At 37.8% G+C, this 114,358-nt stretch overlaps 6 protein-coding genes across 7 annotated transcripts; 3 read left to right on the top strand and 3 right to left on the bottom strand.

Annotated features, from left to right (window-relative positions):
- Positions 1 to 10,171: 10,171 nt before the first annotated feature.
- On the bottom strand, positions 10,172 to 40,889 carry cops8 (COP9 signalosome subunit 8). Its single transcript, XM_051710845.1, has 7 exons — positions 40,733 to 40,889; positions 40,221 to 40,291; positions 40,078 to 40,126; positions 39,872 to 40,004; positions 11,998 to 12,105; positions 11,319 to 11,381; positions 10,172 to 10,571 (listed from the first exon to the last, which is right to left on the bottom strand). The coding sequence occupies exons 1-7, from the start codon at positions 40,802 to 40,804 to the stop codon at positions 10,492 to 10,494; spliced, it is 576 nt and encodes a 191-aa protein (XP_051566805.1). The 5' UTR covers positions 40,805 to 40,889; the 3' UTR covers positions 10,172 to 10,491.
- On the bottom strand, positions 14,406 to 16,008 carry LOC127448374 (E3 ubiquitin-protein ligase TRIM63-like). Its single transcript, XM_051710843.1, has one exon. The coding sequence runs from the start codon at positions 15,862 to 15,864 to the stop codon at positions 14,821 to 14,823; it is 1,044 nt and encodes a 347-aa protein (XP_051566803.1). The 5' UTR covers positions 15,865 to 16,008; the 3' UTR covers positions 14,406 to 14,820.
- Positions 40,890 to 50,645: 9,756 nt separating the features above from the next.
- Positions 50,646 to 60,697, top strand: asb18 (ankyrin repeat and SOCS box containing 18). The gene is made up of 5 exons (XM_051710284.1): positions 50,646 to 50,853; positions 56,952 to 57,219; positions 59,122 to 59,635; positions 59,918 to 60,031; positions 60,154 to 60,697. The coding sequence occupies exons 1-5, from the start codon at positions 50,646 to 50,648 to the stop codon at positions 60,337 to 60,339; spliced, it is 1,290 nt and encodes a 429-aa protein (XP_051566244.1). The 3' UTR covers positions 60,340 to 60,697.
- Positions 60,698 to 62,376: 1,679 nt separating this feature from the next.
- Positions 62,377 to 83,800, top strand: LOC127448140 (protein FAM124A-like). Its single transcript, XM_051710460.1, has 4 exons — positions 62,377 to 62,566; positions 64,596 to 64,627; positions 69,751 to 70,514; positions 82,149 to 83,800. Exons 1-4 carry the CDS (start codon positions 62,514 to 62,516, stop codon positions 82,965 to 82,967), a joined length of 1,668 nt encoding a protein of 555 aa, XP_051566420.1. The 5' UTR covers positions 62,377 to 62,513; the 3' UTR covers positions 82,968 to 83,800.
- Positions 83,801 to 86,556: 2,756 nt separating this feature from the next.
- LOC127448172 (probable serpin E3) lies at positions 86,557 to 92,179 on the top strand. Its single transcript, XM_051710509.1, has 9 exons — positions 86,557 to 86,824; positions 87,105 to 87,401; positions 88,475 to 88,702; positions 89,168 to 89,398; positions 90,043 to 90,241; positions 90,338 to 90,438; positions 90,784 to 90,870; positions 91,441 to 91,524; positions 91,627 to 92,179. The coding sequence occupies exons 2-9, from the start codon at positions 87,137 to 87,139 to the stop codon at positions 91,677 to 91,679; spliced, it is 1,248 nt and encodes a 415-aa protein (XP_051566469.1). The 5' UTR covers positions 86,557 to 86,824; positions 87,105 to 87,136; the 3' UTR covers positions 91,680 to 92,179.
- Positions 92,180 to 92,593: 414 nt separating this feature from the next.
- On the bottom strand, positions 92,594 to 112,183 carry LOC127447946 (integrator complex subunit 6-like). Of its 2 annotated transcripts, XM_051710196.1 has the most exons (18): positions 111,736 to 112,183; positions 111,570 to 111,647; positions 111,010 to 111,159; positions 107,693 to 107,782; positions 107,006 to 107,189; positions 104,700 to 104,825; positions 101,697 to 101,845; positions 101,397 to 101,549; positions 99,877 to 100,009; positions 99,558 to 99,652; positions 99,340 to 99,450; positions 99,037 to 99,252; positions 98,503 to 98,629; positions 98,161 to 98,303; positions 97,845 to 98,016; positions 97,319 to 97,657; positions 94,403 to 94,496; positions 92,594 to 94,077 (listed from the first exon to the last, which is right to left on the bottom strand). In XM_051710196.1, the coding sequence occupies exons 1-18, from the start codon at positions 111,844 to 111,846 to the stop codon at positions 93,984 to 93,986; spliced, it is 2,565 nt and encodes an 854-aa protein (XP_051566156.1). In that variant the 5' UTR covers positions 111,847 to 112,183; the 3' UTR covers positions 92,594 to 93,983. The 2 variants fall into 2 exon arrangements, with proteins under 2 accessions (XP_051566156.1, XP_051566157.1); XM_051710197.1 differs by lacking the exons at positions 111,010 to 111,159; positions 111,570 to 111,647; positions 111,736 to 112,183 and adding an exon at positions 108,302 to 108,322.
- Positions 112,184 to 114,358: the final 2,175 nt, after the last annotated feature.

Below are 114,358 nucleotides of genomic sequence, written 5' to 3'. Positions count from 1 at the left end.
TTTGTGGCATAATGTTGACTCAAAATACATTTTTGTGGTAATCAGCATTATGCCACCAATGATGTTGATTAAGCTTAAATTGTATTGCAGCCGTAAAATTCCTTTAATCTGTGTGCCTCCACTTAAACTTGAAGCATGGTTAGACTTTTAAAAAATTTTGGTTTAAGGTTGTACAGTAGGAACCTGGGTGTATGTTGAAAAGAGGTAACTTGCCTCTGAGGTACAGCCAAGACCATCATTTCCTTTCTATCTCTCCTTTGAGCAGCTCTATGTTTTTTCCTCACACTGGAAATCACCCCAAATCAAGGGTGTCTGGGGAGAACAGGCAGCTTCTATGGACCAGACTCTCTCTGTGAATCAAGCTCCATAGCAACTGGAGACAACAAACTTAGAGAAACATTTCACTGTGAACTCTGTTTGACCCTCTCAGGAAACACTTTGAAATATTTAGAAATGTTTCAGGTTTTCAGAGCAGCACGTGCACAGATGTAATGTCAGAAACCATTTCCATTCATTTCAGATTATCTAAACAAAGATATTAGTATATCGCTTAAAATGGAAATGTGCAGAATCTCCATCTACAGCTGAGACAATAATGCATAAATTAATAATATCCCTTTTTCCAGTCTTAAACAATGGGCCCCAAATTAACACCTCTTACATCACCATATACACACACCGTTCAAAGCATGTCTTGGTGATTACTCAGCACAGTCCATCACCTCACATGTCATCTTTTTCTCTGCCATTCTGAATATAAATGGATCCCAGCAGCATATACACAGTCTCATGTTTAAAACTGAAGTCATGAACAATCTGCATGTGGCCTTTTTTTTTTTTTTTTTGTAGCAGTCCCGCCGGCCTCCACCCACGCCATGTTGGACTGTATGAGAAATGTATCTGTGATTAACTAATAGTTTCCAGCAGAGCTCCATGTCAGTCTTCTCAGCTACAGTTTAAAAAAATAGTATGTTTGTTATGTTTTACTATCTAAACATCCTTGAAACAAGATAAATGTACTTTAGGAGCAAGCACGCATAAGATAATGACTTGTTTTCAGAGAATCTTGAATAAAGTAAATTTTTCTGACCCCACTGGCAATTTTTACTTATTTATTTTGTAAGCATAAACCTCACAAAATTTGGTTAGATTTATCTTTTAAACAAACAAACAAAAAAGTGTGCCAATGGGGAACTAAAAATAAACTTAATTCAAGATATACAGTATATTATTTGAAAATAACTCTTAGTTTCCCATCTTAAGTAAATTTATCTTTTCATTTTATTTTACTGGATAACAAGCCAAATAATTGTATATAGGAAATGCTTTTGCAGTGCATGTTTTTGCTGTGAAACAAGCAATGATTCATCATTCCAGCCTGATCTCATTAATATATGTAGCTATTTGTAGCATGTTAATATCTGTAACATTTAAATGTACATGTTTGTACCTTTGGATAGACGCCGGGTTCACACATCCTCCGTGAGCGAGGCGTGAGCGGCGCGTTTTCGTTTCGGTGCCCATATTAACAGATGACACTGTTTACACTGCAAGCATGAGTCAGGAGGTGAGGCGTCCCATATGCAGCAGTGAGCGGGATAGTTTCGGCATTGAGCCTATTTTTCCCACATGGCTCACGCTGAGCTCAGCGGCTCTGGGTGCAGTACAACACTAAAATAATCAGGAGATTATTGAAAAGACACAAAAGCAAATCAAAATTATTCAAACCAAACCTATTGTACACTATAATTTATATGTCTACAAGCAAGTAAACTCAATAAAATAAATAAAGTAATTAATAAACTTTCAGACCTTTTGCCATTCTATGTATACAGGTGTACAGTTTAGACACAACATTAACCAATCACAACAAAGTGTGCTGATACTGATGAAGTGCAAGTGACTGCTCGCTGTTGTCCTTGAAGCAGCAATAACCTCCGCTTATTATGACCTTATTAAAGGAAAAATTTGGTGTAGGACACCATAGATAACTTTATTTTCTGCGCAGAGGCCAATGTGAACGTCCAACGCGACCACCCCACTCACGCCTCCCTCACCGAGGATGTGTGAACCCGGGCTAAAACGTACAATATGGACGTTTGAAAGCATCTAAAACGTAACATTTACATGTATTTACAGCTTTAGAAATTTTAAATACTGACAAATCCATTACAAATATATTTGAATACAGGGTATCATGATAAATTGAGTCCACCCGGTAAACAGGAGCTGTCATATTCATTCAAACATATACATTGCAGAATATGGCATGTTGCAAATGGTCACAAGACACTTGAGAGCCAATGAGCATTAGGCATCACTGCGTAGAACCACTGGTAATGCTTGAGGCAGCAATTTTTGAATTTTGAAAACAAAACCAATACGGGTTGACGGTTACAGCTGGCACAACAGCGCTGTGGCGGATGGAGAATGAGATCATTGAATAAACAGCTTGAATTTGTGTCTGTTCTTCACAGAAAGCAGTCTGAAGATTTGGATTATAGCTAACAAGTTTATGGATTCATTTTAATATTGTTTTATGGTGCTTTTTGTGGTCTATTTTGTTTTTTGGTATATTCTGATAACTCTTTTTTGTCCCATAGCAAACAAAAGCTTAGCATATGATTAAACAAGAGTTTTTATCAGTTTTAACATGTTAAAGTTTAGTCTTGGTTAAAGTGATATAATCCTTTAAAATGTTATAGGGCAGCAGAAATCACACAGAACTGAATGAAACCATTAAAATATCATATTATAATATCAACTGCATTAAATAAATGTGATGGCATTTAACTAATCTTATTGATTATAAATTAAATGTAAGATGTGAATCAATTCAAACAGTACATGTAAACATTTATACGTTTCTATAGATGTTAATACGTAAAATGATGACATTTAGATGCTGTCAATACGTCATTATTGTACATTTCGATGTCTATGCAAATGTAAGAATGTGTACATTTGCTAGAACCAAACTTTATATAAGAATACATATGAATTCTCATGAGATCACATCTGGCAAGATGACATTCTCCACATCCTGTTAATGTTTTCAGCTTACTGATGAATTTTACTGATGTATAAGTTTTCATTCTGTTTTGGGGGGGGGGGGAAGAACATTTATTCCTTACTGTTTACAGAATCACTGCACAGTCAAGTTTTAGTAGTACCAGAAACAGTGTTAGCTTAGGGCTAATTTCTGGAGTGACAGTAATGCTGTTACCCTTAATTACACATGCTTAATCACGCATGCTGGTGTGGTTATTTGTCCCCCAATATACCTTTTTTTGTAGATGCTGCCCTGGTAAACACCAATAGAATTTTATAGCCCAAAAGCTAAAAAAAGGCTCATGATTTGAATTACAACTATTTACTAGCATTACTAAAACAAGGCACTTGACCTTGGTGTAATCCAGTGAGCCAAGCGTCAGCAAATAACATCCATTATATAGACGAAATAAAAAAATAAACGGATGAGATGAGAGTATAGGTCAATAAACTGTATAATGAAGAAATAGTACAATGATTAAACATAAATTAATCCATTTCCATTCAGCCTATTAAAACTTTAGACATAAGTTTTCCAATAACTTAACAAATAATTAAGCTTTTTGTACTGTCCTGCATTCTTTTGACAAGACATCACATACTGGGGTCCCAATGGAAGTCTTACACTTTCTGTTGACTCTCAGATGCAGTTCTTAAGAATCATTTTAGTCACTATGCTGTGACTTTCTAATAACAGTGTTTCAAGACTACAAGTCTAAAGATGATTCAGTCTATGAATGATTTGAGTTGTACTTTACAACAGGATCAGGATGAATTTCCCATTAATTACGACTAGAATTCACAATCCTCAGAATATACAGTAATATACTTTGCATCTGAAACCATTAATTTCATGCTTAAAATAATTTTTAGGCAAATAACTGTTTTTCTAAAAATGTCCGGAATGGCTCCTTTTCTTATACTGTTAAAAATATTTTTTTCAAAATGTTGTTACTGAGACTGGAGGATTTTTGTAATTTTTTATTTTTTATCTGGACATCCATAGTCATCTCTCAACCATTATTTGACAGTACCATGAAAGGAGTTCAAAAAAAGGAGTGGAAAAAGAAGGGAAGAATTCTTGCAAACTCAATGTGGGGAAAAGTGCTATGCCAGAGTTTAAGTAAGTGCTTTGAGTTGATCCCAAGCCCCTTGATGATGACTCATTGTAGTGGCATTTTGGCTTTCCGGGTGCAATAAAAACAAAACCTACCATATATTTCAAATCATGTAACGCTCACCATAAGTCCATTTCATTTATCTGGAGACTGCATCAGAAGGGAAAACTGTCTCCATCTGCCTGATCGTGGGAGCCAAACATTTTCTTTGGGAAAGCTGATTTAGAGGCTTTTGTCCTTTTAAAATGAATTCTCTCTGAAAATTAAAAGGTGAGTGGGTAGATGAAAGGTTATATTTACTTCAAGCACCTTTGAAATTTGTTTACAATTTTCTTTCCACACTACACCATTGGCTTTACCTCTTTTCCTATCCCTTTGCATCATGATATGCTTAAGGGTGAAATTATCTTTGACCATGGTATTTATAGTAAATAGATGTAAAATGGCAAAAATGACAGCAGATTGCTTGTTTTCTTAAAGAAAAATTATTTAAGAGTTCACAAACATATTATGCCTGTCAAGCCAGAGAGCTAAACAACATTTACTCTGTTTTGAAGAGAATAAATTGATCATATAGACTCCAGTGGTACACTGCTGTTATTGTGCATTGCTGTGCTTTCAGTCTTTCTGAAGAATTAGCTGTCAAATTGGCATAATCCTTCTGTACTGAATTGTTTATAGTATGTCCTGTGTAAAAGGTGCAGTCTATGAATGATTTGAGCTAGTGTATGAAAATGTATTTTGTACTTTACAACAGGATCAGGAGGAATTTACCATTAATTAGGCTGAAAACAGTTGACACATCCATAATGACTAGAATTCACAATCCTCAGAATATACAGTAATATACTTTGCATCTGAAACCACTAAACACATTGGCCGAGGAAAAGACTGGAGGTACTAAATGACTACATTTCAAAGAAACCCTAACCTTAACATATGGGCAGCTTCAGTGATGTCCCCTTACATATACAGTATATATATATATATATATATATATATATTGTCAGCCTTAAATAGGCTCAAATATCAGATGTGTGCTTTTAACACTATACATTTTAAAACCTGATTTTAAAAAAAGGTATTTAAAAGGTGAATTGCTTAAGGTGGGACACCTGTATTTAAGGCATTGTGTCTCGTATTAAAGAAGCAAAATGGTCAAAGGGTCCCTCTAAAACATTCAGGGCTTAAGCACAGGTTGCACACCCCTAGCACCGACCATGTCTGACATTAAGCAATGTCTTTGAATTATTTACATTTGGGGGCTTTTCCCAGCAAATATTGATACATCTAATTAATTGCAATTATTTCACTTGATTAAATGGTGCATCATGTAATTAATTTGATTAAAACTTTTAATAGATTGACAGTTCTACTATTATCTTGCTGTTTTTACAATTGTGAAAACATTTGTACAATTGTCTATTTAGTAAACAGTCCCGTTATATCCACCCCAGCACAATCACAATACACACTCATCTTTGGACTTCTATCCTCAGAAGACTGAGTAGCCTTCAACCCACAGACATCTCCCTGCTCCAAATTAAAGATGGGAAAGGAGCTTTTCCCACACTGACAACCAACATCCTGATGCTTCTCATCTGTCTCCATTTTGGGTCTGAACAAAATGCAAGGAAATTAGCAATGAGACACCACATGCTCCCATGCTCTGATTCAACACATTCCAGAGCAGGGTTAAGCAGGCCAGAATGCTTGGTCTGTGGATATTTTTTCATGCCAGGGAAGTGTGGACTGCCCTGGTCAAACTTTCTTAAATGTCCACTTATTTTTTGTGCAACTAATTTTTCTAAATGACCAATTTTGTCTTCTTAGTGACTGCAATCGAAGAGTAATGTCATGAAATCTTTGGCTACTTTGGCTGAGTGGTTAGCACATCTGCCTTTCCATATCCTGACAGACTTTAGTTTCTAGGGAGCATTATGTAATTTCTTGGCCATGGAAAATTACTTCAAACCTTGTGGATTTGTCAGGTTGGAATAGCTAGAGCTTTCTCAGCAATGTTTAACACTGTGAAAATTATTTGTATCCATTAATCTCGCAAGTTCATTAATTCTACAATTATGTTTTTCTTTTGCTATCATGCAGCACTCTGCAAAAAAATAAGAAATAGTCCTGACAGGAGTAGTTTTGTCCAAACGAGTAATACGAATTTGACGGGTCCCTCCCCCATGAAAGTAAAAAATAAAAATAAATAAAAAGCACATAGAAATCCCATATATAATACTTGCAATATGATGCAAAAATGAAGTCTTAAATGTACAATATGACAGAGCATAATAATTGCAGGAAGGCCTGGTGAAGGACCAGTAGATTTGGGCTCCTTGCTGCATGTGCACCAGGTCGACTGCCCAGGCAGCACACAAAAGCAGGTTGTAGATCAGCTAAGAGATACACAACCCTATAACGCAGAACAGACTGCAGAGATTAAATTAGAAATGGGACACAGTCATGGATGACAGCTAAACCCCCATACAGAGAAAAACAATGCGATTCAGACATTTGAAGAAAATTTTATCTTTTCATCCAAGTTTTAAAAAATAAATAAAATGCTGGCTTTAAATAAATGCCCAAAAACTTGGGAGTCAAACAACAGGCAGCTGCAGTTTATGTTTGAATGTCTTGAAATGAATATTAGATATGAACTCGTGAAGAAACACGTGTTCTCTTCAGAGGAGAATTGAGAGCAGCTTGCTCTTTGTGTTAACTGTTTGCACACCACCTTAATGTGTGGTGTGTACAACATGGTGTTCCTGTTGGTCTGACCGCAATGACTCAAAGCAGTCTCTTCCACCTCTGACTAGCTGTTTTTTCCTGGACTAACAGGGCACATGCTTTATACCAAATTCACTTCCAATTGCAAATGGGTAAAATAAAAAAAAAGGCTTAAAAATAACAAACGCAATACTGTAACTGTTAATACTTCAAAGACTTTGTAGTTTTACACCATTAATCAACCAGAACAAATGGCTTCTTCAGAAGATTTTACTATTATAATTAATAGTGTTTCACAGTTCCAACTCTCTCTGTTTCACACTAACACACACACATACACACAGTCTCTTAGCTCGGGCCCCTAGCCTATGACTCATCAGTCCATATGGAAGCATTTTCTCCTCACATGTGGCAGGATTTTTGTTTGTATAAATTCATTGAAGCAGATTTCAGATTAGAAGACAACACTTGCAGTACATTAAATCAAAAATTCAAGCAGATGCAGAAAATATACAATATTAGGAGCTCCGTTCTATAAGAGGATGCGACAAAAACACAGTTTTAAGAAGCAATGCACAGGTTTGTACGATATGTTATGATTTAACATTCCCTAAAGATTAATTTCAAATCATTCAAGCACTAATAGCATGCCGTTCACAGAAAGAAAAGAAAAATAGGATGGCAAACCATTTAGTAGAATCTGAACTAGGTCATTGCAAAATACTATATAGATGATTTAAAATAAATGCTCTCAAGACTGGCTTAAGCAATGGGTTATATGAATTATTGACACAATGCCTGCATTGTCCTCAAAAAGGAATGCACAAGCAAAATAATTTTAGATCATTTAGAAAGAGGCAAGTGAAGGACTTAAGAACCGTTTACCTCTTCCACACGTCACCTTTGAGGCATGTAGCATGACGAGAGAGAGACATAACCCTTAACCCTTGGAAAAAGCGACCTCATTAGTGATGGCCACTATTTTACAAACATCTGTTTAAAAAGCAGTAAGACCTGGCCAATGTCAACTTTCCTCAGGGGTGCTACGTTTATTTGAGAGACACCAAAGAACTAAGAAAGAAAAACACTGCACCATTACAATGCTGATTTATCATTTGTCCAAGTATTATGTACAGAAAAAAGCACCAATTTTCAAAGGCTAGCAGGGAACATCAAGTTTCACTTAGATACGTCCAAGTGACAATTAAAACAAGGTCTGCAGTTTCAGTATACCATTTTGCCCAAGCTGAGCTAGTGTGGAGGCCACATGGCAACATTCATCTATCATGAGTGCCATGTTTCAGTTTACACAAAAAAAAAAAAAAAAAAAAAAAAACACTGCCAATCCCAGTCACAGTGTAATAAAACCCAAACGAAGTCCATGCTGAACCAAAAGAGATATTTTTCAATAATTCACTAAAAGTTTAGTTGTGTTATAATAGAAAGTAATAGATGAGAGTGTAAAGGATCATGCTGGAAATCAAAAGCAGAGCCCAAGTTTAGATTTTAAGAAATAAAACACCCTGGTAGTAGATTAATGACTCAAAGCAGCTGGATGATGCCGTTTTGATCTCAGATGGGGCAAACAATGAACTTTCTAAGTTCCTGAGATCTTGCTCTTTCTCTCACCTATTATGCACTTGGGCACTTAACTACCCCAAGTTGTCCTGGATAAAAAGTATTTGCTAAGTTAAAGATAAGACCATGCTGGTGCCACTTCAAAAAATAAAGAGAAAAAACATGCAGTCCAATGTACGATAAGGTTAGCATAAAAAACTCAACAGTAAAATGAACAATATGTATTTTCTCTGTACCATGTGCAACTGTTGTTTCAGCAAATGTGAAGAGGAACATGTGTGCTGAAATGATGTAACAGTGGCCAACAGCTGGTATGTTTTCTTATTCAAACCCACAATGTGTGAGAAAATTAGGGGATTTAAAACATCTGAACTACAGACAGACAGAGATGCACTGTCAACCAAATACTTGTTAAACGATTGTGTGCCTCCAAAAATAAACACCTTCACTACTGTTGGTTGAGTAAACTGTTCAACATCATCTTTGCTTGTAAAGACACATTTGTTGTCATCAAATCTTCCATTGCAAGTCTAAAAAACTTACACCATGTGTAGTGTTACGACTTCAATAGTACTGTTATGTTGCTGGCTGCTCTATCTGTCTGTGTCTTTGTTTGCAGGTGTGTAGTTGTTCTGATTGGTGTCACCTTTACTCTCCGGATTGGTGCTAGTCAGCTGTCCTTTAAAAGGACTTTTGTTCTCGATTGCGTCTCTCGTGTCCTTCTGCCAATTTAGTTCTGTTTGCCAGTTGTGTTTTGACTTTTGCTATACTTTGTGATAACGACTTTTGCATTCTCCTTTGGATTTGTTAACCGAAACATCATGTATATATTGTTATATTTGTAAATAGGCTATCACACAGGTTGGGTGTTTGGGAAAAGTAGGGAGTTTGACGCCATTTATTTTCTGTATATATTTTTGGCTGTTTTTTATTATATAGGGAGTTAGGGAAGTTCTGTGTATTTTCTTTTGTTTTCAATTGTTCGGTAAGTTAGGGGACAGGTAAGCTGGGGTTTTGTTTATTATTTTGGCCTTGTCGTCTCCTGAAGCTTGTGTCCCCGCTTTTACAAAATAAACCACCCGCAATGAAACAAGTCTCAATCTCTTCTCTGTTGCGGCCTGACCCTAGACCGGGTCATAACAGTACCACTGACAAAGTTTCACATTCTTGTAAACTGCTCTCAAAGTTAAAGGGTTAGTTCACCCAAAAATGAAAATTCTCTCATTATTTACTCACCCTCATGCCATCCCAGATGTTTATGACTTTCTTTCTTCAGCAGAAAACAAATGAAACATTTTTGAATAATTTCTCAGCTCTGTAGGGCCATACAATGCAAGTGAAAGGGTGCCAAAATTGTAAAGCTCCAAAATCAGCATAAGGGCAACATAAAAGTACTCCAGACAACTCTGGTGGTTAAATCCATATTTTCTGAAGTGATATAATAGGTGAGAATATTTAAGTGCTTTTTCCTTCACTTTCACATTCTACTTCTGTTGTTGGTGATTCACATTCTTTGTGCATATCACCCCCTACTGGGCAGGGGGGAGAATTTATGACAAAAAAATTTAATTAAATATTGATCTGTTTCCCACCCACACGTGGTCTGATGTACCAAGTGTTGCAGAAAGGGCACATTTTGACTTGTAATATTAAAAAAAACACAAACAGCTGTCATAAACATAAGGCCCATATAATATGTGGATATAGTTAAGTATTTATGAAGAAAAATGATCATTTACAGTTTTGACAACAGTGTCACACTCCAAAGCGGGCATCAAATTTGTACAAGTAAAACTTTTTGGAAATCTTGTTCAATATCATTATGGAAAATTAGCTCAAGAAACAAAACAGTAAAGAGAGACATGGAGGTTCCATCACTGGGCAGGACAGCCCAGTTTTTGTGAGAGTCCTGGACACAAGATGAAAAACAAAACAGAGTATCTGAGTTTCCTCCTAAAACAGAGTATCTGAGAGGTGGTGGGGTAGAGGATTGGAGATGGTAGAGTGCTTATCAGTTCTCAAGAAAAGCCACGTAGTCGGTAAGTCTGGCCAGTTGTTGTTCGTTTGGAACCAGCGAGACCGGGGGCGGATCTGCGGACAGGGAAAGGCAGAAGAGAAACATGAGAAAAGAGGGGATTCCTTCTGTCCTTTACGATCTGTTTTATAACACAAAGACACACGAATGTAAACAATCCAAAGAAGTGCCACAGCACAAATGCATGAATATGTGCATAAGACTGTTAAAGAGGCTGAACTGTTAGAGATGCATCAACCACAGTAAGCAAACTTCCAAGGCAACAGTGCTAAATGAATGCATATCAGCTGTTTTTTTGTGAAAGCTACAGAGGTCATCAGTACTGGGAATAATTTCTCAATCATCAGTTACTCAAGTGCATTACAGTCATCTGCACTGTCTCACGAGGGCAATGCAGAAACCCAGATGCTGCTCGTTCATGTTCCTTTGGAATAAATGTGTCTTGTAAAATGGTGCTCAACAGTTACTGGCGAACACATTAAAATCTGTTTGCCTTAAAAACACAACTCATAGAGCAGTGTCCCTCTGAGCAGAGCAAAGAAAGAATGGCAAAGAACAGCAACGGCAGAACTGTGATTAGAAAGTGACAATTAAATATTAAACTCTTGTCATTTTCTAAACAAAGAGTCTGTAGAGACTTTGAGAGCAAGTTCACATGCCTGCTATGACATAACCATGCAGAAATGTCAACCCGGTGGAACAAGTTTTTTTGGAGAGGCTAAGAATAAAAACTTATAGAGGAATGAGTCAGAGGAAGAAACATTTAGTCTTATTGGTAAAAAGAAGTGAAACAGTGTCCCCACCTGGTTTCTGTGGCATGATCATCCTGGTGTTGGGATCTGCCTGCCACCCATGGCTGACTACACCTTGAGCAAATGAGAGCATGATTTTCATACTTCACTCAAATGTTGTATATTATTGGAAGAATTGCAGACTATTCAAAAATGCACTCCTTCAAAATATATGAAACGAGGACTAGAACAGACCGCATGCATAAAAAATGGAAAGAATTAGGCAATGAGAAGCATATGGGAGAGAAAAAAATATAAGAATCACTGGAGGGAAAAAAGTAAAATGCAATAAACTGAAAACATTTCTATATGTATGTGAACAGTTCCATTATTTGAGTCACTCTAACCCCAAAACACATTAATTTTATGCAATAAGTAACAAGGAATGTCCCAACTTTCTAATGATGTTATTCTATTATTTCTAATGTAAATATGTTTCTACTCAAAACCACTGCTGAGATAAAATCATTTAAATGTTGGCTGATGTAATCAATTAAATGTTTTCCTTTTTACTTCAATGCATAAAATTTACATTGTTTTTTAGGTTCAAAGTGACTCAAATGAAAGAGCAGGTTACATTAGGCAGAAATTTTATTGAGTGCATTTGTAACCTTATAAATGTGTCACACCAGAGCAAGCTACTGGCACTCAAATATTTAATAGCAGACTTGTCTGTTATGATGTTATGTACCTTTCACCGCCTCTTCTACAGAGTATCCCACGAAGGCAGCAAAGTCCTCTGCACTGATTGAGGTGTAAGCTTGTGCTACTAGCCCATATGCCCTCCTACGGGTGGACTCTAGAAGAAACACAAACAAGAAAACTCAGCTCAGCGTAGTCATAGAATGCAAGAGAATGTATCCAAGGCATAAGAGACTTTCAAAAGGTGTCCATTTCCCATCACAGCAGCAAACTGCTTCCTTTCAGCCTACAATCTGTAACACTTAACACTTTGCACCATGGTTTTCACCCAAGCATGGAAAAGCAAAGTATGTACTGTGAAAGTGTCCTGTCTGAGGAATATCTCTGAAATTAAATTATTCTGCAACTGAAAGTGTCTGATAATAGGGGAGTTACCAAGATAAAGTGAGTAGTATTCAGCTGGTCCTCTTATCTCAACATGCGGCCACCATGAGGGTCAACACCCTTATGTAGAATGAAATACTTTTGTCTAGGCCACTGATATGATTGGTATCTCCCATGCAAGTGTTTTCAAGTGAAAAAAAGATACTTTGTGTACTTTTAAAACTACATACAGTATGCATCTTAAACCATGTTTAAACATGTTTTTGCATTATAGCATTGGGTTTTTCAGGGAAATATAATACTCAAAGAACCTATAGTAAAATTAAACTTCTGTGTTTTAAAGGCATTACACATTTTGTTGAAAAAAAATTACTAAAATATGTTGAATGAACAGTTCCTGCAGTCTACATCGAATGGTGTTTTTAACAAACTGTTTTTAGCACATGTTAGATAGTTTCAGCTTCAGATGGACCACCAACAGTCTTTTCACTGACCATCTGATGCATACTGCACACAAAAATGGTAAGAAATTTTCATTATTTATGATACTGAATGTTTGAACTATTAAGTGTCTTGTTGGGGAACTGATATTCTTTTTTTTTTTTTCTCCCCAATTTGGAATGCCCAATTCCCAATGCGCTCTAAGTCCTTGTGGTGGCGTAGTGACTCGAAGACTCTCAGTTGCCTCCGCGTCTGAGACCATCAATCCACGCATCTTATCACGTGGCTTGTTGAGCGCGTTACCGCAGAGACATATCGCGTGTGGAGGCTTCACGCTATTCTCCGCGGCATCCACGCACAACTCACCACGTGCCCCACCGAGAGTGAGATCCACATTATAGCGACCATGAGGAGGTTACCCTCCCTAGAAACCGGGCCAATTTGGTTGCTTAGGAAACCTGGCTGGAGTCACTCAGCACGCCCTGGATTTGAACTGATATTCTTGAGCACAACTATATATTCTGCTTTGTTTTCTGAGATATGTCTATCAAATAATCTGTGCTTATTACTTTTGGATGGAAAGAAATTCTGATTCAAATCTATGCACATTTTCCACTAATTTCTCCAGTGTTGTCTATACAACCGGTCACAGAGACTGGTGTGTCATTATTAGAATGTGTTTTTATTGTGGTATCACTGATTTCAAATGTACCCACCTCTAAACTGTTGTTAAAACAGAGCAAACTGTGGTTGACTGTTGTACATGTTGGTCAGATGGTTCTTGAACAGAATGAGCTGCAAACATGGACCAGACTTTTTGTCTTTATTTAAATGTCTGGCTCTTGGCAACTACACTTCTGATCACTCAAATATCCTTCAACTACAACTAATTCCATTAAGGCAAAAAAAAAAAAAAAAAAAACAATGTAACACTGTCCACCAACCTAAGATCAAAGAAGGTAGCAGAAAATAATAATTTGCCAAAACCAAATATGTCTTTGTTTGTAATAATAAAAAACTTAGTGTGATTCACTCCTAAGAGACACTTTCAACACTTTTAGCAAATAGCAACAGTCTTCACAATGCTCTCGGTTTACTAACAGCTACAGTTGGGGGGGGGGGGCCTGTTTGGAACAAATGGTCAGACAAGAACATGGCATTTGAAAGGATGACCTCTACAAAAAGAAATCAAGTTTCAATGTGTGAAATATATTTGTTCTTAGCACCTCTTGAGTAACAAGTGGACTTATAGTACATTCGGGAGCTCAAAAGGATTTTTTTTTTTTTTTTTTTTTTTTTTTTACATTGCTTGTTTATTTTTAGCAACAGTGATCCAAGCTAGCCAAACTGACTCCCAGTTTCTGATTTCTCACTAGCCTTGACCCTCTATAATAGTCAGAAAGAGCTGCTGAGCAAGGCAGTGACATGGGGAATGAGAGCTCTGTCCATCGGTCCTGTTCTGGAATTATACCCCAAGGTCCCCCCAGCCATATCTCATCCTGTTACCTTTTAAAAACAGAATGTGCCTTTAACCAGAGAAGGAAGTTGAGAGCAAAGACTGCTTTGCTTTAAGCAGCAAGTGCACTCTGAAAGTTCCACAAAAAAAAAAAATAAATAATAATAATAATAATATAATATTTTAACATTTTATTTTAAAATTAAAGCATTAAGTTTGAGTAAACAGAACATACAGAATCACATATTGTGAAATAAGATAAACATAATGAGTCATTTCTCGTTCTCAGTATAATGCAAAAGTAAAAAGATAACTTCGAAAGTGACAACAGAAGGTTATTAACTAAAATACAAAAGTATAAAAATGGCACCTAAATAAAATGTTACTCTGAAATATTCTTATGATCATATGAGTTGAAATGCTGACACTGCTTAGCAGCGATATACAAACATTAAAACTACAGAAACCTATTGTCATTGTTAGGGTCTCTGGTTCTTTAGCCTTCTTGTTCTTGTCCTTCCTTACATCCTATTTAATTAGCATCATTACATCAACATTCAAGTTTGACACATTCCCTTCAGTAAAATCCATTCACTCCTCTTCCTCTTCATCCTCAGCATCTTCATATTCCTCATCATCATCTCCCCCAAAGTCCATCTTGGACAACAAAGTCTCCAAATGTTCTGTATCTAGAGTGAAATGGTCCATTCTCTCAAAGCATGGCTCAGGCCTTTCTTCAGCCAACGAACTCTTCGCTGCATCCTTTGTCTGTGCAATCAGGTTCTTGGAGGCTTGCAAGAACTCCGCAGCACCACTTTGCTCCAGTGCACGCACTGCCGTGTCTGTCAACTCTGTTACTGTTTGAAGACGGTCTCCGTAACGCCTGGCCAGACTTCTGAGGGCAGCTACCTTCTCATCCTGCTCCTTACCAATACGTTCCAAGAGGGCATTCTTACGCTCTTCCAAGGCTGCATACAGTGAATCAAAACGATCACCAAGCTTTTGCTTGGCATGCTGAGAGTTTTCCTGAATGGCTGTGCAGGCCTCCTCCATCTGGTTGAGCAGAGCCTGAAGGCGTCCGTTCTCTGCCACAAGAGTATCAATAGCATTACTCAGCTCTCCTTTTTGAGCCTCGTAGACACTAGCGAGTGGTGACACCTCACAGTCTTTATGCTGGCCAAATACCTTACACATGGAGCAAGTGGGAATTTGGTGGGTCACGCAGTAGATGTTGATCTTCTCATCCTCATGCTCTTGGCACATTGGCTCTTTGGAGCTCTTGGGGGTTATGGAAGTTTCTAAGGTTCCACCACCACCTCCACCCTCTTGTTGCTGTTTGTATATGTCAATTATGTTCTCCACTAAAAGATTTCTTTGAAGTCCATGTACACCGTGACGATCAAGAACCACTTCAAAACGACAAGTAGGGCACCGGAAGACACCACCGGAGAAACGATAAGGGTTTCGAGAGTCATAAAGATCACTAGCACATCCTCGGCAGAGGTTATGTTGACAGGGCAGGATCACAACTGGTTTGGTGAACATTTCCAAACAGATCGGACAGCTCAGCTGTTTCTCAAGGCTCTCCATGGAGCCAGGAGACCCCAACAAGGAGGCAGTTCGCTGAATTTCCATGTCTGTGATGGCTTTGTCACCTTTTTCTGTATCCCTTTAGTGGCTATAGCACTTGGTTGTTTAAAAAAAGAAAGAAGTTAAAAATAAGCTACACCACAGCTGTAATTGAGTCCTGCAGTCGCCAGTTTTGTTCTGAGGCACAGTGGCCCTGGGCTTTATACAACCCTTGGCCAGTGGGGGACATGCCATTTCTCCAACCAATCAGAGCACAAATTCCTATCCACTTGTTTTCAAGATTCATTTTTGGAAAAGCAAAAGCCCCCACCCATTTGAATCCATGTGTTGTGTCATGATGATACCATAACACTGCTACTCTTCCATGTAGAGCGAGATTTAAGTGGTGAACTATTTGAGCAGTGACAAACAAGTGTCATGTGTTGGGAAATGCAATGTCTGTTTGAAGAAAACAAACCCCTGTCTGTTTCAAAACACTCTTTGAATTATTATTGCCTATTTCTCTTGCTGGACAAGCATAGACTTGTTACTTAACAGGTTTTCCCACAAGACGAAAATAACAAATTGTACATTAATAGCTTTAGTTGTAATTTTCGTCTCAAAAACTATGCCCAGTTACCTACAAAACATTTTTATGTAAAAATAAAGGATTTATATTCATCTTATTCATTTTTCTTTTCCTGATCTCAAAACGTATTATTCCACATTACCGTTACTCAATTTACATTATTAACTAGTATAATAAGAATGATAACCAAGTTTATTCAATGTATCTAATAATAATAATAATAATAAAAGAGGATTCATACTCTGTTTTACATTTCTCAAAGGTAACATACAAACCCAAGACTTGTCCAGACTCATTCAAATGTTCTTAAGTAATTGAGTAATTTGTTGATGAAATCACAAACAACTATCAATGTCCTGAAAAAACAGTACACAGGGAACCCATGAACACATGCAAACGGTTATTTTTAACCTTGGTCTGGCTGGGTCAGGTATTGGCACGTGGGGATCAAATGAATGTTGTGTTTTAGTTTGATCCATGAGATTACTATATTAATTACAGAGAAGAGATTCTAAAAAACAAAACAAAAAAACAACAACTATTCACTTCAAGAGAAAAGCAAAATAAAGACTTAAAAAGTATCTTAAGCACTAATATCTACCCCCCTTCATCTAATAGCAGCCATTTTTCAAAGTATTCACACATGGTCCTTGAATATGCTGAGTATGTGCTAAGTATAGTCATGAACCACTTGAAGTGGAACCTGAGAGCAAGATATATGGCACTTCACAGAGTACATTTACTTTCAAAGGTCTATTGCCAAGGTTTTATACTTGCTGAGAGAAAGTTAATCAACCAGAACCAAACATAAGTTATGTATAACAAGTTATACACACAGAAGCCATGTTCTTGACACTGACAAAATTTTACTATCAAAGAGTAACTTAGAGAAAGCTTGTCTGTGCCTGGTGAATTTAGCAAAGAAATATTAAATCTGTATGTCAATATTATACCTTTACTTTAAACATTAATATATTTTATCCGAGTAATTCAGCCCAGCACTACATTATACAGACAAAACACACAGGGATGAAAGCAAAGCTGGTAGTACACTCTCTCCTGTTGTAATAGGTGTATTGAATCTGTTTGGCAACTCCAAGAGCACAATTAGATTTCTTTCTCCTTTTATCCTGTGCAGCAGTTTGCTTGGTGCAGAGCTGCTATAGCTGATTGGCTTCTTTTAGCAAGCACAGAAAAGAAATGAAAGACCTTATAGTTTCCTTGAAAAGCAACCGTTCTTGAATGAGACTTTGAGATCTTGTTGTCTGAGATGTATAATGAACTACTTTTATATTTTTTTTACAAGTTAATACTATTTGTTCTACTTTTTTATTTGATGTCTATTTTATTTATGCAGATCAACTTTCTCTGTAAATTATGATTCTGATCGCTGTGGTTTGTCATACTACTAAACAAATCCAGAGTGGTTCATGTAATGAAAGTAGATTTTATATTCATATTGATTCAACTATATGGGCCCAAAGAAATCTAAAGATAAACACTGCATTAAAAGAGAAAAGCAGCACAGAAAATAATTTCCCCATAAAGCACAGACATAAGAATAAGTGCTTGTATGGCGCATTGAAACAATTTCACTGAATGTCTTTGAGATGTTGACTTAAGTAGAAGATGTACACTCTAAACAAGATGATTCTTGAAAGGTTCTTTACTGACCTTAATCATTCCATTTAGAACCATATCTTCCTGAAGAACCCTTTTGTGCTGAAATGATTCTTTGCACTGGGATAAGGGTTCATTATTCCCAACCTTTTGAAAATAACTGTCAATAAATTATTTCAAAGTCACCACGTGATTGGTTGATTGACAGTGCTGGAGTCAATTTCACAGACTGTCAACACACTCTTCACAGGTAAACTTTATAATATATGTTTTTCAATATGTCGCTAAAACATTTTAACAATTAGTAGTTTTAGCAGGAAAGTTATCAGGGACAACAAATCCCATCAGCTCAGTTAAATGGTAGTTAGTGTTTGTGCCCTTCCAAAATTCCTCCAAGATCACAGTGACGACTCTTCCAGGAATTCACAAAAAAGCCAAGCACAACATCCAAGGAACTGCAGGCCTCTCTCGCATCAATAAATGTCACTGTTCATGATTCCACTATCATAAAGACACTCGCCAAAAATGCCATCCATGGAAGAGTGGCGAGGCGTAAACCGCTGCTAACACAGAAGAACCTTAAGGCTCGTCTGAATTTTGCCAAAACACACCTTGATGGTCCTCAAACCTTTTAGGAGAATGTTCTGTGGACTGATGAGTCAAAAGTGGAACTGTTTGGAAGACAGGCGTCCCATTACATCTAGCGTAAATCAAACACAGAATTCCACATAAAGAACATCATACCTACAGTCAAGCATAGTGGTGGTAGTGTGATGGTGTGGGGATGCTTTGCTGCTTCAGGGCCAGGGCTACTTGCAATAATTGAGGGAAACATGAATTCTGCTCTCTACCAGAAAATCCTAAAGGAGAACGACTGTCCGGTCATCAGTCTGTGAGTTGAAGCTCAAGCACAACTGGATTATGCAGTAAGAAAATGACCTAAAGCATAGGAGTAAGTCCACTTCTGAATGTCTTAAAAGAAGGTAAATTAAGGTTTTGGAGTGGCCTAGTCAAAGTCCTGACTTGAACCCGATTAAAATACTGTGACAGGACTTTAAACGGGCAGTTCATGCACGAAAACCCTCCATTGTGGCTGAATTAAAGCAGTTCTGCAAAGAACATTAGGCCAAAATTCCACCACAGCATTGTAAAAGACTGATCTCCAATTATCGGAAGCATTTGGTTGCAGTTGTTGCTGCTAAAGGTGGCACAACCAGCTATTAAGTTTAAGGGGGCAGTTTGTTTTTCACATGGGTGATATAGGTGTTGGATATCTTTTTTGCTTCAATAAAAATATATACACTGGTGGCCAAAAGTTTGGAATAATGTACATATTTTGCTCTTATGGAAAGAAATTGGTACTTTTATTCACCAAAGAGGCATTCAACTGATCACAATGCATAGTCAGGACATTAATAATGTGAAAAATTACTATTACAATTTGAAAAAAAATAAAAAATACTTCAAACTATTTCAAAGAGTTCTTATCAAAAAATCCTCCACGTGCAACAATGACAGCTTTGTAGATCCTTGGCATTCTAGCTGTTAGTTTATCCAGATACTCAGGTGACATTTCACCCCACGCTTCCTGTAGCACTTGCAATATATGTGGCTGTCTTGTCGGGCACTTCTCACGCACCTTACAGTCTAGCTGATCCCACAAATGCTCAATCGGTTTAAGATCCATAACACTCTTTTCCAATTATCTGTTGTCCAATATGTTTCTTTGCCCACTCTAACCTTTTCTTTTTGTTTTTCTGCTTCAAAAGTGGCTTTTTCTTTGCAATTCTTCCATAAGGCCAGCACCCCTGAGTCTTCTCTTTACTGTTGTACATGAAACTTGTGTTGAGCAGGTAGAATTCAATGAAGCTGTCAGCTGAGGACATGTGAGACAGCTATTTATCAAACTAGAGACTCTGATGTACTTATCCTCTTGTTTAGTTGTACATCTTGCCTTCCACATCTCTTTCTGTCCTTGTTAGAGCCAGTTGCCCTTTGTCTTTGAAGACTGTAGTGTACACCTTTGTATGAAATCTTCAGTTTTTTGGCAATTTCAATCATTGTATAGACTTCATTCCTCAAAACAATGATTGACTGACGAGTTTCTAGAGAAAGACATTTCTTTTTTGCCATTTTTGACCTAATATTTACCTTAAGACATGCCAGTCTATTGCATACTGTGGCAACTCACAAACAAACACAAAGACAATGTTAAGCTTCATTTAACGAACCAAACAGCTTTCAGCTATGTTTGATATAATGGCAAGTGACGTTCTAGTACCAAATTAGCAATTTAGCATTATTACTCGAGGATAAGTAGTTGGAGTGATAGCTGCTGGAAATGGGGCCTGTCTAGATTTGATCGAAAATGACTTTTTTCAATGGTGCTGTTTTTTACATCAGTAATGTCCTGACTATACACTGTGATCAGCTGAATGCCACTTTGGTGAATTAAAGTACCAATTTTCTTCCGAAACAGCAAAATATGTACATTATTCCAAACTTTTGGCCGCCAGTTTATATATATATATATTTGAAAACTGTATTTTGTTTACTCAGGTTGCCTTTGTTTAATGTTATTTATTGGTTGAAGATCTAAAACAATTTAGTCTGAAAAAGACACAAAAATAGAAGAAATCAGTATGGGGGCAAATACTTTTTCACAGCACTGTACTTTACATCTGCGATCTTATACAGTTAATATAATTTATTGATGCAGCTTGAGTGGAATCTCACGAAAACATCTGAGTCATAAAAATACTTTTTCATAACTCCAAAACAAACTAAAATACAATAAAAATTACCTTGAATTAATTTGTGTTTTTTATAAACACTTTTGGAAATTGTACGTTTTGTCGCTTTTAATTATGATCCAAAGGCCACATAACCTGACATTATACTTTTATAGAAAGCTTAGGATGTCTCCTACCTTAGTCAAAGGCAAAAATTAAGATATACTCAATACTGGGAAGAAAAACCTTTGGAGACCCTCTTTTGACCAAATCCCAGATTTTTGTTCAGGCAGCGTTGGTAAAGTGGGACAGAGGAAAAATTATTCTAGAAAATATCTATAAATTATTTTGAAATTAATTTTTATATTTTCTTAAACTTTTACATCATAAATCATCAAATGTAACATTTACAAACATTAAGTCAACTTTTACTTCACCTTAAAAAGATTTGCTTAAAATTTCTGTCATTTTCTTTACCACTGTTTTTCCCAGCGGTGGTCATGAAATGAGCTCTGCCACACATCCTGGTCATCATTTTAAAACCTCAAAAAGTTAATTGTTTACTTCTCAAAGATTAGTTTAGTAATTATTTTTAAGCAATTTAGGAAATACATACTATACTTTGACTATAAAATTTGAAACATTTACAATCTACATTAAAGCTGCACTACAGAAGATATTTTGGTGAAAAAAAAAAATTCAAAAATAAAATACCTTTATTGATTGAGTACATTTAAAAACTGTTCAAAACAATGTCCTTACTTTACCCCGATTAACTACAGTAAGCCAACAAAAACGATTTGTATTTTGAACTGTCGGGTCGGATTAGGCACAAAATTGCAGGCTTATGTCGTTCATCCTTACGTCACATTGTCATGTCCTTAAACACAGAAAAGAAGTACCGGCTGTCACGTGTTCCGGCTGGAGAAATAATGCTGTTCAGTCCACACAGCCACTGTCAACACAGGACATCATTGCTGCAGTCTGGATGGATGTTTCTGTTAACTGTTTGGCAAAGTTGTTTACTTGCTTTGCTTGGTTATGTTGTCTGGTAGGGTTGTTGAAGCTTATATGGCTTGTCATGCTCGTATGACTCGAACAATACTTGTGTGTTAACCGGTCACGATGTATCTGCACTGTCCAGTGAAGTTACTGTAACAGGTTTACTAATATGTGTTTGCCGCTGTTTTCTCATTTCTTTTGCCCTAGTCACAAAAATGCACAAGCTACTGAATCGCTTATTATCCTTTTAGCAGTCTATCTGTTTACAATGTGTACTCATCTCAAGTTGTTTAAAATGTACCGATTTTATAGCACAGTAATGTACATCTTAATTTGTTTAGTGTGTAACCATCTATTATTATTTTAATTAGTCATTTCTTTAACAGTAAACGTATTATTGTATAATATTTTTATAATGCATATTACTGCATGTTATTTTCATGTTTAAAGGGGTCATGACATACTCATATATATATATATATATATATAAATTTTAATATCTTCCCTGAGGTCCACTTATAATGTCAGTAAAGTTTTTTTTCCACCAAAACAATCATAATTTAATAATATATGATCTTTTTCCGCTCTGTCTCTAGCCCTCTATCTGAAAGCTCAGTTTAAAGCTCTCTGGCCTTTTAAGATTTCAATGTAAACACCTACTGTTCTGACTGGCTAACTTCGTGCAGTCCCTCAAATACAGCCATATTTGAAACTCAATCGGAAGAAAATGAAGCTTCACATTATAATTTATAAAACAACATTTCAGGGTTAAGACATACAGACAACCCATTTCATCTGAATGTAATCAAAATGTTCACTCAAACAGCAAATATCAAACAGTCATGACATTTGAAACATTAGTGAATTTAAACCATTTCCTCACAAGTCTGGTAGTGTTTAACTGCTGCATCTTTCAGTTCCTTTGCAAAGCTTGAATCATACTGTGACTGGTTCACAAGCAATCCACTCTGATATGAGCCAAAAACATACAATCCACACTGAAATGTTCTGAATATGCAAATGTAATACATTCCATGGTGATGTTGGGTGCTTCAACAGGCCAAAGCAGAGACGCTGGTCTTCACATCTCACATCTTCCGTGTTTGTTTGCACACAGGATTGCATGTATTTTTCCCAGACAGCGGCAGCAGCTGAATGAGACGCGTTTTTAAAAGTTGTGCTTGTACTGCTCCTAAAAAGTGGCGTAAATCGCCTGAAACGCATAAAAACAATCAACTACGTCAATACTGTACACGCTTACAAAAGACTAACAATTAAAAATAGCACAAATTGGTGCAAAAATGGTCCACGATGCCTTCAAAACAACAGGAAAAAGCGCAGCTGAATGAAACACAACGGAGGTCTCCTATACAGAGTTGGAACTTGATATTGCATCTTCTAAAAACTGCGCAAGATGCATTATAATGGTCAATGACTTTCATCTAGTGTAGAAATACATTTAAATCCAGATAGGCACATGAAGGTGTCCTGTGTACGTCCCCTTTACTGTAGATGAATCTCCCATGACAGGCCTTCTCTCCTCTTCACCTGTGACTAACTGTGAGCACCAGTGGGCAGAGCCAAGGGTGCAAAGATTAAAAATAGGCGTTTGGTGTCTTGCTGGAGGCAGTCATATGCAGATGTATTTAGCTGCATTCACGCCATGTTGTAATTACCATAATTATGAGCTGGCAACTCGGAAATTCTATTCGGAGCTGTTCACAACCTGGGAACTCGGAATTATTAATGCCAAAATGAATCCATGTGAGATGATGTTGTTGACAACTGCAAAATACATCATTACAACCAGAGCCGGATGTAGCCATGGGCAGGGGTGGGCTGAGCCCACCCAATCAAACATTTTGGAAACAAAAAATCCAATTTGTGCATTGATTAAAAGCAATATGGGGGTGGGCTGTGTGTTGCAAACATTAAAGGGTGGGCTGTAGACTGCCCAACCAATCAAAAAAACAGCACCAGAAATGTGTAGTATTTTTCTATTTTTGTCACTGGCTGAAAGCAACGACACACTCAAGAAGCGACTGCTGCAAACCAGACAGTCCGAGAACGGTAATAAGAGATATTTTTGTGCAATGCATAGGTTTTTAATGCCCATGAAGAATCCTGGTACTGTCTCAGTGTGCAGTGACCATGTGGCTGTTGTTAATGTATCACAGGCTCTCTCTTATCAAATATCTCCCTGACTCCCTCCCTCCACATCAGCTCCCCAAAATCGCGCTGCGGGTGTTCGTGAAATACTGGACCTGAATTATAAAGTAGAGGCCTGCGCGGGATGAATTTCCAGATCTGCTCCCGCAAGATTCTGTCCAACTCCCACAAAAAAATATGTAATATTTTGTCCCGCTCCCACTCACAAACCCGCAGGTAGTGGTCTGCACAAATTTTGCAGTCTCGGTCCCCTAAGATTCTGTCCTGCTCCAGTATCAGGCTTTTTTTTTTTTTTTTTATACAATTCCCACCCGAAAAAAAAAAAAAAAAAAAAAACAATGGAAAGAGAGAAAAAAAACATGTTTTGTTATCACTCTAACATTGCCAAATATCTGATTGACCTTTGGTTGGTTTCAAAGTTTTGTTTGTACATGTCTTTAATAAAGCGTTTACATCCATAGCACTTTCCACCGCATGGAGCACAAGGAATCATTTGTATGAATTAGCCACCAACCCTGCGCCTGTAAATAGTTAATTTTTTGTTGGTCTTGCACAATAGATGAATAACACGAATAACACTCTGCATTAAATAAATTTGAGGAACATCTATTTTATTTTATATATTTATATTTTGCAGGAGTCCCACGAGTCATTTCTTTCTCTCGCTCACACATCATCTTCCGCACTCTGTTGCGCCAGGTCCCATTGATTCCCCGGCCAGTATTAGCTGATAGTACCGTATGTGAGCAGAAAGAATCGTCATCATTTAATATTATATAATTTCTTAAAGCAGTTCCCATTTGTCAAATTTTAGGTTCTTAATCTTGATCTCTCCATTTAATATATTTCCTTTCACTCCATCCTTATTTTCCTCCTTGATATTATTTCTCTCCACTCCATCCTTGCATTCGTGGGGACTCTGATTTTTCTTTGTAATTCGCTTTAAGGCTGTAATTCTAATTGCTCTGAAAGTGTGAAGTTGTCAGGGCCCTCTTCAACCTTATGATTATATACAATGTTAATCAGTATATTTATTTAAATCTATATATTTTTAATATGGGGAATATGGGCCTTATGATCTTGACAATTATGCCATGTCACATCAATTAAAGACATTAAATTAGTACTCTGAGTAAACCCCCACCACCCCACCCCAATCCCAAACGCCCACCTATAATATCCCCCAGCCCAGCCTAGCATAGCTGGCAGGAGCCGGCCCTGATTACAACATTAAATCACATTTTTATGCTATTGCTAAATACTGAAGGACACCATGTTGTTTGTTATTAATAATGCAGGCGTTGGTAATGTGTTGTTTCTTATAACACATGACTGAAACAACAACAATAATAAAATAATAATAACAGTAATAACAGTATGAAAAATTAAACTTATTTTTTATATACAAAATTATATTATAATTGCATCTCTTTTTCCTTTTTTAGAGCAGTAATAGCTTTCATTGAAAATGAAAGGGCATTACCAGGAGTACTGAAATCAGGTACTGCCTGGACGCTAATTCTTGATATGAGCCCAAAGATGTTCCAAAAACACCTGCGATTTAAAAGAACACAATCTGAGCAATATGTGGAGCTTTTGAATCAAGAAGACCACTGTCCTCTCCCTTACTCTTCCGTTTCTTGCAGGTGTTTTTTGTAACACGCTCTCAAGAAGCAAATTTTTCTAGATTCAAGGCCTCTGGCCAACAAATCTCAACACCCTCAGCTGTAGCCAGAACAGGAAAACTTATGTCATGCTGGTCATACAAGAGGTCATTCATTTCTTTAAATACTGAAATCTCATTGTGCCACTCCCTGTGCTGCTATTATTGTCTTTCACCCTTTTGTAAGCATCCTCTAGTGTGTACCACTTTCTCTGCACTTTTTCTGAATCAAATGTCTCACCGAATTTGGAGGAGAGCTTAGAAGCCATGTCCTTCCACAACATTTTTTTATTTTCTCTGGACAATTTTACTCTATTCCGCAGTTCAGTTTGATTTTTGGGTAGTTCACCCTCTGCCTCCAGGTGCTGATGCATTAAATCAATTGAGTGTTTGCTGCCTAGTGAAACCACAGCTAGTGGGCAATGAAGATTGTCCACTTGTGGTAGCTTCACAAACTGCTCCCTCTCTTCCATATTGCAGTCCTCAGCCTCCTCTAGATAACAATACACAAATATTATTTACAGCTGAAGTCAGAAGTTTACATACACTTAGGTGGTAAAATAATTAAAACAAATTTTTTAACCACTCCACAGATTTAATATTAGCAAACTAGTTTTGGCAAGTCGTTTAGGACATCTACTTTGAACATTACACAAGTAATTTTTCCAAAAATTGTTTACAGACAGATTATTTCACTTTTAATTGACTATATCACAATTCCAGTGGGTCAGAAGTTTACATACACTAAGTTAACTGTGCCTTTAAGCAGCTTGGAAAATTGCAGAAAGTGATGTCAAGTCTTTAGACATTTAGCCAGTAAGCTTCTGATAGGAGGTGTACTGAATTGGAGGTGTACCTGTGGATGTATTTTAAGGCCTACCTTCAAACTCAGTTCCTCTTTGCTTGGCATCATGGGAAAATCAAATTAAATCTGTCAAGACCTGAGAAAAATAAATTGTGGACCTCCACAAGTCTGGTTCATCCTTGGGAGCAATTTCCAAATACCTGAAAGTACCACGTTTATCTGTACAAGCAATAGTATGCAAGTATTAGCACCATGGGTCCATGCAGCCATCATACCGCTCAGGAAGGAGACGTCTCCTAGAGATGAACGTAGTTTGGTGCGAAAAGTGCAAATTAATCCCAGAACAACAGCAAAGGACCTTGTGAAGATGCTGGAGGAAACAGGTAGATAAGTATATATATCCACAGTAAAACGAGTCCTATATCAACATACAGTGCATCCGGAAAGTATTCACAGCGCTTCACTTTTTCCACATTTTGTTATGTTACAGCCTTATTCCAAAATGGATTAAATTCATTATTTTCCTCAAAATTCTACAAACAATACCCCATAATGACAACGTGAAAGAAGTTTGTTTGAAATCTTTGCAAATTTATTAAAAATAAAAAACAATGTACATCACATGTACATAAGTATTCACAGCCTTTGCTCAATACTTTGTTGAAGCACCTTTGGCACCAATTACAGCCTCAAGTCTTTTCGAGTATGATCCTACAAGCTTGGCACACCTATTTTTGGGCAGTTTCTCCCATTCTTCTTTGCAGGACCTCTCAAGCTCCATCAGGTTGGATGGGGAGCGTCGGTGCACAGCCATTTTCAGATCTCTCCAGAGATGTTCAATCGGGTTCAAGTCTGGGCACTGGCTAGGCCACTCAAGGACATTCACAAAGTTGTCCCGTAGCCACTCCTTTGTTAACTTGGCTGTGTGCTTAGGGTCGTTGTCCTGTTGGAAGATGAACCTTCGCCCCAGTCTGAGGTCCAGAGCGCTCTGGAGCAGGTTTTTATCAAGGATGTCTCTGTACATTGCTGCATTCATCTTTCCCTCAATCCTGACTAGTGTCCTAGTTCCTGCCGCTGAAAAACATCCCCACAGCATGATGCTGCCACCATCATGCTTCACTGTAGGGATGGTATTGGCCAGGTGATGAGCAGTGCCTGGTTTCCTCCAGACATGACGCTTGCCATTCAGGCCAAAGAGTTCAATCTTTGTTTCTCATGGTCTGAGAGTCCTTCAGGTGCCTTTTGGCAAACTCCAGGCAGGCTGTCATGTGCCTTTTACTGAGGAGTGGCTTCCATCTGGCCACTCTACCATACAGCCCTGATTGGTGGAGTGCTGCAGAGATGGTTGTTCTTCTGGATGGTTCTCCTCTCTCCACAGAGAAATGCTGGAGCTCTGTCAGAGTGACCATCAGGTTCTTGGTCACCTCCCTGACTAAGGCCCTTCTCCCCCGATCGCTCAGTTTGGCCGGGCGGCCAGCTCTAGGAAGAGTCCTGGTGGTTTCAAACTTCTTCCATTTACGGATGATGGAGGCCACTGTACTCATTGGGACCTTCAATGCTGCAGAAATTTTTCTGTACCCTTTCCCAGATCTGTGCCTCGATACAATCCTGTCTCGGAGGTCTACAGACAATTCCTTGGACTTCATGGCTTGGTTTGTGCTCTGGCATGCACTGTTAACTGTGGGACCTTATATAGACAGGTGTGTGCCTTTCCAAATCATGTCCAATCAACTGAATTTACCACAGGTGGACTCCAATCAAGTTGTAGAAACATCTCAAGGATGATCAGTGGAAACAGGATGCACCTGAGCTCAATTTTGAGTGTCATGGCAAAGGCTGTGAATACTTATGTACAGGTGATTTTTTTTTTTTTCGTTTTTTATTTTTAATAAATTTGCAAAGATTTCAAACAAACTTCTTTCATGTTGCCATTATGGGGTATCGTTTGTAGAATTTTGAGGAAAATAATGAATTTAATCCATTTTGGAATAAGGCTGTAACATAACAAAATGTGGAAAAAGTGAAGCGCTGTGAATACTTTGCGGATGCACTGTAACCTGAAAGGCTGCTCAGCAAGGAAGAAGCCGCTGCTCCAAAAAAGCCAGACTACAGTTTGCAAGTGCACATGGGGACAAAAATCTTACTTTGTGGAGAAATGTCCTGTGGTATAATGAAACAAAAATTTAACTGTTCGGCCATAATGACCATCGTTATATTTGGAGGATAAAGGGTGAGGCTTGCAAGCCGAAGAACACCAGGATGGTGAACCGTGACAACATAGTCAAGGTATTGGAGTGACCATCACAAAGCCCTGACCTCAATCTGATAGAAAATTTGTAGGCAGAACTGAAAAAGCATGTGCGAGCAAAATAGGAGGCCTACAAACCTGACCCAATTACAACAGTTCTGTCTGGAGGAATGGGCCAAAATTCCAGCAACTTATTGTGAGAAGCTTGTGGAAGGCTACCCAAAACGTTTGACACAAGTTAAACAATTTAAAGGCAATGCTACCAAATACTAACAAAGTGTATGTAAACTTCTGGCCCACTGGGAATATGATGAAAGAAATTAAAGCTGAAATAAATAATTCTCTTCACTATTATTCTGACATTTCACATTCTTAAAATAATGACCCTAACTGACCTAAGACAGGGAATGTTTTCTACGATTAAATGTCAAGAATTGTGAAAAACTGAGTTTAAATGTATTTGGCCAAGATGTAGGTAAACTTCTGACTTCAACTGTACTTATTGGCAAGTAAAGTGAGTTGTAAATAACAAATGTAAAATGACTGTACACTCATAGTAGAATTTGTTGTCATATAACAACTGGAATAGGAACAAGAAAATTCAATGCAACAAGGCTAATACGTAACTACAGCTTTTAGATGAACACAGTCATTTTTTATGTGTTGTGCTGACATCTAGTGGCATAGATGCAGCATAATGCAAATGCAAAAAATGTTCAGTTATGTCATGTCATTGCAGACCATTAGCCATGATTAATTTATTACTTGAGGGAAAGTGTTAAATGACAAGAATTGTTAATATAAAAATGTTGTAGGCTACTTTTTTTTCAGGGCTAAAACTTTTAATGAGGGAAAGACTGAGTGAAACATTAACAATGTTACAAGTGCTTAGTAATTTACCATGGAGTCTGCCTTCTTTAGCAGGACAAATAATGGCCTACACAAATAATGGCCTACACTCTTCTCATCCATAAAATACCTGTTGTCACCCTGTCTCTGGTACAATGTGCCAGTGAAATTAGCAGATTTACTCTCATCCAGATAGAGCTGCATCTGTGAGTCTAGGAATACTGACGAGCACAATAAAGAACATACTGTCAGATTTAATGACAAAAACACAGCCTAATTTGAGTAATCAATAGACAAAACCACAATACAACAAGTAACAGTCGTTATGCAAATGCCTTATTAATAAACTTATAGCTTAGTTAGCAGGACATTAGACAGTTATCCAACTCTGTGCTAGCTACATTATACTGTGTTGTATGTCTTTCGTTTATTTTCAGATTAATCCTGCATTATTAAGACATTAATAATAGTCAATTATACGAATTATTACACAGAAATATTACAAGATAACTACTTAGCTACATTTTACTGCTGAAGCCACCGCCATTTTGAGTGTTTCCGTATGAAGTTGCAGTGGTCAGGTGGTACAAGTCGGAGCTCTCAGAAAATTCAGTTTACAAGTTGTAATTACGAGTTCTACGAGGACGTGAACACTTTTTACAAGTCGGAATCTCGTAATTACGGTAATTACGACATGGTGTGAATGCAGCATTTGGTCCTTGCTATGTCAACAAAGTTCCACAAATTCCAAACGGCCCATTTCTACAGTCTGGTTTAAATAAATGCTATTTTTCTATTAAGGAGGAAGTTCTCAGTTCTAAAACTTACGGTGTGTATTTATAGAACAATGACCTCTTATATGTCAAAAGATCAAGGAAAATTGTATTCTTCATGTCATGACCCCTTTAATAAAGTATATTTCATTCTTATTCTTATTGAATGCTCATTTTATGTTTTTAGTTTACAGTTTTATTGTGTGAAGTGCATAGACGTACTACTGTGGTATTACGGTTTACTTGCATTATCAACTGAGACTGTACAATAAAATATAAAATAAAAAGTATTTAATTGAACTCATATCAGCCATATCATGAGTCACCTCTTGAATTGATGTGTAGTACAATACAAACATTAATAGTAGATAAAACACTTAATCAACAATCATATTAAAATATATTGGTAGCTGGTGGCGCTTGAGGGGAGTCCCATTCTCTATGTAAAAACACAGCTCACATAAAGTGTTCTTCTGCAAGTTGCCTGCAATTTTAAGTTTCAACCAAAGATGTCACTAGAGAGTTACATAGTGCAGCTTTAATTAAACATGAAAATGCCACATAAGACTGCCCTGAGAAATTTAATGACATTAGACATTTTAAATTATACCAGTAAATGATTAAAAGATGTAAAAAATAGAAACTTTGTGGAACCATTAGAACTCCCTAAACTGACGACTGAGCAAAAAAAATTATCTTGATTCTGAGATAAACTTGGAGGAGCTGGACAAGGTAATTAAGGCCTTGCCTACAGGCAAGGCTCCAGGGCCGGATGGATTTGCCACTAAATTTTTTAGATCTTACACTACAGAACTGGCTCCACTTTTGTTAGAAGTTTATACAGAATCATTAAAGAATGGAAAGCTTCTGCCAACCATGACACAAGCCCGGATCAGTCTGATTCTTAAAAAGGATAAAGATCCAAGGGAGTGTAAGAGTTACCGTCCAATTTTCCTGATCCAGTTAGATGTAAAAAATATTGTCAAACATTTTGGTTATGACATCTCTTATACATATAGATCAGGTGGGGTTTATTCGGGGCCGTAGCTCTTCTGATAACATAAGGCATTTCATCAATATCATGTGGTCACTGGCGAATGATCAGACACCGGTCGCTACCATCTCACTTGACTTGGGTTCGGGAATACTTTTATTGGATGGATTAAGTTACTTTATAGACACCCAGTAGCAGCGGTACAAACAAATTGATTAATTTCACATTATGTTACTCTGAACAGGGGCACCCGGCAAGGTTGCCCTCTTTCCCCATTATTGCTCTGTCTTGCCCTGCAATAAGAAAGGAATATGATTTTCTAGGGGTGGTGGCAGGAGGTGTGGCACATAAACTAGCTTTATGCAGATTATATTTTATTATTTGTCTCCGACCCCATTAGATCTATGCCTTGCCTTCACAAAATTATTAATTACTTTTCTAATTTCTCAGGATACAGAGTCAATTGGTCTAAATCCGAAGCTCTGGCTCTGACAGCGTACTGCCCAGTAATGGCTTTTCAGCCGGGCGCCTTCCAGAGGCCTAAACAGGGAATTAAGTATTTGGGCATTTTATTCCCTGCAAAATTGTGCGATTTAGTTAGTGTTAATTTAGACCCCTTAATAAAAAGGTTTTCGAGCGATGTGAACAGGTGGGCTTCATTACATTTATCAATGATTGGGAAAGTTAATGTTATTAAAATGAATTGTATTCCAAAATTCAACTACCTGCTACAATCTCTCCCTGTAGATGTCCCCCTCTCTTATTTCAAGCAATTTGACAGCATAGCGAAGTCCTTCATTTGTAATGGTAAGCGTCCCAGATTACATTTCAATAAGTTACATAGGCCGATTGAAAAAGGTGGGCTAGGCCTACCCAAGATTTTGTTTTATTATTATATATTCAGTCTCAGACATTTGGCTTATTGGTCGCTTCCACCTGAGAGAGCCCCTCCCTGGTTTTGTTTTGAACAGGAAAGTCTTGCCCCTATTTCGCCATTGCAAAGCCTTTCTATCAAACTAATCGAAGAAGTTAAGTTACACCCCGTAATCTCGCATTTGCACTCGGTATGGACAAAAGTGTCCAAAGTGTTTAATTCAGACATTTATTTAAATGTTGCCTCGAGCATATGGCAGAATCCAAAATTATGTATTAATAAATCCCCTTTCTGCTGTTCAGAGTGGATTGTGAGGGAGGTTACTACACACGGTGACCTATATGAGAGTGGAGTGTTGAGATCTTTTGAAAATATGGTTCAACATTTTAGGATCCCAGATCTCAGTTCTTTGGGTATTTACAGCTGCGCCACCTGCTCTGTACTATTTTTGGGGGTAGTATACACCCCCCTAAAGCGGCAGATACTCTGGAAGTGGTGATTACTGCATTTGGAAAAGGCCATGCGGCATCAGTGTATTATTCCCTGCTAATTCAGAGTCTGGGGGATGGAGCTTCAACTTCCCTCATGAGATTATGGGAGAAAGAACTAAACTTGATATTCGAGGAGGGAGTGTGGGCTAGGATTCTAAAAAAAAATCAAGTCTACATCTAGAGATGCAAGGGTGTGCCTTATGCAATTTAAGATTTTACATTGATTCTATTGGACCCCCTCTAGATTGTATATGCTGGGTTTTAAAGACACACCTCACCCAACTCATCCCAGATGTGTATGCAAGTATGCACATTAGAAGTCTCCTTGGCAATCAAGATTTCAAGATTGAATACACTTCTGAGTGCTTGATGCACGCGCAGAGCGCTAGATGACACTAGGAAGTGTAATCGAGCTTGAAATCAAATCATGATCGCCAAAGAGACTTCTGATGTCAAGATTTATAGTGAAAAATGAACCGTAGCAAAGCATGAATAAAGGAGTCTGTATCCAGTGATGCAGCAACTTTAATATGAATGGTTCTTATGGATAAACAGGTGAAAATAACTCCATTTCGTTTCACTGTGCATCGTCCTCATTTTATCTCAAACAGACCGAAACAATTTACTCGAACTCGAGTGAATAGTGGTTCATCTGGTGAAACTCTACTTAAAGGTAAATTTGCCATCTGCTGGCATCCTGCTGTTCCTTGCAAGCATCTGCAGATCACACATATGGATACAATTCTCTGTATGGCAGAACTGGCTCCTGGAATTCAATATCTTTGACAGAGCTTTGCCAGCCTGTAATTTCATCTGCTGTGTCCAACTTCATTGTGAATATGTTTCAAAAGCAGATCAGATGCAGATCCTTTGCCAATATTATCGGGTGCTTGGATTCTTCATGCATGACTGCATTCTCAAGATGTCCATGCATTCTTATAACACCTGACTGAAGTATCGGACTGAGACTATACAGAGAACTACTCCGTTTAACTTTGTAAAGTTGACAATTCCTCTGGGAACCTCATCCTTTGAGAAAAGCGTATGATCTCCAGTTCACTTTCCTCTGCCTCATCTAATGAAAGATAGTTTTTATCCATATTGAATTGTAACTTATGCATGTTTTCATCAATAATAGCTTCTAACTGACACTGGTTCAATTCAGAACAGGCGAGAGTGTCTTTCAATTGTTTTCTTTTTTCTCAAGGTCCAGCAGTATTTTCTTCAGCCTAAGGATCCAAGCCACAGCTTTCTGCAGACGCATCCAAGATGAGTAGTAATAAGATGCATTACAGCAATAGATCCCTCCTGAATTTGAACCTGTAATGCATTAAACAAGACACTTTCCTTGATTTCTGGGTCTCAAGATGGAATCTTTCCCAAACCAGTTGGGCTGTTTGGCCACTCCTCCTATGGTCTAATAACAAAGGGAGGGCCAGATTCCCACATCTGATCCTTAAGTAAAAGATACACCTTTAGCCCCCGAGGCAAGATCGGCTGGATTATTTGAAGAATTTATCAGACACTCTATTAGCAACAATGCACTTAAATCTTGAGGACTCATTTTGAATGTATTTCAGCACAGCAGTGCTGTCAGTCCAAAAAAATAGAATCTTGCAATTCCATCTTTAGATCTCTTTTCCATAACTTGTCCATTCGACTGGCAAGAGTGGCAGCTGTACATTCCATGCGGGGAATGGTGGTAAATTTCAGTGGTGCTACTCGAGACTTACTCAGCAAGAAAGCAGAATATACAATCTGTTGATGTTATGGAGAAGCAGGTAAGACACAACGCATAACCTCCCTCACTGGCATCTGAGAAATGGTGCAACTGAGCAGACATAACTTCTCCAAACTCTACAGGTTTCAAACATCTTTTTGTCTCAAATTCCTCCAAGCCATGGAGATCTTCTAGCCAGTTTCTCCATCTTTGAGCATACCTGATGGGTATAATACTATCCCATCCAATCCCATCCCTGACAGGTCTTGAAGAATCTTCTTTGCAGAACGAACTACTGGAGACAAAAATCCAAGAGGATCGTAGATGGCACCGATCACAGAAAAAATCCCTCTTCGGGTAAGAGGTCCATCTTTAACCACTACCTTGAACTAAAGGTGTCTGATTCAGCATACCACCATACACCTAATGCTCTTTCCACCGGAAATATATCATGGTTCAAGTCTGGGTCCTTTACCTCTTTTGTATGACACTCAACACTCCACGACTGTTGTTCATCCATTTGGTCAAATGGAATCCACCATAAGCACACATTGCAAGGAGTTCCTTATATAATTGTACAGCATCAGATTGTGTGGGCACTGAAGGCAATCATCTACATAGAAGTGATTAAGGATGACATCAGCAGTCCTAGAATTAAACAGATCTCTGTGATCCCCTACACATTTCCCAAGCACATAATTAGAACAACTTGGAGATGAGGAAACGCCGAACAGATGTACAACCATTCTGAATTCTTCCAAGTTCTTACTGATGTTGCCCTTTGTCCACCACAGAAACCTTAAAAAGTCACAGTTTTCTGCAGGTACCTTTGCCTGATAGAACATGGATTCGATGTTGGCCATTAGAGCAACAGATTCCATTCTGAATCCTGTAAGAACACTTATTACGGTGCTGGTTAGGTCAGGTTCTTGTAGAAGTTGCCCATTCAATGATACTCCCTGAAATGAGGCACTACAGTCAAAAACAACCCTGATCATCTTCTTTTTTGGATGATAAACCCCATGATGAGGTATATACCACAAGTATCCATCATTCCTCTCAAGTTCTTCTGCAGGTACTTTTTTAGTGTATCCTTTAGAAATCACATCTTCCATGAAAGCAGTGTAATCTGCCTGAAATGAAGCATCTCTTATAAATTTCCTTTGTAGGTTCAGAGCCCGCTGTTCTGCAACTCCTTTGTTATTTGGCAGGACCACATCATTATCCCTGAGCGGCTAGCCAATGCAATAATGACCATCTACCAGTTTTACAGACTGAGACACAAGATCCATAAACTGGTTATCTTCTTTAGACATTCCTACCAGTTCATCTAGAGCATTCTCAGGGAAATCGGTCTTAAACTGCTGTTTCCAATGCTCATCCAATTTCAGAACTGTTTACAGTCATGTGAGGTTGGTCATTACAAAAAGTTGCACTCCTTTCCATTCCTTTGAGTGGTTCATTCACTGTCCATTCAAGCATGGTTTTTACCGCATATGGTCCATTTTTCTGGCTGCGAATAATTTGCCATGGCTCCAGAGCCTCTGGCACATTGGCTCCAATTAAGAGCTGCTTCAATCGAGGACAAGTGTATAAGATTTAAATAAGGCCATCGAACAAGATCGGGAATATTAGATTTAGATATTGGCATACTTTTCTGCGTATACACTTCAGGAAGTGCACAATAATGAGTCTGATCCAATCCAGCAACTTCTATATCCTTGAGAACATAGCTGCAAACCGAATTATCTTGATTCATGGTTTTAAGGAAGATATTACTTTTTTGCCCGACAGATTAATCTTATTCATGAGGCTTTCAGTACAGAAAGATGCTGATCTGCCAGGATCTAAAAAGGCATAAGTCTCCACAATCTTGTTTCCATTCTTAGATTTAACACATACTAGAAGAATGGACAAGGCACAAGAATCTTCACCGGTCCCAGTTAAACTATTGGACTGAATAGAGACTAATGCACTACCCACTGCTTGCTTTGGTTCCTCTGGCCTTTCTATTTTTTCTCATTGGAAAACATGAAGAATGCTTGGGTGCTTAAAACCGCACACTTTACAGACCTACACACAAACAGCCACAACAGATTCCTTTCTTCTTCAAAAAATAACTTTTTTCCTCAATGAGTTTTCTTAGAAAGTGTGGAACAAGAATCCAAAATATGTTCTTCAACACAGCAAAGGCAGGTTGTGATTATTTCCTTATTAATTTTCCGTACATCTTCTGTACCACGTGCCACAATGACGGTGGAGGCGAAACTACTTCCCCTAATCTTAAACAATCTTATTAATTGTCCTTCGACCTCCACTAAGAGGTGCTTCTTGGATGTTTCCAAACACAGGATCTGAAGCAATTTTCACTTGCTTCTCATTAAATTCACAATATCTTTAAATACTGATTGGTTGTTACATTTTTCCTGCAAATCACATGCCACCACTCTCCATTCATCTCTGAGCTTAAAGGTCAACTTTGAAAGAATAATTTGCATGTTAGTAGCCAAGTTTAACTCATTTAACAAATGTCTTCCATGGCACTGCAACAAACTAAGAAAAATACAATAATCTTGTAATGCCTTTGTGTCCTCAGACTTTATGGCTTTCCAAGAGAGCACTTTGTCCATGTATCCTGCAAGTTATTTTCAGCTCATTCCCAAAATGTTCCTTAAGCAAAGCCTTGGCTTTCAAATAAACCTGTGTGGGGGACATATGCTGACAGCCTCTGACTAGCTCTTTAGGTTGACCTTGGGTATATTGCTCAAGAAAATAGAAACAGTCACCATAACTGTTTGCTTTTTTTTTCCATAACCTCCTCAAATGAGTGTATGAAGTATTGATATTGCAAAGGATCTCCATCAAAGGATGGAATTCTTTATGAGGAAGTGATGAGGTAATGTGTACTATCATGGCAGCAATTTCATTTTGTTTTTCAATAAGATGCAGTATGTTTCCTTATTCCCTATTAGTTGATGATTGTTTTGAAACAGGTACATTTTCACTGCTGCAGTTGCCAGGTGGCTGTACATTTATTGGTGCAGTTGACTGTAATGATGTTATTATTTGAACTCATTTGTTGTAGCACAGAGTGAAGCTGAGAATTACTTATGATCCTTTCATTCCTTCTCGCAGATTGTATCAAATGGTTAACAGGCAGAGGCAGTGACACAGCATGTGTGTAATCTTGAACTGAAGCCACTGCTATTTCTGCAGTAGGATTAGAGGAAATCATTCCAGTATTCTCTGTTTTTGACTCCTTTACTTTCAATTGTACACATTGTTCTGATTCAGCAGACCTGTACACATTAACTCAAGCCTTGGATGCAGCTATTTTAGTTTGAAGCTCAATTTGTTCCTTCTTCCTTAAACATTCTTCTTCATCCACCTTCTTCTCCATGCATGTGCAATTAGACCCCTGCAAATGATCCAGAATCCAGCAGCACGTCTGGTCTTTAATCAACCAAAGAGAGCGCATGTTACACCACTCCTAGTCTCTCTCCACTGGCTGCAGGTTAATGCACGTATCAAATTCAAGGCTCTGATGCTGTCATACAGAACAGTCACTGGGTCTGCTCCAGCATACCTAAAATAATTTCTGCAGAGCTACGCACCCACTAGAAGCCTGCAGTCGGCCAAGGAACGTCACATTGTTGTACCAACACAAAGAGGCACCAAAACACTTTCCTGGACTTTCGGCTTCATCATACCACTTTGGTGGAATGACCTTCCAAACTCCATCCGTGAAGCTAAATCACTTTCTGTCTTCAAAAAAACGACTAAAAACAAATATTTTCCATGAGCACTTAACCAGTCACTAATTTAATACAAAAAATAAAAATTAAAAATACAAATTCTTGTTGCACTTTAATCTGTTTTAAATACTATACTGATGCTAGTGAAACTTTGTAATATGACACTTTTTCGTACCACTGTCTCCTTAAGATGATTCGCTTATGTTTTTCCTCTTTTGTAAGTCGCTTTGGATAAAAGCATCTGCCAAATGAATAAATGTAAATGTCCACCGCATGCTACTGTTGTAACATTTGCTGACTGGCCAATAGAGCCGCCATTTCAGTCTCAGCTTGAAAATGGGCAGATGATGTAGATGGCCTACAAGATTATGAACCATAAGAAGAGGTCCTTTTGCTTGATTTCTTGCTGCATACATTTGAGATACGATTAGTTGGTTTTATCTCATCCGCAAGATACTCAAAATTCACCATATTACATTCCTCACTTTGATTTGGAACATTCTGTGAATTTGCCCAAGTAGAGGTTGCATCAACAGGCAATTAACCATTAAAGAGAGAAAGCCCTGGCTGAACACCCATGTTCACTGTCTGTGTTCCATCCATCGCAGGAAGAGAAGACAGAAGATGTTCATTACTTTGTGCAGTATCTGCTGCTGTAGTTTGAGTCGGTGATTTTCTCTGATATTCTAAATTCAGACAGCCATTGCACCACATCTTCCACAAAACCTTTATTGTCCCGGGAAACTGAGTCAAACCATTCATTTTGCTTCATTTGTTCCTCAACAGGAAGTAAAGGAAGTACACCTTCATGCAACACAGTGGCATCATCTTTCAAAACTTCAGTGTTTCCAACAGTGAATAAACCTTGGATGAATTTTCATCTTTCTTCATGAGTTCTTTCATCGATGCAATCACAATTTTCATTTTATTCACTTTGGATTTACGTTCCTTTTGCAGCGATTCAACTTTTGCCTCCCAAACCTTTGCTGTGAGCTTATGCTCCCTTTTGCTTTCCATAACATCTGCCTCATCTTCCTCCATTTTACCTCATAAAATGCAATTCAACTGCACATACAGCTTCCAACACCAATCCATCTAATCACATGAACGACACATTGTGCAAATCACAGCGCTGCGTGTCCTGTCACAGCACACCTCATAAACTCTGAATTTCCAGTCCACCGTTATTCATCCAAACATCATCAGATCAACGGTACACATATATCACGGCAATTATAGCATCTCCAATGGACAAGCAGCAAACAGATAAAAATAATAATCTGGTTCACATACCGCTTCTAATGCTGTGCATCTTGTGTCTGCTTTTCCTCTCGCAATCCACGACTGCATTCCAGTGTGGCACATGAATGGAATTCCACTGAAGGCGAAGCGATTTCTGTTGACTAATATTAATGACATCCAGTAGCCACTGAGAGGCTCGGTAGTGGGACAATTTCCTTGACTCGTTTGCGATCGCTCTTCTTTTCAATGAAATGCAAAGCTGTTGTCTTTCTTGAGTTACATTTTATTGTGATGAGGCATATGAAACATGCAGTGCAAATAAAAAACACAGTCAAATACAGTCAACAGAAAGTTAGCTTTCCAACTACTCACCCCTCCCCCAACACCAAACAACCACAAAAGGGTCATAATAAAGGAAAAGAAATTGTTCACCTGTGCCCACGTTACAGTAAATAACCAATGAAAAATAATAAATTACTGCTCCTACAGTAGGAGTACTGCATTAAATAGCCTACAGCATAAACCCCAAGTTATATGATCAGCATACCTCGCAAGGCTTCCATCACAGGAAGAATGCTTTCAGACCACTGGTGAGCAGCAATAGCAGTGTAGATCCCTGGGAAGTCTCGCTGCCATATACACTGTCCTACTGCCCATATAGCTGCCAACTCTGGGTTTGCCTATAAGACCAAAACTCAATCAGAGCTCTCAATTTGATTTTTGCCTTACATTAGAAACCAAAATAAAACTCACTGTCTTGATTGCTTGGGGTATCCGCTTCCAAAGATATCTGGCATTGTTCCTGTATGAATGAATAAGATTTATGATTTGATTTATGACAACTGTTAATATGAAAGTAAATTAACAACAATTTCATTATATGTGAATATACTCACATGTCATTGTGCAGTAGATAGAGGACCAATAACTGTGAATACACCTGAGGTGTTGCAATGCCACCAGGAGCCTGAGATGCAATGTAACATGTTGGATAAAATGAAGATGACATAGCCTACATTTTATATAAATACACACTGAGACAGTCACGTAAAGCCAAGTTTGAATACTTTCATGTGCAATACATGAGTCTGCCCAAAGGAATATATTAAAACTACACGAGCTTCCACACACTTAAATCCACATTTACACACAAACTCAAGGATGTCCCACGAGCACATGACAACATTGAAACAGGTAGGCCTAAGAGTCCATTTTTACTATCGTACATCTTCTGTAGTCTTACTAATACAGTTTAATCAATAAAATCAACCAGTACAGCTTTACATGAGTAGTGAAATTTCACTGACACCTCCAGCTGGAACTCTTCAGCAGTAGGTACTAAACCTCACTCAAAAAGCTTAAGAATAAATGCAAAAAAAAAAAAAGATCCACCTCTGTCTGTTTTTACCTCCAGCTCCTGAGTTTCGAACTGCAGCAGCAGCTTTTCATCAAGTTCAGCCATCATGACAGACACGGGCATCTTTCACAGAAGCTTCAATGCTAACGGCTAGCAGCTAATGAAAACAAACCGCTTCAGCTTTGGCTCTGCGACGCCACACCGCCACCTGCTGGACTGGAGTGCAAACAACACCGACTTGCGTTCTGACACAAGCACAACTGTGGAGACTGTCCTCTCCGCAGACTGTAGCGCGATGACGTCGATTTCCGTGACGTACTGGATGTTTTCAATGTGCACGCGCACATCTACATAATATATTAGATTCTCTTCACAATATTATGTTATTTAGTGTTGTCAGTATGACATATAGCCTATACGCAATTAAGTTTGACAGGTTATATTAGCCTAGTGGCTAACAAAAAGTTAGTAGTTTAACTTCTGCCGGTAGACGTCTGTCTGTTTAAGCTTCAGTGTTTAAATTCATCCATATAATAAATGTTATTTTCACTCAAAGTTTGTTGTTTATTTTAAAGACTGGTTATATGCATTGTTTTGTATTTTATCGCCATGAAACTGCTCTACAGGTGCCGTATCGTGATCGACCACTGCAGGATACATAAATATTATTTTTTGTCTTGTCATCTTAACCCTTGTGCGTCAATTAAAAAAAAAGTTACTCAGAGGTCCTTAGAGGACAAAAATGTCCACGTCAAAAAAACTGCCATAATAATATTATATATTAATATTATTTTCCACTTTCAATGAGTTAATTTTTTAACCAACATCAGTTCTGATCATAGTTACTAAATATTCATTCATTTTCAGGATTTTAATGCCAGTTTGTTTACATAATGCCACTGTTGTTTTTTACACACACACACACACACACACACACATTTCTCAATACACACATACAAAACTCTTTGACATCCATACATACACACCCACACAATTTTAGCTGCATCATTTATTCAATTGGCCTGCAGTGCTCTATAATACAGCAAACAGAAAATAGGAAAAAAGAATGTATTTGCTCCATTGGCTAAACATGAGAAAAATGGCGCCATCTGGTGCAAATATAAAAAATAAAAAAATACATTTTGAAGCCAGGGCAGCAAACAGTTATGAAAGCATAATATCATAGGATCCATGATTTTATGCTTTATGCACTGGGATCAAATATTGCTGTTTTAATGGGTTTTAATGGGGACATTTTTGTCCTTAAGGTTCTGAGTGTTACTATGTTGTGTACACAGTGTATTATAGATGTATTATAGGAACTGAGGTTGAAATATCAAAATTCCCCCAAAAATACACACCTTTGGCAAAATTTATGCTGTTGGAATTAACACAGCCAAAATGATCGAAAAAACAAAAATGAAAAAGACAAAAACATCCCGAAGGTCGCACAAGGGTTAGGTAAGTAAAATTTTATAACAATAAATGTGTTGTGAATAATCCACGTAACTTCGTTTTGGAAATAAAAATCTACTAGCCTACACATTTTTATTTGTCCATTATGTTTTGCTGTCCAAAATGTAAGGTTGAGAGACTGAACATACAGTATCTATCTGTAACTGTATAATTATTCTCTTGTCGTGTAGAAGCAGTCATTGGCGTGTAATAATCATTCATGTATGAATAAAATAAAAGCTTTACATTTCTCTGTGATATACGTGACAGAGTATAAGACATGTTACACTAAAATAAGATTTTAATCCCAAATCAAATTAAAGAAGAAATAGGACTGTGTATGTTCTCAAAACAGAATCAAACAAATGATAATTAAAAAAAAACATGTAGGCTAATAGTCATCCATACCAAACAAATTCACTCCAAATACTCAGCAACCTCTCATAATCTTTAGAAGACTAAAATCCCTGATGCCCAAAAGTCATTATACGCTAATATATATATATATATATATATATATATATATATATATATATATATATATATATATATATATATAAAAGTTTAAGGAAATACAGTCATTATTGCACATCCAGTATATCACGGCTCAGAATGTTTTATATCCTAAATCCAACATGGATTTAATCCACTATGTAATGCAGCAAGGACCTCTTGGAACTGTCTATGGTGAATCAACTGAGATGGAAGAATCTCATTTAGCCAGGTCCTTGCAGAATGTCATGTAAAATTAAGTAGTTTCAACGGGACTGATTTCTGTTGTTCAATGGTTTGTGGTCAGCCATGACAATATAGTTAATGTTAACAACAAAATGCTAATATGAAAAAAAATATGTTGTCTTCATTTCTCCACAGACTCCACAATGAATTATTGGCAAATTTTAAAGGTGCACTTAGTAATTTTTAACTCATTAAAAAAGTTTTACTCCTAAAGAAATTAATTGTAATTTTGAAACATGTATACAATCATGACCACTCTCATGAGATGAGGACTCCAGTCATATCAGTAACTTTATGAAAGCTGTTTTTATTCTATATGGGGCAGGGGTGCCCTCATGGGGGCTGCCATTTTAGAATCACATGACCAGCTGAATACTACTCGCTTAATATCAGTAACCGTCTTGTTATTGGACACTTTCACTTTTGGATTAAATGAATCATGGCTGATTGTGAATAGTGAATTTCTACAATGGCATCTTTAACTGAAAACTATTGATTTTGAATGATGTTGCATCCAGACCGCTAGGTGTCACTGTAAGTCCAAGATGACACAAACAAAAATTTACTGAGTGCACTTTTAAAGAAACCACAAAGTCTAGTGTCAGAGCAGTTGAAAAAGATTTTGACATATATGTCCGTCTCCTACAGATACAGACCCATAATGGCTTGCAATCATTTAAATGCTACAAATACTCTTCCTGCAGACTGCTAAGGCCACACACATCTCAAATTAATTGCTTTGTTCAAGGGACATTCAAGAACAAGCACCTGTAACTGAATTCACTAAACTTAAAACAAAATGATAATAATAATTAAAATATATATATACAGAGATATTCAAGATTAAATAATGATGACAGTTTTCCTGCTCATCCATAATTTTAGAACATATATTTTTGATATATCCACCTTTTTTCTGAATGCAGAAGTGTTCCACGATTCGACAGTTTTCAATTTCCGGTCTCCAGTGTTTTCACTCGTATCAGCGTAAATTCTTATGTAATGTAATGTTTAAGGTATTACATTTGTAAAAATTGTCAAAAAACATGCCAATACTTCACAGAGTCAAGATGACCGTTTTTTTATTGACAGTGCCTCTCCTGAACGTGTAGATGACATGAAGCGATGGGCCGAGGTTAGTTATGTTGATATCCTTAATTATTCTGAGCTGTTACGACAGACAGCATTTGCACAAGTTGAGCCTGAAATTTATTTTTACTCCAAGTAACACTTAAATGGTTGTTGTTCTCTTCTGGATCGCTCATTTTGGCAGTTTTTACTTGGCGTCTCAAGACCAGAAATACAAAACAGGGAATTAGAATCATCATGGCGCCGCCCAGTGGTTGCTCAGGAAAACTGTGGATAGATACATGAATAAAATAGTAGACTTGGTACTCCTTTCCCAATAACAATTGAACTTAGCGGTTAAGAGCGATTTTTATTTTTTACATGCGTTAACCAAAACGGCACTTAACATGATTGCTTTAAGTGCTACTTAAGAGAGACAATGTCCATAAACGTGAAGTGCTGAAATGTGACCATATAGTGCTGCTCTTCATTGCAACTTCATTATATTTGTGCGCAACTTTAAAAACGTTTGTAATTTAGCTCGCTGGAAATATTGAAAAATATTTTCTTAAATGTATTCACCACATAATTGCATTTTGTTTTGCAATCGTTTTGTGCAGAATGATATATTTATTTTACACAATCACTGCTTCGTTCATCAGATGCGCATTTTAAAATTTCGTTTTTAAAAATTTGTTCTGTGGGTCGAGATTAAAACTTCAAGGATCAGTGAAGACAGCGGAGACCCTGTGTATGGTCCTGCTAATGACAACAAGCATTAATTGAATACAACAAGATTCATCATGCTACTGCAGAGCGCAAAATAAGGAGACGTGGAAGCTGAGCTTTATGGATACTATAACTTTATTTGTATACTTATTAATTTATCTGTTCACCCAATATTGACTAGCCATTTTCTAGAGTTGGGGTACTCGAGTGAGTCCAGTTTTAATGGACTCGGACTTGTCACGGACTCGGATGCATTTTTTCTCAGACTTGACTCAGACTCGAGCCTTTTGGACTTGGGATTTGTACATTCTGTGTATTTGATACTGCGCATCAGTTTTCACACGTATACAGGTGCATCTCAATAAATTAGAATGTCGTGGAAAAGTTCATTTATTTCAGTAATTCAACTCAAATTGTGAAACTCGTGTATTAAATAAATTCAATGCACACAGACTGAAGTAGTTTAAGTCTTTGGTTCTTTTAATTGTGATGATTTTGGCTCACATTTAACAAAAACCCACCAATTCACTATCTCAAAAAATTAGAATACATCATAAGACCAATAAAAAAAAAACATTTTTAGTGAATTGTTGGCCTTCTGGAAAGTATGTTCATTTACTGTATATGTACTCAATACTTGGTAGGGGCTCCTTTTGCTTTAATTACTGCCTCAATTCGGCGTGGCATGGAGGTGATCAGTTTGTGGCACTGCTGAGGTGGTATGGAAGCCCAGGTTTCTTTGACAGTGGCCTTCAGCTCATCTGCATTTTTTGGTCTCTTGTTTCTCATTTTCCTCTTGACAATACCCCTTAGATTCTCTATGGGGTTCAGGTCTGGTGAGTTTGCTGGCCAGTCAAGCATACCAACACCAACCAACTTTTGGTGCTTTTGGCAGTGTGGGCAGGTGCCAAATCCTGCTGGAAAATGAAATCAGCATCTTTAAAAAAGCTGGTCAGCAGAAGGAAGCATGAAGTGCTCCAAAATTTCTTGGTAAACGGGTGCAGTGACTTTGGTTTTCAAAAAACACAATGGACCAACACCAGCAGATGACATTGCACCCCAAATCATCACAGACTGTGGAAACTTAACACTGGACTTCAAGCAGCTTGGGCTATGAGCTTCTCCACCCTTCCTCCAGACTCTAGGACCTTGGTTTCCAAATGAAATACAAAACTTGCTCTCATCTGAAAAGAGGACTTTGGAACACTGGGCAACAGTCCAGTTCTTCTTCTCCTTAGCCCAGGTAAGACGCCTCTGACGTTGTCTGTGGTTCAGGAGTGGCTTAACAAGAGGAATACGACAACTGTAGCCAAATTCCTTGACACGTCTGTGTGTGGTGGCTCTTGATGCCTTGACCCCAGCCTCAGTCCATTCCTTGTGAAGTTCACCCAAATTCTTGAATCGATTTTGCTTGACAATCCTCATAAGGCTGCAGTTCTCTCGGTTGGTTGTGCATCTTTTTCTTCCACACTTTTTCCTTCCACTCAACTTTCTGTTAACATGCTTGGATACAGCACTCTGTGAACAGCCAGCTTCTTTGGCAATGAATGTTTGTGGCTTACCCTCCTTGTGAAGGGTGTCAATTATTGACCTGTCAGATCAGCAGTCTTCCCCATGATTGTGTAGCCTAGTGAACCAAACTGAGAGACCATTTTGAAGGCTCAGGAAACCTTTGCAGGTGTTTTGAGTTGATTAGCTGATTGGCATGTCACCATATTCTAATTTTTTGAGATAGTGAATTGGTGGGTTTTTGTTAAATGTGAGCCAAAATCATCACAATTAAAAGAACCAAAGACTTAAACTACTTCAGTCTGTGTGCATTGAATTTATTTAATACACGAGTTTCACAATTTGAGTTGAATTACTGAAATAAATGAACTTTTCCACGACATTCTAATTTATTGAGATGCATCTGTATGTCTTATTCTGGCTGAGAGCAGCAGCGCGCACTCTTTCAAAGTACTTTTTTAACTCTCTCTCCCGTGCGCCCGTGCTGTATGTGTGTGCGGGAAAGAGATCACCATTCACCACACGTGCTCTGCCGCTCTCATCCAGAAATATCAATAACGTAAGTACACTTTTAAAAAGTACATTCCCCAACTCTGCAAATTATTAAATAGAACAGGCTTTATCAGACTCACGCTTACTACACAAAGTCATTTCGACCTGAAAATGTTGACTATATAGAGACAAAATAAATATTAGGGATAATTAAACTAATATGATGGATGAAATAGACCATGATGGAAATTGTACAACTCAGTCCGTCACATATTTGTAGCGCAATCTCTGTGTGTTACCTGTAAAACTGGCACTTCCGTTTCAATGGCAAAAAAGTCAGAAAATATAAGAACACAAATGAGGGGAGAAGTCTCATCCATACTAAAAATAATGTGAAAAGAACGAAACGTCAGCCCAAGGTGAGTTTGATCTTGACTTAAGGGAAGTAGGCTTCACCTGGACACAGCAGGAGGCCTGAAAAGTGTGAAGTGAAGTTCTGTAGTATATATATAAAAAAATGTCATGCGATCTGATCTTTTCTGTTTTTATTTTATGTTGTTGTATTTAATTTTATGGGCATTTTAAATGTTTTAATATTACCATTTATTAAATGTTTTAAACACATTAAATGTATTTAATGAATTACATTAAATGTATTTCACCCATAATTTTAGTTTCACTCGACACGTGACCTGACAACTGGTAAAATCGCACGCGGCGTATGTGCAGCCAAGACGGTGCTCGCATCGCGGTTTCATCATGATTAAGAACGTCATTAAGTCAAGTCACCCACATTATGTCTCTCACAGTTTACTAAAACAACATATAAAAATTAAAATTCAGAAAAATGTTATTAATATTGGGCTATTAAGTCTTTTTAGGTGTAATGTATCCACACAGTAGAAAAGGCTATTTGTAAATTAAAAAAAGCTAAAATGTGGTTAGATAGTGAAAAACAAAATATAAAATATAATATACATTTTCACAAACTATATATTGCAGAAGTCTGCATACCCCTTTTGTTTGAGGCCTATATGTTTTCATACACCTTTCGGAATGTATGCAAATTTAAGAGATAAAAGATTATATATTTTATGTAGTACTGCCCTTACACTTACACAAATCATCCTGTTCAAAAGTTTGCATCCCCTTGTTTCTTTGTTTTTATGTTGACTTCTTGAGCATCAGTGAATGTTTGCACCTTTTGTAACAGCTGTGTGTGTGTGTCCATCAATAGTATCTATATCATATAGCCACTGTTGAGAAGAACTCAAATGTGAAGAAGATTCTGGGAAACCAAAGAATGTATAGTAATTTTCTTAAGAAAAGTGGGCAGCTTCACAGCTCAGGACAAAGCAGGGACTCATGAACTATTATTACACAAACAGTCATTAATCATTGAGAAAGCAACACACCATATTAAAGGGTTTGATCTCATGCCAGTAGCTCTAAAGCTCGCGTGTAGTCTGTCTCATGAACGCGCACAGGAGATCAACAGTCGGTGAAGATTTTCACTTAATAATACATCAGATTTCGGTTTGTTTCTCACCAAACCTTATCGTATTCCTTCAGAACAAGACATGAGTCGCATACAATAATTTGTTAGACTTCTGAAGTATATTTTGCATCCTTTTGAAGCTTGAAGAAGTGGTCACCATAAACTGCCATTGTGTGACATCACTGAGCAATTTATTAATTTTTTTTCACAATTTGTTCCTTTGTGTTAAGAAAAAGAAAGAAAATCATATGGAGTTATAACAACACAGGGGTGAGTAAACAATTACTGAATTTTCATTTTTGAGTGAACTAATCCTTCAAGAACCAAGGGAATGTAAACTTTTGAAGCGGATAATTTGTTTAAATTCAGTTATTATATTTGTCTTGTGGAATATACAGTGTGTGAGTATCTGTTGTCAAATAGCTTCTTCAAGGTAGTGCTAAAAAAAATGTATGATACCTCTTATTTTTTTAAACAATAACACATGGATGCATCAGGGTTTTAGGTGCACAAGCAGTGCATAGAACTGCCCCATGTTTTCCATGAATTAACAATCATGTCCATGTATTAGTTTTTTTTTTTTTTTTTTTTTTTTGTTTGTTTTTTTTTGAGTGAAGGGGAAAAAGCAACAAATAACTGAAATGTCAACAGAATGCAATAAGAAGTGTGTTGAAGGACAGTTTTGTCTTCATACACCTAAAGCATATGCTTTCATTCTGAAACCACTTTGAAGTCTGTTCAGCAGCATACTAGTAAAAAAAAAAACAATTTTGACAATTGTGTTTTCTTAGTTGTGAAGTGTAAAATAAGCTTAAAATATTGATGTTGAGTTTATGGTTACAATTTTAATTCAGATTCATAAACAGATACATTCGGACTCGACTCGGACTCGGCCTGTTATGGACTCGGTCTTGAGTCTGACTCAGCCCCTCTTGAACTCGGACTCAATTGTTTAAAGACTCAGACTTGACTCGGACTCGACTAAGGTGGACTCGAACCCAACACTATTAAAGACATTACAAAAAACATGTCTTTTAAAGAGAAAATAAGGCTTCAACTTCATAGTTTTACACTTGTGCTCATCTTCTAACTACTTGAAAGACTTCAGAAGACATGACAACGTTTCCTGACAGGAACATAGTGAGCAACGATGCTCCTGGTTTTTACGGTGTATTCTGGATGTTTTTAGTGAGCAAACATTTCAGTGCACTGGAACGATTTTGTGATTTAGACAGCCCTAGAAATGGTCAACACCATGATCAGTGCCCTGACCACTGAACTGGGGAGCTGATTGAGATGCACCCAAAGGTAAAACAATGTGTACTTACCGTCTTTCATGAGGGAATGAACTACAATCCCACTAAGCATTGTGAATGACATAATCGAATAAAAAATTATTAAAAAAAGAATGAATAAAAACTATTGATTGAAAGTTGTTGATTATAGCCTAAGTATAGAAAGAATATTTTTTAATTTTGTTGCAAAACATTCAGATATTTACAAATATTTGAGTAGTTTGCTAGTGTAGGAAGACCAACTCGATTGCATCATTCACAGTATGTCATGGTAGTAGGTGGCTGCTGCAGCGCTTGTTTGGCATGTTTTGTTGATCGCAATTCTCTGATTGGTTGATATTTCTCTTCATGTTCATGGGTAGTGTGAATTATTACTATTAAACGTGATTTTAAAAAAAATGTAAAAACAAACATGAAAAAACGCAGACTGATGGCTTCAACAGAAGCATATGCTATCGATTAACAACCTTGGAGCTCACAGTAAGCCTTTATTTAAAGGTTTATAAGTTATCATTAAAAATGAATGGGATTTTACTTCTGGATACTGACTGTTTTGTACAGAGGTATTCTTTGCTTTTGTATTATGTGAAAACTCTACAAGAGCTCATTGCTCTTCATAGAATTTTGTGTGGTCAAATTTGATTGATCGTCTTGATAGTGCTGGTCAGCTCTAGCTCACCAGCTTTATGTCTAGTAAGAAAGGTGCAGTATGTCTAAAAATCCCTATCTTGTAATCCACCTTTCATAACACCACAATGTATTTAGAAACATACCTCCTAAATCAAATCGTTATTGTGAAATTTGGCCTGTAACTGTCTCATCTATGTTAACGCATGGAGAGCACACTTGGAACATAATGCACGTTATCTGCATATTTGAAACAATCTAAAGTAAAAACAAGTGATACTGAGACACTGGAGTAAAGGTTATGAATAGCAATTTACACTTTATTAGTACTCTCCTTCTTTTCATTTTATAGTTCTCCATTCTTATACAATCACATGGTAGAGATTTCACAGAGAGTTTTCACAGTGATAGTGCTCGTCCCAGTCTAATAAACATTTAGATCAACTTACAGTCTGACCTGTCTATATTTAGATTTAATCACTGAGAACAACAACAGATCACCAGCATATGAAACTTATTACAGTCTCAGCCTTAGTGTGAAAGGTAACCTATTATGTCTGAAGAAGACATTGCATTGGATTACCCTCTTGAATCAGAATTTGTTCAGAATTTTAAAGAAGCTCAAGGTAAGGGGGACTCCAGATATGTGCAAACCCTTCTCAGAGAAGCAAGCAAAGAAAATCCGAATATCATCATCGAGTTGTCAAATGATGATTGGATGAAAGACCCTGATGTGGAGCTCCCCCCAGCTGTACTGCTGGGTAAGTACAAAACAGACAAGCTCAAATAGGTGATGCTTAAAAGTAGGGGATGAAATACAGTGCTTGATTGAGGTTTCTCCATATTTTTGTTTTTGTTTTAAACTTATATAACAATATAAAGTAGATCTTTTTTTATAATCAATTGATGCACTAAACCACTGTAACGAGGTAATGTGGGCAAGGAGGAGGCGGGAACCGGCTAAACAGTCAACGTAAAGTTTAATGATAAAACTCAACATAAAACAAACATAAACAAACACAGGCACACATGCAACGGAGCTGCGTGCGTCTCTCTCTCTCTCTCTCTCTCTCGAAATGGTGCCTCCGGCTAGTCTTTATCTCCCTCCAGGCTGATTAGCCTGATTCAGGGCCGGCCGCATGTCCTAACGGCCCGGCCCCACCCTCCTCCTCGTCACACTCCTCCATCGCCCGACTCAGGCGGGGGAAACCCCTGGCATGATGCACTCCCCTCCCTTCCTTGAGGGGGGGCGTTGCTCTTCCAGCAGTGCCTGCCAGCAGGTCTTCCCCACCTTTTGGAGCTCTGGGAGAGACGAGGGGAGGGAAAAGGGAAAAAGAGAAATAGCGAGGCAGAGCGACAGAAAGAGAGAGAGAGAGAACTTGCTCGCCGGCTCCCGGACGCGCTGTTGCCTGGACCTCAACTGCTACTCCGCCCTCTGACGGACGCCAGCACGCTCCTCCCCCAGCGGACAGAACCGCTCCAACCCTTCTTCGGCAGATGGCAGCAGTTCCTCCGACTCTAAGCGGCTGGCAGCGACCCCTCCATCCCCAGGCAGACGGCTGCGGCTGCTCCGTTGGCGGACGGCAGCGGTGAGGACTCCGCGACAGCACATCCCTCCTCCCTCATGGGTTTCGGCACCAATGTAACAAGGTAAGGTGGGCAAGGAGGAGGCAGGAACCGGCTAAACAGTCAATATAAAGTTTAATGATAAAACTCAACATAAAACAAACATAAACAAAAACAGACACACATGCAATGCGGCCACGTGCATCTCTCTCTCTCTCTCTCGAACTGGCGCCTCCGGCTAGTCTTTATCCCCCTCCTGGCTGATTAGCCCGATTCAGGGGCGGCCGTGTGTCCTCACGCCCTGCTCCTTGTCACAACCACATACACTGGTGGCCAGAAGTTTGGAATAATGTACAGATTTTGCTCTTATGGAAAGAAATTGGTACTTTTATTCATCAAAGTGGCATTCAACTGATCACAATGTATAGTCAGGACATTAATAACGTGAAAAATTACTATTACAATTTGAAAAAAAAAATTAAGAACTTCTTAAACTACTTCAAAGTGTTCTCTTCAAAAAATCCTCCATGTGCAGCAATAACAGCTTTGCAGATTCTTGGCAATTTAGTTGTCAGTTTGTCCAGATACTCAGGTGACATTTCACCCCATGCTTCCTGTAGCACTTGCCATAGATGTGGCTGTCTTGTCGGGCACTTCTCACACACCTTACAGTCTAGCTGATCCCACAAAAGCTCAATTGGGTTAAGATCCATAACACTCTTTTTCAATTATCTGTTGTCCAATGTCTGTGTTTCTTTGCCCACTCTAATCTTTTCTTTTTGATTTTCTGTTTCAAAAGTGGCTTTTTCTTTGCAATTCTTCCCATAAGGCCTGCACCAGAGTCTTCTCTTTACTGTTGTACATGAAACTGGTATTGAGCAGGTAGAATTCAATGAAGCTGTCAGCTGAGGACATGTGAGGCATCTATTTCTCAAACTAGAAACTCTGATGTACTTATCCTCTTGTTTAGTTGTACATCTGGCCTTCCGCATCTCTTTCTGTCCTTGTTAGAGCCAGTTGTCCTTTGTCTTTGAAAACTGTAGTGTACATCTTTGTATGAAATCTTCAGTTTTTTCGCAATTTCAAGCATTGTATAGCCTTCATTCCTCAAAACAATGATTGACTGATGAGTTTCTAGAGAAAGCCACTTCTTTTTTGCCATTTTTGACCTAATATTGACCATAAGACATGCCAGTCTGTTGCATAATGTGGCAACTCAAAAACAAATACAAAGACAATGTTAAGCTTCATTTAATGAACCAAATACCTTTCAACTGTGTTTGATATAATGGCAAGTGATTTTCTAGTACCAAATTAGCAATTTAGCATGATTACTCAAGGATAAGGTGTTGGAGTGATGGCTGCTGGAAATGGGGCCTGTCTAGATTTGATCAAAAATGACTTTTTTCAAATAGTGATGGTGCTGTTTTTTTACATCAGTAATGTCCTGACTATACTTTGTGATCAGCTGAATGCCACTTTGGTGAATTAAAGTATGAATTTCCTTCCAAAACAGCAAAATTCATACATTATTCCAAACTTTTCGCCACCAGTGTAAATCAAAAATATTTTTTTGTTTTTTTTCCAATAAATAAATAGGCCTACATTTAAATCTTGCTACCCTTTCTGTCTTTAATGTTAAACCCAATAGTGCAAACCATTAACTTGAGTTTGCCATCCTTCTTTGCTTTGACATCTCACAGCATATCTGGAAATCCATAAAGTGTCATCAACTCATTGGGAGAGTCAAAATAAATCTTATAAACGTGTGCATTTCCCTCTGCTAAATGCAGCCACTAGTGTTTATAACTACAGTTCATTGTTTGAAATGTGAGGTCACATTAAGATGCAGCTAATGACAATGTGGCAGGTACCTTCACGACTGCATATGAACTGTCTATTATACATAATGCATGAAGCCTTGTGTTAGGCAGTCAATTGTCATAATAAAAGCTAAGAGTTTGTAGCAATAGAAAAAGAATGAAAGGAAAGAATGATGCCCTTTCACTCTCTCTGGAATTAGAGCTGACAGCTCAGGGCACTTTTGGAATTAAGGTCACATTGTAAAACACTGGTGTGGATCAGATTCCCAGGAAGACGTGTGGCCAGTCTGATTGGAGGACAATGCTGTCACACCTCATGATTTGTTGAAATGGAGGGTCTGATTCTATTTCTGGGTAATGCAGTGGTGATATCACCAGTAATGCTCTCCACTCAGCTGTGCAACTGGCATATTTATCGAACTGACCTCTCTGAAGTCTTTGTCTCTGCTGTGTTGTTGATAAAAACAATGATCAAGGCACTCTTGTCATGCAATTGCACTACATTGATCACATGTCATCTGTACTAAAAATACATGACGTAGAGCAACAGAGATAATATAAATAGGCATAAATACAGGCAGCTAAGAATCCAGAAGGAAAGTGGATAGTGTTGTCATTGCTAGCAATGTTCTCCCAAGGCAGTGGGATGTGTGTTGTGAGTCGTAAGGCCACATTCTTGACAGAGAGAAGGCGGTCGTCTTTAGAAAGTGATCAGAGGGTTGGGAAAGACAAGGTCAAGGGTTATAAACAACCAGGGAGGGACTTCCTTTGCCCCCCTGATCTGGATGCCCTGCTGGCCAACCACTGGAGGGACTTGCAGCATGGATTCAATGATCCAGATAAACTGAACAAGGTGCTAGAGTTTCAGAGTGATGAACTGCTGTGGACAGCTCAGAAACAAGGTTTGTTACATTTAGGCTTCATTTTTTTGCAAATTAATAATATGTATTATATGCAAGCAATTCATATGTACTTGTGTAGGTGCCTCTCACATATGAAAATATTCAGTAGCTGCACCTTAACGTGACCTCACATTTGAAACAGTGTAGGATGGATATAAAAAATGAATGTCTAATGATACAAAATTAATGTGAATGTTTGTTTAGAGGAACCTAAACAGACCTTATGTTGTGTTGTGTTTAGCACAATTGCATTGTTCTGAAGTTGTAGTTTGTACATTTAAAGGGTTTCAAAGAGGAACATTTAAAGGTGCATTCAGTATGACATCTTGGACTTACTCTGACACCTAGGAACCTTTCTCCCTTTTTCTCCCCAATTTGGCATGCCCAATTCCCAATGCGCTCTAGGTCCTTGTGGTGGTGTAGTGACTTGCCTCAGTCCGGGTGGCAGAGGACGAATCTCAGTTGCCTCCGCATCTGAGACTGTCAATCTGCGCATCTTATCACGTGGCTTGTTGAGCGTGTTACCGTGCCTAGCACGTATGGAGGCTCACGCTATTCTCCGCGGCATCCAAGCACAACTCACCACACGCCCCACCGAGAGCGAGAACCACAATATAGCGACCACGAGGAGGTTAACCCAATGTTACTCTACCCACCCTAGCAACCAGGCCAATTGGTTGCTTATGAAGCCTGACTGGATTCACTCAGCACACCCTGGATTCGAACTTATGACTCCAGGTGTGGTAGTCTTTACTTGCTGAGCTACCCAGGCCCCAATTGGTCATGTGATCTTAACATGGTTGATAACGACCAACTGTAAATATGAATGTCAAGTGGATGTGTATATGACATTTATGAGTGTTTTAATTGCCTTGGTTTAAAAAGCTGTTGAAAGGTTAGAAGAGTGCACAAATCCAGGATTCTACAATGGACAGCATGTCTGCTAGTAAACATCCCTCACATTCTCAATCATCTTACTTGAGACACACTGACATATTGGAGCTTTTGATGCCATCATAACAAAGCATACCTCTTCCAAAATAAGTTAAGCATGCTACTCTCTACAAGCCCTTTATCACTTGGAAAGCCCTTAGCTCATCATAGCATTGTGCTTTATACTGTCTGTGGGCAGATTCAGTATTACTGCAGTGAGGAATCTGTGTTGGGTTGACACTGGATTTCTAAGGGATTGAGGTCATCTTCTGTGCATATGAATGTCATGCATAGATCAATACTCATGGGCCTTGATTCCAGTAATCGTTTGGCTCTGTCTCCATGCAACACTTGAATGAGTCTTATGACTCATTCTGCAGATTCCAGTAAAGATTTTTCTGGTATGCCCTCAGAATGCCAAAAAATTATCTCATACAACCAAGAGATGATGCCATTTCACATAAATTCTTTGCTTTATTATAAATACATAAGTTGTTATGCTGCAGCCTATTGCTTTTTGGGCATATGTGGAAGTAAATTAGCATGTAAAATTTGATCTGTTTAAAAATACAGCATGTCATAAATGTCTGTGCAAAGACAGGTCTTTTATTAAAATAAAAAGAAAGGCAACAAATGGACAACAAATATTTGCAGCTCAAAGGATTTAGTGTATCTCATACATCAACTAAATATGGACCCAATAAGCTATGACATACTGGTGGAGATGGAATGGCTTTCTAAAAATGGAAGAAAAATGTGCTTAGAGCCATAAACTTATTTACTTGACAGCTTGAGCCATTTGAAAAGTTAGGAGGAGATGGTTAGAACTATGCACTTTGAGAATCTCTGCTCCACAGTTCAGCTGAATGAATGGCAGGACCTGCTAGATGATAACTGTGGGTCAGGGCAGGATCATTGGGAAAGAGCTCATCTGCGTTCCTTATGGCTCTATAGAGCTGTGGTAAAGGGAGACACCAGAGGGCTTCGTACCCTCCTTAAGAGGAACTATATTGATGTTGATGTGTTTTACAATGTGAGCAGGGAGGAACTTGAATGGCAAGCTTACCCTGACACCACTTTGGACCCTCAGGTAAAAAAGGCAGTTGCAGGACAGGAACTTTAGGTATATCAAAAATATAGTGAAAGAAACAGTTTATGTTATTGCTATGAATATTGTTTATAAAATCTTTTTTCTCAGAATCTGACCATAAAATAGGAATTCCATTTCATAAAAGCTTTATTATAATGTTATTTGTTTACATTAAACAATTTCAATGACATCAGAACTTATCATATAGAAGGATAATCCATGGTACTGTGCATTGTATAGTGCATCTGTATAGCATAGAAACAAAATATTGAATTTATTGAACCCCATTATATTTATACAGTATTGGAACCCAACAGTGGAAATATATATCTCCACCGTTAGCTTAATATATTGACATTAGCAAAGGACGTTATTGTGATACATTTGTTTGTGTTGGCAATTCTGGAGTTTTGTCAGGATAGGTTGAATATTGAGAAACAGTTAGTTGCCTAAATGGTTTTACGTATCAGGTGTTGAACTTAGATATACTCTAAATATTCCAATTCTGAGAACAGCTTTAATAGTCTGTCAATGTCCTTTTTCAGGTCTTTGGTCTTTGGAATATAAAAGAGAACTAACAAGCCCACTGTGTATCGCTGCTGCACAAGGTTTTACTGAATGTCTGCAGTACTTGCTGGAGCACCGCGCACATCCCAACCTTATTGCAGGAGGAAAAGCAGCACTTCATGAGGCCTGTGGAAACGCCAACACTGACTGTGTGGAGCTACTGCTGGAACATGGAGCTAACCCTAACCAGATGACAGAAGAGGGGCTGACTCCATTACATCTATGCAGCACACCACAATCAATACGGTATGAAATTAATCTAACATGTCCTGTAATAGAATACTTGAGATAGTATAATAAAAATATCATGCAAGATGTGTGTGTGTGTGTGTGTGTGTGTGTGTATATATATGTATATATATATATATATATATCTATACCTATAGATAGATAGATAGATAGATAGATAGATAGATAGATAGATAGATAGATATTTACATACACACACACACACTATTGTTCAACAGTTTAGGGTCACTTCATTTCATATTTTAGTAATCACAACTATGGAATAACATAAATGGAACTATGGGAATTATGTTGTGACTAAAAAAATCCAAAACTATGTTATATTTTAGCATCTTTAAAGTGGCCACACTTTGCCTAGATTTTGCAGAAATGTACACTTGGCATTTTCTCAACCAACTTCTTGAGGTATCACCCTGGGATGCTTTTTAAACAGTATTGAAGGAGTTCCCATCTATATGCTGGGCACTTAGTGGCTGCTTTTCTTAATTATTCAGTCCAAGTCATCCATTTCAAAAACTGTATTTTTTAAAATAATGTGGCAGTGGTGGCGGCTCTGGGTTACTGATTAGAAGGTCGGGGGTTCAAGCCCCAGCACCACCAAGATGCCACTGTTGGGCCCTTGAGCAAGACCCTTGACCCTATCTGCTCCAGGGGTGCCATATCATGGCTGACCCTGCACTCTGACCCCAGCTTAGCTGGGATATGTGAAAAAAAGAATTTCACTGTATATGTGTGATAAATAAATATAATTAAACTATTATTATAATTAATTATAATTATTAATTTCAAACATTTAAGCATACGCCTAATGATTTGTAAGATCATGAGAAACATTTCAGGCAAGTGACCCCAAACTTTTGAACGGTAGTGTGTGTGTATATATATATATAGTATATACTGTATAAACATTTTTAAAATTGGTAATACATAGTAGTTCCACATTTACCACTGTGCCTTTGAACAAAGCAATAGCTGTGTCCCAAATGACACACTATACACAATGCACTTACAAAATATACTATGCACTCAGCCATGTAGTGTATGAATTTTCAAAGTGTATTATCGTTCCATATGGAACACTTAACGTCTTTTTACTACATGGAAGCATTCGCCGTTTAACAGCTGACGGAAGTGACGTTTCAAGCGCACGTGATGTGTTGCCGCTAGCTTAAGCACAGTAGCCAATCTCAGTTCAACACTTGTATCTTAAACAACATACATTTTCACACAGATTGGGGTGATGGTAAAGCATTCAACTCACATTTGTAATGTGCTGTATCCACTGAAGTTTTGTTAGCTGCTACATTCTTCATTATTTACAACTGTTTTGTCAGACCAGCAGCGCAGCTAGGTAACTCCGCCCCTTCTGCTATTTATGGCAAGACGCAAGCGCTGAGTGCACAAAGTGACCAACATTCCACAGTCTGTTTTGATGGTTGAAAAGTGCATCATATGGGTACTTACTCACTTCTTTTTGCTGCATTTTCAGTGTTAGCATACTGCTCGCACTACTTACAATACAAAATGCCGTAGAATAGTGCAGAAGTGTGTGGTTTGAGACACACCTAATTAACCCCAGAATACTATAGATACAGAAAGGGTACTAAGTTGTGCTCAGTGCTTGTTTGAATATTCACCATTAAATGTGTGTATAGTTAAACAAGGTAATAATTTATCAATGTACAGTGCAAAAGGTAAACAGGTTTGATGTTTGACATAGAGTTTAGACACCTTAGCACTTTTTTTAGTAGTTTCAAAATGCAGTAATAGCACTCTAAGGACAAAAAATGAAAACTGGATTATTCAAAAAGTACTGTAATTACTTTTTAGAAAAAGCTATGCAAGCAGCAATGTTTTTTTCCTCTCATTGCTAGCAGTTGTTGTGCAATCTTTTTGCAGTTGTGCAAAAGCCTTGTTGAGAAAGGGTGCCAAGGTGAACTTACCTAGTGAGGAAGAGGATGAAACACCATTGCATGTGGCAGCTAGACATGGTCTGCTCCACCACGCACAACTCTATCTACGATTTGGAGTTTGTGTGAACCATGTCAGCTCTTCAGGTGAAACACCACTGGGGGTTGCTTGTGGGGTAGCCCCAGAAAAGACAGCCAACAGCCAAGATGAACAATATCTTGAGCTCTGTCGTCTCCTCCTGTCCAATGGAGCAAACATTAATTTGTCTGATAATGAACGCCGCAGTCCTCTACACAAGGCAGCCCGCAATGTTCAGCACAAGCTGGTGGAGCTTCTCCTGGACCATGGGGCTGATATCAATGCCATTGACTATAATGGGTGTTCATCACTATCTAGTGTGCTACAAAGTTCTGTGGTTCGACAAGAGTGGGAACCTCATACAGTTGTTCAGACCCTGTTAAACCACGGCTCAATTAAAGTATGGCCACTAGCACTGCTGAAGGTAATTACTAATAGCATTGCAAAGGGACAAAGTTTCAAATAATGGCTATATAGGGCTATATAGTCTATATTAAACACTCCTCTTATTCCATAAAGTTTTCATTGAGAAACAAATAACAGTAGGTAAAGTGAGGTTTCTTGGGAGCAAAAATAAGGTTCCAACTCAGTATGCCATTGCAGTTGGGCAAAGACATTTTGCAGTGTTGTCATATGTGATGTCGTTGTATCTGTGTCACATAAATAATCTTTTTTACGTTTCAGTTTTTTGTTTCTTAATTTTAAGGTGTTAACAGCCTGTGCAGCAGCACCTAAAACTGTGGAAATCTTATTTAACTCATACCAGCTGGTTCCTGTAACTTACAAATGGGTTGAAGCCATACCTGAGGATATTTTTCATGTGAGTCTTGCATCACTACAGAATACTACTAGATATTTTGATCAACATGATCTGCTTTATCATCACATATTGATGCTAATACAAACAATACTATTTAACAATATTAACATATTTGTCTTTAGCTTCACAGACCCTTTTATGAGTCTCTTTTTGCACTGGAGTACAAATCCCGTAGTTTACAGCATCTGTGTCGGTCTGCACTGAGGAAACACTTTGGGAAGAACTGCTGCTCACTCATTCCAAGGCTCCCTGTGCCTAAAGTGCTACAACAGTATCTTCTTCTAGAACCCAGGGGCTATATTGACTAATCCTTGAGAGAAACCTTTAAAGAACTTTGGAAGCCTTTTTTTAATGCAATGCATAAATCATTCTGAATTTAACACAGCTGACTGTCTTTCATTTCACTTTGTAAAATCAGTTTACTCTGACGTGTTTGAGAGCTCATAACGTCACCTGTAGTCCTGTTTTTGTATTTTAGTGTAAACTCATATTAGCATTACAGAAAAGATTTATGATGACAAATTTTTTTGTTTGAATGACTGTTTTAGATGCACGGCTACCTGCATTAATTTCTATATACACCTTCACATCACAATGTTTAATCCATAATTATTTTATTTGGAAATCTCTCGTTTGTCCTCCAATAAAATAATACATTTCATCAAACCTGACTTGTTGTTAAAAATTAATGTCAAACCTTATCCTTTCCAACTCATTATTAATTAATTAAAAAGAGAAGCCTATCCCATATCTTAAAATATTTGTAATATTAAAAATAATAATAATTAGGTATCATGAACAAACAATGAACAATATATACAGTATTTTTACAGCATTTATTAATCTGTTAATTTTAGTTAATACAAGGTACAATTGTTCATTGTTAGTTTATAGTGCATTAACTAATGCACAAATACAACTATTGATTTTTAAAATTTATAGAATAGAATATATCAGCTCTGTTGGTCCATATAATGCAAGTGAATGGGTGTCAACATTTTGACACTGCAAAAAGCACACAAAGGTATCATAAAAGTAATCCATATCTCCAGTAATCCACTCCAGTGGTTAAATCCATATCTTCAGAAGTGATATGATAGATGTGGGTGAGAAACAGATCAATATTTAAGTCCTTTTTTTTTTTTGGTAGAAATTATTTTTCCTACCCAGTAGGGGGCAATATGCATGAAGAATGTGAATCACCAAAAACACAAGAAGAAGAATGTGAAAGTTTACAGTGGAGATGGAAAGTTGACTGAGGATTACTTCTGAAGACACTGATTTAAACACTGGAGTCTTATTGATTACTTTAATGCTGATTTATGTGATTCCCATTCACTTGCATTGTATGGACCAAAAGAGCCGAAAAATTATTTAAAAAATCGTCATTTGTGTTCTGCACATGAAAGAAAGTCATACACATCTGGGATGGCATGAGGGTGAGTAAATTCTGAGAGAATTTTCATTTTTGGGTGAACTATCCCTTTAAGAAGAGTGTGCATTAACAGCTAAACTGTAGCCTAGTTAGAGATGAGTTTAGCATGTACAGGATCATGATGCATCATCCAACATATTATTAGGGGATATAAATGGAAACATTTGCTAATTTACCTTTTATAGCACAAAATAAAAATAATGAAAAGGGCCCACCTAGCCCCACTACTGGGGTAAGATGACCACCTACTATAGGGCAAGAAGCCACCTGGGGCAAACATATCGCAGCTGTCATCTGATTTTTGCAGAATATATAAAATACATCTGAGGTCAATTTTAATTATTTTTTTTTAAAAAAATGTGTCATTAATGCAAAATACCAAATAAACTATTTTATGTAAATTGATGCATTTTGACAATTTAGTTGAATAATTGTATAATACAGACAAAGTAAATAAGAGCCAGATTGCACTTTCCAAAACCGTTCAGATGGAATAAATCTCACAAATGCAGATGTTCAGATCAAGCAGCTCAAAAAGTCACGATTAATAAGATATAACTATTCAATAAATGTGTTGAGATATAATTTAGTGGCATCTATGTTCAAGAGGACAATTAAAGGTGGGGGAGGGACATCTTTCCCCGTCTTCCCCTACATGTGAACTTATGTTGTTATCTAATGTTATGGAACAAATGGAACCATTTCTTGATACAATGTCTTCTCAGTACTTTCATATATAGCCACATTCCACACAGAGCGTATTACGTCTGTCTATGGTCTCAGACAGTGCGTGAATGCGCGCTTTAACAGTACTGTGCCACCTGGGAGCGGTAAACGCATCTCTATTGAACTGAATGGGCTGCGGTGACGCACGAGCTTACGTGAAACGGATCCGAGTCAGAATCTGGCGTGTCCTGTCACTAATAGCTGTGTCTGTCGCCGAACCTCCTCCAGCCTGAAAAGTTGCTCAAATTCATTCGTTTCTAAGTATATAGTGCATAAGAAGAAAACGGAAGGCATGTGAAGCTGCTGTCACTTTCACCAGAGATGGAAAATTCAGCGGAAGACGAGTGCGCTGATTCGGGAGCGGAGACAGGAGGGTGAGTGATGATAAAGGAGCTATATTTGCTAAGACAATTAAAAGAACAAGTGAAACATAAATAATCAGGATAGAGAGTGTAATCATAATACAATATTTAGGTTATACACTAATAAGGTAAACATCAACGCGCTTATAAGAATCGTATTCGTTTCAAGTGTGAGTCAAGCCTTTTCATTTGTAGACGAAGATTTATATTACTTAGGTAACGTTAATGAGAATATTAAAAGGGCGCTAATTTGAACATTTTCATTTCGCATCTACCTCTTGTGGTCTATTTCTTATTTACCATCTGTTGCTTGGAATTAACACCCAAGACATCTGGCGCAGAGATTTACTGATCACAATGTCTGTGGAAAGCAGCCTAGACGGAAAGGCAATGAATTTCTTAATTTAAAAAAAACTTGAGCTAGTACACTCTTCTTTTATCACAAGAGAGTTTAGAAATAGCCAATATTTTAATCACCTAAAAGTGACATCAGCTGTCTATATGCAAAAAAAAAAAAAAGTATCTCTCTCTCTCTCTCTCTCTCTCTCTCTCTCTCTCTCTCTATATATATATATATATATATTTTTTTCTTTCAAAGTCATGTGTGATCTTTGTGGAAAATAAGAAAAGATGCGTCCATGGTATTTTTTAGGTACGTCACTTCATAGTGGCTGTCTTAGTAAGAATGAATGTAGGTATTGTGTTTAGTAGGACAGACAGACAGTAGACATGGCACACTGCTTGAATCCTCCCTTTTGCGAAACATGTGACTGATGTATTTGTAGGTAGGTCTACAGTTGGTATATAATTCGCTTAAGAAACCATGTTTTGACCAACTCTCTGTAGCTCAGATTTTACACTGAAATGATGAAAATGGCCTCAGAGCACTCCTAGAGATTCCCTCTCCTGTGGAACCCTTACTCATTTGGCAATTAGCTGATGCTTTTATCCAAAGCTCATTTACTTATTACAGGAATAACTTGGGGTTTAAGTGTATAATGGTGATTGATCACACTTAGTGGGTCTGAACCCAATCTCTTGGTTTAAAGTGGGTACAATCTGTTTTTCCGACCAATGGAAGCCAGGGAGTGTTTTTTTAAATTTGTTTGAAACAGTCAGTATTTTTACAAATACATTTGGTGAGGCTAGTGGTGCCGTCATGACACACATCACATTTAACAACTGTAACTGTAAACATGCTGGATGGCAGTAGATTCAAAAAGGACGAGCTGTTATAAACATCTCTCTAATGATGCTCAAGAGTTCATTGTGCTTTTGTGAGTGTAGATATTTAGTGTGCCATCAGTGTTCATCTCATTCCAAAGAAGAATCATGCAGAAATTCATCATCAGTCACCTAAATTCGTCCAAATCACACCATTCTGTAAAGCTCTGTGCAGCTCCATTTGCATTCACAAATGTAAAACACTTAGTATTAAATCATTATATTAAAACTACATGGAACTACATGGAATTTCCTTGTGCTTAGAAAGCATTTGATATTTTGTTGCCCTGATCTCATTATCAGAGAAACAAGAAAAAGAGAGAAAGCAAGAGAGAGAGAGAGAGAGAGAGAGAGAGAGAGAGAGAGAGAGAGAGGAAAGGAAAGGAAAGAAAAGAGAAAAAAAGATTGTCCAGAGAGCGATAAAATAAAAAAATATATGTACAATGGAAGGCCACTCTGTATGGCACATGTACATAAAGTATGATAAATATGGGTACATTAAAGATTAGTTTAATTGTTTGCTTGTTTTTTGACTGTCCTCAGCAACCACTGAGTCAAGAGAATAGAACATTTCCATGACAGAGCAGCTAAAGACTAAATCTTTTATCATAACCTGCGTGTGTATGTGTGTGTGTGTACACCAGAGAGGCTACTACACAAACACACACTATACCATGACACCCAGGATTGTTTATCCAGATGTAGGACCTTCCTTTGAAACCTTGGGATCCTAAAGCTCTAAATCACTCTTACAGTCTCTAACAAAAGTCTCTCTCTGTTTCTCTGTGTCCTTTTCTGTTATTCACTCTCTTCTCAGGTCTGACTACAGTCTTATGTCATCAGCAAGCAGTAAGTACATGTAATTTGTTTTTACACATCCCTTTTATGCAATTCAAAATTAATAAAACACAAACACACCCATACACATACAAATTCGCTGAATCTGACTGATGGTCTTTAAATCAGTAGTTCTCAACTGACGGGTCGTAAATGGGAGGAGAAATGCTTCTCATACAGTATCTTTAGTTGTTGACATCCAATCAAGCTCTATAGTATTTTGCACAAATTCATCTTTGAATTAACAGAAGCTAGCCAAATAAGGCAGATGTAAGGGTCCAAATAGCATCTGCCTAAACAATATTGGTATGTTTTGGATTGCCACTTGATGTGCAATGTAAAGTCTGTATAAGAATCACTGCTTTAAATTGTCTTTCTGCTAGATTTGAAGTGGAAGATTTCCGTCTTGACTGTAAAATGACTTGATAGATTGTTGCCATGACGATGAGATTAGGTTGTTCTCAGAATCACTGCTTGAAATGCTTTGAGAGATCTAACACCTCTGCTTGTTGTGTGTGTGAGTGTGTGTGGTTGACCTTTCCCCATGGCTGTGTCAGCCCTAGTTTGTTTCCCTATGGGGGGATTAATGTCCAATATTAGCCCATTAATCTGGGCAGCAGGAAACACACTCCTTCCAGTGACAGAGCAGGAAGCACTTACACACACTCACCCACTTGCGTTTAGACACACTCTCTCTCTCTCTCTCTCACACACACACACACACACACACACTAATACTTAGTGTCCATCAAGGACACCACATAATATACTGTGTATAATTTACTGAAGAAGGAAGAAAAGTGGTTCAATTTGGACTCAGGGACAGAAAATGAAGAAATCAGAATGAGACCATATGAGAGATAGAGGAAGAGAGGGGGATAAATGGAGGGGTTGAAGAGGAATATCATGTTTGAAATAGCATTAGCTGCCTTGGGCTGTGTTCCACTGTTCATACCTTGTTTTAACTGTTTTCACATACTGTATGTAAAGACTGCATTTTTATTCTTTTAATTTGATGAAAGAGTGCAATTCATGACATTCAACATTCTTTGACACAGAAGGAATATACTGACAGATATTTATATACTTCTGCATAGCTACGTTCTTAAAAGCAGAAGAGTTCTGGGTCAGCAGCAAGGTTCAACTGCAGTACTTTCCATCCCAGTCCATTGAATACGTAATGAATATTTGGGTTGGGATTAGGACAGCATGTGAAACCATTCCTTAAACCGGCATAACACTAGCCAATTTTTCCAGTGATTTGTCAGTTGTGAGCTTCATTAACATAATCGTTGGACAGGCAGAGGGAGACAAAGCATGCATTAGCCTCTGTCAGTGGGAGATGGGTAATATCTTGACCGCCTGGACTCCTTGCTGAGTTAATGGCTTCAAGTTTTTTTATCGCACTCAGCTGCATATCATTACAAATGCTGATTGTAATCTATAGTGATTCTGTCACTAAGTGTTTTTCCTGCCTTTTTTCTTACTCTAAAATGACATCATAAAGTGGAGACACAGCAGTCTGTTTTTATTGAATGTATTTCTTTACTCACTGAAAGCTGCACAGTGAAATAGTTTTCTGTGAAAAGGAGGAGGGAGTGGCCTGGCTGTGAGGACGCACGCTCAACACTGAATTGTCCTAATCAGCCGGGAGGGGGATAAAGACAAGCCGGGGGCACCAGTTCAAGAGAGAGAGAGACACACGTGACCACTGTGTATGTGTCTGTGTGTGTTTAAGTAGATTTAAGTTGATTTATGACATTAAAAGTTTCGATGACTGCTCAGCCGGTTCCCGCCGTCATGCTGGAGGTTTCCCCGGCCTGAATCGGGCGGTGGAGGAGTGTGATGAGGAGGAGGGTGTGGTCGGGCCATGAGGATGCACGTTCGGCATTGAATTGTCCTAATCAGCCAGGAGGGGGATAAAGACGAGCTGGGGCGCTAGTTCGAGAGAGAGAGAGACACACATGGCCACTGTGTGTTTGTGCGTTTATGTTTCTTTAAGTTCTTTTATATCATTAAAGTTATTTTGATTGTTCTGCCGGTTCCTGCCTTCTCCTTGCCCATTAAGAACTCTGTGACATTTTCCTACTTAGAAATATAAATTGAAATTATTTGATATCACGAGAAAAAGGCACCACCGACAGCAGTAAAATTAAAAAAAAATAAGAGCATCAAAAACTAGCAGGGATGCAATAAGATGCAGTATTTTCACAAAGCTGAATTGCATAAGTTACATTTAAATGTATATATATATATTTACGTTTAGCAGGGAAATAAATTTACAGTGAAAATTATGATTACACCACGGATGCTTGTGCATCAAATGCTGGAAATGTCCCGCCCCTTACTAAAACGGAAAATATTATTGGTTAGCAAATATCCAATCGCGTCTGAAATTAATGTTCTGATTGGTGAATCAGCTTAGTCAGACTATCTGTCTTGCCTGTGCCATCAGTTGCGCTCCCGCAGCTCTGTGCGCGTTTAGTGAGAATCTCTGTACACTTTTAAAAATAAAATAAAAAACACAGTTCACTAAATGGTGCTGCGGCATCACGTTAGTTGATTGAAAATGTTCTGGGTCAAAAGCCTACTCATTGTTCTGGCGGCCATACATATCATCACTTATTTCAGGTGGGCATACGCAAAATCCTAAGAAAGATAGGTGGGCATACGGCGTATGCCTGCGTATGCCCTAGACTACACTACTGGCAATATCATATATTATAATTTCAATACATCAAATTTATTGATGTAAAACATGAACTATATTAAAAAAAAAACTAAAATGTCACCAAAGTTATGAAAAACTAATGATCAAATAAAATTTGTAAAATGTATATGTCTGTAATTTAACAAGTTAGATGGTCCCCTGTATAATGAATAACAGCATTAGCTGAAAGATTTATTTTATACTGTATGTGAGCAAAATAGACATTATAACTGAAATATACCCAAATTAATTTAAATTAAAAGTGAAATCAAAATTTGATCATGATATCGTGATGTATCGTGATATATATCGAATCGTGACGTGTATCGCAATACGTATCGTATCATGAGGTGGCTGGCGATACCCAGCCCTAAACCATATTAACTCTTTTGTACAGAAAGTCCGATTTACTTGCTTCCATTGAAGCAGACAGGATGCTCTTTGGAACATTCTCAAATCATGCTGGGATAACATGGATCATCAGGTTTTGCACAAACATGTGGAGTTCATGCCAGCTTGAGTGCATGCTGTCATGAAAGCCAAATTGAGGCATACCAAATACTGAGAAATTCTGAAAATTAATTTAATTTTGACAGAAGATAATATGTTTTTGAGTGAAATGTTTGATTTTGATAGTTTTGAAGTTTGAGGTTTGTACAAACTAGTGTGTGAGTTTTGAGATTGTGCTTATAGTTTCGAGTAAATGGTGAAATGTTTTATGAAATGTGTCTTAGCAACTGGGAAAAACTAAATTAGAAAAGAACCCAAAATGGAAGCATTTGGACCCCACTTATTTGTGGATGCATAGAAATCATAAAATAGATAATATTCTCTGTGTTTTATGGTAATAGCACTCAGATGTGCGTCAGTTACACCTGCAAGAGTGCAGTGCAACTAGAGAGGTGTGTTTGCTTGCGTGAGTGTGTTTTTGTGTGTAAGAGCATAGCATTCCCTTGACCTTGGGTGACCCCAACCTTAAACTACAAACAAAGTGGGACGAGTCCCCTGAGTCAGGAATGTCATGCAACCAAAAAAAAAGAGTAAAGAAAAAGAAAGAGGCAGCTGTCCATGTACTGCCACTTTCTGCTATTTACTGGGGAATTTGTGACACTGGGTTTGTGAGAGTAGCCCCAAAATAATTGTGTTCTAATACTGTTATAACAAATAAAGATTTCTGCTGTTGTTGCTGGTGATGTCATCTGTGCTTTCACAAAGTAAATAGACTACTTCATCAGTAATAGAGTTTAATAGAGTTTTCGTTACCCAAGACTTCTCAAAATGTGTATTTCACACATCATACGAACATTTCCTGGGCAACCTTTCTTTAAATCCTGTTCATGAACAGTGTGGTTCAGTCTTATTCTGCAATCATAATACGTCACATATGCCATTATCAGGTTGCTAACACAGCATTTTTATGTACTGTGTGTGTGTGTGTGTGTGTGTGTGTGTGTGTGTGTGTGTCTGTGTGTGTGTGGGCGGGCGGGTTTGGGTGGTTTACGAGGACAGTTTTTTTAGGTTACAAACTGGTAATTACAAGGGTATTATGCTATAAATGTGGTTTATGAGGACGTTTCTAGTGTCCCCATAATTCAAATCACTTAAAAAAACATACTAAACTATGTTTATTATTTTTTATTTTATTTATGTAAAAATGCAGAAAGTTTTTTGTGAGGTTTAGGGTTAGGGGATAGAATCTGTAGTTTGTACAGTATAAAAATCAGTATGTCTATGGAGAGTCCTCATAAGGATAGCTGCACCAACGTGTGTGTTTGTGTGTGTGTGTGTGTGTGTGTGTGTGTGTGTGTGTGTGTGTGTGTGTGTGTGAACTCAGGGGCTTTGTCTGGTCAAAGGTTCAGTTGAAGGGCAAACCTTATTTAGAAGTCCTACAGGGAGCCAAAGTATTTCTCGAGGGGCTACTAACATCCACTAATGCAACTAATGAGGCTGCGGTGTTCACTATACAGCCTTATTACAGAACAAGAGAGCTCATGATGAAAAGATTTCATTCAGTCTCGAGAACCCATCCATTTTTTTCATTTCTTGGAGTACTTTTAACAAAGTAAAAGTATGTTTATTGTCATTTCTCTCCTACATTACAAAAAAGAAACAAAATACAGTGACTACTGCATTTTAAGAGTTGCCATTTACGGCCATTCTACAGCACATTAAGAGTTCGATTTTAGTCTGAATAATAATAATCATCTTTTTCAACTGACATCCTTCCTTCAAATATTAAACTCACGAATGAAATCTAGACCATGCAAAAACCCACTGTAGCTTGACTATAGGTGCACATTTAAAGTATAAATTATATATATATATATATATATTTATATATAAAAAAAGTACAGTTAGATATGGGTTTGAATTATCTTCTCCCTGTTTCTCTTCCTTTTATCTTCTTGACCTCATGTCTTTCTAGGTGATTTGTCCATGGGGGACCTACAAGACCCCTTTCTAGTTTCTATCCACATCATCACTGACCCAGGTCAGGCCAGAGCCCTCCAGCAAGCTGCTGATCAGGTCCTCTCTTGGCTCCATCCTGATCTCGCCCTCTTCAGGGTGTCCGAACGCTCAGCTGGCCTATCCCGAAGGTCTAAAGTCCGCCTGCAACCCTCCACCAATCCCCCACCACGACAGCCAGCCCTTGCTGTCATCCTCTTTCTGCAAGATGAGTATGGAGGCGAGGAGAGTCTCGAACGTCTCCACAGTCAGATGAGATGCCCTCCATGGCGATACCACCACACAGAGCGGGTGAATGGACGAGGGCTGTTACCCCTTTCTCCAGCCAGCCAGGACTTTGTTACATTGGCACCAGGCACACCACTCTGGGCGCTTCGCCAGGTGCACTATGGCAAAGAGATTGTGCGCTTTACGGTCTACTGTCGCTACGAGAGCTATACCGAGCAGGTGCGTCTGTACAGGCTGCTCCTGCGCCGAAGGCTGGCCCAGAAGAAAGACGATTTTTGCTTCTGTGTGGTCTACTCCAGCCCTGACACAGAAATTCAGCTGTCATTCAAGCGAATGCCCTGTGGCCAGAGCCCCACCCCTACTGAAAATGCTGTGATGGAGATTAGAGTGAGGGACTTTGCTGAACTTGTGCCACTGCTGCCACACCCCTGCACACCCATCAGTGATGTGCGCTGGCAAACAAGCGATTATGATGGGAACAAAATATTGCTACAGGTAAGACATCATGCTAGTGTGTGTGTGTGTGTGTGTGTGTGTGTGTATATGTTGGCAGGTTTAAGTGGTTTACAAGGACTTTTTTTTTAGGTTACAAACTGGTAATTACAAGGGTATTATCCTATAAATGTAGTTTATGAGGACATTTCTAGTGTCCTCATAATTCAAATCACTTAAAGAAAACATACTAAACGATATTTTATTGAAAATGTAAAAATGCAGAACGTTTTTTGTGAGGGTTAGGTTTAGGGGTAGGGGTAGGGTTAGGGGATAGAATCTATAGTTTGTACAGTATAAAAATCATTATGTCTGTGGAGAGTCCTCATAATGATAGCTGCACCAACATGTGTGTGTGTGTGTGTGTGTGTGTGTGTGTGTGTGTGTGTGTGTGTGTGTGTGTAAAAGTCAGTAAGCAAATAACGTGTTTTGTTTTATAATCTCAATGACATACATGCATACAGGAGAACATAATATGTGTAGTCAGCAGGTTGAAAATAATCCACACAGAATCCAAAAATATCTTTTGGGGTTTCATTCTGATTTTATGCTGTTTAGAAAAAAAAAAAAAAAAAAAAAAAAAAAAAACAGCGGTCGTTGGGGCCATATATAAAAAGTAATGAAATATGGTTCAACAAAATACGGTAGAGGCTAATGTCAAATATAAAATACAAACAGGGCATTATCTTAACCATATATTTCAACATACTTAACACATGCTTATATCATTCACAGCATTTTATGCATTTAACACATGCTTAAATCACTCAAAGCATTTTATGCATTTAACACATGCTTAAATCACTCAAAGCATTTTATGCATTTTTAAACAGGCTTTAAGGACATGCATTACAGTGTGTATATTTAAAACAATAGAATTCTCATTACACATGTTCACTTAATTGGAAATAAATTAGATATGATTCACTCTAAATTTACATACCCAGTTCTTGCATGTGCAGCAAACATGGTCAAACTCCACACATGCAATCCATATGCATCCTTCAAAAATTATCCATAACAAACACTCAGTTTTAACAAATGACTCTTCTGAAAACATATTTAATGCAATGTATGAGCATTTTGTGTAAAATTTTATATTTACCCAAAGAATTCTCAACCGATTAAAAAACCGGGAACTCTCTTACGCAACATATCTTCTCAAGTCTCTAACATGAGAGAGTGTTGCAAAACTCTTAAAGGGGCCACCTCCAATTTATGACTAGAGTTAAATTACATGAAATTTCTCCACTTGGCTACATATGTAAATAAATAGAAGATACATCATGATCATGCAACTATTTTAAAGCTACAAATTGTTATTGAAAGTTTGCATCCAGGCAGATCCAAATGAGATCCAGACACCTCCAAATTTATGGAGCTAGAACAAAGACAAAAGAATTTGAATCTGAAATTTGTTAATTTGAATTCTAGACATGTGGCATTTAACAAAACTTAAGATTTGTGTGCCATATTATATTTTTATTTATATTTAAAACAGCTGAATTTTTTTAGAGGTGGAATTAGCTCTATTATTAGATTTATAGAATTAGAGGTTCGAATTTTCAGAATGAGAGGAAATTCAGAACTCCAAATACAAATCTCTCACATTCAAATCTCAAGAACTCAGATCATTAACAAACTAGGCCAAAGGTCAAGGAAAGCTGGGTTATTTATTTGTGCCACCCAGTGGTCAGCGTATGTATTAAGAAATAAACATTGGCCAAGATTAATAAATGGTGCAAAAGTTTTGTCCATTGTACTAAGTAGTTCATGTTAACTATTACATTTACTAAAGTTAACATTTACAAACTTGTGTTACAACATAATCTGGCAATGTAAATCTGCAGAAAGAAAGGAACAAGAATTACTTCACACTGTCTATAAAACTGTGTTCAGCAGGGAAAATGTTTTCGCATCTATGTAGCAGAAATGTATGATTGCAGGAACGTATACAAAATTTTTACTCCAAAGTAAATTTGGCTCTCGCCGCATGGGTCTGTTTGGTCACCGCCGCGCTGACCACTGGGTGGCTCAAGTAAATAACCAAACTTTGCTTGACTTTTGACCTAGTTTGTTTACAATCTGAATTTCCAACACATTCTCACAGCGAAATCGTACGGATTTGTACAACTTTTCTAAATTTGGCTAATTCGTATAATATTGTAGGACTGCACTCGTATGAATTCGTACGACCTTCACTACAGCCAGTGATGTCGTTGAACATCGTTTTCATCTAATACGCGACAATTACTTGCTTCTGTCACACATAACAGCTTCCTGTCATGTTTACACACTCTACTGATCTTAGGTTTAGATAAGGGGTTTGGGTAAGGGCAGTGGCGCCTGCATACACACAGAAATATTTACTCTCAGAATATTTCATTAATCATGAAATGTGTCCCGTATTTCTATTGGCTTTTTAAAAGAAATAGTGAAGCCCAATTTGCAAATGAATAATTCTTTTGAGTCGGTTCTTTTCAGTAAATTGGCCAAACAGGCTTGCAAAATGGTCTGAATCGATTCGTGATTCAGTCCAGTTCGTTCAGAGCGCTCTTTCACTGAATCATTTGGAGCAGTTTCTCACACAGTAAAACAGTATCGGGATATTTACGAATACAGCGCTGGATACAGTGTAAATTTACCTACAGTCAACTGAAACAAAAGGCTGTCTTTTTGAGAGGTAACTTTGGGAAACTTCAGCTAGTGCTGTGTCATGTGAACAAGGGCTGTTCAAACTGAACATGTTTTGGCGTCAGCTCGCGCTGTTTTTCAATAGTTTTCCATGTAAACATTCGCTAGATGATGTCTTTTGACAACTGCGTCACATTTCACTGTGTTTTTAGCATCTTTCATGGGAGCACTGCCGTGTTAAATGCTGCGTCAAGTTAAAAAAAAACTTCTTCAACTGATAAAAACGTGCCTCGAGACACCTGCGTTCTGCTCTATTCGTTGTGGTGCATTTTGCTTTTTTAAAAACGCATTTGTCTGAACGGTTACTGGAAGAAATGCTTTAGTCAGTAGTTACATGAATGTTACTCATACTCGAGAAAATAAATAAATGCTTATCTCAAAGTCACCAGAATTGAACGCTTTGGTGCTGTTTTTTTGCAACAAAAAAAATATCTCACGGGGGAGCATGCCCCCCCTAGATATAAGGTTTATTAGGCAGATTTAGAGGTCTGCAACCCGGGTTCAGATTTGTAATTAATGAAAAAATAAACAGGCCTACCGATCTTGTTTCGCGCACGCGCTCTCACTCACAGACACGCGCGAATGGACGAGTTAGGGGCCGTTCACAGCGAATGTGTTTCTGCGCATGTCTGTTCTGTATGAAGGTATTTTTGGAGCAAAACAACGCACTCTGTGACAGTGGAATTTGTAGTTGTAGAGATTAGCCACACATGTGTATCAGTAAATTTGAAGTCACAGAGAAAAATGTTTTAAGAGTTGCAAACTTGTAGATTTTTTTCTCTCTCACACAAACACAACACAACAGTTACACCTTCTCAAATTCTTCATTGCAGGTGCACAAATCCTATTCTACAAATCACAAATTAAGAAACTCATACGCTCACATTTTTGCTACAGTTGCTGCAGTGAATATGGTGCGAAACACATTCACACACCCGCATCAAAAAATGTGAAGTCACAGACAAATTTTGCTCATCTGCAAATCAGTATGTGAATTCATCCAATGAGAGTTGCACACTTGTAGAATATTTTATCACAAAAAAAAAATTTCTTGGATATTTTTCTAGCACAAACATAAGTACATAACTACAACTGCTTGAATCTGCTGCTACGAGTCTCAAACACTGTTTTTCGCGCACTCTCCCTTTTGCACCACATATCTTAGGGTGACCATATTCTGGTTTTCCAAAAAGAGGACACCTTTTTTTTTCGCCGGGTGGGGTGGAATAATGGGGTTCAAAACTATGGATGCAAACTTTAATACAGTGAAAAAGACACTCTATTAGCATAACATAAATATATATAAATAAATAAACATTTCCAACATTCTTTTGAATGTCCATGTACTAAAATAAAATATTTGATGCCATGAGTGTACCTTCATTTACTACTACTATTATTTTGAATGGCCATGGAAAACAATTTTACCTGGTCGCAAAAAGTAGTCCGTTAATTTACCTGATGAACTTTCACCTTTTGCTGACCCTTTATGCTTTGCAGAGCTAATGTGTGCTTCTAAATCACTAGCACCTTTATTAGCAACTGACACATAAGTGCCAGCTTTACATGTCATACATGCTGCTTCCCATGGATCTCAACCTAGATGGAAGCATGGGAATTTTTTGTGCAAATCTTCTGTAAAGTTGCACTTTAGTTTGGGCATTGTTTCCACTCAGTTGTCATTTACTGCTACTGTCAAGCAACTGTTTGATGCCGAACACAACAGAGCTTGGCGCGTTCGCAGAGAGATTGACAGGCAGGAATTTGGCCAATAGTTGCTGCAAGACTCTTATAATCGACCAGTTGGTGTGCGAGAAGGCGGGACTTACAAAGAGGGGTTAAAGGAATGCAAATATGCGCGCGCACACAATGAAGTATTAGACCAGATGCACATCATAATGCGACTAAAGCCGAATCCCGGACATTTTCGCAAATTTAGAAATCCCGGCCGGATGCTTTTTTAAGGTCCAAAAAAGAGGACATGTCTGGGAAAAAGAGGACGTATGGTCACCCTAACATATCTATGAAAATATGGAGCAAAAGTGTTTTGTGCATTAGAGGCAGTGGCGGTCACTGTTCAGAGATCAGAGAATATTGGCCAATCAGAAGAGTTAATTTTGGTGCCTATCCGTTGGCGGAACTTTGCGACCGAACGAGTAGGAAAAAAAACTTCAATGAGCATCTTCCCGAGCTGGCAGTGGCAAATACCAATAAAGGTATGTTTTTTCTTTCTTCTTCTGAAATCACTCACCGTTATACATTTGTTTATAGTTTAAATATGCGCTCTGGTCAGCTACATTGGTAATCAGTGTTTCTTAGTTAGGTTAGCCTTTCTTGTTTCACGATAGGTAAGCTAACGCTAGACTAGCTGCACTGTAAAGTTTGCTATTCAGTTGTTTCATATTAAATGATACCCTCATATTAAACGATTTATTCCTTATATTCTCTTCTGCTTTACCTTCTAGAAAAATGACAGAACAGGGTGGGTCTTCGCAGGTGAGTATCATATCATAAGTATGCACCTAATGTATAATTACCCTTATGAGAATTTACCATGGTCAGAAAACCATGGGTACCATGTTTTTTTGTTGTTTTTTGTTTGTTTGTTTTTTAGTGGATAGTTTATATATATATATATATTTTTAATAAAAATCCAATTCCTATTTTATAGGAATACCATAGTAAAGTAAAGGGATATCAGAGTTGGCACTACAGTAGGCAATTTGCCCAGTAATTATTACTCCCATAAGGAAGCAGTCCTGAAATTGGAAGCTGCAGAGTCACAGAGCAGGGTAATTAACATTTTATAAAGCCTATATGCGATTTAAAGTATGTTTTTTATCCAACGTCACTGCAAATAGGTGTTCCATATAATACAAAATCAATATTTACATAGTCTAAGAATAGTAAGTTATCTCACTCCCATGTGCCCTGCAGTATCCCACTAAATCATGTCTGCTGACCTGCAACAGAGGCTTAATCACTTGGAAACAGGTGCTTCCTCACAAAACTAAGCTAGAGTTTAGTGAGTGAGCGATAATGTTAGGTCATATTCATCATTGTTTCTCTGTGCCATGACTATAACAAATAGAATTCGGGTATTTTAATTTCAGGTTTGTTTTATGCAAAACTGATAAATTATTATAGTCCATGTGTGATCCACCTTACACATATGTTTAAAAATGTTAATTAACCTGCTCTGTGACTCACTGCAGCTTCCAATTTCAGGACTGCTTCCCTATGGGAGTAATAATTATTGGGCAAATTGCCTACTATAGTGCAAACTCTGACATCCCTTTACAATTGTATTCCTATAAAAATTACTATCCACCAAAAACAAACAAAAAGAAAAAAAAACATGGTACCCATGGTTTTCTGACCATGGTAAATTCTCATAAGGGTAATCTTACATTAGGTGCATACTTATGATATGATACTCACCTGCGAAGACCCACCCTGTTCTGTCATTTTTCTAGAAGGTAAAGCAGAAGAGAATATAAGGAATAAATCGTTTAATATGAGGGTATCATTTAATTTTAAACAATTGAATAGCAAATTTTACAGTGCAGCTAGTCTAGCGTTAGCTTACCTTTCGTGGAACAAGAAAGGCTAACCTAACTAAGAAACACTGATTACCAATGTAGCTGAACAGAGCGCATATTTAAACTATAAACAAATGTATAACGGTGAGTGATTTCAGAAAAAGAAAGAAAAAACATACCTTTATTGGTATTTGCCACTGCCAGCTCAGGAAGATGCTCATGGAAGTTTGTTTTTTTCTACTCGTTCGGTCGCAAAGTTCCGCCAATGGATAGGCGCCAAAACTAGCTCTTCTGATTGGCCAAAATTCTCTGATCTCTGAACACTGCCTCTACAGATGCACAAATCACTTTTGCTCCATATTTTACATAGATATGTGGTGTAAAAGGGAGAGAGCACGAAACTTGCCATTTGCAATCGAAAAACAGTGTTTGAGACTCGTAGCAGCAGATTCAAGCAGTTGTAGTTATGTACTTATGTTTGTACTAGAAAAATATCCAAGAAAAAAAGATTATTTGTGAGAAAATATTCTACAAGTGTGCAACTCTCATTGGATGTATTCACATACTGATTTGCAGATGAGCAAAATTTGTCTGTGACTTCACATTTTTTGATGCGGGTGTGTGAATGTGTTTCGCACCATATTCACTGCAGCAACTGTAGCAAAAATGTGAGCGTATGAGTTTCTTAATTTGTGATTCATAGAATAGGATTTGTGCACCTGCAATGAAGAATTTGAGAAGGTGTAACTGTTGTGTTGTGTTTGTGGGAGAGAGAAAAAAATCTACAAGTTTGCAACTCTTAAAACATTTTTCTCTGTGACTTCAAATTTACTGATACACATGTGTGGCTAATCTCTACAACTACAAATTCCACTGTCACAGGCGCTCAGTTGTTTTGCTCCAAAAATACCTTCATAGTTCTGTTTTCCCATTGTTTAAACACTTGCTGAACGTATGTCTTTGACATTTGCACCGCGTCTCACTTTTTCTTAAGCGTATCGTGCAGGACCGGCACATTTTAAACACCGTGTCAAGTTAAAAATACTTCACATTTTCAAAAACGCATGTTGAGACACCTGCGCTCTGTTTCATTCTTTGCACTGCGACTAGATTGTTTTTAGCGTAGTTGTCACAAAGATTCAGCAATCTGAACAAGTTCAGGCTGCATAGAGGGGACTGCTGCATTGTTTCATATTATTCCAGATTGTTCTGCACCAGGTTAAGTTTCAGCAAATAAACGGTAAGGCAATGCTTTTTTTCCCTTCTGCTCTAGTGTACTGAGGGGCTGCCGTGCCCTGTAAAAACTGTGTATGTTTACTGTTTCAGTACTGATAAGAATGTTGCCTATATGCTTACATAAAATACAGCTATACTAGGAGAAGAAATTAGATAGTAAGTGATTTCGGGTTCGGGCTTAATATCTGACGGTATCATTTGGGCTGGGTAGGGTTTCTGTAGAGTGTTGGGTTCAGGTCGGGTTTGGGTTTCATTTTAAGGCCTGTGCAGACCTCTAGGCAGATCTCTGTGTGTACCCTCAGATTAAATCCTCCAGGCACCCATGGGTAAGGGCATAATATTTGTAAGCATTTATAAATTAGCATTTTTAAACAGCACCACAAAAATCTTCAGTTTTGTTCAATTTCACGTTTAGACTTCAGATTAACAAATTTCAGATTCAAATACTTTAGTCCTTGTTCTAGCTCCATACAAACTCTTGTGTTTGTGCGTGCAGTTGAAAGACTTGATACTTTACTATGTAAAGATACTCAAACAAACCTAAAGACAACCACCCTTACTAACACACAAACATTTACATTCTGTCTGACCTGGACTAGCTGATATCAAAGCAGGGTTTGGCCCTCTGTCTGTATAGCCTCATCATTAAATACCCCTGCTGGTGCCAAATGGCAGTGAGGATTTCACACATAATACCCATTATCTCTCAAATGAATCCGCAAAACTTGTACAGAGTGTACAGACAGATATAAGATATGTCCAGACATGCAGCAGAAATCCAGTATTTTGGTGTATCCAATTCTAAAGATCGGATTTGAAAATAAATTCTAATTTGTGTGCAGTGTGAACCAAGTCAAAGACCCCCTCACTTCCCTGAAGCGGAGTGGACTACAACCTACTGCCCCACCTCTGTTTCATGTTTAGAACCTTCCAAAAAATGTAATAGAACAATGTCCAAAATTAAGAACTGCATGAATGTTGAGAAGGTGGGAAATGTGTGAGTGGAACAGGGAGAAAAAAGAGCACAAAGAGGCACAAAGATGGATGGATGGAAAAGCAACATAAAGAGCCATGGAGGAAAATGATAGACGGAGATGTAGAGGGATAGAGTGAATGTGCAGTGAGCTGTGAAGGAGGAAACAGTGGAACTTTGTTACACTCATGCACACACACTCAAACCAAAAAGCTTGCTAAGTTTAAATAGAAATTTTCCTCTATCTATATCTCTCTCTTTCACACACACAGGTATTCAGTTACCTCATCAAAGCCACATTCCCACATTGTGTTTTGTTTAAGAGTTGCAGGAACATGGCTGCTTTTCCCAAGATATTTTTGTCAAAGGTCAAACTATTATGACAGCTAACAGCAGAATCATCCATTACAGGACTTCATGTTGTTAGTCATCTTTATATTTCCCCTAGGTCTGCATCAAGAGATTGTCTGAGCTGTGTTGTGTCTTCAAGAGAGGATAACAGGGGGTCTTGTTCCCCTCCCTGCTTATCTTAATCCACATTTTCAGTCTGTGTACTAGTGTGGTTGTCTCTAGGTTTGGTTGAATATCTTAGAACTGAGGGCACGGCCTTTGTCTGTCAGATCCACACATACAAACACAAGAGTTTGGAAATTCTTTGGTTCCAAAAATTGGCCAGATCATGTTTTGCTTGAAATATAATTATGTCAAAAGATTTCTGGGAGGGTTAGGGGTATGGTATTATAGCTAAATGTATAATTAATTTAATATGAAAACCATTGGGCCTCATTCATGAAAATTTCGTAAATATACTGTACGAAATAATTGGGAGTAATTTACGCATTAAAATGGAAAACTTTCTGCCGGATTCACGAACGCTTCGTATTCCCCAGATTTGGCTTCAGACTTGCTAGTACATGAGAATTGGAAGCTTTTAATATCGTAAAATATTGATTTAGTAAACACTCGCATGTTCATTCTAAAAGTAAGAGAGGAACTTACATTCATCACATCCTTTTGTCATCAGAGGTTCTTTTGTGAATTAAACAGTTTAAAAGGTCAGTAAAAATGGCTATAAAATTTTTCAGTTTGGGTGTCCTCCACCATTAACCTTCTCTGGTTCAGTTGAGTGCATCACCAGCGTCATTGGTAAAACTTCTTAAGTAAATCCAAGAATGTACAGTGATATAGGGTAAGTTGGGAGAAGATGCCCCACAAGGTAAGATGACCCCCCACCAACTTTTTCTCTTGACCATAGATGGCACTAAATCTAATGTTAACACCTTTATTGAATGTATGTGCTCCTTTTAATCTTGATATTTCATCTGAATATCAACATTTGTGAGATTTGTTAAATCTGAACAGTTTTTGAAAAATAGTGATCTGTGACATTCTATTATGTTGGATATTAAAGGTTTTTTTTGAAGGAGGAAGCGGGAGCCAGGTGAACAATCCAATGGACATCACTTTATTTTTACAAACACTATACACTTTTCAGTGTCACACATAATGATATGATTTTCAGCACCACATAAATAAACAGATGTTTGCTTTTCAGCAGTCTCTTAAACACATTGCTTTTCAGCAGTACGAATAACATCGACAAACACAGCTCCGTGCGTTTCTCTCTCCAACTGTGGCTCTGCCTCCTCTTTATCTCTCTCCCTTTTGATTGAGATCATTCCCCCCAAGGTGTCCATGCTTACCACTCAGCCACACCCTGCATGGTGTCATTATTACTCAATTTAATAATTATTAACTTATGGGATTATTGTTACATACTTCCATGGGCTTCTTGCTCCAGTATTGTGGTAAGATGCCAATTTTCATAATTTTTTATTTTGTGCTCTGACAGCAAAATTAGCAAAAGTTTCTATTTATTTCCCTTGATAATATGTTGGATGATGCATCATCATCCTGTACATGCTAAAAGTTTACCTATATATGTTACAGTTTAAAAGTAAATGACCATTGTTCTTAAGGGGGCATCTTACTCCATCTTACCCTACCTCCCTTGCAACAGGAAAAATCTTTAAAGAAATTGATAGAATGCCTGAAGAAAGTCTTTGACCGAAATGCTGTAAGATATAGGTTACAGATTTGCAAGTTAGACGACACTGTCCGGGCTTTTCTTTTTCTGTTCCCCTATTGTATTATAGAGTTCATGTATATATATATATATATATATATATATATATATATATATATATATATATATATATATGTCCAACCAGTCAAGTTAGAGGGCATAATTTATTTTATTTTTTCAAGAATATCAAATGTCAACTGTGCCTTTGAAGCTTTCACAACATGTCAAGATCTTCTGCTGGAAAACGATAAGCAGAGTTGGGAAAAAACTATACTTTGAAAAAATAAATGCAAGCAGCAAAGAAACATTTCTAAATAAAAGCAAGTTAATTTCACTCATTTAATTATTAGTTAATTTTTTCATGACTTTTTTCATGTAGTCATGGCAGTTTGTCTGAAAGAACACAACATATTTGGATGTCTTACACACGATTTACACATGGTTACACATTTTGAAAATATGAAAATTTACATCAGAACGGTTTTACGAACGATTTACACAAAAAATAGTTCTGCTCGTGTTTCATGAATGAGGCCTATTGCATCCATGAGAGGTGCTTACTAATATAGCTTCACAAGTGTGTGTGTGTTTGTGTGTGTACAGGTTTCACTATATTTGTGAGTGCCAAATATTTTTTAAATGTCCTCACTTATATAGTGAAACAAGCCTGTGTGTGTGTGTGTGTGTGTGTGTGTGTCTGTGTGTGTGTGTGGGGGCGGGTTTGGGTGGTTTACGAGGAAATTTTTTTAGGTTACAAACTGGTACTTACAAGGGTATTATGCTATAAATATGGTTTATGAGGACATTTCTAGTGTCCCCATAATTTAATTCACTTAAAAATCATACTAAATGATGTTTTATTGAAAATGTAAAAATGCAGAACGTTTTTTGTGAGGGTTAGGTTTAGGGTTAGGGTTAGGGGATAGAATCTATAGTTTGTACAGTATAAAAATCATTATGTCTATGGAGTCCTCATAAGGATAGCCGCACCAACATGTGTGTGCGTGTGTGTGTGTGTGTGATGATGATGATGGTTTCTTGACTGAATCCCTCAAAGTGACTGGAGTGGGTTACTGACTACTCTGTTCTCATTCTAAATTTGTCAGGTTCAAGGTTCACGGTATTACCGTAAACACACCATTGCAAAGTTCTCTTATCTTCCTCCTGATGATCCTCTGATCACCTCTCTTCCTCCACCTGAGGCTCCTCCTCCTCCACCCTACGGCCGCGGACCCGCCTGCTACCGGAACCGACGGTACCACCGCAATTCATCACGTTCGCGGACCCAGATCTCCAAGACATCTCTGCCTCTACTGTGTGATCAGGAAAGCCACACGGAGAGGCTCCAAAGGGATGTGAAACACTTACAGGCTGGATGGACAGGCCACCGCACACAGTCCCTCTATTCTCTGCCTACAGACGACTCCTCCTCAACATGTGCCTCCCCTTCAAGTTTTCGTCCACGCTGCTTCTCCTCCATGGCTGCCCCAATTTTCCGTGTCAATGTTGATGCACTGGTGGGTGCCGAAGAGACAGATGTGGACACTGGACAAACCGTCAGTGGCAGCTCAGTGGACCTGTCAGTGGTTTCGGGCTACTCTCGTCCACAGATGAGGCCCCATCAAAAGGCCCCACCTCCACGGCCCAAGTCTGCTCCTCCAGCTGATGGAGGCTCTGACTTTGCTGAACTGACCAATAATAATGCCTCCTTCCCCATGAGACAGACTGCTTTACCACCTAGAACACAGAGTGTCTCTGAAAAGTCCAAACCTTGCATTGTATACAATCCCCAGCCAAAGAATATGTATGTGTCACAGCCAGATGTGTTGCAGGACAAGGGACAGCAGAATGGCAATGGCATTGCAACAATAAATGACTATAGCAAAGAGGGCACAGAGGAAGACGAACAAGAGTTTTATATCTGACACATAGTGTAGTGGTTGCAGGACAATCATCTCATCAATATGACACACAGTTAGCAGATCTGCATTTCTACAGGTGTTGCAAGAAGTGGGACATTTTGATGCCTTCTTGTCTGAAATTGTTACAATTCAGTTGAGAGAAACCCTAAAGCTTTGTTGTTCTATAGAAAATATGTTTTATTATTCATAATGAAGGATTTTAAGATAAATTAAATTGAATTTTTCATGTGCATGTTTTGTTATAGTGTGGTATTCTGTAGTTTTTATTAACAGGAGAGCTTTCATGTCAGTGAACTCTGTTTAACTGACCACAAATAAGGACTAAAAATCTGCCACCCAGTGGCTGAACTTGGCACATGCTAAACACCTAATATACTGTAGGGAAATTAATGTCACAACTTTAAAGAGAACCTATTTACTTCTCTATAATTTCTTCATTACTGTTTCAACCTGTTTGTATTGTTGAAGAAAATGGCTTGGTAACACTTTATTTTAATGTGTCCTTGTTACATATTACATATATTTGCTATAGTAATAACAGTTTATGCGTAATTACAAGCAACTAACCCTAAACCAAACCCTTACCCTAAACCTATAGTAAGTACATGTTGTTAATTAGTAATAATCGGTAATTACTTGTGTAATTACACTGTACCAAGGACACATTAAAATAAAGTGTAACCAGTTACTTTTGTTCCTGACCTATCTGAATGTAGTGTTTATATTAGCAAACATTTTAAATTGTAGAATAAAACATGTTGTTGTTGGTGTTGTTGTTGTTGTTGTTGTTGTTGTTTTCTCTCTCTCTGTAAATGATGAGATCCTTTTGGTTAAAGCGTGAAGGGATTAAATGATTTTGTTTTAAATTGTCTGCTCAATTTCAGAAATGCTCACATTTATCCTAAAGATTGTGATCATGTCTTATGTGTCCCTCCCATTTTATTATATCCTTTTTATATCATTCTGTCTCTCTGCCTCATCAACATTCCTTCTCCACAGCACACCTAAATATGTAAGTTTAATGTTAAACTGGGATCTAGCATGTCCAGGCAGTGTATGTCACACATTGACCCAGAGAGGCTACTCCCACTTTGGGATTACTTTGTTTTAACCCTGTTCCTTTAGAGGAAAAGATCATTTTTTAATGTTTTAATATACATCTGCATCAGTTTAATTAAAGGGATAGTTCATCCAAAAATGAAAATTCTCTCTTCATTTACTCACTCTCATGCCATCCCATATGTGTATGACTTTCTTTCTTCTGTAGAACACAAATTACAATTGAGATTTTTAGTAAAAAGCATTTAAATAGGGATCTGTTTCTAACTCACACCTATCACATTGCTTCTGAAGACTTAGATTTAACCACTGGAGATTTATGGATTACTTTCATGCTGCCTTTATGTGAATTTTGGAGATTCAAAGTCTGGCCACCATTCACTTGCAATGTATGGACAAACAAAGCTGAGATTTTATGCTAACAATCTTAATTTGTGTTCTGCAGAAGACAGAAAGTCATATACATCTGGAATGGCATGAGGGTGAGTAAATGATGAGAGTTGGAGTTTTTTTGTGTGGGGGGGGGGGGGGGGGGCGACTTTCCCTTTAACACTGCTGAGAATTTTACAATTACTGCATGAATATTTCTCCCTGGACAAACTTCCCTATTCAAAGAGTGTTTTCATAGCAACTTTCTGAAAACTGACCTCAAGATGAAAGATGAGGTTGTTTACTTGGGCCGCTATTCATTTTGGGTCCATTGTTCTTGCGCAAGTTACCGTGACTTTCCCGTCATGTCCTTAAAAATTCATATCCATGGTTGGAACCCTGGAATTAAAGAATCTTCTTCACTGACTGCTGCCAAATTGACTCTACTAATTAACATTCCTTCTGATGGGCACAGTCCAAATACCTGATGCTTACAGATCATTTCCCGCTTGCAATATACCATGGGAAAATATGCCTTCAATGCATTTCAGGCAGGGTTGGGGAGTAACGGAATACATAAAACGGGATTACGTATTTAAAATACAAAATATAAGTAACTGTATTCCACTACAGATACAATTTAAATCATTGGTAATTAGAATACAGTTACATTCAAAACGTACATTCATACGAGCAGACAGAGAAGTAAGTTTGAAGTAAGTTTGGAGCAGAAGAAATAGAAATAAACCTTGTGTAAACTGTCAGCTTTACGCTAAGCTAAAATGCTATTTCTAGCCATTTTACATGCACGTTACCAGGCACGATCATATTTTTTTTTATCAAGAAAATTCACATTAGATCATAATTTCTTTTTTTCTAGTAAGACCTTTGATATTAGGGCAAAAATCGTATTCTTGATAATAATTTTTTTATGGTTTTCCTGTAAAAATATCTAAAAATCCTTAAAACAAGAACAATTTGATTCATCTTGTTTTAGAAACAACACTACATAAGATATTTAGGTTTTTCAGAGAATGTATTTTTAACATGTGTATTTTGTCTTACTGTACTGGCAGAGTTTTTATAGTCAAAACAAGTGAAAAAATCTACCAGTGCTGAAGAAGTATTTAGAATACGTTACTGACCTTGAGTAATCTAACGGAATATGTTACAAATTACATTTTACAGCATGTATTCTGTAATCTGTAGTGGAATACATTACAAAAGTAACCCTCCCAACCCTGATTACAGGGTTACTTGTTATGGAAAACGTACTTTGGAGATCTGACTGGAAAATGAGAAATAACCTTAAATATCTGAATCCATTGATAAGAGTCAAGATATAACAAGAGAACTGCTTCTACACAAAACGCCTAGGTTAATGTCAATGTATAGGGCTGGATAATTTGGTTATTTACTTAGAAGCAATCCATAATGTACTGAGACCAATACAGTAAGTAGGGTACAATGGGGCTAAAGGCACCCTTTATCTGGTCACAAAGTATATTGAAATAAATGTTCTTTTTATTGAATATTTATGGAGCAACATTTTTGTGCGAAAATAAATAATAACGGAGGATAGTTTTGATGGGGAAGGGGGATATAGTGATTCTGAAATAGTGTAGCTATATAAAGGGACAATAGTTAGGGCAAAATTTGTTAACTTGTGCAAATATGTTTGAGACAGCAAAATGCTTTTTTGAGAAACAATGATAATGTTTATTCAAAATAAACACTTCAGAAAAGGGTTCACCATTTCCTGTTAATGTCAATCACATTTGGCATTTCATAACATCTACAGTAGTCTATAAACAAGTAAATCTCCATTGTGATTGGATCAGTCAATGTGAGTTCACTTAGAATGTTATCCATAGCAAATCTATTTGAAATGCATAAATCTTAAATGAGTTTTTTTTGGGTGAACCTAATTACGCTTATGACTTGCATCTAATGCAGAAATGCTGATGCAGCAAGTTGGCCCTGAGTTCAGGCCACATTCCTGTGTGATAGCTGGGATGGCATTTGATTACCCCATTAAAAGAACAAACCACTTGTGTAACGAAGAGACCTCCTCTCTCTATTATGTGTGTGTGCCTGGCTGTGTATATGTGTGTCTGCCTGCTTCTCAGCTCCAGTGCGGATTTGCTGGTCGGGGCATGCCTCCCTCTGCCTAGCTCCTTATAGTGCCGGGCGGGAGGCAGGAATTCTGACTGAGTGGTACGGACATCGCCGCCGGAGACCACAAACACGGTCTCATGATCGACAACTCTTTCAATCAGTTGTCCAGGCTTGCAGGATCAAGGCGACTGCACGTCCTCCTACACTTAAAGCAAAGTGCTGAGTGACAGTGGATCTGAAGGTGAACGTCAGTGAAAGGTTTTGAGGAAACGCAGCTGACACTGACAGAACTCCCACAGAGGACGAGCCAACAGGTTAGATAATAATAATAATAATACCACCTTTTACCACCATTATATATACGTATATATCCTTTTTGGTTGTGCTGCTGAAAAGCTTAAAAGATGTTGTCAAATATTTTTCCTGCTCTGTTTTAACAATACTTCCAGCATTATGATAATAAGATCATCTAACAGCTCTTTTAACTCACAGCCAGACTGGAATTTAACAAATTAAATACTGTGTAATAGAATACTCCTGTTACTCTGTGAACTAGTCATCCATTTTTGAGCCGTTCTTGGACATTTCTTGTAGATTTTGACCAAATGATCCTCTGATCTGACATCATGCATCAGCTGTCTGTGACTTCTCTATTCGTCTGTCTGTGGCTGGTAGAGCACAGCCATGGCAACAGCAGCTTGGGCAACAGCCTCAATGATCTGCACACACACTTTGGTGTCAGCCTTTACCAAACACTAACAGAGACAGAAAACAACTCCAACCTGATCGTGTCTCCGGCCAGCATCTCGTTGTGTCTGGGCCTTCTGCAGTTAGGTGCCAGGGGGAACACTCTAGCACAGCTTGCGGGAACTCTGGGCTATGATGTAAACGGTAAGAGCTTGCCCCTCCTTGGCACACCCTCATATCATTCCAATCTTGTGTGGCTTTATTTCTTCCATCACCTTGTAGCTCTAGACTGGTTACCCACTGAAGCTAAGCAGGTTTGAGCCTGGTCAGTAACTAGGGAAAAACTGAGGATGCTGCTGGTATAGGTGTTAGTGACGCCAGTGGGGGGATGCTCACCCTGCGGACTGTGTTGGTCCTAACAACCCAGTGCAGTCCTTTAGATGAGACATTAAACTGAGGTCCTGATTTACTGTGGTCATTAAAAATCCCAGGGCACTTCTTGTAAAGAGTAGGGGTGTAACCCCTGTGTCCTGGCTAAATTCCCCCATTGGCTTTTATCAATCATGGCCTCCTAATAATCCCCATCCATGAATTGGTTCTATCACTCTACACTCTCCTCTTCACCAATAGCTGGTGTGTGGTGAGCATACTGGTGCAGTATGGCTGCAGTCGCATCATCCAGGTGGAGGGTGGTGGTTGAGGAGTGTCTCCTGTTCACTATGTAAAGCGCTTTGAGTGTAGTGTCAGAAAAGCGCTATATAAATGTAACGTTCATTCATTCATTCATTCTTCCATGGAACACAATTGGAGAGGTTTTTAAGAATGTTCATGCTGCTTTCTTCCATACATTTAAAGCGGATTGAGACTAGTTTGTTTTCCCCGGAAGAAAGTAATTAAAAAAAGACACGAGGCTGAGTAAATAATGATAGAATTTTCATTTTTGGATGAACTTTTTTGAAAGAATCTGAGAAATTGAACGCAGATCAATAGATTTTTTCCTGCGTTCATATTATGAGATAAATGCTCTGTCGTTACTGCACATTATATCACTTAATTTCCTAATATTCATTCTGGTACATTTAATGGACCTATCTATGCGTGCAAATATGCAAATGTGACCAGTGCTCAAATGTTTCATTTTAACATTTGCATGGCACTCTCATCTCACTTGTATTTTGCATGTTGTTGTCCTAAACAATGCCAAGTATTAACTAAACATTTCAGTTAAGATGATACAGCAGTCATGATAATAAAATGACAGCAAGATCTCTTCATAGATGTTCGTGTCCAGGATTTTCTTTCTCGGCCACAAGGAGACCTGGGTAATTCCAGTAAGGGCGTGCGGCTTGAGCTTGCCAATGCTTTATTTGTCCAAAGTGGTGTGAAACTCCTGCCAGAGTTTACTCAGCATGCCCTGGGATGGAGTAACAGCAGTCTACTGAGTATAAACTTCAGTAATTCCAACCACACTCAGCTACAGCAATGGGCACGCTACCACAGTAAATGTGAGTTTATATTTATATATATTTTTTTTTAAGATTGTGTTAGTGGGTCTCATTTCAGTATGTATAATACCATAATGCCATTATATGATAATACCATCATTTTTATTTACTGTATATGCAATATTGCTATTTGCACTTCTGGTTAGATGCTAACTGCTTTTCATTGGCTCTGTACTAGAATCTAATCTAATCTAATCTATGCTTAGTACTGGATTTATAAGGTATGTAAATAGTGTATTTAAGTAATATATGAGTTATTTTCAAAATATGACAAAAATATTACAAGATAATGTTACATGCACGCCTGTAACCACCATAGACATTGATCCCTGCCAATATTCAGTTCAGTGGTTGACCAAAATGGGTTTATCAATGGTTGATCCTTAAATTATTATATTTGGTCCTCCTCAGTCCTGAAGGATGTGGTTACATCCTTGTTTAAATATATTAATCATATTTCTATAGCTGATGACCACCTTCAGGCAAGAGAGAAGCAACTGCAGTCTGGTGAACCACAGGAAGAGGCCTCCAGGCAGGATATTTTGCCACACATGACTCTACTGAGTACAGTGCTGTTCCAGGGTGCCTGGCAGAAACAATTCCTCTTCACAGAGACTCAGAACCTGCCCTTCACCCTTTCTGATGGCAGCACTGTCAAAGTGCCAATGATGTACCAGTCAACCGAAGTCAACTTTGGTAAGGGAAGGAGCTAAAAAACAAAACAAAAAAAAAAAAGAGCACAATAGTTATTTGAAAATCAGCAGTACACTGCTCTGCTTAGAATCATAAACAGACATCTATGGGGGACATTTATCGAAAAGACATTGATTTAATCATGGGCCACTAATGAACATAGAAGCTCTAATCACACAATACTTTTTAGATTTTGTGCGCTAGTGGCAACAAAGCTCTAAACTAAAATACAGTGCTGTTCAAATATCCATTAGGATTCAAAAATCAACATTAGATTTCTAATCCCAGTCCCAGGAGTGGTGCAGATGGTGGCACATTTGTGTAGGACACATATCCAAGCTGTTGGCTCACAGGGACTTGGGTTCGATTCTGGCTTGGGTCATGTCCCAATCTCCTTCCCTCATCTCTCTGCCCTGATTTCCTGCTTCTCTACACTGCCCTATTAGGGGAAAAAAAAAACATTTTTTGGTAATCCAATGTGAACTTAGACTTTTGAACAGGAATGTATAAATGTGGACTATGGTTGACTGATAGAATTATGAACTTTACAGCACTACAGTGTTAAAGATATGCTTCTGTCTTAGTAATGTATGTTAAATAACGAAAGTGACCTCACTCTACCTGTCCACCTGATTGACTGCTCACAGGACAGTTTCGCCTGCCTTCAGATCAGCAATACACAGTATTGGAACTGCCGTACCTGGATCGCTCACTCAGGCTATTTGTGGCATTACCTAGTGACCGGAAGACTCCTCTGTCCCATCTGGAATCGCAGCTCACAGCCCATGCTGTGGGACTATGGGATAATGGATTAAGACGAACCAAGATGGATATATTTTTGCCCAGGTAACACTATAAAGCAATAAACCATGTTAAATGTACTGTAATCATACATATGGGGGTTGACATCAGTGGAATACCCTGGTGTTGTGTGTATTTCAGGTTTAAAATGGAGAGCAGGCTCAATTTGAAGCCTGTTCTACAGTCTCTTGGTATCTCTGACATCTTCAGCCCTTCAGCAGCAGATTTTAGAGGCATCTCAGGTAGTTCTTGAACTTAGACATTCAGTTTAAATCACTAATGCTGAGAATACTTTTTTTTTCTAATACTAATTAATTAAAGTTTTTGATGTGTACTTATTGTTTGATATAAAGACATTACATTAGTACAGTTTATGGAAAACTAATTTTAAAACACTGAGCATTTACCAGAGCCCTTGTAATAGTATTTATCTCGTAGCCTAGTAATCTCAATCTTCATTAAAGTTATTGTGTTTATTCTGTGGCTCAACTTCTATCATTATGTCATTAATGAACTCATTAATAGCCTTTTTATATCAATAAATACTAAATTGCTCACTCTGAAGTTTACTGCCGAAATCTCTACAGATGAGGAAGGACTTTTTGTATCCGAGGCTTTCCATGAGGCAAGAATACAGGTGACAGAGGAAGGGACAAAAGCAGCTTCAGCCACAGGTAAGAACCTGACAGTTTTGCTTTGGGTTAAGTGTTGGTAGGGAGTTGAAAATGAGGGAAATGTTTGGGAGCAGCTCATTTGAGATCAATGAATATTGATTGCCATATGTGTTTTTGAAGTTTTCATGTTAATCATACAATGAAGTCTCATCCTTGTAAATATCAATATGATATTGCACTTAGCAAAGCTTGTCCTTCTAACATTACCTACAAAAATTGAATAATTATAGAATTTTTTTTTTTTTTTTTTTCAGGAATTAATAGATTTAGACTCAAAATCTACACTCACAGTTTCTGTTTACTGCAGCATTCTAGTGTATGATTTAAGTGAACATGTGGGATACAGCTGAACTGTGATGACTAGATCTATGTATCCACTGGCAAATAGAATGCAAATTGAGTTATGTACTGTTGCTCAGGATGCACAGACTGAAGGACCTCCAGCATGCTTTGTAGCCGCAGTTTTTAAGGCTAAAGTTGAACCTAAATATTACTTGGAGGGTGTATTCTAAGGTCATGTTTTTTTCCACAGAGCTTAACCACTCACTGGTGTCTCTCTCTCTTCTTTAGCAATGGTGCTATTGAAAAGATCTCGTGCAGCAGTTTTTAAAGCAGATCGACCGTTTCTCTTCATCTTACAACAAATCAGCACAGGTAAATACCAAAAACTAGACAGACTTGCATGGAATCTAGCTTTAACATGTCTGCAGATATCAAACATGATTGAGGTTAATTTCTTTGGTTTTTATTCCACAGGTTTATTGCTGTTTATAGGTCGAGTTTTGAATCCAGCCGAACAGATGTCTTGAGAAGATACATGCAATCACATCTGCTTGAAATTACGAGCACACACACACACAGGAGTCCTATTTTAATAAACACTTTAATTCAAATGGTTTTGCCAGCTCAGCACACCCCCACCTCCCTCATGGGCGTAGGGGATGAGAGGAGTATCTGAGGACTATTATGAGGGTCCACTGACACGTCAGGAAGAGGGACAAGACTTTTGTACATATCTGTAAATAAAATTTTATTACATCAGGGTTTTTTTGCACTTCAAAGTGTCTGCTGTCATTTATTTCCTCTACCCTCAATAAATTCCCACATTTTCAGTGGATATTTTGGTTACCATCAGTTACTGTTCAAATTCATTCGATTTTTCAACTTTAAATCCATGGTGTTTGCCCACGTGCTAATTTTCATTTGCATTAAGCGGTCTATGAATTCTAATGTAACAAGGAAGGGGTGAATAAGTTTAACATTGCAATCCATTACATATGCAGACGCACAAGGACATTAAATAAGTTTGATTGCCAAGTAACAGTACGTGTCAGCAATTAAAGAGAGATCTGACAGATAACATTATCAAAAGATCATGAGTTTATAAAGTTTGAATGAGCTTAAGCTGATTGAGTCTGAAGTGTTGTGTTGTAGTGACCAGTCTTCAAAATAAACTTCTTCATAGGCTACACCAGTAGTCTTTTGATCATAATCTCCTCAGAGTACCTAGTAAATATGGCAGGGCTGCATCTCTGAAATTGCATATATCCTTCGTCAATAAAGCATCTGAATGCTTGGAAGGGGGGGGGGGGGGGGCAGACGATTCACATATACCCAGATAAGTTTAAGCGTGAAGAAATCCAGAGGATGCCTTCTAATCACAGTATGTTGAAGGCAAGACTTGCACTCCTTTTAATGACATCATGCCACTGAGAAGTTAATCAGAAAAACAGCATTTATTTACATGACTATTGACATTATAAAATAGACTTTATTCAAATACATACAAAAAGAGGCTTTCCACCAAACATTCTCTTAAATAATACTTTTCAATGTCACCATGTACATATATACAGCATTTTAAAAATACTAGTTACTAGTTATACTAGTAATACTAGTTAATACTTAGCTACTTGTTTATCTTTATCAATACACATATGGCAAAGATTTGGTCCCTACATTAGGGTGCAGGGATAAAAGGGACAGAGACAAGACAAGAGACGGGGAAAAAAATAGGGAAACTGAATATTTGGCAGTAATGTAGGAATACATTAGCAGCAACTGCCTCCCATGTCAATGAATAAGTGACTACCTTGGATGCGTAAACAATTACATTTAATAAAAAAAAAAAGGCCTTCTCACTCATTTGGACATCTTTCCAGTCAATTCTCTCTTTTTTTTAATCCATCCTTTTGTAGCCTCAGTGTAACTAAAATCTGGTTACTTAATGCTTAAATACCTAATTTGCAATGTTCAGCAAAAATAAGAGACCTCAAAGTTTAGATGTGCGATACAGTCCTTTGTGTAAAAAAAAAAACAAAAAACATATGTGGTCTGAAAACCACATAGTACAGAACATCAGATGTCTAAGTAGCAAATGGTTAATAAAAGTAGAACATCCTTTTGTTTAAGGAGAAAGAAATTGCTTAAGAATTACTAGAACAAAATGTCAAAAACATGTCCCTCTGCTGGCCACTGCCAAATCTTTTGAAATTATACAATTCTTGGAGTTATTCTTTTTAAACAATTACTTTTGAAGTGTGATGTGTGCAAGTCTAAACATAATTACAGACTCTCAAAGCAACTCAAACCTCCAACATTAAAGAATTGCTTGATAACTCGCCTTTTATTGGTGTAGAATATTGCTGATTTAGTCTCTTTATTAGAGAAATCCAACCCAGGAAGTCGCACCAGTAATCTGACAGTCTGTCTGGTCAGAGACTGAATGCAGTGGAGAGTTTGTAAAGGTGCTATTCCAGATTGAAATGAAAGGAAATCATGTTTATATTGGTGATCAAGAGATGGTGGGGGGGATGCAGTAAACCAAATGAGCCAAGGACGAATCTGATGCCATTTGTCAACTCATCTTTGGCACAAATAGAAAGAAAAATGGACTGAGAAAGAACAGTGCATTTGTGTGTCTGTTAGAAAGAAAGAAACTTTCTTAGTCCACCCCCGCCCCCAGCCCTGAGGTTCAGAAATTACACCCAAATTCCTCATCAATAAAATCAACTTCAATACTGCTAAAGACCCAAAACACAAGAGTCCCAATTAACATTACATAAATAGTGCAGATATGTGTGCAAGTCCTTCAAGTAGGGCAAATAGAGTGCTCAGAAACCATCCAGATGATTCATGCCATTTGCTCTCAAGTGAATTTCCTCTAAGAAGTTCTCCAGTTGCTCAATCAAGACCCTCTTCTTAAACCTATCCACACAAAAGCCAAAAAATGTCATTCACACACAGTCTATTAAAGCATTCTGCATTCAATGCTTTCTGGAAAAGGGAATAAGTTAAACAATGCAAGGACCTAGACATGAAAGTAATAATAAGAGTTTTGTCTATGCAAACAGTACAGGATTGCAATTAATATGGAGATATGGAGATAATTCAGCATTACAGAATAAGTAGTTTCTTGCTTATAAATGTATAATAAATATAAACAGCTGGGCTCACAAACAAATACTAGTAGCATATGTAGCCTTTAACATCTACTCAATAAACTGCATTTTCCCACAGATGGAAAGAGTACCTGGCAGCTTCTTTGATTATGCTTTGCAAGAAAATCAGCCTTGTTTCCAAACTTCCCTGGATTTGCTTGAGGAGGTAGAAAATTTTCTCATAACCTGCATTGACATACAAAGAAAATGAGGACTTTAAATAAGTGGGGATAAATCCCTGCTAACAATTCACTTTCACACAGATGAGGTTTGACATATGCCTATACAACATCTTACTGCATTTATTGTATACTGCGTATTTCACATTGTGTAAATTGTTGTATACTGTATATTATTAGATGTAAATTGTTATGTGAATTAGATGTTTATTGTAGATTTGTATATGTCTCATCACTGTCATGACTGCTATGTTGCTTGGAACTGCACCCAAGACTTTCACCCACTGTTGCACTTGTGTATATGGTTGAGTGACAAAGTGATTTGATTTTGATAATGAGCACTGTCAAATCAATCAGCACCTGAAAAACCATGGAGGCCAAATCCATTTACCAAGAACTGGAACATTCATAACAAATGTGCAAATAAAACAGACAACTAGAAACCATCTGTAGCAATGTTACAGCTTTCACATTTAGCAAATACAGCCAATGCAGGCCAGGCCCATAGGTAAAAATGTTGTGCTTATTGATTGCCATCCAGGTCGCCACAGTGATTAACTCTGGGACAATGTTCCCTGTTGTAGTGCCCCTTTAAAAGTCCAAAGCAAAATTACTGTAATGTATATTTATGCCTAATGACATTTATACATTTTTTTGTGCAGCAAGCATTTTCATGCATCATCCATAATGCAAATGTGTATGCAAGTAAAATCACGAGGCATGATTCAACATCTGCACATGTATAAAAAAAATTTTTTTAAATAATTGAAAATGTGTATTCTAATCACATAGTAACAGTTAGGTAACACTTAAGTATAGCATAGGGCTGGGCGATCTGTAAAAAATATTGTATCGATAATCGCCTTAAAATATTGCGATATACGATTATATTTTCAATCCCCCTGCTGAGGGTCAGTGAATATTTTCACTTTGACTTTGCTTTAATAATTTTATTCATTTATTGAAACACGAATACCATACACAAGACATTTCTAAATTCAAATTGCACTTTACCTAAACAAAAAAGCAACTGAAATAACGAAGTGATCAAAAATCATTTTAACCACCTCCCCAAATCAAAACATTTACCATCTCCAACAGCTCCATTTGCCATCACGCAAGCATCCGTCAATGATGGATTTTACAGGAAAATTACTAATAGCCTACAGATTAAGGACTAAAAGACAATTAGAAAATGTAAAGATAATAATAATAATAATCATCATAATAAAGCCTAATAAATTCTTTTGTGTTCCCAAAATAATGCTGCCAAATGTGTTCTTATCGAATGTGTTTGTATTGTGTTTTGGTAAAACATTTAATGTTGCCTAAAGAAAAGAAAATAGAACTGATTTTAGGTTCAAGGTGAACGTGTCTTGTATTATTTTATGATTTAATTACTTACGTTTTTGTTTCTTTAATACAAAGCTATTACCGAACATACAGAGTTGTCACGAACTGGTCCGTGGAAATAAAGTGAACTAAACTCACAGCACCTCCTGAGATTATCGGAGATCATTTTCAGCATTCTCATAGACAACATTATTCTTGCAAACAGTTTTCAGATGAATGAAACAAAGAAAAAAAACAAAAAAAACAAAAAAAAAAAAGTGAAAACTCTTTACCTGCGTGTGTTCCATGAGACTGATGCTGCATGCCTCTGAACAAACAGCGAATCAGACACACACGAGCATTGACGGCTTTTTCTGTTCTTAAAACTATAATAAAGTGTGTTTCTTCAAGCGCATGTCTTTGTGACAAACAGCATTCCTTGTCATGTGTCACATCAAACGTCTGACAGGTCGCCCACCTGTTGCGGGTAGATGAGAAAAATTACCCGCGCATGAAATACATTTGGACGAGGAGCTTGCGAACTGGATTCAGCCTTGTTGCATTTGTGCTAGTTTCACACCATGGGCTGAATTGGGCCCATGGGCATTCCCACTTTGGAATGCCCAATTCCCAATGTGCCTTAAGTTCTTGTGGTGGCGTAGTAACTCGCCTCAATCCGGGTGGCGGAGGACGAATCTCAGTTGCCTCCACGTCTGAGACAGTCAATCCGCGCATCTTATCACATGGCTTGTTGAGCGCGTTACCACGCTATACTCCGTGGCATCCACGCACCCCACTTAGAGCGAGAACCACATTATAGCGACCACGAGGAGGTTAACCCAACGTGACTCTACCCACCCTAGCAACCGGGCCAATTGGTTGCTTAGGAAGCCTGACTGGAGTCACTCAGCACAACCTGGATTCGAACTTGTGACTCTAGGTGTGGTGTACTAAGCGTCTTTACTTGCTGAGCTTCCCAGGCCCCCACCCTGGGCTACTGTTTAATATATTTGCTGACTTCCCAGATCCATGGTTTTGCCATTTCCTGATATTGTCAATCATCATCTGTCAATTAAGTGTCGCAATCGGCACCTTTGTAAAATATCGTCGATATCCGTTTACATCATCCTAATGCCCAGCCCTAGTATAGTATAATGACTATAATGCAAATGAATACAGATTTTATCAATAAAACTTCAAACAGCCATATGTTGCTATTTTTCAGTTGCTTGGGATACATTGTGAAGCGTGAATTTCTCTGACCAAAGACAGATCAAGATTTCAATAAAAAAATTTTTTTAAAAGATCTTCCAAAATGTGCAGCATATTTCCACATATTATATTTGCAAAACATGTTTTAAATGTTCTAATACTACTGCAAATAGTCATTTCAGAGCATGACATAATGGTAGAGGAAATGACAGAAACACCTGAGCAGAGTTCATTTGCAACGCAGACACCTGTAAGCATGTATGCATGTTTTGTTACTTGACATACGTCTCCCAGGTTTCCTGATCTCCTTAGTAATGAGCACTCGGAGTTTAGAGTTCAGCTCCTGGCTTTCTTGATTTCTGATCTTCTTAAGCTTGCACAGGGAAGGGTAGCACCTGGAGGCCTCCTCTTCACCCTCACTGCCCAGAGACAGCTCACTCTCGCTGGACTGTCCATTCTCCTGCACTTCCTCCTGCTGGTTCTCAGCCTCATCTGGATGAAGGTGGTTTCTCTGCTGAAGGGAATCAGACTCTGGCCCTGGACTCGGCTCGCTGTCTAGGCTGTGATTTGGCTCAAGATGGTTAGTGATGTCGTTGACCAATGCTGTCTGATCATTTTCTGGAGCTGAGGAATCAGACACTTGTCAGTCCAAAAGCATGGAAAATCCACATGTAATAAAATGTAGATGACTTTCATGTTGTGTGACAGTGTATCCAGTATCTGTTGTTGAACATAAATGAAAGTGACTGTTTGTGTGCATATCAAATCTACAAATAGGGTTTTTCTGCATGTGTGGGTTGGTCAGACTTACTTCTGGGTGGTGTTTTTGGAGGAGTGTATGCTCGCCCTGGACGAAGCAGAGGAGACATGCAGCGTCTGCGTTTTGGAGCCCCTCCCACTGCAGTACTGCTGGGTTCTCCGGGACGTTTGCCTTTGCCTTGAGTGCCAGTAACAAATTCATCTGCTTCATCCACCATCATCGCCTGACACAGGGAGAAAAGCAGAGTGATTTATGGCTGAAAATCAAGTATGTTTTTAGTGCCTCTCTCTGAAAGTCCGTACATCAATAATCAAATAAATAAATAAATAAATAAATAAATAAATAAATAAATAAAACCTGACGATACCTTCTTGTCCAGTTTGAAGGGGTTGCCAAAGGTGTGCAGACGTTTAGGTTGGTCAGGTTCTGCCTCTCTCAGAGGGGCCGGGCAATGCTTCAGGTAGTCCTGATAGTTGCCCATCTGAGCAATGGGCACACTGTGAAGTTGATCTAGGAATATCATGGATTTTAAAATGATTTAAGTAACAGTAGTCAAAATGTACCATGTAAAGAGAAATTAACATGAGATTACTTTCACAATAAATCAGAGTGATGTAATCAGAGGCTCATGGTTCTCTTGGAAATCATGAGTAAAATACAATTGAGATTGCTTCAATAATATCAATATTCATTTATGGCTGAGTGTTACCTTGATCCTGTCCTTTCAGAATGCAGATGCTGGCATGCAGGAGGTTCCTCCGCATGCGGCTCAGCTGGTCCAGCAGATGAGCTCTTGGGATATCATATGGGTTCCGCAATCCTTGTGGTTTCAATGCCTGTGGGAAAAGAGAAAGAGTTGAAGGATAATGGAGATAATGGAGAAGCTGTGGGAGCTTAATTAGTAAAAACTGACCTTGTACCACAAGCTCAGTATGCAAAAACCATGTTGAGTGGCACGTGGCACATTTTATACAGCACATGTGCCATAAGTAAACCATCCAAACCCTTGTAGGTTAACATCCAAATAACAATTCCTTCTACTGGTTCTTGTAAAGTTAAGAAGTTCTAGCAGTTGAGATGTTCTACATTTAACTGCACATTCAGAAAGTCTTCAGAGAGTCTCATTCTGAACAGAGACTTCATTGAAATGCAGTTTGTCTATTCTTTGTGCACATGAGAAAAGTACAAACATCAATACAGTGTGTAGCATTTTGGTGTGACAAAGTATTCTGTGAACATGTACTTTATTCAGAGCAGCTAGCTGAAACCCCGCAAACTCCTTGGGGTTTGCCTCCAATGGCAGAGCTGGCCCATCTCCTATGATACTGTGCAGCAGCTGTGTGAAATCCTTCCTGTGTGCAAGAGAGAGGGCGGAGCTTCTGCAGCGAAGTTTAATCCCGCCCTCTGGTGCCACCTTCTTTCCAACTGATGCGCAAACTCTATCAGCCTCTACCTTCGCCTGTAATATACACACAAATCCAATTCAACTTTATGAAGCACTTTTAATAATGCAGATGATAAAAGCAGGCTGTATGTTAGCAACTACCTGCTGACTGAGCTTTTTGAGGTAGGACACAACACTGTAGCTGAGGCCATACTCTATGTTGTCAGCTAACAGGTTTGGAGCTCCCATCATTCTAAGTGCTTTCCGCAGGGCCTAGCAGAATCAGGATGAGAAAATATTAAAGGAATAACTTCAACACATACTATAAGTTAACACACTGTTGTAACAGTAAAATAAATACGAGTGATTTCATTACTTACAGTAATGTAGTAGGGGGGCATTGCTTTAAGATAGTTTTCAAAAGATTGTCGCCATTTTGCTGGAGGCTTAAACTTATGCACAGTTATCAGGTCATCTAGAAATTAAAAAAAATGCATATACACGGATATTAATTTACGCTCAAAGAAAAACTAGTTTTAATCTGGTTTAAAGCAAATACAGAGTTTCAGACTTATTGTTTTTATTTCCAAAGATGTTAAAGGCTCAGAGGGAAGAAAGTTGAGCAACTGTCAGTATGAATTATTCATAATTATTAATTCAAACTGATCTTTAAAAAAAGTTAAATGAATGAGATGTTACCAAGTAAAGGCAGCACCACAGGATAGTTGTAGGGCATGACGAAAAGGTTGACACAGTTGAGAGCTGTGCTGGCCTTCAGATAGCCAAACGGCTGCCCAAGTTCTCCATATTTAGCACTGTTACATACAAAAACCTTAAGAGAGAGAACAAAATGTTACAGCATTTAATGTTCAGCCATAGCAGTAGCAATAAAGCATAATATATTAATACATAGCTTGTCTGTTGCATGACTGAAGTAAGCTGCTTTAGATTAGGGATGTGCGAGACTATTCGACTAAACGGTTCTGATGCTGCTAGCCGGTAAATATTTTTCCCCATTAATCTGTTCAACATTTTTACACACATTTGGCTTTATTTTTATTTATTTATTTATTTATTTTTTTACAAAGGATGCGATTAAATTACTGTCATGTTATTGTTACATTTTAAATATAATTAATAATACAATTATTTAAAAAGAGGATATCTGGAGCATATGTATACAAAGTTTCATATCAACTCCGGTTGAGAGGGCTTCTTCCCTCCCTCTCTCGCGGCCTGTGCAGGAAAATGTCCTCTCACAAAATGAGCGAAGTAGCTTTGGAAATCAATTTGGTGGTGGTGCGGGACGTTGGCTTGCAAGTCACTATGGATGTTTTGACACTGGAGTCTATTGAAAGTTATTTTCCAACCAAACAAGCTTTTTCAAGCAAAGGATAACCGCTTCATGAGAGTAAGGTCCCGTCTTTCACCGGTCCATGTTGACAAGTTAATTTTGCTCATCAAAAATGCTTTTGTAGCCTAGAAAATGACTTTTGGGCTAGGTATGACAATTTTTTTATTTTTTTGCCCTGCTGATCAACAAGGCTATTTTCAACTATGTGCCGACTGCTTAACTGGTTAAACTATCTTTTATTCTGTGTGCACGTCACGTTTAAAACAATATATTAGGCTTATTGTAAATTTCTCAAAGGCCTATTTTTTCCTATCCTAGCTATTTTTTTTATTTTTTACATCCTAACTGTTATTGGTTAATGTTCTTAACCAGACAACAATCAAATCAGTGCATTATTTTCTCTCGTAGATATGGCTTACCTTTTAATTATTTTCAACAATGTCCTGATTATTTTAATATGTTAAGTAACTTTTACTTGTTGAACTACATTTAGAACAGGTTTGCTTTATAGGTCTGCACTATTCATTCAATTAATTTCAACATATATGCCTGTTTTCACTAAAGTTGATTCAGTGAACGCGTGTCATGTTCTATGTTTAAAGTACAATAATCATAATGCAAAGGAAGCACGTTGGGGATAAACGCCCCTTTTCAGCGGAATTTATTGTCGGATTTGGCCATTGGAATAAATTAAGTATTTTAAATGGGTCGCGTAAACACAATGTTTTTTGACTGTTTTCTAAGGGTTTCTTACTTCTTAGACTAGTTGACTCCAAAATTTACATTTAAACATCATTGAAAGGTTAGGGTTGGTCATTCCACACACCCTACTTTAGACTGAGTTAACTGTTGAGATGAGCAGTACCTGCCAGCAGGTGTGTGGTGATTTCCTCTCCAGGATATACTGAGTGAGAGGTGAAGGCTCCAACTCGTACTTGTCAAAGGGTACTTTATCCACAACCATGGGCTCTGAATCTACACATGAGAACTTCACCTGTGGGTGAGCTGCCCGTGGAGGCTGCAGGGGAATGGTATATATTATTTTCAGGATTCATGACATTAAATAAAACAAAAGCATAAAGAGCAAACCAGTACAAAATATCTATTATAAACCTAGCATTTAACAGATACAATTTACAAGGGATGACACACAGTTTTCTCATACCAAAGTAGGTGAGTTTTGATCAGGCCAAAAAGACTCTGGGATAGGCCAGTGGCCCACAGGAACACCAGTTTTAGGGTTTGGTCTGACATAAATGAGTTTATGACAGCTGTGCCATGACTGAGGTCCAAACTTCACCTCTGCTGGACCGTCTGGGAAGAAATATGACAATGACAGTTTCATTTCTGTCCCAGAGTTCCCTTGTAACTCATAGCATTCCCTTATCTTGTTTACAAGTTTAAGCATAATAACAATGTACTACAAATTAAATAATACCAGTGCAAAACATTCCTTTGAGTTTTTTGTATACAGATGTGTAAACTGCATATTGTATAAAGTGTATGTCGAGCTCTCGATACTCTCTTTAATGCATGTTGTACCATACAGTGTTGACTGTATGGCTGCTAAAGCACCATAATTTCCCACATAGGGTTAAAGTCGGCATGAAAAAGAAGTTGCGACAGACTTCCGTATTGTGACGTATTTCCGAGTGAAACAGCTTATCGAACAAGAAAAAAAAAAAAAAAAAAAAAATGTAGGGTGGGGATTTGAGTTTATTCATTGCTTGTTGAATGGATTGTGAAAATATGGCCGTTGCATAGTGGAACGAAGGCAGATCTGAATGCAAGTTTGCAGTGGACACACACACACACCCCTACCACTGTGAGTAAAAGATAACCATATTTAAATGTTTTGAACCACAATACACTAAATTAAAAAAAAAAAAAAATTTAATTAATTAATTAAAAAAAAAACCACACTCGTGCTGTGCATTCCAAGATAACTGCATTCAAAAATATAAATAAACTCCAGGAGCACCTGTATTCATTAGCGATCACCTCAGCAATTCAGGCATGAAATGTCTCGAACACAACCGCAAATTCACCATTGTTCCTCCTCATTCTAAATGTAAATTCAAGCCAGCTAACCCGTACCCAAGGAAGTTTGGGTAAAGGAACGATATTTTTGAAGGAAAACAGACGAAAATACACCTTGCCATCTTCACCAAAATGCGACGGACGCTTCATTCAACTCTACGCGTAAGGCTGTTCAAAGGACAAAACTCCCCAGAGAGGCAAAGTGCAAATGTATGATTTCTGAGAAAATAAGCATAGAAACTCTCTTACAAAGATACCATCTCAAACCCAACTGAGCAAGAATGACATCATTGTTGTCTTCCTACATCTGTTCTCTCTCCTACTCTCCTGTCCCTCTCAGCTCAAAATCACCTTAAAACACACTTAAATCTTGTAGATAATGAATGTCTAATATGTCTGGCTATTCATGTTTCATATCATTGAAAGTTCTCAGTGTGACTGGTACAATGGTATCATTACCTTAACTGTAAAATACATAACACATTTGAGAATTAAGAGGAATTCTGACCAATTCTGGGGGCGTGCCAACCTCCTGTATGCAGATAAGGTGTGACCCCAGGACTTCCAAACTTATTCATCCCCAAATACTTATTGTCATTCCATTTGGTTGTGGTCTGGGTATTTAAGGAAACTTAGCACATTGTTAATTGGAATTTTCTGTAGCCAGAAATCCCCATAGTTTCAAACTACGTACTTTGCTGAAGTTGGGTATGCATCCGTTACTCTTAAGATTCATCTTTGAGCATTAGATTGTTTTGTATTGATTATTTCTGTATTGATTATGTAATTGGCTTTATACATATTTACCTGACTAATAAATTGTTAAACTTGATTCTATTCTGAAATTATTGGCTTTAGTAGATTAAGTAAAATTCTTGTTACCGCAAATTTGATCAGGGTTGATACATACTAAGACCCAGCAATTGATGGAGCATGAAGCACATCAACTGGGATCTTAAGCTTTCTGATTAACCATTTGACTTTTGTTATGTGTAATAGACTGTTAAGGCTAAAAGGAAGTACTATTTGCGACAATGTAATATTGATCGACCCGTCCAGATGGCACTAATCGTGACACCTGCTAATATTTTTCTAGTCAAGTGTAATAGGAAACTATAGAACTAAACAAAACTACTATTTGGGTAATGGTATGCTGGTCAGCCTTATCCAACTAGTATTAGTCGTTTACCTCTCTCTAGAGATATACAGATCTATAGAAACTAAGCAAAACTACTATTTAGAAATAAATAAGCTGCGGTAGTAATCATTCTTTACAGTATTAGTCATTAACCTCTGGCTAAAAGATCAAACTGACAAGTTTGTGACCATGGGACCCATGCACACGGCCAACACGAGGCCATAAGTGACAGAATTCCGAATGAACGAATGCAATTTAAAAAGTATAGAATTGACTAGAATAATCAAGTATCCAAATCTAGATAAGATGTCAATTAATGATCAATAATAACTGAAATCTCAAACTAAATTTAAAGGTCTAATATAATTGGAGTCAGATTCAATTATGAATTTGAGTCTGATTCAGTCTCAACTAAATAGTTATGACGCTACAGCCACAAGCGCACGAAACAGACGAACGCGCAGATACCTTCACCACTTCGCTGGATTCCGCCGTTGGGCCTGCAAGGTGGCATTTTTACAGTACGCAAGGTTGTGGTGGTTGTGTTTTTATAAGAACAGGGCAGGGTTTAAGCAGACTAAATGATTGGAGAAGTCCTGCATACATCACCAGAGAGAAGTCTGTTGTTTCATCAGAAGATCGTGTTGACATTTTGATTAAAGATTACGAGGTCAAATGTTATTTTATTTTTTATAAAACATGCATGGATGAAACAATATCATCAATAACATGCATTTAGAAAATAGACAGGGTGAATTTATATTTCATGCTGACTTTATTAAAGTACTTTTCCATCTCTCTCACTGATAACACAGCAGAAACAGATCAACTGTGTCTACATCTCATCTAAAGATGCATGTGTATCATATAAAAGGCTATGCAAGTAGATCTACAGCATTTGTTTGCATTTACTATTACAGACGGAACACACTAATATCGGGTATTACAGAAATATGAGCTAGTGAACTCTTCTTTAAGTGCCTTCCTTACCTTCAGTGGGTTGAGGGTCAGGTCCCGTCTTCTCAAAATTGATGACCACTCCACTGTGGATCTTCTGCACCAGAGACTCCAGGCACTGGTTTAGCATTCTCTGGGAAAACACGCTGTATGACCGGCCTGAACACATTGGGAAATATAGTTCTTTGTTAAATATCTTGTAGCAAATGCATCCGCCACATTAGATAAGCACTAAATTTACAAACTTAATTTTTGTTCAGAGCTATTCATATATGAAGACTGTGAACAGTAAATAAAATTTAAACCACTGTCTGGACTAAGCTAACCAGTCTGTGTGCTTTTTTCTTATCAGTTCATTACCAGGCCACCACTATTCACATGCGAGTGAACACACTACAAAGAAGCTGCCCTATTGTGTTTAGTATTTGATCAGCATGAAAGCACAGACTCTCTTCCTCTCTATGGTATTGTTCAGCTTGTCTCTATTACACAGCTGTATTAGTCAGCACACCTGTGTCCAGCAGAATCTACCCTTCACAAATCAGCTATTCTCTTCAATTCACAATTCAAACACCATTTCCACAACACTTAAATACCACCTGACAGGTCTGACCTGACAGAGCATTTGTCAGGCATTGTTGCCTTTCAGTTCTGCCAAAATTGAAACTTTTCTCACTACAAATTTGCTCAATGACCTGCTTGTTTATGGCACACAAATCAAACTGGATTTTGCTCAGTTACTTTAGTAGCCCACATTTAAAGGGATAGTTCACCCAAAAATGAAAACTGTCTCATTTACTCACCCTCAAAAAAGGACTTAAAGAGCCCATATTATGCTAATTTACAGGTTCATAATTTTATTTTGGGGGTCTACTAGAATAGATTTACATGCTTTAATGTTAAAAAAAAAAAAAAATTCTCATACTGTACATTTCATTTCCCCGCTCTGGCGTCAGTTTTTGCCTTACCAGTTTGAGTTCGATAATGAAAGTTTGGAAGAACAAACTGACCCAAACCACCTTCGCAAGCATGACTTGAGCAGGAAGTTTCACAGTGGTAAGTTTTAATTTTGTAGCTTTCTTACAAGTACACTGTTGATTATTTTGAACCTAACAAAGCTTCAAGTAAAAGACAGGTAGTGCATCTAAGTTGGTCATCTTTTGCTGGAATGGGTTTAGCCGAACTTTTTTCGCCCGAGATATGAACGGAGAACAGAGGCTTACTCCCGGTTGGACAATACCGGGTGTATTAGAGTTAGTGAGCAAGTTAGCCGTGGACAACCATGAATAGCGGGCTTAATATTACAGCTTGTAATTATATAAGACTCTTGAGATCTGCATAATTCTATACAGTTGTTGGTAAAAGTGGGCCCGCAGCTGATTAGCAAAACTATTTCAACACAATAACATTAACTATCAGGTTTTTCAGGGATAGCCAACTTGAAAATCCGGCATTGGTTGTGGTTGTACTGCTAAATAATTACAATTGATTCTTCAATTTGTCTGCCTTTGGAAGTCCAAACGAAGAGGTTTTGCTTTCACAGTGAAGAAAACATCGTCTTCTCGACATGGCGACAAAACTAATCCAACTCATCCTGGCCTCTGCTATAACTATGTTTGTTTGAGGGCGGGCCACAGTAGCTCTTAGGCGGGCATTATGCAAATGTGTTACATAGTGATATAGATACTTTATAGAAGAAATGGCCGGACTACAAACCAGGCGTTTCGAGTAGTTCTTAAGCAGTGTTGTCTGTGGGAGAGAATAACTCCCTTTTGCGTGGACTTTGTGCTTTGTAACTTTGCAGACCTTTTACATGCACATAGAGCTGTTACACACTAAAGGAAAGGTAAAATCCCAAAAAGCATAATAGGGCCTCTTTAATATTGATCTGTTTCTCACCCACACCTATCATATCGCTTCAGAAGATATGGATTTAATCATTGGAGACTTTTGGATTACGTTTATACTGCCTTTATGTCTCTTTTGGACCTTCAAAGTTCCAGTCACCGTTCACTTGCATTTTGAGGACATACAGAGCTGAAATATTCTTTTAAAAATCTTTGTGTTTGGCAGAAAGTAGAAAGTCATACACATCTGGGATGGCATGAGGGTGAGTAAATGAGAGAATTTAAATTTTTTTTGGTGAACTATCCCTTTAATAAAGCGGATTATGACAGTACTATAATAATAGATTAGTATTTATATTATTCAGCGTGCACTGAATTCATCCTTTGAGAATGATCTCCCTTTGTGCCAAAAAAAAAAAAAAAAAAAAAAAAAAAAAAAAAAAAACTTTCAAATGTATGAAATTAGAGTACATAAACTAAAGAAACACACACCTCCTGTGACTTCACACATGGGTGTAATTGGGGAGGAGTCAGGTGGAACTCCCCCTATTGGTTCAGGGTCAGGGGAGGTGTGGCCTGGAATGCGGAGCACTAAAGAGAAGAGTCGCTGGTCCCATCGAAATGGCTCTTTGGTCAGCTCACTGCCTGGCAATGGTGTTGTCAGTGGCAAATGTAACTGGAGCAGAGAATAGGGATGAATTAATTCACTGCACATGTCAGCACATAATGGTAAAATGAAGATATCGGATATGCACACTCATCACTCCTCTTGGCTTATTACAAACTCAAATATGTAGAGAGCAAGTACACTGAAAATTAGAGCGATCCAATCAAATTTTCCAAGGGCTCACGTAAAAGCACACTCTTTAATTGTGGTTGTGTTCCTCAACACTCTTGTTATCTTTTTCAGTGACTTGACCTATTTCTCATCTTACCAGCTACAGACTTATTTTAACAGATCTGCAAGTCATACTGCGTGCATATAAGAGAAAAACTGAAAGGAAGTTAGACATCGCAAGAAAGCAGAGGTAAATTATATCAGAGGAAAATGGGTGGAAAAAAGCTGGAGAAAGCAAGCAAGAGATAAAGAGAAGCATGACAAAATAGGAAACTGATGGCAAGACAGGAGGAGAGAGAACTCCTAAAGGAAGTCCTCAAGACCAGCCCATGACAACCCACCTCATCTTGGACCCCAGAACTGCTGGCCAGCTTGTTTCCATCAGTTATGGCCAAAATAATAGCAGGCTCCAAGAAAAAGGGGTTTCTACCCTGCAAAAATTATACAATACACAAAAAATAAAACAATAACCGAAGGTTGCAGCTCACGAGACAAATACAGAGCTTGAAATGCACTCACTGTTCTTCATGTTAGCCGTAGCTAAAGTGATTTTATTACACTATAATTTTGGCACAAATGCACAGAGATAATAAAATGTAACAATCAAATGGTCAACCCTTTAAGACTACACACTTAACTGCATCTTGTAGATTTTATGGACAACAACATAAAAGCAGTGGTATGTAATTTCTGAAACAATTAATAGAGCTAGAATCACTGTTGTTAGTTGAGAGATCCATTGAGCATTCAATGTCAAAGTGAGAATTTTATCCAAATTTATCACAAGCAGCTAAAGGACAGTTTTAATGGCCTCTTTTCCTTGTGTCATGTCACTACATGCAGTTCTCAATTAATACATGACAACAGTAAACTCCGAGACATACAACATATAAATCAAATATTCTATTACTATATTAAAGGAATAGTTCACCAAAAAATCATTTACTCACCTTCATGCCATCCAAGGTGTGGATGACTTTCTTCAGCAGGACACATTTGAAGAAAAATAGAAAATATCTCAGCTCAAAAGGTCCTTAAAATGCAAGTGGATGGTGATCCAACTTTTGAAGCACCAAAAATCACAGACGGTCAGCATAAAAGTCATCCATACAACACCAGCGGTTAAATTAATGTGTTCTAAAGCATCAATCACTTTTGGTGTGGAAAAGATCAAGTTATTTTTAACTCTAAATCATCACTTATGTACGTATTCGCATTGGCATGTTCACATGAGAACTGCCGCACATACGACACACCCGGAAGAGCAGAACTGTTTACAACTGAGTAGGAGAAACACTGTAAAGAAGCTTTGTTGGTTTTGGTTTAGATCCGAATTTGCTTCTTTACTCACAATGGTGCATTTGTGTGCTTATCCTGGATGTTTCAATCGAGAGAAAAATGTGAGATTACATGTGTAACATGCCAATGCAAATTCATCACACGAGAGACCACATGAACTCTGCCCACCAAAAGTGATCGTGTCACTTTAGAAGACATTCAATTAACCGCTGAAGTCGTATGGATGATGTTTATGCTGACTGTCTGCGATTTTTGGAGCTTCAAAAGTCAGATCACCATCCACTTGCATTTTAAGGACCTACTGAGCTGAGATATTTTTCTATTTTTCTTCAAATTTGTCCAACTGAAGAAAGAAAGTCATACACACCTGGGATATCATGAGGGTGAGTAAATGATGAGAGAATTTTTGGGTGAACTAATCCTTTAAAGAAAGCATATTTTTGAAATCCTCTTTTTCTTTCAGAACAGTAAAACAAATAAGTTGTCGTTTTGGTGACTGAAGGATCAAGACAACAAAGGACAAAATGGCTGATACAACAAGTCAAAAATGTATTTATATATATATTTAGTTGACTGTATTTTTTTTATATACTATTATATACTGTATAAACTATATCATCGTTTTGGGCTTTCCAGTAAGAAATAGTTTTGTATTAGGTATTAAACATCGACGCATGGATCACAGACATTACTCACTGCTAAGGCCAAGAATGATACCACATATCAAACAGCAAAAAAAGGGTCTAAAGATCTAATAGATAATGGTTTTTAATGGCCAATACAATACAGATGATTTTTGTGTTTAAGTGTCCGATAACCGATATACATAACTGATTTTTAATTCTTGTTTTATTTCTGCTTTAAAGCAAAAACAAACAACTTGAACAGCTGAGTGAAATGCTTTACAAAACTAATATTGCACACAGTCTACAAATAATAAATTTTAACTAGTTTTATTGCAAGGCCTTCTGGAATACTCAATTCTGATTCAGTCAATGGCGCTATCTAGCGGTCTGATATTTTTTAGTAACAACTGCACATCCACGGATCAGACTGCTCATCCGGGTATTGCCAGCCATCGTTCCGGTTTTGGATCACTGTGCAATCTATACAAGCAAGCAAATAAAATAATTTCAACTCAAATCAATTAATGTGCATTAATTTATTTATTTGGCAGGTAGTTTTGCAATAAGCGTGATGAGTCAGATGGTCATTTACACCAATTAAACACCAACAGAACTCCAGAGAAACCAGAGGTGGATGTTAGCTGTTCAGTGATTTCTTTCTTCTCACATAATTTCAATGTAAATCAATATTTTATTTCCATGTATTTATTTATTTGGTTAGTAGTGTGTAATAAGCAGGATAATGTTCAGTCAGCCGGTTGGTATTGCTTTGTGTCTATTTAGCAATGACAACCAGCTGACTGTACATTAACCCTTACTTAGTCAACATACACCTGATAAAGCCCCTAACTTAATATTTAAAATTCAAAGTATTTTGTCTAACTTTATCAGTAAACCAGATATAAAGAACCCATATATATACGATTAGGTGGAACGTGTAAATATAGGTTACAAATATTGGTCAAAAAATTAGTCTCTAAAAATGTCACAGACTTACAGGACAGCCCTGAGCCATGTACAGGGACCAGAATACTTTAGAGAATTGGTAGTGGGCTCTTTTGACATGGCCCAGAACACACTAGCAACCGCACAGTCTTAATGCAATATCTAAGCACTATGGCCACAAATTCTTAAAGTAACACTAACATTTTCTTTACAAAATGTTAAAATACCTAGTTGAATAATATTCTTCAACAGATGATTCTTTGAGATGCATAACCACATGGCCCCTGCAGGTAATTTCTCCAAGGCAAACCTAAAAACAAAACCTAATCTACCACGACGGTTTAATATTTTTCATCACACGTGTCCACAATAGCAACTTACTGTTATCATCAAATGTATGCGAGGCGATGCTGCAGCCTGTAGTAGTTTCAAAACTTGCTCAAAAACAAGAGCTGCCTTGAAAATATTTGTTTGCTACTCCTAAGAATTTAATTTGTGTTTTGTATACAACCTAAAAAAATATATACATACCAAAATTAACCTGGAACAATTAGAACCAGAGCATACATACACAGCATAAACACTAGCCTCATCACAAGACCTGGTTCAGTTTGTCTCTTGCCCTTATTTGCATCCAAAATGTTTTTAACTACTACTGTTGCAGGGTCTCTTGGGATTGTGTTGGCACAGTGTGAGCCTATTGGGTGCTTGTAAAACTGTGATATGTGGGGGGTGGGCTCATGGGGTCAGGCCAGAGACTTTATACCAGTCACTGGTCCATAACATACCTGTCCATAGTTGTCTATCCCCGAAACTAATCTATTGAGATTGAGCAAATCAAAAGCGGTCCTTAAAGACTGGCCAAACGTTGTCAATCCAACTGCTTGTAGGTTCCTGAGCTCTGTCATAAAAGTGGCATGACTGTCCTTCCATCCAGCCTGAAATATCAAGACAAGAGCAAAAATATGTGTTATGCCTTTTAAAACATCCAGACATTCACTAACCCTCAACTTGACATCTCAGACACATTGATTATTGGACTTTACTGTCGAGGTTTCAGAGAGGCAGTAACTGAGAGTGCAGACAGCTCTGGACATAGAGCTATGAAGATCTCTCTCTCGCCCTCTCTGGGTAGAAAACTTAGGTTCACCCTCCTCTCTGATTTCTCAAGCGCGCACACACACAGCTCTATGCTGCCTCACTGAACAAAATGTCGGCCATGTTTAAACACACATACATTCATGTTGGGCACAATGTTTTCACATCACACTTTCAGCCATCGTGTTTAAACAGCAAAAAGTCGAACCGAAAGCTGAAAGCTTCTGGAGTGAAATAAAACTGTTTGTACCTTGATTCCAGCCGGCGCTTCCTCGAAACTCACTAACATGTATCTGTCTCCTCTGCTTGCCGGATCTCTGCTCCTCAACTGTGGAGAAAAGCGAATGAAAACGTGTGTTTTAGTAAGTTTCCATCAAAGCGAGACAGTGTGAAGTAGAAGCTTTGTGTTCATTTACCTTCAGGAAAGTCTCAACTGCGCCCTTCGCTATGTCCAGATAGCTAGTGCCCAGATGGGAGCGCTGGTTCATGGAGGCGGACGTGTCTATCAGGAAAAGTAACACGGGCATTGTGTTGATAGTCACCCCTTCTACATGGACCGAGTGTCAGAGCAAGCGGACAAATGCAGAGAAATCTTTTGTTCGCCTCCTGTCGCTGCTGTCAGCACGCTGCTAGCTGGCTAATGCTAACTGTCTCGCGCATTCTTTCTGTCAGTGTAACTGTTGTTAGTGTTTAAAGAGCGATGCCTTGTAAACTTGAGCAAACCTCGGACCCTGGGGGGAAAGGTTATTGATTTACAAGGGAAACTGATGTTGTTGCTGCAATTTTAAAGTAATGTCTAACTTTTATCATGGTAACTTTCTGTTTAGTTTACGTCCATGATTCTCCTCTCACTGAAGGCTGCTCGCGGGCTGCAGTGGTTTTATTCTTCGCTGTACACATGACTCCGCCTCCCAAGCGCTGCCCGAGTACAATGCGTCAAAACGCCTCAGCTGATTGGCACTTGAAAATTACTGATTAGCATATTCTCAATAGCTAGGAGCATGCGTATTGGGTTTAGCGTACTGGGTTTAGCGTTAACCGTGTGGAAAGTGTGTGGAGGAGCACGTACAAGAATTGCATTGTTGTGACAAGCTATAATTCCTTTATGGACGTATACGTCCCTGTCCTAATGTCCCTCGACTTGTTTTTGTTTATTTGTCATTGCATGGCATTGAATATATGAACTATATCTCTTTTCAAAATCCGCCAAAGGAAAAATAGGTTTTAAGAGCGCACGTTCTGAAAACACAAAGCAAGATATAGCCTACAAGCAGAAGCAGATAGACAGTACTGTGCTGCTAAAGGTGTGATGTTTTCAGATAACAGCAGAGGAACTGAAATTTCCCTTATAAGCATCACATGTGATATATTTGTAAACCACAGAGGTTTCACAATAAAAATAGTGGACAAATAAAAAAAAAAAACTGACTTTAAAGGGATAGTTCACCCAAAAATGAAAATTCTCTCATAATTTACTCACCCTCATGCCATCCCAGATGTGTATGACTTTATTTCTTCAGCATAACAGAAACAAAGATTTTTAGAAGAATATTTCAGCTATGTAGGTCCATACAATGCAAGTAAATGGTGATCAGAACTTTGAATCTCCAAAAATGCCATAAATACCATAAAGGAAGCATAAAAGTAATCCATAAGACTCCAGTGGTTAAATCCATATCTTCAGAAGTGATGTAATAGGTGTGGGTGAGAAACAGATCAAAATTTCACATCTGAAAGTGAAAGTAAAAGTGGAAAGTTAAAAAAATGTTTGTTATTTATTTATTTATTTATTTATTTATTTTACATATGTTAGTGTTGATAGCCTAGTATAATTCCTTACATATTGTAGTGTATGGGGTAATTAAAATTAAAATTTGAACAGTATGTTATATTTGGTAAAGTAGATTTATTTTAAAACACATGTTTGTAGCCCTTTCTGGATATTTTTTCAGGAGATATATAAATTACAACAGCAAACAAGTCCAATGTAGTGTATAGGAAAAGTATTTCGAGCTAAATCTAGGATCACCACATTTCATTTCTTACAAATTATAACCAGTCAATCAATACAGCCTGCTTTGCTGTACAGAGTGCTATATAACAGAATTGCCATGACCATTGGTAATAAAACATAGAAATATACTTAATTTGATAAGAAGAACAGAGTCACAATGAATGACAGAATATCAGACATTTAAAAAAATGCATCGGTAGGACCTACATGTGGCACAAATCTTTTCCATAAAGAACGGTCTAAGGCTGCGTCTAAATGTGCCTATATAGTATGCCAAAAGCCATATGTCAGTGGAGTAGCCTAGGTGTTCTTAAAATAGAAGGCAGGAAATACCTGGATAATTTACTCCATCCAACAAGATTCTGAAGTGCACATCCACTGGGCATATCCCATAATGCCCCGGAAGCTCCAGAAACATCACAATGAAAACGCCGAATTAAAGAAAACCAGCAAAGTACCACAAGTTGCACAAATCTTTTCAACTGTAAGTGCTATATATACACCAAGAAACGTGTTGCTTGTCGTTAAATTGTACTTGAAGTATGTCCGGTAAATAATGTATTCTACTCACCTGCATACCTAAGGAATATATTTAAGTGTGTCCTTTATCAAAAGCAGTTTATACTCTGACATTAGGATGCAGCCAAGTTCCCTGGGACAGGCAGAATTGACAGGATGAATGCCAAATGAAGCAAAAGATAGTATTGTTGTTATTTTTCCTGCCACAGTATTTAAAAGAAATGGAAGTGATTAGTTGAATGTTTCAGATTTGAAAAATATAGTGAATAATTTTATATGACACAATGTGGAGGATATTTAAGAATTAATACCGTTCCCTGACTCTGTAGGTGTATAAAACACAAAACTGATAATAATAATAATAATAATAATAATAATAATAATAATTAAATAAATAAATTAAGTTGTGAGTTGTGAGAACATGTAGCCTACAGTAGTTTTGTTATAAGGCTGAACTATAAATAGAATAAGACTAATATTAAATATTAATATAAAGTATTAATTTT

Source organism: Myxocyprinus asiaticus, chromosome 11 (genome assembly GCF_019703515.2).
Source record: "Myxocyprinus asiaticus isolate MX2 ecotype Aquarium Trade chromosome 11, UBuf_Myxa_2, whole genome shotgun sequence".
NCBI classification, from domain to species: Eukaryota; Metazoa; Chordata; class Actinopteri; order Cypriniformes; family Catostomidae; genus Myxocyprinus; species Myxocyprinus asiaticus.
The sequence above is the reverse complement of the archived record's forward strand: the minus strand, read 5'-3'. Positions and strand labels throughout refer to the sequence as shown.

What these genes read in the sequence shown, in the direction of transcription:
- LOC127448374 (XM_051710843.1), bottom strand. Translation starts at nt 15,864, where the DNA reads ATGGAAATTCAGCGAACTGCCTCCTTGTTGGGGTCTCCTGGCTCCATG.
- cops8 (XM_051710845.1), bottom strand. Translation starts at nt 40,804, where the DNA reads ATGCCCGTGTCTGTCATGATGGCTGAACTTGATGAAAAGCTGCTGCTG. An exon ending in TATCTACTGCACAATGACAT is followed by an intron (nt 40,127 to 40,220) that starts GTGAGTATATTC and finishes TCATTCATACAG; the next exon opens with GAACAATGCCAGATATCTTT. An exon ending in TGTGATGGAAGCCTTGCGAG is followed by an intron (nt 12,106 to 39,871) that starts GTATGCTGATCA and finishes TGTTTCTTCTAG; the next exon opens with AGTCCACCCGTAGGAGGGCA.
- LOC127447946 (XM_051710196.1), bottom strand. Translation starts at nt 111,846, where the DNA reads ATGCCCGTGTTACTTTTCCTGATAGACACGTCCGCCTCCATGAACCAG. An exon ending in CCTTCAAACTGGACAAGAAG is followed by an intron (nt 98,017 to 98,160) that starts GTATCGTCAGGT and finishes TCCCTGTGTCAG; the next exon opens with GCGATGATGGTGGATGAAGC. An exon ending in TCCAAAAACACCACCCAGAA is followed by an intron (nt 97,658 to 97,844) that starts GTAAGTCTGACC and finishes CTGATTCCTCAG; the next exon opens with CTCCAGAAAATGATCAGACA.
- LOC127448172 (XM_051710509.1), top strand. Translation starts at nt 87,137, where the DNA reads ATGCATCAGCTGTCTGTGACTTCTCTATTCGTCTGTCTGTGGCTGGTA. An exon ending in GTCAACCGAAGTCAACTTTG is followed by an intron (nt 89,399 to 90,042) that starts GTAAGGGAAGGA and finishes GACTGCTCACAG; the next exon opens with GACAGTTTCGCCTGCCTTCA. An exon ending in CTTACAACAAATCAGCACAG is followed by an intron (nt 91,525 to 91,626) that starts GTAAATACCAAA and finishes TTTATTCCACAG; the next exon opens with GTTTATTGCTGTTTATAGGT.
- LOC127448140 (XM_051710460.1), top strand. Translation starts at nt 62,514, where the DNA reads ATGGAAAATTCAGCGGAAGACGAGTGCGCTGATTCGGGAGCGGAGACA. An exon ending in TCTTATGTCATCAGCAAGCA is followed by an intron (nt 64,628 to 69,750) that starts GTAAGTACATGT and finishes ATGTCTTTCTAG; the next exon opens with GTGATTTGTCCATGGGGGAC. An exon ending in GGAACAAAATATTGCTACAG is followed by an intron (nt 70,515 to 82,148) that starts GTAAGACATCAT and finishes TAAATTTGTCAG; the next exon opens with GTTCAAGGTTCACGGTATTA.
- asb18 (XM_051710284.1), top strand. Translation starts at nt 50,646, where the DNA reads ATGTCTGAAGAAGACATTGCATTGGATTACCCTCTTGAATCAGAATTT. An exon ending in CCCCCCAGCTGTACTGCTGG is followed by an intron (nt 50,854 to 56,951) that starts GTAAGTACAAAA and finishes GTCCTTTTTCAG; the next exon opens with GTCTTTGGTCTTTGGAATAT. An exon ending in AGCACACCACAATCAATACG is followed by an intron (nt 57,220 to 59,121) that starts GTATGAAATTAA and finishes ATCTTTTTGCAG; the next exon opens with TTGTGCAAAAGCCTTGTTGA.